The 139,570-nt window shown below is 42.8% G+C and overlaps 6 protein-coding genes and 1 long non-coding RNA gene across 16 annotated transcripts; 4 read left to right on the plus strand and 3 right to left on the minus strand.

The window, feature by feature from the left end:
- The first annotated feature begins 16,524 nt into the window (after window positions 1-16,524).
- On the plus strand, window positions 16,525-28,219 carry LOC107377653 (sine oculis-binding protein homolog). Of its 3 annotated transcripts, none has more exons than XM_015947410.3 (7): window positions 16,525-16,846; window positions 19,015-19,144; window positions 19,411-19,596; window positions 20,664-20,815; window positions 23,962-24,057; window positions 24,207-26,105; window positions 28,005-28,219. In XM_015947410.3, exons 1-6 carry the CDS (start codon window positions 16,754-16,756, stop codon window positions 26,094-26,096), a joined length of 2,547 nt encoding a protein of 848 aa, XP_015802896.3. In that variant the 5' UTR covers window positions 16,525-16,753; the 3' UTR covers window positions 26,097-26,105; window positions 28,005-28,219. The 3 variants fall into 3 exon arrangements, with proteins under 3 accessions (XP_015802896.3, XP_015802897.3, XP_070399650.1); XM_015947411.3 differs by having other exon boundaries at window positions 24,228-26,105; XM_070543549.1 differs by lacking the exons at window positions 16,525-16,846; window positions 19,015-19,144; window positions 19,411-19,596 and adding an exon at window positions 19,666-19,754.
- Window positions 28,220-31,163: 2,944 nt separating this feature from the next.
- Window positions 31,164-74,299, plus strand: LOC107377468 (rho-associated protein kinase 2). Of its 4 annotated transcripts, none has more exons than XR_008564654.2 (34): window positions 31,164-31,489; window positions 39,474-39,555; window positions 40,317-40,417; window positions 40,977-41,114; window positions 42,538-42,798; window positions 43,023-43,167; window positions 44,533-44,671; window positions 49,407-49,498; window positions 51,903-52,062; window positions 53,690-53,786; window positions 53,880-53,959; window positions 54,075-54,123; window positions 54,198-54,333; window positions 54,420-54,511; window positions 57,382-57,628; window positions 58,363-58,469; window positions 58,576-58,735; window positions 58,869-59,029; window positions 62,321-62,505; window positions 62,668-62,737; window positions 62,936-63,039; window positions 63,524-63,710; window positions 66,039-66,132; window positions 66,389-66,483; window positions 66,681-66,869; window positions 68,772-68,940; window positions 69,121-69,336; window positions 69,853-69,920; window positions 70,027-70,115; window positions 71,831-71,909; window positions 71,996-72,260; window positions 72,351-72,627; window positions 73,003-73,091; window positions 73,710-73,901. XR_008564654.2 is itself a non-coding variant. In XM_054748001.2 (34 exons), exons 1-33 carry the CDS (start codon window positions 31,394-31,396, stop codon window positions 73,325-73,327), a joined length of 4,512 nt encoding a protein of 1,503 aa, XP_054603976.2. In that variant the 5' UTR covers window positions 31,164-31,393; the 3' UTR covers window positions 73,328-73,337; window positions 73,710-74,299. The 4 variants fall into 4 exon arrangements, 3 of the variants coding, with proteins under 3 accessions (XP_054603976.2, XP_054603977.2, XP_054603978.2); XM_054748001.2 differs by lacking the exon at window positions 73,003-73,091 and adding an exon at window positions 73,246-73,337 and having other exon boundaries at window positions 73,710-74,299; XM_054748002.2 differs by lacking the exon at window positions 73,003-73,091 and having other exon boundaries at window positions 73,710-74,299.
- Window positions 74,300-76,695: 2,396 nt separating this feature from the next.
- On the plus strand, window positions 76,696-79,598 carry LOC107377654 (leucine-rich alpha-2-glycoprotein). Of its 2 annotated transcripts, XM_054748005.2 has the most exons (3): window positions 76,754-76,823; window positions 78,359-78,428; window positions 78,520-79,598. In XM_054748005.2, the coding sequence occupies exon 3, from the start codon at window positions 78,525-78,527 to the stop codon at window positions 79,533-79,535; it is 1,011 nt and encodes a 336-aa protein (XP_054603980.2). In that variant the 5' UTR covers window positions 76,754-76,823; window positions 78,359-78,428; window positions 78,520-78,524; the 3' UTR covers window positions 79,536-79,598. The 2 variants fall into 2 exon arrangements, with proteins under 2 accessions (XP_015802899.3, XP_054603980.2); XM_015947413.3 differs by lacking the exons at window positions 78,359-78,428; window positions 78,520-79,598 and adding an exon at window positions 76,936-78,205 and having other exon boundaries at window positions 76,696-76,823.
- A 15,767-nt stretch (window positions 79,599-95,365) lies between these two features.
- LOC107377655 (voltage-gated potassium channel regulatory subunit KCNF1) lies at window positions 95,366-97,896 on the minus strand. Its single transcript, XM_015947414.3, has one exon. The coding sequence runs from the start codon at window positions 97,480-97,482 to the stop codon at window positions 95,983-95,985; it is 1,500 nt and encodes a 499-aa protein (XP_015802900.3). The 5' UTR covers window positions 97,483-97,896; the 3' UTR covers window positions 95,366-95,982.
- Window positions 97,897-105,550: 7,654 nt separating this feature from the next.
- On the plus strand, window positions 105,551-115,973 carry pdia6 (protein disulfide isomerase family A, member 6). Of its 2 annotated transcripts, none has more exons than XM_015947415.3 (13): window positions 105,551-105,685; window positions 105,962-106,103; window positions 108,651-108,708; window positions 113,046-113,172; window positions 113,688-113,794; window positions 113,872-113,999; window positions 114,242-114,356; window positions 114,785-114,925; window positions 115,051-115,135; window positions 115,230-115,302; window positions 115,372-115,530; window positions 115,610-115,706; window positions 115,782-115,973. In XM_015947415.3, the coding sequence occupies exons 1-13, from the start codon at window positions 105,667-105,669 to the stop codon at window positions 115,851-115,853; spliced, it is 1,323 nt and encodes a 440-aa protein (XP_015802901.3). In that variant the 5' UTR covers window positions 105,551-105,666; the 3' UTR covers window positions 115,854-115,973. The 2 variants fall into 2 exon arrangements, with proteins under 2 accessions (XP_015802901.3, XP_015802902.3); XM_015947416.3 differs by having other exon boundaries at window positions 113,875-113,999.
- Window positions 115,974-116,582: 609 nt separating this feature from the next.
- hpcal1 (hippocalcin-like 1) lies at window positions 116,583-132,077 on the minus strand. 3 transcript variants are annotated; one of them, XM_054748015.2, is made up of 6 exons: window positions 131,943-132,077; window positions 131,738-131,843; window positions 125,080-125,102; window positions 120,234-120,733; window positions 119,133-119,238; window positions 116,583-116,890 (listed from the first exon to the last, which is right to left on the minus strand). In XM_054748015.2, the coding sequence occupies exons 4-6, from the start codon at window positions 120,609-120,611 to the stop codon at window positions 116,793-116,795; spliced, it is 582 nt and encodes a 193-aa protein (XP_054603990.1). In that variant the 5' UTR covers window positions 120,612-120,733; window positions 125,080-125,102; window positions 131,738-131,843; window positions 131,943-132,077; the 3' UTR covers window positions 116,583-116,792. The 3 variants fall into 3 exon arrangements, with proteins under 3 accessions (XP_054603990.1, XP_015802904.1, XP_015802905.1); XM_015947418.3 differs by lacking the exon at window positions 125,080-125,102; XM_015947419.3 differs by lacking the exon at window positions 131,943-132,077 and having other exon boundaries at window positions 131,738-131,866.
- Window positions 132,078-132,579: 502 nt separating this feature from the next.
- Window positions 132,580-134,578, minus strand: LOC139066321 (uncharacterized). Its single transcript, XR_011519236.1, has 3 exons — window positions 134,473-134,578; window positions 133,457-133,510; window positions 132,580-132,700 (listed from the first exon to the last, which is right to left on the minus strand). It is a non-coding gene; the product is annotated as an uncharacterized lncRNA (long non-coding RNA).
- Between the last annotated feature and the right edge of the window lie 4,992 nt (window positions 134,579-139,570).

Below are 139,570 nucleotides of genomic sequence, written 5' to 3' on the forward strand. Positions count from 1 at the left end.
TGACCTTTTAATAGTCTAGATTAGTTTAATGTTCCTATTAGTAGTTCCTCCTGTTAAGTGCTTATTTGTTTAAATTATTCAGGTTTATATAAAACATTTGGACATACATTTTATTATGTTCAGTCATTAGTCATTTATATTTTACTATTGTAGTAATTCTTGCATGCTTTAATGAAAAAGTAACTAAGTAGTTACTTTTGTTGGTAATTAGTTACTTTTATGATCTTGTAACTCAGTTAGTAACTGAGTTACTTTTTTGACAAAGTAATCAGTAACTATAACTAATTACTTTTTTAAAGTAACGTTCCCAACACTGTCGTAGACGCAGGCCCCCAAGGGCCGGTCGCCTCCTCCTCTGCCCCAGGCGCAGGCCTCCAAGGGCCCGTTGCCTCCTCATCTGCCGCAGGAGCCGGCCTCCAAGGGCCCGTCGTCTCCTCATCTGCCGCAGGCGCCGGCCTCCAAGGGCCCGACGTCTCCTCTTCTGCCGCAGGCGCTGGCCTCCAAGGGACCATCGCCTCCTCCGCCGGCCTCCAAGGGCCCGTCGCCTCATCTGCCGCAGGCGCCGGCCCCCGGACTCTGCTGATCCCTGCCGCCTCTCCATCGTCCTCTGGGCCCTCCCTCTGGGTCCCCCTCCCCCCACCCTGCTCTTGGTTCCTGTGGGCATCTGGGATCCGCCCTTTGAGGGGGTGGGGGGTGGGGGGGGGTACTGTCACACCCTGTCCTGTCTTCTCCTAGGTTGTAGTCTGTGTCTCCGTTAATTGCTCCCACCTGCCTCTTGTTTCCCAATCACCATAGCTCCCGCTCCTCGTGTATTTAAACCCGTTCTGTTCTGTGTTCCTTGTGGTGTCATTGTTTCATTGTCCAGCGTGCGTCCTATTAAACCTGTCAAGTGAATCCTACCTGTCTGCCTGCTTCCTCCCCTGTCTGGATCCTCGCCTTATCTCCGCTTCACTCCGCAGCACGTCGTGACACATTTGCAGTGGTCTCTGGTACAAATAAATGCCTTGTAATTCGTTCTCTGGGAGAAAAAATCTCCGGTGCACCTGTTTGAGGATGTGGAAATCAGTTGGTGGAGAAATTCACAAGCATCTGCAGGATTTGGAGTCTTATTTCCTAATATGTTGACATCTCGCCTCTGATTGGCTAACAGCAGCGCAACTCGATCGCTGATTCCGTTTGCTTTACAACATCGATGTTTTATCTCCATAAATTACACCAGCCTGAATGAGTTTTTCCATGTGGTGGAATTGCTAATGCTAACGGTTAGCTTCTACTAGTCGAGTGGTCACTTGAACTCACCCATCTTGGGGAAGGCTGCTGTTGGTTTAGCAAACAGTAGAAAATGTATCGGCTTGCATAAGCTAACATTAGCATTAGCAACTCAACAACACAGCAGAACTCTGCCATGTGGTTGGAGGTGCAACCCCTGGCTACCCCTTGGGGGCGCCACTGCCAGAGTTTTCTACACCTTTAACAAATATTCATATTTATAGTGCATAAGCATGCACTCATCTGCATTTGTCTAAAATCTATTTTCTAGAAACCAAACTTTAAAAAAAATAATGATTTAGAGGATTCATTAATTCCAAAAATGTGCGCTTTATTTCTGTTACACTGTAAAAATAAATAAATAAATACCCCACTGAACTGGAGTTTATTATGAGTCAGTTTTTGACCTATGAGCTAAGTTCTACCCATTTGTTCTATAGACGTTCTATAAACACATCAGAACTTGGTATTTTCACATCCCATACCACCCATTTTAAGCTCTAGCAGCAGACAGAAGAAAGAAGTGTATAAAATCAGGAAGTGTATGAGTGTGACAGAAGTGTGTTACGAGATTCTGTCTCTGATTCGACCCAAACCAGTTTAACCCACTCATCATCACCCCCACAACCCACAGCTTGATTTTGAGCTAATTCTCACAGACCTATTTAAATTCTCACACACACAAACTGTCCAAAACATCACAAAACACTGGAATAGATAACGCAACATTTTGTTACACAGCTAAAAATGACACTGCAGAATCCTCATAAATGACACTTTAGCTCTCTTTGTTGTTTGTCCTTCTCTACAGCCCTGAAACTTGACACAAGCCAGGGTTTTCCCACAATGACCTGATTATGACTGTATCCTGGATCAGTTAATACAAAACAAACATGCTGCAACACACTTTATTCTGTTCAAACCCAAACACCTCTCTTCCACGTCCCGGTATGAATAATGACCCTGCGATCTCACCACAACAAAAGAAACAAAGACTGACTCCATGGAGAGGAGTGTGCAGGTGGATTGGTATTGAAGCATGATGCTTGGGTGCCATTGTCTCTGTAACAGTGGCGGCCAACTGAAAAATTCATCAAGTCTATCAATAATTAAAGATCCATTGGGTGTTACACCTCACGCCCTAACTCAGGTACCCATGCTACGCAATGTGATATGGACGTTTTCTGGTAAATGAACTTTTTCAAAGTTTAAGAGGAAGTAAGACAAAGTTTACACAACTCTGATGCTGTCTACCGTTTACCTGAACCTAATGACTTAGTTTAGGGAAATACTAGCTCACATGATGATGATGCTAAACACGACACCACGGACTCAGGCAGAATGGTGAGTAAAAAGAGAGGGATCGAGGGTTTGAGAAACCCGATTTGTGTTTCCTCAAAACAACAAACCCAAACAAGAAAACATGAGTTGCTTCATTAAGAACTCTGAGAAGTCCCTGAGTTATCTATTCAGATCATGGAAGGAAGCCAGTCTGTGCACTGAATCCAAAATAAAACACAAGTCTTCCTTCCGTGCCTCTCTGGAGTGTGGATACAAACTATAAAGTTAATGGGAACATTGGCCAGTTTGCCTTTAAATTAAATGTTCTGTTCTTCAAGTGAATTTTGTCCAGTATTTAATACTTGAAGGTGTGGTTCACTCGTTTATTCAGTACATTTGCAATGGTGTCTAGTAGGAATGAATGCCTTGTAAGTCGTACTCCTGGATAAAATTATACTGGTGCACCATTTCCAGGAACTAGCAGTGAGCCACATCACAGCTGAGCTTCAGATGGTATCGTTTTGAAGTTCTTTTTCCTGATGTTTGGGCATCTCACCCCTGATTGGATAACAGCAACGTGACACTACCACTGACTTGGAATGTGGATGTTTTATCTCCACAAATAGCACAAGCCTGGAGGAGTTTTGCTTTGTGGTGAAGTTGCTAATGCTAACAGTTGACTTGTTTTAGAATATTTAACTAAAGTGTAATAAAAGTTTTAAATAATTGTTTTGTTACTCAGACTCAAGCTCAGCAGGGCCAAGACTGCAACATCACAACCGAGCTTCAGATGGCAGGATTTAGAGTCTTATTTCATGCTATTTGGACATCTCTTCTCTGATTGGCTAACGGAAAGGTGACTCTACCGCTGACTCAGTTCGCTTTGCTACACTGATGTTTTATCTCCACGAATAACTAAAGTTTAGAAGAGTTCTTCTGTGTGGTGGAGTTGCCAATGCTACCAGTTAATGTCAACTAGTCTAGACATATTCTGCTGTTTCCTGGATGCTAAACCAGCAACAGCCTTCCATGTTGTGAGTGAAGATGGGTGAGTCCATGAACAATAAATGGCAGTGTGGCGTAGATCTGTCAGGCATTTCAAGTTCTAAAGTTTCATCGTTTATTTTCTATCAAAAGAAAATGCGAGAGATAGATGTAGGAGACTAGTTTCATTTTTAGCCTGCATGTTAAACTCAGTGACTGATTATATTCAGAAATAATCATTAAAAATGTTTTTTTTTTTTGCAGTGTTCTACGCCTTTAAAATGTGGTTTTAGGAAAATCCCTGCAGATAGTTGTCTTTATTCAGGTCTGAGAATGATGAATCGTGTAATGGAGGCACTGGTTAGAGTTGTTCCAGTAATGTCTTTGAGTTGTGTGTTTAAGGAGAGGGAGGCTCCAGCTGCAGCTGATTTGCAATCAGCGGGTCTGGCTACAAAAGGAGGATGGAGAACACTCCTCAACGCCGGATGATTACTACAGCTTGGTGGTTTTCTGCCCTCTTGCGACTCTTGGATTTTGTGCTCTAGTGTTTCTAGGATTTTTGTGAACCTTTGGATCTTTTCCCAGTGCTTAAACGTTACCAGGTTTTGGAACATTTTTGGACTTCTGTGACTTCTCTGGATTACGTCTTTGGATTTCTGCGACTCCTCAGGATTACTCACCTGTGCCCCATAGGATTTCCGAACGCAGCTCTCACCGATCTCCATTCCTCCCGGCCGGCCCCCTCTTCTGCTCTCCTCTCGCTCCCTCTCCTGGACACTCCACTTGGATTCACCCCGGCACCCAACCTACCCTCCCTCATTCCTACGCTCCCGTACTCCCAGTAAGTCTATTCCCTACCCACCAAGTTTAGACTTACCTTCCTGGACTCACCTGTATCTGCTCTCCCCTCCTCAGATGCTGCGCTCCCGTTCTCGATCTCCACTGGCCTTTTCCAGTGCACCTTCAGTTCCCGTTTTAAAATAAAGATTCTTTTTTTTTTACCATAAGATCTGTGAGTGTGTGATTCTGCACGTCTTGGTTTAAACACATTCCCCAAACCATGTCAGAATCATCCGGCCAAACCGCTAACCCCACAGACACACCTCTCACTGATCTGCTTCACAGGTTGTCTCAACAAGAACAAACCCTGCCGCTGCTAATGGAGCAGTTACACACAGCAAACAACTGACACCAGCAGTTGGGGGCCTTGGTGTGGCAGATACACAACAAGCTGTCCCAACTGCAGACTCAGGCCTCCGCTGGCTGCCTCTGTTACTCCTGTTGTCCCCGGACCGGAAGCAGCAGTTCCCACGGAAGTCACCCACTTCCGTCCAGCCACATCACCGCCATCTCTGACCTTCAGCGGTGTGTTCGAGGACTGTTACAGCTTCCTTTTGCAATGTTGACTCGCATTTGTACGATCACCAGGAGCTTTCACCACAGACTCAATTAAGATCTTGTATATTGTTGGATTACTTCGTGGAAGAGCCCTGAGATGGGAGGAAGCGAAGAGTCACTGTTTCACGTTCCTATCTGGTCCCTTTGAAGACTTTTTAACTGATTTCAATCTGACTTTTGGCAGTACTGAGTCGGTTTACGGATATCAGAAAACAGCTATGGAATTTATCGCAGGGTCAGACATCAGTGGCGGATATGTCGGTGGAGTTCCGAACTTTGGCAGCACGGTCTTCCTGGAATGAAGATGCCCTTCTCGCTGCTTTCACTGAGTCCCTCAACAACCGAGTCCGGAACCAGCTGGCATTGTACCCGGAACCCCGTTCACTGGAGGAACTCATTCACCTGGCTATATTCATTGATAAGCGCCATCATGAGCGGCGGCACCAGAGTTCCAGTGCCAGAACCGCCTCCACTCCTGACCGTAATCATGGTTCGGATCCTCGCTCCCCTGCAGAGCCCACCTCCTCGGATGAAACCATGCTGATGGGAAGGACTCACCTCACCCAGGAGGAGAGACAACATCATGTAAGGTCAGGTCTGTGTTTATATTGTGGGGAGTCTGGACACTTCGCTAGGGCCTGCCCAGTACTGTTAAAAGGCAGAGCCCACCAGTAAAGACGGGACTACTGGTGGGCAGTAACTCAGCCTCTGCGAGCTCCCGTTGCATACTCCAGTGTTCTGTGTTTTTTAAATATGAGCAGTTTACACTCGGGGCACTAGTTGACTCTGGCTGTGAGCAATCTTTGATGGACCCTGACTTGGTGAAGAGATGAAAGATCCCTACCGTTCAGCTGCCTACTCCTCTCTGTGTCATCTTTGGATGACTGGAACCTATCCACCATCACTCACCAGACCATCCCTCTACAGTTACGGGTGTCAGGTATCCACACAGAGACTTTGGTTTTTTATGTAGTTCCCTCTCCTCAGTCTCCGCTGGTCCTGGGTCACTCCTGGCTGTCTCTCCACAACCCCCACGTGAACTGGAAAACGAACCGAGTAGAGGAGTGGAGCCCCAAATGTTCACAGACCTGCCTCAGCTCAGCCTCTCCGATCCTCCGCAGTCCCGCTGCCCCTCCAGTGGAAAATATTGATTTATCTGCAGTGCCACCGGTCTACCACGACCTCAGTCAAGTTTTCAGTAAGGATCGGGCTTCCTCACTTCCTCCTCACAGACCCTTCGACTGCAGCATAGATCTGCTGCCTGGAGCTCCTCTTCCCTCCAGCCGCCTTTATCACCTCTCGAAGCCTGAGAGAGAGAGCATGGAGAGCTACATTCAGGAGTCTCTGGCCGCCGGACTCATCAGACCGTACTCCTCACCTCTGGGAGCTGTTTTTTTCTTTTTTCCTAAGAAGGAGGGAACACTCAGACCCTGCATCGACTACAGGGGTCTTAATCAGATAACCGTTAAGAATAAGTACCCTCTGCCATTGTTAACTTCTACCTTTGAGCCCATTCAGGATGCCACCATCTTCAGTCGTTTGGACCTTAGAAATGCATACCATTTGGTACAGATTCGTCAGGGGGACGAGTGGACGACTGCATTTAAGACACCCATCGGACATTTCGAATATCTGGTGATGGCTTTTGGTTTGACTAATTCCCCAGCTGTTTTTCAGTCCCTAGTGAACTCTGTTTTGGGAGACTATTTGAATAAGTTTGTGACTGTCTACTTAGACAATATTTTAATCTCCTCTAGTTCTGAGGAACAACACGTTAAGCATGTTAAGTCTGTGTTACAGGGCCTCCTAGACAACCGCCTATATGTGAAGGCTGAGAAATGTGTGTTTCATGTCCCTACGGTAAAATTTCTAGGGTTCATCACTGAGAGAGGGAGGTTGAGGGCAGACCCCGAGAAGGTCCGTGCAGTCACTGAATGGCCCACACGACGTCCCGTAAACAACTGCAGAGGTTCCTGGGAGTCGTCAATTTTTGCAGGAGGTTCATCAGGAACTACAGTCAGACAGCTGCCCCTCTGACAAACTTTACCTCTAATTGGCATTTTGTTTGGTCCCCAGAAGCCGAGGCTGCTTTACAGACACTAAAGAGGAGATTTACTAATGCCCCTGTGCTCCACTGACCTGATCCCCAATGCCAGTTTACACTTGAAGTGGGCGCCTCAGACACAGGTGTAGGCGCAGTGCTTTCTCAGGTATCTCCCTTGGACAATCGACTTCACCCTTGTGCTTTTTTCTCTCGCCGTTTAACCCCCACTGAAAGCAGATACAACGTGGGCGACAGAGAGCTTCTGGCTGTGAAGCTCGCGATAGAGGAGTGGAGACACTGGCTAGAGGGAGCTGAAACACCTTTCATCATCTGGACAGATCACAAAAACCTGGTCTACTTAAGAGAGGTAAAGATGCTTAACCCGCAGCAGTACAGGTGATTTCTTTTCTTTTCCCATTTTAATTTCCAGATTTCTTATCACCCAGGTCCCAAGAATACCAAACCAGACGCCCTCTCTAGACAGTACACTCCAGATCAGGAGGTTGAGCCCTCCACAATTCTCCCCCCGGCATGTGTGGTGGGTGGAGTCACATGGGAGATCCGGGATTAGGTGTTGGAGGCACTTAAGACTGACCCAGGTCCAGGTAAGGGTCCTTCTGGCTGGCTCTATGTACCACAGGTTATGAGGGGCAAAGTCGTCCACTGGGCACACACTGGCAGGTTTTCTCTACACCCAGGAGCGGGATGCACAATTGCCCTTATAGGACGAACTTTCTGGTGGACGGCAATGTACAAGGATGTAAAGGACTATATCTCAGGATCCCACATTTGTGCCCAGCAAAAGGGGGACCATCGGTCTCCGGCGAGATTATTAAATCCTCTTCCGACTCCTTCTCGCACCTGGTCTCACATAGCTTTGGATTTTGTCTGCGGGTTGCCAGACTCCCATGGTTTCAATACGATACTCACCATTGTGGACTGGTTTTCTAAAGCCTGCCACCTCATACTGTTAAAATCTCTCGCTTCTTCCACAGTTACAGCAAAACTGCTCATTAAGCATGTGTTCCGGCTGGACGGTATCCCTGAGGAGATTCTATCCGATTGGGGACCCCAGTTCATCTCTAGAGTATGGAAGGAGTTCGCCAAGGCTCTGGGAGCCAGAGTCGCCCTCACGTCTGGTTACCACCCGCAGACTAATGGACAATGTGAGCGCATGAACCAGGAGCTCAGGGCGATGCTGTGCTGTGTCTGCTCCGCTCATCCATCCTCCTGGAGTTCCCAACTCGCCTGGGCAGAATATGCCCATAACTGCCACGTTTCAACTTCAAGAGGTCAGTCTCCCTTTGAAGCCTCCTTAGGGTATCAACCATCCCTGTTTCCCCAGCAGCCCTCGGCTACCTCCGCGATTCCGCAGTTCCATTGCAGGAACAATTATATCATTGTTCAATGATATAACAGACATTTGGTTTATACAGTTCGCAGGATTCTGGATTCTCGACCCCGTGGCTGGGGTACCCAGTACCTGGTTGACAGGGAGGGGTACGTAACAGCCCGGAGGAGCGTTCCTGGGTACCCCGCTCCTTCATTGAGGATCCATCCCTGATCCGGGACTATGTGGCCACGTCTGCTGGGACGCCAGGAGGTGTCCGTTGGGGGGGGTTACTGTCATGTGCCGGGGTGAGTACTCCTCTCCTTTTCCCATCTTTGAGTTGTGTGTTTCAGGGGAGGGAGGCTCCAGCTGCAGCTGATTTGCAATCAGCGGGTCTGGCTACAAAAGGAGGATGGAGAACGCTCCTCGACGCCGGATGATTACTACAGCTTGGTGGTTTCCTGCCCTCTTGTGTCTCTTGGATTTTGTGCTAATGTTCCTAGGATTTTTATGAACCTTTGGATCTTTTCCCAGTGCTTACCCGTTACCAGGTTTTGGAACATTTTTGGACTTCTGTGACTTCTCTGGATTACGTCTCTGGATTTCTGCGACTCCTCAGGATTACTCACCTGTGCCCCATAGGATTTCCGAACGCAGCTCTCACCGTTCTCCATTCCTCCCGGCCGGCCCCCTCTCCTGCTCTCCTATCGCTCCCTCTCCTGGACACCCCACTTGGATTCACCCTGGCACCCAACCTACCTACCCTCCCTCATTCCAACGCTCCCCTACTCCCAGTAAGTCTATTCTCTACCCATCAAGTTTAGACTTACCTTCCTGGACTCACCTGTATCTGCTCTCCCCTCCTCAGACGCTGCACTCCCGTTCTCGATCTCCACTGGGTTTTTCCAGTGCACCTTCAGTTCCCGTTTTAAAAATAAAGATTATTTTTTACCATAAGATCTGTGAGTGTGTGATTCTGCATGTCTTGCGTTAAACGCATTCCCCAAACCATGTCACAATACATGATTTTGTTAAATTAACATTTCACTATTCTGACAGATTTTTGTACATTTTTAATGCAGTAGCCTGGTTTAGTAATTTTGTTGTATTTAAAAAAATGTACACAGAAAAAAAGAAAAATAACATTCTTGATAGTTTTGTGTTTTGTATGAAATCGTAACCGAATCCTTCATGTTCATATTAGCTCTCTTAAAACCCTCAGATGCATTTTTAATTATCATGTTATTTCTGCAAATGTCCTGTTTGTTTTGCTTCTGCAGACATATCTGCTCCCAGTTATGCAGAAATGAGTGTGCACTAACAGGAAAAGTGAACCAAAAGCTAAGCAGAAGCTTTTATCCAACAGCCTCACCCATTTTCTCTCAAGGGAACATTCGGTGTACTTTTTTTTTCCACAGATGCTGAAAAAACAAAACTGGGAATCGTCTCTTTATTGCATCCTGGGAGACTGGCACCACGATCGGAGCTGAAATCAAAATCAGGTGCAGGAAGATTGTGGTACTTTACTGAAAAAGTAAATTGAATTTCATCACGTGCATTTTCTACTAAAGGTGTGGCTGACCTTTCTCAGAAACAAATTATGTTAACAGAACTTCCTAATTTAGGGCTTCACATTCCGAACACCAAATCAGCTGTTCTGCCCGTTTTTCATCACAGGTCCGGCAGATGTGGCGATCTTCATGTCTAATTTGATTGTTAACTTTCTATGAATTTAACAAGTAACCATAACAAGAACTGAAAAGATATTTGATCATTCCTACTTTAATTGTTTTAAATGTCATGCAGTAAACAGAAAACCCATTTTAAGATTATTGTATTGAAGATGTGGTTCACTTGTTTAATCAGTACTTTTGCAGTGATCTCTAGAAGGAATCAATGCCTTGTAAGTCGTACTCTGGGGAAACAAAGCTCCGATGCACCTGTTTTAAGAACTGGAAGTGAGCCACATCAGAGGAGAGCTTCAGATGGCAGGATTTGGAGTCTTATTTCCTGATATTTGGTCATCTTGCCTTGGATTGGATAACAGCAGCACAATTCTACCACTGACTCTATTTGTTTTATGTCATTATATAACACAAGCCTAAAGGAGTTCTGCCATGTAGTGGAGTTGCTAATGCTAAATGTTAGCTTCTACTAGCCGAGACGTTCTCTGTTTCCTGGATGATAAACCAACAGTCTTCCCCATCACGAGTCAAGATGAGTGAGTCCATGAATGTTACAGTAACACAGAGCAGTTTCCTTCTCCTCCACCTTACTGGTTGAAAATGGAATTACAACTGTCATAAACAACCCTGCAGCAGCCTGTTGTAGCTAGCGCTAATAAGCTAATGCTAAAAAGAGCCAGCTAATACTAAAATAAACCACAAAGTAAAAAGATCCACACTTTTGGACAAAAAATATTACTAGTACAGTAGCAACAAAGCCAGGTCACCATCAGCCCGTGATTTTTGTAGCCTTCTTTAGCCCCCTCAAACTAGAGTATGATGCCAACAGAAAAAGCAACCTTCTTCTTGTTCTTCTTTTTGCGCTTTTTATTGACCCATACAAACACAAAACAAATATCACTCAGAGTGACCTGTTATATTCAGAAATAATCATTAAAGAAATTGTTTTTCAGTGAACCACACCTTTAAACCTATGTTTTGGTTATTTTCCTACCTATGTTTGTTGGGCAAAAGAAAATTTGTGCCATTTCTGCAATAGTTTTTATTTAGTCAGTAATAAAAAATTAAAGAGAATTCTTTTATCGCTATCTGTGTTAGTTAACTAACATTTTCTGTTTGTTCTCCAGCTGCTGAAGCATGAAGTGCCAGGACATGTACAGAATTAGATAGGCAAAAATGTTCAAATGCAATTTGACAGTCCTTCCCCTCTGGGGCTTAAAGTCATTCTTCAAATGATAGAAATATCATTTTACTTCAATCTAAGGATAAAAAAAACAGGTTTCTGATTTTATTCCACATATTTATTCCTTATCAGAGGGAGGATAGATCTGGACAGTCACTCCTTTACTGGCAGCGATCCAGAGGAGCTCTGCAGAGGCATCAGAGAAAGCAAAGTCCATCTCTGGCCTGCAGCTCAACAGCTGCCTGTCTAGACTTCCTGGCAGCTTGATGAGTTCATCACCACGCCCTTTCATTCTGCGCAGGACCGAGTCTCAAGCAAAAATCAGAAAAAAAGAAAAAAAACAGCTTTAAACAATATATAAATGAAACAAATGCAGTTTTCATCATTTATTGTACATTATTTATTTCATTTAGTATTCTAACTAATAAACAGTACATTTTTCATTTATACAAAATATAAACTATGAGGGGAAAATGCAACAGGAACCCTTCCCATGTGGTTTACATATAGTGACTTATTGGGTTTAACCAGCTGCTAAAGCAAGGAGAGGTGAACACGGACCACAGCTCTTTAAAACTCACAAGGCAAAACTGACGCAAACTGTGGCAAGTTCAGTGTGCTACACACATCATAATGACACGTCTAAAAACAAAACAAAGATCCAAGGCCCCGCTAACGATATCATTCGGCTCACATGCTTTCCAAAACCTCCTAGTAGGATAAACATCACAAAGGCCGGGTATTTTGATTGCCTGGTGGGTTTAAAGCCACAAATAGAAAAAAAGGAGGGGATGGGGGGGGGGGGGGGGGGTCTGTACACTCAAGTGGCCCTCATTTTCAATCAAGACAGGTGACATGACAACTGCAGCCCTGAGCATCTCCAAAATATGTGATGGCGTGACGATGAAAACGCAAGCCAAAGGGGATGCAAGGAGCACCGGGATTCCTTTAGATTCAGTGCAAAGGGCCGAATGCATGGGGGCAGGGCAGCTTTGGTGATGATCTCCAACTGAACAATGACCCTCTTCCCCTGCATTTTCCTACAATTAACCATCTTGAATAACATTTTTAGAGTTACTTAAGGAGGGCGAAGAAGGTTGTGAAGTCCATCCATGTTAGTCCTGTGGCCTCTAAGAGCAAAAGCTGGAGGTGGGAGGTGAGGAGGAGACTGAGGGTAGCTGTTTAGCAGTAGCGCTGCAGGAGAAAGGCGGCCATGATGACGGGTGTCAGGACTGAGAGGGCGCCAGCTTGCAGGAGGACACCCGCTCCGGCGGGGGCGGTGGTGGCGTTCACGCTGTAGGTCCCTGTGATGTTGGAGGTGGTGGGTTTCACTTGTGTGGTGCCGTTGGTGGTGGACTGTTAGTGGAAAGCAATCAAGGAGAAATGTTTTCAGTGCAGTCTGTTTATATTTTATAATAAACATAAGTTGTTCTTACTGGGAATAAAAACAGGTTTCTAAGTAATTAAAAGGTTCAAGAACATTTATTTCCACTGTTCTCTAGCAAGTGGTGACTGGCTGGTCGGATAAAAAGTGAAAAGACTTCTGGTTCGAAACCTGACTCCCACATTTGGCAAATTGCACCAAAAAGGAAACTAGATTCTTCCTCCACGTTTCCACAAGTGGACAAACTGCACACGGCTCTTGCATTATTGATTAGGAGTGCATAGCAACCAAGTTTAAGAAATTAAAAAGATGGGAAAAAAACACTCAAATTGACAAATAAAAAATGTGAAAAGTGGACGACAAGAAGTTGGCTTTTAACCCTAACTCTGGTATTACTGAACTAAAATGGTGTTTAGAGACATAAAAAATCTCTTACTTTTCTACGCAGTATTTCGTTCTTATTTCTAACAAATATCCAGAAGCTGAATATGTCATTAATGAAATGGTAATTAAATCCCATCTTACCTGTGCCGATATGCATATCGCCAACAATAGGACGCCGCACTGAACCAGCGTCATTTTGAACATGGTCATGTCTCCAAAATGAATTTGGCCCAGAGGATGGAAGAGGCGCGCACCGACGATGCTTCTGTCTGATGGGCTCGCAGCGTCAGGCGCAAGTTTTTATACCAGCAGCAGGTCAGTGACGTCACCACGCGGTCCCAATGAGTTCATAAAAAGAACCGGTTTTGATCAAACAAACCGGCGTACGGCCTCACCCGTCGAATTTTCTATTCTGCTTGGAACTTGGTGAGGAGGCTTCAACGCGCACGCTCAGTGGCGATTTTTTAAGATCTCCACGTCACAAATGCTTGTTTAAAATGATTTACTGTGAAAAACAAAAAAAGTTGCGCAATTTAAATGATGTCTTGCCTCCACGTTGCTATGGTGATTCTGGAGGATGTTTTGTGGATGAGACTAATTCAGCAGATAAAAATAAAAATCACAGTTAATTTAGCCTGTGCTATAAAATCTACATGAATGTAATTAAACATTGAAGTTACAGAGCCCACTTCTGCTTGTTGAGTGGCTGCACGATGCTACACACGCGCAGTAACAGTGACACCTAGTGGTTTAACTGAGGGAGGTTTTTTATTTTGATTATTGTTTCATTAATGAAAGTTTGTTTCTCTTCCACCTAATTGGAAGAAATACGATTATTTACTATTCAATCTGAAATTCGAACAAATAAATATGACCATAAACATGATAAAGACTTCTATTGTGTCAAATAAGAAATAATCATAAATGCATAAACGTGGAAAAACATTTTTTTACCTATTTTATAATTTATGTGTCTGTTTTATGATTTATATTAAGCCTGGATTTTTGTTTTGTGTGCTCTTTTAATTTCACCTAGCTCTTTGGGATTCGTCTTCATTAAATATATATGCTACATTTGTTAAAATAATTAATAATTGAAAGTTATTTGAATGTTGAAACAAAATTTCCAAGTTAAATGTTTATACAAATGTGCAGAAAATTACTCTGTCTACGGCCAATTGTTTGTTAAATTGGACATTTTATATTTATTGTGCTTGTCTGTCGTGCTTATCTGAAACATGTGTCCGTGCGTAATTCTCTGTAGTGTTTTTTTTTTCTTGGCTTGGGTCACTCTTGGAAATGAGCTTTGATATCTCTATGAGTTTTCACTTGGGAAAATAAATGACTAATAATTTGAAAAATCTTATTAGGTCTTTTCAAATGACAAATGCATCTACACTGACTTGAAATTTGCAAACTCTGTACAATTATAAAAAGTAGTATGAAATTATGGAATAATATAATTGAAGTCCAGTTTTTGTGTTAATTTTAAGGATACATGTAAAGTTTTACGCATGGTTTTATGATGTCATTCGGTTTATTGAAGAGTTTTCTTCATCATCCGTTTTTACTCATGAATTTTATTCATTTTTGAATATGTGTTAAAACATTATCAATTCGTTCGTAATTCATGAGTAAAGTACAAAAACATATTTTTTGACGGAAATGTTCAGAATTAACCCTTTGATACATAATGGTCACTACAGTGGACAGGTACTCAAAATTGTTATTTCTTTATTTTTGCTATTAAGCACAGCTGTTGAAGACTTTATTGCATTTGAGCCCCTCCATTTGGACTTCAGTAAGTCAAGCCAACATATTCCATGTTCAGAATGCACGCTGTCCACTGAGATAGACATGTAATAAATTATTTGTAAATTAACAAAATGTTACAAAAAATATTTGTTGAAATTTGTTTCATTCACACCTAAAGATGAATGAAAAAAATTGTTTAAAAAATCTTGGTTGAAGATTTCATAATCCATGCATCAGAGGGTTAACTCTCTAAAACTACCCATAGAGTTCACTTTTTCACGATTTTATTCAAAGCCGTGAAGAAGAAAAAAGGTAAAACATCGCCCCCTATTAGTTGGAGCACATAGCATCCTTGCAATCCAAATCATCTACTTTCATCTTCTAAATTTTTAGAGAAAATTCATCGTTTCAATCAAACCCACACACATTTTCTGATTTTCATAATCCAGTCCAGATGTTGAGGGCTGTAACTTCACACCTGCCCGTCTCTGGTCTTGAACTGGCTGTAGGAACAGTGAGACCTTCTTTCTTCCAGTCTTCAGCCCCAGGGGAAGCTGGAGGGGACAGCGCTCCCTGCAGAAGCACCAGATGTGCGCTGTTATGGAGAGCAGGAGAGAGGGGCCTTTTGTGAGGCATCAGATAAGCCCTGTTCCCAAAGCCGGGCCGGATCAGGTATCACCAGTGGGTCTACGAGGGGGCGAAACCCAAGCCGTGCGCACTGGATCGGGTTTCTGTTTACACGAGCGCGGTTTCTGGATTTCTCCAACCGGAGCAGACAGAGGCTGGAAACAGGGAGGGTGGAAAAAGGGAGTCTCTGTCTACCTGCCAGTAAAATACATTTTAGAGTTAAATGCGTAAAAGTCACAAACAGACATTTCCTGGCTTTGCATCAAGAGGTTTACGCACAGAGACACTTTGTCAATTGTTGACCCCCCCCCCCCCCCCCCCCCTTCCCCAGACATTCTAAAACCAAATTAGTCCAAGACCTTTCAGGTGTTTTAGTGCAGCACGTTCACGCGCAGGCTTCTCTCAGCCTCACTGATCAAACAGATGCCATTTGAGAAAGCTCGGAACCTTGTGCCATCGTATCATTGGAGTCGCAGCGCCCTTTTCATCTCTTTATTTTAAGACAAGAGAGTACAGACAGTGTTTGTACTGTGTCCCCTCAGATAAAACACAGTCTTTGCATTCCTTATGAAATGTATCTGGAGAGATTTGGGAGGGGTGGGCGCCAGGTGTTGGGTTACATCAAATCAGAGGGCCCTCCCTTCACAGGGAGCGCACGAATTGAAGGCGGCAGTCCGGGGATTTGTCTTTCACAATAAAAGCACCAGGAGACCGTTGCAGAGAATAAAGTGAGTTTTCAAAGTATGTGAAACATGCTAAAGTTCAGGTTGTGGGTTTTGTTAAGGACAAGTCTGTCTAATATTTTGTTTTTCTTCTACTGTTTATTTCTGTTTTGTTGGTTATTTGTTTTCTCAGTCTTCTTACCATTGTACTTATTTACCAATTAAATATTAAATGTCCAAACCCAATTCAATTCAATTAAGTTTATTTATTTATTCAGCACCAAATCACAACAAGAGCTTCAATCAGCGTTTATTTTGGAAAAAAAAGCTGGACTTCCAATTTTCTTCTTCTTCTTCCAGTCATGTTGTATCAGTTTCAAATATTCTTCTTTAGTCATTTTTACCCACATTTTTCAAGTTTCCCGTTTTTGTTGGTTTTTTTTTACATTAATTAGAGGCTTTTATTTTGAAGGTTCGAACAGGAAGACAGCATGTCTTACGCATCAGCGTGAACCTGCCAGTGGTGGAGAGGAGTGTGGAGACTGTTGAACTGTTAAACGGCGGAGCCTCCAACGCGGAGAGTGCGCGCTGGTTAGGTGTACTCGAAACCCTGAATGAGGGAGTCAGACATCCGGGTATGACCGCCGCTGTGACCCAGAGTGACTCTTTTCACTCTGAGTGACTCCAAAAGAACAGAAACAATAACAAGTGCTCCAGCTGAAAGCTTGGTCACCGATCCGGACCGGATCCAGCCAAAAACCAGGACTATGCCAGAGATGGAGAAAGGCAGACCACCGGAAAATAAACGCAGCAGGAAACCAGCGCACCCAGTGAAGAGGGAAATCAACCAGGAGATGAAGGTGAGAGCGCGTCCGTGCGCAACTGGGATTTTAATTACTTTTACGCACGGTGCGCGTCAGCTGTGCGCAAAGCAACGCTCATCAATACGTACAACACTTTATTGGTTTTCCCTGAATGCGCACTTTGCGTCTTTTTGTGTAAGGGTTAGGGTTAGGCATAAACCCTAAGCACGCATGTTTTATAAAAAGCTGCTTTTAAAATTGCAAGATAAATTAGAAATCTAAACCAAAAGGTCACATGTGGAGTAAGGATGTTTGGATTTCACGTGTTTATATTTAAAATGAAAGTTTATCGTGTAGTGACGCCATGTCAGGCCAGCTGTGGCCGGACGCGCTCTGTCCGGAGGAGCTCCAGATGTGCGTCACTTCTTCCGCGCTCCCTGCGGTTCGCCCAATCTCTGCACCAAAGAGGCTAGTGAGAATGAGATGAAATTGGGGGATGCTTTTACGTGAGATTTACGCAGGGAAAAATCTGAACTGGAGACAAACTCCTGCCGAGGGACTTAAAATGTTGAGCATCTTTCATCTGTTCCTGGTGCTGAAGGACAGAAACGCAGCAGCAAGTTAAATCTCAGCAACAGACACGCTCCCCTCTCACCATCATGAGCCTTTTGCATGGAAACTAATCCACGGGTGCTTTGTTTGGGTTTGGACACCGGCTATTTGAGACGCTTGGCTGTGGTGGATGACATTCGAGGACTTCAAGCTGAAGCAGAGAAATCCAAAAGGACAAGAACATCATCTTGTGGTGTGTGTGTGTGTGGGGGGGGGGGGGGGGGGTAGCGTTTGATATCCAGGGGAGGTGTAATGTTACATCTTAACTAATTTTAATCAAAACATGTGAAACACTATCCAGCGCTTGATGTAAGCCTGCCTGAGCTGAATCTCAGGGTCGGCCCCAGTTTGTTGCTTTTGGCTGCAGCTCTCTCCGCGGTTTGGGATATGGCTTGTCACTCTCACAAAGCAGATGTTTGTCCAAACTGCCAAAAAGAAACAAAAACAACATTGTGGGGAAGTGGAGGGGTGGGTAAGAGAAAAAAAGACAGAACTATGACAGGAAGGTTGCCATGTGGAGTCCTCCTGGAGGTAGGCAGAAGGAGGGAAACTGATTTCTGGTTCAGCTGAGGTCTGTCCCGGTGTTGTCTTTGTAATACATCTGTTTCAACACCGCATTCGGACCTACTCCCTCCACGTCAGACCCGAGTGCAGCACCAGATACCGGATACTTAACTTTAATCATCGTTCGGCATATTTAGCTGGATATGATACCATTGCTCTCCACTCACCCACGCACTCTCCCAGACACACACACACAGAGCAGAAAGTGAGCAAGCAAAGGGAGAGATCCATTTCTTTGAGGCCCTGGTGCAGAGCAGAGGTCGGAGTGAGGAAAGCAGGGGAAAGAATGTGCAGCAGCACTACAACACCACAGCAGACTGGTGCTGGAAAAGGCTGAAACCTGAGAGGAGGCGCTGTGTCGGGTGTCAGGCCTGGAAGGTGCTGTGATGGAGGGGCAGAATAGGGAAGATGGGAGAGGGGAGGAAAGAGGCAAGATGAGAGAAAGCTGGAGAAAATTAAAGAGAGTTGGACATTAGAAAAAAGGGGAAGCGGAGAGAAGAAGAGTGGGTCATTTCTGAGAACCGTGGGACCTCGCGGTGGTGTAGGGTGTCCCGCTCTGATTTCTGCCCATTCCGGATCGGGTTTCTCCTCCAATCCAGTTCCTCCAAAGCCACAGAGAGGTGGGTGGTTAAAGAGAGAAACCTTTGTGTTTTTTTTCCTTCATCTGGTCGTAATATTTTTTTTAACAAGTGAGATCACACATCCCATCTTTTGCAGAACCGTTTTCTTTTCTCCCTCTTTTTTTCTACTCCCAATTTAAAATGATAAACAAAGAACGATTCATAGATTTCACACTGGTGTTGGGTTTTAAACCTTTCCGTCTCAGATTAAGCAAGAGTAAACAACTCGAACGCATCATGGAAAAAAGAGTCACACTGTGCTCCACTGTGCCCCTATTCATTTCCCGGAGGCCGAGAAAGAATCCCTCAGTTTTATGCAGCATAGGAAGGTCTGATGATGTTTACCGTAGAATAAAAATGTCCAATAATAACTCTTAAGATGCTTGTTCAAAATTTCCCACTCCTGTTTCCTCTTTTTTCCTCCTGCAGACGTTTGCAGAAAGCACAATGAATGAACTCCTGGGATGGTACGGCTACGACAAGGTCGAGCTCCGGGAGTCCGAGGCCAACGAAATCAGGAACTACAGAGAGAGGCGTCAGCATGTGTCTGTGCTAAAAGGTGAGGGCAGGTGTCGACAGGTCACTGTTAGTGCACTATTACACTAACCAACAGGTTCTGCGGGTTTTCACGCAGACATTGAGTCACAGCACACATCTGCTAGACATAATCTCCTGCGGTGGCAGGTCCTCAAGTTACGTTCATTCAGATGCATCTGTTGTTTGTGCAGAAGTTAGAATAGTATCCCGTGAGGCATGCCGCGGTTTTGTGTTGCTGTATCGTGTGACAAAGCCAGGTTATCGTTGCACATTGGTCATGTCTTTCAGAGAACTCCTTGCCAAAACCCAAAAGCTTGGACTCCAAAGTCAGTCACTCGGTCTTGACCATGAAGAGCGGAGAGAGAGAATCCTTTAATATCCTGACTTCTTCACCCTCTTCTTCCTCTACAAGTTCATCTCTGACCTCCCCCAAGGGTGCCCCTGTCATTGTTCCGCTCATAAAGCCATCAGCAGGTATGGGTGCATCTCTTATGAGAGGTTTGCAGCATTGCATCACAAGAACTGATCTTTTTTTTTTGCTTAGAAGGTAGCGTAAGAGCGGCAGCAGGTGAAGGAACTGGTTTTAGTTTCAGCTGCTTCCTAAACGAGCCTTAATTGAGGCTCTGGAGAAAGTAAGAAGCTGCTACGGTTACATGGCGTGTGCTTGTTGTGCCTTGGTGCTGTAGTGTTGTGCCCTCACGGGAACTGTTTTGTAAAATAATTCTAAAAAGTCTAGCGAAAGATAAAATAAGTAGCTTTTAATTTGTAACTGGTGCGATTGTCTGGGATTAATTAGTTGGCGAACTTTGTTGCCATAACAATGGAAAACCTGCAAGTCAGAGAATCTGAACAAGCTTGATTACATGCACATGGTTTCATTTTGATTCCGTGCAGTTTCCTGTTGTTTTAACTGACAATAAAGATTAGATTTAGCTTCAAATTTGTACAATTGGGATTTGGTTTTCCTGAGTGATGTTAGATCTGTAACTGCCTCGTGTGCAGAGATGTGCCTCAGAAGGGACGGTGCCGAGCTCTCACAGACCCGAAAGACCTGAAATGAAACTGACAAGATCAGAATCATTCATTATTCGGTTTCAATGCATTGGAAAATTAATTGAAAACAGTGCGTTTACTTCCTCTGTGCAGCATAACTGCATAAAGCTGACAGTAAGGTGCAACACGGATGAAACTGGATCTCAGAACATCCTGGAAAAAATATAAGCCTTAGACTCTTTCAATTAATTAACTATAGGATACACTGAGCTGAAAGTTTGGAGAGCATCCAGCTCCAAGGAAAAGCTCCACAATTCCTTGACACACTTAAGCTATTCAGCTGACTCATGTCTCTTTAGCCCTGATTAAGTTCGATTGTCTTAGTCCACTCAAACACCCATGGCTTCTCTGTTTAATGCCAGTTGCATGCTCTATAAATCTAATGAATCCAAGAGTGATACACGCCACTTGGCCTCTGTGCAAATGCATCTGCAAATTGTACTCTTTTATTTACATTCTTTCCTCTGCTGTTTTTCCCCCTCCTGCAGTGGAAGATGTACAGAATGTGCAAATAGTCTGTGTTTGGTGCCAGAAGGAAGGTGTCAAACGATACTCACTGTGTATGGGCTCAGAGCTCAAGAGCTTCTGCAGCGAGAAGTGCTTCGCTGCCTGCAGGCGAGCCTACTTCAAACGCAACAAGGTCGGTGAGGATGGTGAATGCACACAAAATGTCAATCATGGGAGGAATATACCTGTGCGAGATGTTAAGAGATGTGGTTTCTAAATGATGATGCATCAGATGTTTTTTTGCCATTTGCTGTCTGTCAGTAAAATGTCTAATGAGTCATAGGATGGATTTTAAAGACCAAGTCCACTGAGAAACCCCTTTTTACTTATTTTTTTATATACAACCAGACACTCTAAGTGTCACATGCATTCTGAATGTGAAAATGTTCTCCTCTTATTTTCTGCATTAGCTGTCGATAGAAAAAAGATAGGGAAACGCTCAGGTCAGTAAAAGTCACATAGATCTATGTCACACTGTAAATTTGCATTCATGAACTCAATCTTGGCTCGTGGTGGAGGAAGGCCGTATTGATTTTTACATCCAGGAGAGAGTAGAGCGGCTCTCGGGTAGTAGAAGATAACCGTTAGCATTAGCAATTCCACAACATTGCAGAACTCCTTTAGGCTTGTGTTATTTGTGGAGATAAAACATCAACATTGCAGAACTAACAAAGGCGGTGGAAAAGTTGTGTTGCTGTTAGGTAATCAGAGGTGAGAGGTCCAAATATCCTGAATGCTAATGAGTAAGTCTCCATATTATGGCCAGATTATCCAGTGATCATCAGGGGCTTGTGCTTGACGCGTCCGTGAGGTCCGCACGGCTCAGAGCGGCAAAATTGCATCATTTTAACAACCACGCCCCTCCGCCGCGCTTCCGCACGGCCCAAAATTTCCGCACCGCGCACCTAGGACACTTTCTAATCACGCGGACGGTCGGACGCGGAAAAACATGGCGGACCGGCAAGAACTAGTATGGCAGAGGTTCGTAAATACAGACATTTGTATGATTCAGCTCTCAAAGATCACCGTGATCAACATGTTATTAATAATTCTTGGAGAGAAATAGCTTGCACTGTCGGAAAAGACGAGGACGCTGTTAAAAATGCTGGAATGCCATGTTGTAAACAACAGTAAATTTTACTTCTACTATGGTGTAGTGTTGGATGCATGCCGTAGAGCTCCATGCTGCCCCCTACAGTTTGGGAGAATATTGGCTCACCGCAGAGACAAGCCGCATGAACCATAAACGCTGCAAGTTGTGAAGCGCGTTCCATCCGCGAGCCGCATCACCAAGCGGAAAGTAAATGCGTCAAGCATAAACCAAGCTTTAGGGTTCTCACCCACTAGAGGCCCCTGTGAGCAGCTAAAGGAAGGGGGAAAACAGGTCCAACAGAAACACTTTGACAAGACATTAATTAAACTGTAACTGACTCAGCTACCGGACACAGAACACACACACACACACCTCTGAGATGATCAATGAAAATACTTTTTTAAAAGGTCTCAAAGAAGAAAAAATTACAAAATTCCTGCTTTGATTAAAAATCATCATTTTGTAAATAAGAAAGAAGATCGACTGGCGGATTGGGGCAGCATCTGCAGTGATGCGGATGCTGAACTGGTCTGTCATGGTGAAGAAGGAGCTGAGCCAGAAAGTAAAGCTCTTAATTTATCGGTCGATCTACATCCCAACCCTCACCTGGTCATGAGCTTTGGGTAATGACCGAAAGAATGAGATCGCTGAAAGAAGTGGCCGACGTGAGTTTCCTCTGGAAGGTTGCCATAGAGATAGGGTGAGAAGCTCGGACATTATGGAGTGACTCGGATTCGAGCCACTGCTCCTCCGCATCAAGAGGAGCTAGCTGAGGTGGTTCTGGCATCTTGTTAGGATGCCACCTAGACGCCTTCCTAGGGTGGTGTTTCGGGGATGCCTCCAGGTTGACCCAGGACATGTTGGAGCAAGTACATCTCCAATCTGGCCCGGGAATTCCTTGGGGTCCTACAGGAGGAGGTGGTGGAGGTGGCTGGGGAGACGGCTGTTTGGGATGCCCTACTTGAGATGCTACTACCCCGACTCGGAAAAGCGAAGGAAAATTAACGAACGAATGTAAATAAGTTATTCCAGTTGGGATGTTGTTATTGCATTATTAGCTAGCTTAGTCAGAGTGAGGTCATGTACCAGGAAAATTGCTTTTTATTGCTGCTTGGAAATTATGCATTCACCAAAAAAAAATCTAATTTTGACAATTCAGATTAAGTTTTGTCATCCTGAACATTGGCCAGTTCCACTCACCAGATAGTTGATGCAGTGCCACCTTTATTTTATTGCAGTATTTATATTATTTGCAAAGATTGCAGCAGCAGTCTGCAAACATTAATGCGTTTGATCTTATCAGGTTATAAGTGATTGATGCATTTGCACAAATTTGAAAAGGAAGGAGTCTAAAAAACACCTCCTCTAGTTGGCGTGAAGGAGGCAGTTCAGTATCGATGGGAGGAAGGTCAAACTTTGTGCAGGACACTTAGTATCAGTTTCAAGTTAATGCAGAAGGGGCCATTAAGTGGCTTTGGTCTGGAGAACAGGGAAGCTGTAACTACACAGAGACACTCTGATGCACATGGTGATTATTCACCTTCCATTGTTGCACGGCCACACCATCTTTAGAGGAGCAGGTTGACCAAAGCATGTGTCTATTTTTGTTTTGGGGTTTTATAAGCGGAAAAACACAGATAAGGCCAAGCAGGAGGTGCACAACAAGCCCCATAGTTTTCGAAGGCGGGGAGAAAAGCATTTCTGTCGGCTTGTTCCTGCTTGTCTGAGAGGAAGGCCAGAAGGCCTGGGGCGAGGTGTCCACTTTCAGTGCATACCTTACCTTCAGCTGCCTCATGTTTCGTAACTCAATACGACTAGCTGGGTCACAGAGAAGGGGGGGGGGGGGGGGGGGGCACTCAGATCCACAGCAGATCAGCTAACACAAATCACGAGTAATTTCCTTATTTTACTCTTAAGCATAAATATTAAAACAATACATCATCTTGGTTACAGAAAAATATCAATGTTCTGTTTGTTTTGCTGACCTCTGTGAGTTTTTTTTACTATGCATCAAGTTCAAGCCACTTCAAGACAAGGAAATTCAGTTGTAACTATTTTTTGTGCGAGTTATATAAGAAGCTCGTGTTTGGTTTAATGACCACACAATGATTCCAGTGTAGAGTTACAGGCTGAGCTGCTTGACAGCGGCATGGCGTGTTTGTCACACTGTGGTTTTCCCCTGTCAGGCCAGAGATGAAGACCTCCATGCTGAGAGATCTCCTCAGCACCCACATCCAGAGGATTCACCCCGACTGGTGTTAAAGATAAACACCAGTGTCAGAGTAAGGAGATGCCATCAATGTTCCTTCTGTTGCCCAGTAGAAACCGTTGACATATGCATGAAATGGCATTGTTTTAAATTTGCAAGAAAATCTTTTAAAAAGTCTGTTTTTCTTTCACAAGAGTCTGATGCTTTATTTACCCCCTACAGTCTCTTTCGCCTGTACCGCAGGTTTGTGACTGGTGCAAGCATATTCGGCATACTAAAGAGTACCTGGACTTTGGATCTGGAGAGGAACGACTTCAGTTCTGCAGCGTCAAATGTCTAAACCAGTACAAGATGGATGTCTTCTACCGAGAAGCCCGTGCAGCTCTCACCAGCACCAGTTCCAGCCCAAGCAGGTCCAGTCAGGAAGGGAGGGTGGACGGAAGCGTGGTCGGGCAGAAGTTACTCACTCCTGAGTCTTGGAACAACAGCAACAATCCTGGAGAATCACGAAATCGGAATGCCTCGCCTAAAGCATCTGCATCAGTTCACGGGACAGTAGAATCCACGTCTGTCTCCTCCTCAGAAGCACCATCTTCTTCTTCCTCTTCTTCAAAAATCTCCGTGTCAGGGCTCAGGACTCTGGAGAGATCCATCCAGCCACCCCCACTGCCTTCTACAGCAGAGATGTTGTCCCATGCTTCTCCCCTTCCTCCTCCACTTATTCCTCGCCCACACATGGATCAGAAACCGTTACCTCAAATTCCCTTACCCTTCATCAGACCCCCTCTTCATGCTCAAGGCCTAAAAAGTCCTCTTTCTAATCCTCCCAGACATTCAGGCCCAGCCTCTAGCCCTATCCACAGACCCACACACTCTCCACACCTACAGTCCTCCACATCTACTTCCATGAATCCCCCTGGACTCATGCATCCCTTCCCAGGAGCATATTTCCCTGGCTTGCACTCCCCTCCACTGAACATTATGCCAAGAGGTCCTGTTCCAGTACCTCCCATAATGAATTTTGGTATTCCTTCTTTTAGTCCTCTTCTGCCCCAACCCACCGTCTTGGTGCCTTACCCCATTATCGTTCCCTTGCCTGTCCCCATACCCATTCCGATTCCAATTGCAGTCCCTCCCAAAGTAGCCCTTGACACTCCAAGTCACTGCGGAGTTATCCAGCCTGTGCCAGAAGGGTTAGACAGGAGTAGATCTAGAACAGGAAGGCCACCATCCCCCGTCGTCTTTGAAGACAGCAGATCAGATGCCAACAAATTGGGTGGAAACCTTTCTCGAAGCCTCACTTCACCAAGTGAGTCTAACTCAAGGGACTTAGATTGGGTTAAATCAGAGAGGCAGTTTCTGTCTCCAACATTTACATCTCAAAGTAAAGCATCCTCCCCCAGAGCAGATTCAGAGGAGCTGACAGACTATAAGCAGACACAGACAGAGCGACAAGTCATCCAAAGGGTTCTTCAAAGAACCCAAGTAAAGGTGGAGCCAAGTGCCAATGGAATGGGAGACCCATCAGGACTGTGGGAGTCAGGATCTGGGCAAGTTAACAGATCAGGGCTCCACAATGTCATCAAACCAGCCCCTCCTTTAGCACAATCCCCTTCACAGGACACTGTCTACCAACATCAGGACTCCAACACTCCACCTTGCCAGACCCCACCAAGCCCCACGGAAAGCAGCCACTCCTCTGTTCTGACAACTCAGGACTGTCCTCAAAATGGCACATCCTCCTCATCCACACCTGTTAGTATGGACACTTCTCTACGACCAGCACCAACCCAAGACCCTTCGCTTAGTGAGCTGGAGGCTATCAAAGAAAATAAGTGCTCTGCTGTTAACCCGGCTGAGAGACCCGTCTGTCAGTTAGAAGGACCCTTAACAGTAGATGGGGATGTGGGAGAGGACCCTCATGTTCTAGATGAGGACCATGCTTATGCCTTGCCCACAGCTCCAAAAACTGGTGGGACCACCCCTCCCTTACTCTTGCCCAAACTCAGGGACAAGGGTAGCTTGCGGGGTCCTGCCAACATACCCAGCGCGGGGGATATGGAGCCAGCTCTGAAGAGGCGGTGCCTTCGAATCCGAGACCAGAATAAATAGAGGATGGAGGTGAGATATTCTTATAAAATGTCATGAAAAATAGCTTTTACTGGCTTTTTGCTTTGTGCCTTAATGATGACTTGGGAAAAATGGGTATATTCACGCACGTAGGGCAAGACTAATCACTGCTCTTGCTGTATGTGCGCGGCCCCTAAACAGCATGGCGCCAAACGAAGAGAATCCCGGTAACCTGGCACTTCTCAGCCCTCTTAAGTTACAGCAGGGGAAGGAGGCGGAGGGCACAAGCAATGAGAGTCACTTTGAAAGGCAATCACCTCACCACAGCCTGCCAGTCACAATGCTTTGTCTGCCTGACTGCCTATTTCTCTGGCTCAGATTGGCCAACGTATGTTCTGCTAAAATGCAATTAAAGAATTTCATATTTTCATAAACAAGCTCCTACTCTCAAGAGAGCCGCTCGCGATGTATCAAATGGCGGTGAGCATTAAAGCCGTGGAGAAAAAGATGCAAGGTGCTGTTTAAATTGTGACCTTCACAGAGGCTGATCGAGTCGCAAGGTAGACATCTTTTGAGTTGCATTGTCGAGTAGATCTAGCTAAACTTGGCTTTGTTAATAAATGCAAGTCGGAGTGATCCAGTTTCATAATGACACCCGTTCTTGAATTTGGTTGGTCTTTCCCACTTGTAACCCTAACCCTAACTCTTGTCCACTGCCAAACAGACGTGTTTGATGTTCGGATGCATCAGGAAGATCTCGTTACCTCTGACCAATCAAAAGTCTTCTAGGTTTTGCCTGTTAGTCTAAATAGCTGTAACACCACCCGTCACCCTTGCCTGCTGGTATCTCACCATAAAAAGATCGAGTTTCTGTTTTACTGTATGTGCTGAGATTAATCTGCTGATATTACAGAGGTGGTTTGGGTTTCAACCCGCCTGTTTTTCTCTCCATATTCCTCTCAAAAAGGCCAGGGGTCATGTTAATATTCCTGTTAAAATGTGATTCTGCCTATAAATCTTCATCTTGCACCCCAGACGTTTTGGTTTCTTTGTGATAGAAGAAGAAGAAGAAGAAGAAGAAGAAGGAGAAGGAGAAGGAGAAGGAGAAGGAGAAGGAGAAAATATCATTTCTATAGCGCCTCTCAAGATAAAAATCACGAGGCCCTTCACAAAAACAAAAAATGTAAAAATATAAAAAAGAATTTAGAAAATGGTTAAAAATATATTTAAAATGAGCAAAAAATAGACGATTGTAGCCCTTGAGCATTGCATGATATCTTTTTTGTCATGAAAATGGATTTTAGACCCTTTGCAACAGGACCTGGCTGCTATATGTGAATAAGTTTAGCTTTGTCACCTCTGTCCTCTGAGCTGAACTTTGCTGTCCTGTTCTATTGTCCACACTGTTAAGAAATGTCTTAAAAAATAAAAATGTATAAAAATTCTCCCACCCCGACAGATTCAGCAACCAAGTGGAGGATCTTACTTCATGAAAAAGCTGCTTTTTCCTTTTTTTTTTTGGTCTCATTTTTCCTTGCCTTTATTTGGGATATTTTATAGCTCCGTGTAACCTGACCCCACCACATGGGTATTCGCTGAGCGTTTGAAACTGAAACTCAGTGGGACAGAGGGAGTACAGAACCCTGGTTTGGCCCTTACGTGTGTGTTTGTGTTTAAGACGTGTGTTTGAATGAAAGTCTGTGTACGGGAGAGGGGAGACGCCAGATGTTTTGAGTTTGATTGCACCCTTTGCAGCAGTTATCTGAGTGTTGACATGACTAAAAGCCTCCTTCTAAGTGTTTATGTGGAATGGGTGGATTAAGGAATGAGTGTCCAGAGCGGGAGAGGTTGATATAAGATATGGAAGAAATCAAAGTTACTCAGGATCTATAATGTTTCCTTTCTGTTTTTCTGCTCTTCCATCCCGTCTGATCCCCACCAACTTAACAGACTCCCTGTTGGACATCAGCTGAATGACACCAGTGCGATCATCCTCCAGCCTGCCCCTCAGCCGTAGGCGTTGCTCTGCCTGTACCAACCAGCAGGGCGCCAACCCAGGAAGCAGTCCAGATGGCCGAGTCATCACAGGTCAACATCGCACAAGAAGAACGCACAACACAGCCACACATTCTGGACCAAAACGTATCGCTGAGCTCAGTGGGCGCTTGACAGGGAGCCACTCAGAGCCTCATCTTGTCTGACATTGCCCTCAAGCGTTTATGTGAGTACAAGTTAGTGCGGCTGCTCCTCCTCCTCTTCCTACTCCTCCTCTCCTTGCTCAACGCATCAGACAGCGCTCTGATCAGCCTTGTGTGGTCTTCTCAGATGGAGCCTGAACATGATCTCTTTCCAGGGGAAACGGTTTGTTTTCTCTGCCCAGCTTTTGCACAAAGAGCCACATTGTTCCTCTCCTCATATCCCACACTGACTCCCGCTCTCCAGGTTTTGGGTTACCTGGCCGATTGGGGCTCAGACTTCAGGAGCTTTTTAAAATTATTTTGGGCAGCAGCCAGGAATATAGTATAGCCTTTTCTCCTCCGCTTATACGCCCAATATAAATACAGTGCACTCTATCCCTCACAAGTGATCACCTGAAATTTGCCAGTCTGAGAGAAAACTGCGTGGAGGAAAACTCTATCCTTGGGTAAGTTTTTCACTGTGTTTACAGAATTCCCGAGGAGACGTTCGGTTTTCTCCTGAACACCTATGAGGATCCGGAGAAATTCTAAATATCCAAGATCACTAATCGTCATTGCAACGCTGGTATGTAAAAGAGTGGTTTGCAGATCAGCTGTGTCAACCAAACATCAGAAATCAGAATGACCTGTAGCACCGAGTGCCATGCATGTTAGAACTCGCTTCAGACATGACAGTGTAACTGATCCAGATTTTTTTTTTTTTTTGCTAATTGTTTTCGGCTCTGGTTTACGAAAATGAAAAGATCAGACGTATAATATTACCAGGTGTGGTATTTTACACAAAAGCATCAAATGCTGTAGCATACAGTGATCAGTATTACAGGTGGGGATTCCTAAATCCAGACGGATCACTTTGGGACTTGTCAGCACTTGTCCCATGTTTCTAGTTACTCTACACAGACAATATTTGATGTTATAATAACTTATGGATGAAGAATCTATAGATTTTCACAAAAATGCTTTTGTCATTTACATTTTTTCTTCTTTGTTTTTTATTATTATTATAATGTTTGCTAAAAGCCCTCCTTCAGTGCCCTTTGTTTTTTGTGTTTATATACTGCATGCCCACTAGGGGGCAGTGTTTGACTGTGTTACTTTGCACCTGCCCATTGTACATAATGCATTCAGTGCCATTTATCTGTCATCCTGTGCTGAATTGAGTACTCTGACTCTCATATTTCTAAATTTCTTTCATTTTTAATTTTAAAAAGCTGCCATCAAAAGTTCTTAGAATTTAATTGAACTTGACTTTTTTAAGTTCTGACCCCACCGCCATTCCAAAACCAACTAGTATTTGCCTTTGTGTGCACTCCCACAACACCATCTCCGCACGTATTCCAGTCCTTATCACCACAGGTCATGCGTTTATGACAGTGTCACCCTCAGACGGCAAGAGGACTCCATCAGCAGCTCATGTGATTCAATAATGACATCACTTCAGATAAATAACCTGCTATGTCATCAACTACTTCTCCCATCTAATGCCAAAATTGCATCACCACAAACTGCCATTGTTGTATTTTTACTTTATTTCCCTCAAGTTGCTGCCATTTCTCACGTGACAATAAAATTTTATCAAGAAAACATGTTGTGTAGAATATAATGTATAAAAGTCTGGCTTCCCTTTATAATTTAGCCTGTCAGATTGTTTGTATTGTTACCAAGAATTTTGGTTGAAATCACTTTGTAAAGTAAAATAAATAAAAGTTATTCTAAGAGCGACAAACATGCTGTTTTTCTTTTTAATCTTTTTTTAATCTACGTGTTTTTATTTTGACTGTATGAAATAAAACACACAAAACCACTTGAGCGGATTAAAAAATACAGTTTGTTGACCTATTAATAGTGGCAGCACGTCTGAAAGTAGAGCGTCAACATTCCTAAAATGCTGAAAGTTAGTCCTGCCTCTGATCCGATGAGATAAGAGAGCAGGAATTCCGGCTTTGTGGACGCAGTCTCTGCGCAGTGATATGGAACTGTTTGGGATTAAACTTTTTATTTCCTTTAACGAAAAAAAAATATGGAAATCTTATAAAGACCAAATCTTACCGTTGAAGAAAATAATTGGTGACCATGCATGGTCATGTGTCGGGATAAATTTCTGTTAGGTTGCATGTGATCTGCCAGGGTTCTACCGGATGTGAGAAAACCTGTCAAATAAAAGCATCAAAATCCTTTAGATATGGAAAACGTTTTATTTGATTGAAGTATAAACTAAAGTTAACGGAAGAAAACTACTAAATAAAAATGAAAATGAAAAACATTGGGAATGTCTGAATAAAAGTTAATGATAATAGAATTGTTTTTATTTTCTTATTCTATCACTTTAATTACAACATATTGCTCCTAATTAATAAATTGCATTGTAATTTTTCATTTTATTTGTCATATATATTTCATTATTATATTTTCTACATTTTTAGAGTTTATATATATATATATATATATATATATATATATATATATATATATATATATATATATATATATATATATGTATGTATGTATATAATGGATTACAGATTATTGTATAGAAATAATCTTAAACCAGTGATTCACACGGACTGTTTCATGTTTATTTTAAGAAATTAAATGAAGCTTCCATTTCTAATGCCTTTCGCAACATTCAGCCTGGAAACCAGTTGGCTTGTTATTTTGAAAGTTTAAACAGGAAGTGGATTATCTGTGTGTGTGTGTGTGTGTGTGTGTGTGTGTGTGTGTGTGTGTGTGTGTGTGTGTGTGTGTTGGAGTTTAACAGTAGTGTGTCACACACACACAGGTTGGACACCCAGCGGTTTGATAGGATTTTGCCAAGCTACCTGTTGGCGCCGACGGCGCGCATCTGGGGGAGGGGGGAAGGTGCGCTTCGCTCAAAACCGAAACATATTTTTTTCTCGTTCCTTGAAGAAGTTAATTAAAAGGTAGGAGGTTTGGGGTTGTTTACACTGTTTGTGGGTAAATAATTAACCTGATCAGCCACCCTGGCGTCCAAGAAGACAGCAGATATGAGGAGCTGAGCGGAGGCGCTGGAGAGAGGAGTGCGCCTCCACCGCCAGGAAGAAAGCAGACCTCCGGGTGTTTTTTAGTATTTGTTTGGAGCGTTTTTAATGTCATTTGAACTGGATTCGCCTCGCTGTAGCCATGCTGGGAGCGGAGAGCAGACTGGAGAGCCGGCTGGAGACGCTGGAGTCCACAATGAAGAATCCTCAGTCGCCACTAAACTTGGAAGCCCTGTTGGTGAGTGCGCACATGTCCCGGGGGGTTCTGACATAGGTACTGGCGTGAGATAAATGAGCTCCATGCATATTTCTGAGTCATCATTCTGGCACAATCAGCAGATTAGACGGATGAACTTGAAAGGACAAGTCTGGGGCAATGATAAACAAATAGAAAATGTAGGTACAAGATGAATTTATTTGTGTTTTCTTCTGTTCTGAAGGACATAGCGTGGGTTTTTCCAAGACGTGTTAGCTGGTTCCTAATCAGAGGAAAGCCCCACCTAAACTCAATGTTCAGCCACTTTTCCTTTGTGGAATTTAACACTGCCCCTTTACAAGACTTTAACATGATAGGGGATGTGTAATGATGTAAGGTGGTTTACATGGATAAGGAGCGTTAATCCCCAAAAACAATGAACCTGTAAATAAAAAATTGCAGTAGGCAATAACACAGCCTTATTGGTGTGGTTTCCAAACATAATAGATGACTAAAATAAATAGATGTAAAGGTTTCCACGCAGGCCTGAAGCCTAGATTCCTGGTCTTCTTGTATAACTTTTCCACTTGTTCCACAGAGATCTTTTTTCTTCATCTCGACCAGTCCAGGCAAACTCCCAGCCAGCATGCGTATTTGGGCCTCATACAGGTGCTGGCCAGTAAATTAGAATATCATCAAAAGGTTGAAAATATTTCAGTAATTCCATTCAAAACGTGAAACTTGTACATTATATTCATGCAATGCACACAGACCAATGTATTTCCGATGTTTATTACGTTTAATTTTGATATTTATAGGTGACAACCAATGAAAACATCAAATCTGGTATCTCAGAAAATTAGAATATTCTAAAGGCCAATGAAAAAATGTTTGTTTCTCTAATGTTGGCCAACTGAAAAGAATGAACATGAAAAGAATGTGCATGTATAGCACTCAATACTTAGTCGGGGCTCCTTTTGCCTCAATAACTGCAGTAATGCGGCGTGGCATGGACTCGATCAGTCTGTGGCACTGCTCAGGTGTTATGAGAGCCCAGGTTGCTCTGATAGTCGTCTTCAGCTCCTCTGCATTGTTGGGTCTAGCGTATTGCATCCTCCGCTTCACAATACCCCATAGATTTTCTATGGGGTTAAGGTCAGGCGAGTTTGCTGGCCAATCAAGGACAGGGATACCATGGTCCTTGAACCAGGTGCTGGTGGTTTTGGCACTGTGTGCAGGTGCCAAGTCCTGTTGAAAGGTGAAGTCTGCATCCCCATAAAGTTGGTCAGCAGCAGGAAGCATGAAGTGCTCTAAAACTTCCTGGTAGACGGCTGCATTGACCCTGGACCTCAGGAAACAGAGTGGGCCAACACCGGCAGATGACATGGCACCCCACACCATCACTGACGGTGGAAACTTTACACTGGACCTCATGCAACGTGGATTCTGTGCTTCTCCGCTCTTCCTCCAGACTCTGGGTCCTTGATTTCCAAAGGAAATGCAGAACTTGCTTTCATCAGAAAACATAACTTTGGACCACTCAGCATCAGTCCAGTCCTTTTTGTCCTTGGCCCAGGCGAGACGCTTCTTGCGCTGTTTCTTGTTCAAGAGTGGCTTGACACACGGAATGCGACACCTGAATCCCATGTCTTTCATGAGTCTCCTCGTGGTGGTTCTTGAAGCGCTGACTCCAGCTGCAGTCCACTCTTTGTGGATCTCCCCCACATTTTTGAATGGGTTTGTCGTCACAATTCTCTGCAGGGTGCGGTTATCCCTAGAGCTTGTACACTTTTTTCTACCACATTTTTTCCGTCCCTTCGCCTGTCTGTTAATGTGCTTGGACACAGAGCTCTGCGAACAGCCAGCTTCTTTAGCAATCACCTTTTGTGTCTTGCCCTCCTTGTGCAAGGTGTCAATGATTGTCTTTTGGACAGCTGTTAAGTCAGAAGTCTTCCCCATGATTGTGGTGCCTTCAAAACAAGACTGAGGGACCTTTTAAAGGCCTTTGCAGGTGTTTTGAGTAAATCAGCTGATTAGAGTGGCAGCAGGTGTCTTCTATATTCAGCCTTTTCAGAATATTCTAATTTTTTGAGATACCAAATTTGGAGTTTTCATTAGTTGTCACTTATGAATATCAAATTTAAATGTAATGAACATTGGAAATACATTGGTCTGTGTGCATTGCATGAATATAATGTACAAGTTTCACGTTTTGAATGGAATTACTGAAATATTTTCAACCTTTTGATGATATTCTAATTTACTGGCCAGCACCTGTATATATGGGCAAACCATATGGGTACCAACAGGGTTTGTCCTCTTGTTTCCATTTTGGCCCCACAGGGGTTTGCCAGTATAGATTTGAATGGTCCCTGTGGGTTTGACTCTTAACACGGGCTTACTAATATCTATGTGGGCACCACGAAACCTCAGACAAACCCTGTTTGCCCATATATATCCATACCCGTCCCACCTATGCATGCTGGCTGGGTTTTGACTTCATTTTGAATTAAAAGATGTAAAACATTCACTCAGTAGCTCAGGAGGTAGAGTGGGTTATCCAGTAATCAGAAGGTTGCAGGTTCGATCCTGGCTCTGACATTTAACCCACCTTGCCTGCTGGTGGTCGGAGGGACCGGTGGCACCAGTGCTTGGCAGCCTCGCCTCTGTCAGTGCGCCGCAGGGCAGCTGTAGCTACCTCATAGCTCATCATCACCAGCATGTGAACGTGTGTGTGTGGATGTGTGAAACACTGATTGAGTTGTGAAGCGCCTTGTGGGGTTGTAGAACCCTAAGAAGGCACTGTACAAACACAGGCCATTTACCAGTGAGGTTTGGTATTAACTGAAATCCACCGATGGCGGCTCCTTTGCTGAGGCCGTATCTGGAGGAGTCAAACTCGTTTTCCTTATGGATCATAAGGAAGAGCCGTTTGCTGGGTGAGAGGATCGGATCTATTTTCAGCACCGGTGACTCACACGTCAAGTAAAGCTTCTGTTGCATAAACAGACGACAAATTATGGATTATGTCCCTCCTAGAGCCACCGGTCATCTTTTTCAGTATTAGTCGTCTTTGTCTGGCTCCTGAAGCGGTTCTGCTGTTGAAATAAAGACCACCATGCTTCCTAACCCAGAGAGCTTCCAAACAGGAAGCTGGTGTAACTTCCTGGTATTGAGTTGGAGAAAACCTGTCATGACCTCACGGCACATTTTCCTGTTTGTCCACAATTTTTGTTTTGGGTGAGAAAAAAAAAACAGATTGGGTTTGTTTTTTGTCTTGTAGAGAATAATAAAGGTTACAAAATCACGTTACTAAAACACTTTTATTGAGGCATTTTGAATATTGATTACTTGAAGAATTTCTGATCATAAAATTAGTTAGACATCATTTAAGAAGAAATTAGCCAGTTAGTGACACAACCTGAATAATATAAAATAAATGATAAAGGGAATGATGGCATTTTTGTTCAGCTGCTAAAATCATATCAAATCAGTGGCTCTAATTTATATTAATTTTCCAGTTTTTCTCAAAATGTCTGCTTTAACTGAATTAATGGCAAAATAATTATTAATTTTGAATTTGTTTTTTTATAAATATTCAAAACAAAGAAGCCAAATTAGCTCCTTGGAATAAAAATAGTAATCGTTTCGGTGAATGCAGAAAGTTCTGCTAAACACAATTTGTTTTAATATTAAAGTAAAATTTTAAGGAAATTAAAGAAATTAATTTATTAAGCATAACAGTCAGCATGTTGCAGTTAGCTCGTGGCCAGTGTCTGAATGTGTTTATTTTATGGCTAATGTTTTGACACTTTTTCTTTTCTTTCTTGTTCTGATGAACAATGACTGACTGAATTGTTCAGCTGTTGAACACTTGGCCGCCGGGTCTTTACAAAGAATGAGTAGTTGGTGAACAATATGAGGCAGGTCTCTTTTATGGAGCTGGATTATCCCAGCACACATCCGGTGCTTCTCCCTGATGATTTCAGTTCGCCGTGCTTTTGGGAAGGAGGAAGTGTCTGACTCAGATCAAAGCCACCGGATCGTGTTCAGATTTGTCCAAATTCCAGAGATCATTAAACAAGTTGGATCTATTTGTTTTTATTTCTAACTGGAAAATTATTTAATCCTTTATCTGTCTTTTTAATTGTGTGACTTCTTGTGTCTTTTATTTTTTCTGCTGTAGTTCTTCATGCTCACAGGGAGGACTTCCACAATCTGGTGGACCATAAAAATGAGTTTTGGGGCAATAAGATGTTAATTGACATTCAAGTAAAGCAGGACCGTTTGCTTAAAAGATGCTAAACATGATGACTTCATTGATGACCTAAACAGGAGATGAAATTACACGATCCTTGCTGCAATAATGTTGGTTGCATTGCATGGACCTCACCAACTCTTAGTGATTAAGCTCAAGAGAATTGTCTGGTTGGTTTTGATTTACTTAAAAATTTCCTTCCAAATATGCACAGACACTCATGCTTCCTGTTGATGTAAGCCAACATTCCCTAATAGAACTGTTAGAGCATCGGACTTACCTCTCATCTCTATCTGATGCTTGCTTCAAGATTTTTTGTGAAGATTGCATGATTTCCAGTAAAAACATTTAGAATGAGTGTAGCTAACATGGACTTACAACTGCTGTCTGCCTAAAGGCCTGTAAGGGCTGTAGAAACAAGTCCGCTTAGATTAAAGGCTATGAGAAGTTACTACTTTAAGTCATTTTTAAAATGAACACTTAATAAGTTCCCCACTTCTTTCTCCTACTGGTTGAAAGTGGAATTACAACTGTTGTAAACAACCCTGCCGCAGTAGCTAGCACTAACAACGAGCTAGCACCAACAACGGCCAACATACACTAAATAAGCCACGGAGTAAAAAGAGCCACCCTGTTGGACTAAATTATTATTACTTACAAGCCCAGTAGCACCCAAGTCAAGTCACCATCAGTTCATGATTGCGTAGCCTCTGTTAGCATTACGATAAACTGCCAGAGTCCCAAAAAGGAAAAACACCATTTGACTTCACGAACAACAAAAGACATTTGGACCCAGAAAACGGTGACTGGTGTTTAGCGGTCTCTCATTTCCTCTGGCAATGCAGGTTTCTGGATCTGGCAAAGAAGGTCCAGGAATGATATCTGAGGAAAAGTGTGAGTTTTCTGTGACCGTGTCAAAAGCTAGCTTGTTTGCAGATTAGCTATTGCAGTTATAACCCTCCCACTGTCCTAGTGAGTGTCACCCCATAAGGAAAGTTGACCACTGAGCAGGGTCGATGGTTTATCCTTTGGGTCCATGTGGCAGGGCTGACGAGTGAGCACCACCTCACCCCTGCCACGTGGACCTCCAGGGATAAACCATCAGTCCTGCTCAGTGGTCAACTTTCCTCGCGGGGTCACCCATATAGATGGGGGGGGTGGGGGGTGGGGGGGGGGGGGTGTTTAAAGTGTATCTAAAACAGATTGACATATGAGAAAGTTATTTTAGGTGTGTTGCAATAAGAAAACAACAACCTGCAGAACAGTGGTCACTTAAAGACCCAAAAGTCTCATTTTGTTGTTGGAATACACAAATCTAATATCTACATAATCTTTGGAGTATCATGAAACTATTATAACATTAATGTTTAGCAAATTGGAGAATCCATTTGGAGCTTTTTGAGATTGGGCTACGTGTCCCCTGGTTTTGGAGTCGAGACGCTGGTACATTTGAGTCTAGTTTTGCAGACTGGTTCCCCAACAGGCTTTCTCTGCAGATTCCCTTTCAGATCAGGATCTGGGGAGCCAAGAGACCTGGTTTGTACCTCGGGCTCCTCGTTTTGTTCATGGAAACAATCCTGAGCGGCTTGTGCAGTCTGTTGGGGAACATTACTCCACTAGAACAGGGAATTACCACTACCACAGGGAGCTGCAATGGGTTTAACGACATGTAGGCTGCTGGTTTAGATCAAAGCAAGTCACCCAACACATGATCAGTGCATTTTTTTTTCACCAAAACAAGAAAATCGACATTTCAGACTAGAACAGTTTTCTATCCTATCTGAAGCTGCCTCAGCAGATGTAGGGTTTAGTCACAAACACCCACTCACAGCCGACTCCAGATGCTTGTTATTTATCTGTCAGAGTTAGATTGTATTTAAATGGTTTTAGATCACGTGGACTCCCTGAACCAGTTCTCCCCACCCTGCAGTGACCTGCCATGTAACAGGAGAAGCACATGTTCAGACTGTGTAAAACGATCACAGATCTTTAGAGCATTCTAGCCCTTCTCTCTCTCTAAGCTGTTTGTCCCACAATAGCTTCTGAGCCTTTTAGGTCTATTTAGGGGTGAGGGTATCTTTTTCTCACCGCTGCTATTTAAAGGCGTAGGATTGTTCCACGTGTCACCGTCCACCCACCCACATGTCCTCGAACAAACAGACCGATAGATCCCTCGGGGAAGTCTTTATCCAGAGACGCACATGGTAAATGACTCAACTTGACCTTCTGTTAGGTGGAATAAAGGGTCACTGCATGCTAACTCACCCATCCACGGCTATACCTGCCAGTTTGGACCACAGAGACACTTTGGATCCACATGAAACCCGATATTTGTTATTTAAATGCAGATGACACAACTGAGATGTCAGATGTAGCTGCTGCCCCTCTGTGCTGAGGCACAGGGATGAGTTTGTGTGTCTGACTCAAACTGGCCTGTTGGTGTTTGGACAGCTGGCCACATTGCATCTTCATGAGTCCCGTTATTGTTTAATTACCTCATATTTCGCCTCTAAGCAGCACATTATAATGTTTTTGCTTTCATGTTCTTTGCAATTTTAGCTAATGTGCTTATGAACCACCAGACGGGATTTGATATAAACTTCCTGCTCCCTAGCCGCTTGGGCCAGCTCCCCCAGGGGAATCCTAAGGTGTTCCATGGCCAGATGAAAAACATAGTCCCTCCAGCGTGTCCTGGGTCGTCTTTCAGGTTTCCTCCCGGTTGGACATGTCCGGAAAACCTCAACAAGGCGCCGTCCAGGAGGACTCCTAACAAATGCCCGAGCCACCTCAACTGACTCCTCTTGATGAGTAGGAGCAGCAAATCTACTCCGAGCCCCTCCCGGATGACCCAGGATCTCACCCTATCTCTAAGGGGGAGCCCAGACACCCTGCAGAGAAAGTTTGGCCTCATACTTTTTAGGTCACTACAAAAAGTTTGCGACCATAGATGAGTGTTGGAATGCAGATCAACTGGTAAATCCAGAGCTTCGTCTTCTGGCTCAGCTCTCGCTTCACCATGACAGACCGGTACAACTCCCACATCACTGCAGATGCAGCACCAATCTGCCTGTCGGTCGTGATCTTCATCTTTCCCTCACTCTTGAACTCAATACCCTGGGATACTTCCATTAGTCGTCCCAGACCTGGAGTAGGCATTCTCCCCTTTTACGATCAAGACCATATCAAATTTAGAAAAAGGCTGCAGCGCCACCATTTCTCAACAAAGACTATCTTAATTTTGAAAACCGTGGTTCTGTGTTTGTCCTTTTGGGCTGCTCCAACACACCTGATTTAGTGGCTAAATGTCATGTTCAGCAGGTCATCAACCTCTGCTGAACTGTTAGTTACTTACTGATTTCATTAAATGTGTTGGAGCAGAGGAACCTCCAAAACATGAAGGATGGTGGCCCTGTAGGGCCATGAGTGGACACCACCTCTGCAGAAGATGTGCGTATTTTTAAACCACCACCTTTTATTTTTATTATATATTATATATATATGAAAGCATTTAATGTTGTCACCCAGATTGAAGTCATGATTGTGCATCTTGTAGAAATTTGTCCTGACAAATTATTGAACAGCACAAGACAACTAAAACCGCATCAGCCCTTTAACGTTGATTAATGCTTTAGTAATGTTCCTGTTTCTGTAAATGTGCAAATAACAAAACTCTAAATGGCTCAATAACTTGAAGGAATTTTTTTTGTGGGTTGTTTTGTGTTTTCTTTACTTTCTTGTCAATAAAATGTTGTGTGTTTTGTCTGTCAGGACTCCATGAACGCCTTGGCCCATGACCTCAACTATCCCATCCTGAGAAAAAACAAGAACATCGAGTCATTTCTGAACAGATGTAAGATCTCCACCTTAAAAAAGGAATGCAAGCGCTATTTAATTTAATAAAACCAACATTTAACCTAATTAACTATACAAATATAAATAAATAAATACTAAATTAAAGCCAGTTCTGGCCATGTTTGCTTTTAGTTATCTTTATAAGAATTGGGAAACTGAAAGTATTTGTAAGATTAAAGGTTCAGTATGTAAGAATATAGTGAGAATTCTACAGTGAGCAAATCCCAAAAGAGTCTAATGTTTCAGTCATTTTGGAAGGAAGGTTAAACTGAAGCATATTTCACATCCAGCTGGCTGCGGGGATTATCAGTTTTTCTCCTTTCAAAACAAAATAAGAGGGACGTAACTGTTTACCATCAGTGAGTGTGGGGTTGCCATGTCTCCTGCAGCGCCGACGACTGTAATTTGACGACGGCCAGCATAAAGCTCCAGAGTTGTTTAAAGTGGTTGCATTAACTAAATTTTACCACAGGATGTAATTTTACTTCATTTCTACATAATGCACCTTTAAATGAACGAGTTCCTAAGCAGATTTTAGCTGCTCAAATGTCTGCATGCAAGTGTGAATGCTGCACGCTGACATTCCATCATTTGTGAACTAATATGCTTGAATAATAACTGATAATTAGCCAGAATGCTTGTATTTTCTATCACAGCTTCCATAATCTCAAAAAGAGTTTATTGTGTATTTTTTCTGACCTTCCAGTTATCCACTGTACCTCTTTGCTTATAAATAGATTTTACATGTTTTGCCTGCAGATGAAAAGGTGGTGAAAGAGCTGCAGGAGCTGCAGGTGAAGCTTGAAGACTTTGAGAAGGTGAAATTAATCGGGAGAGGAGCTTATGGAGAAGTGCAGCTGGTAAGACATCTCTAAATAAATGTTGGATTGTTCCTCTTCAGTAACTCCTAACAGCATGTTTGTTGTGGGGAAACGCCTCGGTGTTTAGTTTCTCCACCTGTTCTTGAATTGAACTGTTTAGACCCAAAACACCAGGTCTGCTTTAAACCACCAGAGGGAGCAAACATCTAGAAGAAACATTTAAATTTTACACTTAAGACTGAACATTTTAGAGATTTTTAGATGATGATCAAATTCCTGAGTGCTTGTTTTTGAGTCGTTTGTCTGCTGCTTGTGTCTGACGAGCGTTTAGTTGTCGGAACAAGTCTAGACAGGGTGTGTATGTGTGTGTGTGTGTGTGTGTGTGTGTGTGTGTGTGTGTGTGTGTGTGTGTGTGTGTGCGTGTGCGTGTGCGCACGCCCAGCGGATGTCTTGTGTGGGGGAGTGAAGGGGCACAAGCGTGTGTGCCTAAAATCGTGTGTGAGCATGCCCTTTACAGGCCTTTACAGCTTCCCATCTTAGTCTATTGTCCTTATCAAGTCTTGACTCTCCTCTTTCACCCCCCATCCCCCCCTTGCAGGTCCGTCACAAAGCATCTCAGAAGGTTTACGCCATGAAGCAGCTCAGCAAGTTTGAGATGATCAAGAGGTCAGATTCGGCCTTCTTCTGGGAGGAGAGACACATCATGGCCTTTTCCAACAGCCCCTGGATTGTCCAGGTGTGTGTGTGTGTGTGTGTGTGTGTGTGTGTGTGTGTGTGTGTGTGTGTGTGTGTGTGTGTGTGTGTGTGTGTGTGTGTGTGTGTGTGTGTGTGTGTGTGTGTGTGTGTGTGTGTGTGTGTGTGTGTGTGTGTGTGTGTGTGTGTGTGTGTGTGTGTGTGTGTGTGTGTGCGTGCGTGCGTGCGTGCGTGTGTGTGTATTGTGAAACATTTCCAAGAATAAAGTCCAAACTAACTTTTATTCTTACAGTTCCATTTATCTGTGAGACCGTCTCCTTGATCTTGACCTTTAATTCTAGATGGACACTGAAGCGGGATTTATTCTTTGTTTTACTCCACTGTCAAAAATCCAGCAACACGTGCAAAACGATCTGTTAATTTGTTGAAAATGTTGGAGATTACAATGAAATTCCTGTTTTTAGGCTGCAGCAGTGTTTAGAAGTGGTCTAAACGGAGACCCACTAGTCAGAACTAGTGGCTGCAGAAGCAGCTGTTCTCAGCTTTAAAGGGAAAAGGTGCTTCTTTTGTACTGGTGGTCGTCTTGTTTTAAGGGCGTGGAAATGCTCCGGTGACGTTTTTTCTTTGTGAGGTGTGCTGTATGATCACAGTTGTTTACATAAAGTTATAATAAAGCAAACCACCACTTTACTCTGTCTCAAAGGTAGTGTTTAAAAATGTCACAATATTTAGGTTAAGTCACTAAAATCACGCAAATGTGAAACGTTAAAAGTGAAAGTTCAGATGTTTTGAGGTGTTTCTATAGAAATGGTATTTATTATTATTTTACCTGTCCTGTTGATCAACCTTAGTTTGAAGAAATGGAGTTTATAGTGTTTCTGTTATCTTAAAACGACACAAATGTCAAACATTCCAAAGTAATTCATGCTATACAATTTTTAAAATTCATGTTTCATTAATTTTGCGATAGTTTGTTATTTGGCTGGAATTTCGTAATAAATCTTCAAGAGTATCCATAAAAAGTGAAAGTTTTAGCAGTGAAAAGGTCTCACAATAAACCGCGTACGCACAGACTGCCGGTCTAAGTTGTGTATTCTTTCTTGTCTTCCTAAGATTTGAGATTCAGGTGTTTTCCAGGAACACTTCTATCTCTGCAGGGATCCTAAACATCGTGTAATCAGATGCAGGAAATGAAAAGAAAAGGCGTGTAAAGGAGTTGCCTTCACTTTAAAACACGTTTGGTCCTTTAGGTAGACATGCAGCTCATTAGCACCAGTTTTCTCCCTCTTTCAACAGAACAGAAGCATAAAACTATAAATCTAAAAAAAATTTGTATCTTTTGTTTAAATCTGTCATTTAAATGCTAAGTAACATAAATAGAATGATCCAGATGCACTTGCATTCAAAGTTTTAGACCCAAATGAGGGATTAAACAAGATTAAACGGTTTCTCCTTCCCTCTTCCAGCTCTGCTGTGCTTTCCAAGATGTCCACCACCTCTACATGGTGATGGAGTTCATGCCCGGGGGTGACCTGGTCACGCTCACTATTAACTACGACATCCCCGAGAAGTGGGCTCGCTTCTACACGGCGGAAGTCGTCATGGCGCTGGACACCATCCACTCCATGGGCTTCATCCACCGCGACGTCAAACCCGACAACATGCTGCTGGACCAACACGGACACCTCAAGCTGGCCGACTTTGGCACGTGCATGAGGATGGACTCGGTGGGTTTGATTCAGACCTCTTCTACTGCAGCATCTGAATTTAAATGAGTAATTTTCCTTGAAGGGCTCCGCTGCGCCATCAAGTGGTGGGACAGCAGAAGTGGCTCTTTGGGAGAAGCTTTTGTGCTCTGGTGTGAGACAGGAAGTGGGGTTGTTTTTTTTTTTTGGCTTTTCGTTTCACTGGCTGGATTAACACATTATGTAACGTTTTTGTTTGTGTGCAGACGGGTATGGTGAATTGTGAGACGGCTGTAGGCACGCCGGACTACATCTCCCCCGAGGTGCTCCAGTCTCAGGGCGGGGATGGTTACTACGGCCGGGAGTGTGACTGGTGGTCTGTGGGAGTTTTTATCTATGAGATGTTTGTGGGTAAGTGTCTTACTGCTCGACTGGACATGCTGCTCTAGAGTAGCGTGATAGGTGTTAGCGCTGGTGTTTACAAAGGTAAACACAAAAAGCACCATTTCTGTTTTTCGTGGATTCTCGTACGGTTCAGACCTGCGGGTATTGATTGATTTATTTTGACTGATCCTGGTTTTTTGTGAAAAACTATAACTGTCACAAATTACGTCTGTATGTGTGGATTTCATAGATTCCTAATTAACTTTAGCTACATTTACATGCGCCAGATTTCCCCTATCCGATTCGAATCTCGGTTGGTTGGAAATCCCAAATCTCTGTTTACATGGAGACTAACTGAAATGATCCGATCATGCCGTGAGTATACATGCACCGAGCATTCAATCAGATTAAACAGGTTAGGCATGCGCAGAAGTTGTCTTTCCCGGAAAGTAAACAAACACCATCTTATCCGCTCGTCGTTCCCCTCGCATTTAATTTTCTTATTCTCTAGCTTTGGCAGTTTTTCCTCCCGTTATGGACCTTCTTCACATTTTTACCTGTATGGTTTTGTTTTTACTGATTGCTTTAACTAAGCTACAGGCTCAGCGGTACGTAACGCTACTGCTCCTCTGCCACAGGAGAGGAGAGCAGGATAACTTCTGTTTACCTCCCGCCATGTTTCTGACTTGAGCGGCTGCAAAGGCGGGAAAACGTCACGCCGAATTTGCGAAGTGGGCATTATTTTACTCCCAAGATTTCGACTGATCGGACAAAACCACCTCTCTCAATCGGAATGGAATTTCATTCCGATCGGACCGTATCGGATCAGAATATTCCGACTGACATGTTTAGTTGAAGAATTTTTGATCTGATGGGGCATTCATTCTGATTACTTGTTCTTACGTAAACAAAGCTAATGTTTCTGGAAGAAAAAGCTTCCACATGAAGGTTAGTAGTGGTGAGTTCACTGACCAGGAAAAATGTCTGATTTTTATATATTGTTGCTGCTTGAGAATGTTGCGTTCACAGACTAAAGAAAACAAATAAAAATTCAGATGTTTCTGATACAGATTAGGATACTGCAGAACAGATTCTGACCGCCAGCAGATTTTTTTCGTTTTAAGTGTCTAAACCTGTCAGTGCCTCATAGCGAAGAGTAGTTTTGTCAGACACCTTGTAAAATATTTCTAACACACAATTTAATTGATTTAGGTCAGAGTTCACACTTGAATCAAAACACGGGGTGTTTTCTGCTTCACATTACTCAATAACAGGGATTCTTCTGGGTCTGTGTTTTCAAAATAACTTTCAATCTCGGTTTTGTACAAATGTTTTGATTCAGCCCATTTTGGGTCATTTTTCAGATGTTTTGATGTCTGATTTCTGTCATAGGTGAAACTCCGTTTTATGCCGAGTCGCTCATCGGAACTTATGGGAAGATCATGAACCACCAGAACGCCCTAAGCTTTCCAGATGATGTCGACATGTCTAAGGACGCCAAAGATCTCATCTGCTCCTTTCTGACTGACAGGTTTGCACACCAAACTCTACAGATTTCAGATCTGTCTAGCCTGGTATACTCGCTGTAATTTACATGTCATTTGCCTTGGAAATTTCACCAACTTCCTTGTGGCCAGTCATTTATCAGTTTACCTGTAAGTTATTATCACCCGGAGTTACAACCTACCGTAAATCCTTTAATACAGGCCCGGGCCTGTATTTGACTCAAGCTCATCAAGATCCAGGCCTTTATTGGAAGGATGGCCAGTATTAGAGGCAGGCCTCTATTTCTATTTGAGCAAAATGAACTAATGGTTCGCTGGAGTTTTTGACAATTAAAATTGCGCCCACATTTTCAAAGTTAAACACGTTTCTTTTAACAACGGTAGTTTCTGCTTCAGCCATCTCCCCCCCTCCCCCTGCGCAGCGGCCGCAAACTCACTGATGCGCCAGCAGCCTCTCGGAGTTCCTGCTGCTCTAAACATTAAAATAATTATTTCATTTTCTGTTCCTCACTTCTGATTACCTTCAATGGTGTCTGTTTGTTGCAACCAGCAGGTACAAAAACTAACTTGTTTTTATTTGACTATTTTTCTGTCCTGTCTGTTTATTATCTTCCTGCATCTCCTCTCAATCCTAAAGAAAAACTGCTACCTGGGTTCATATATATTCACCTTATGAATTACCTTTGAACTGCAGTACTAAAAGATCTACGGACCGCAAAAACAGCGGAGTGCTCGCTGCTTGCCGGCCGCATCAGTGATCGGTGTATCACCGGATGACAAGTTGATGCGCCCCGCTCCACAGCGAAACACATCAGGCGTAAATAAAAGACAGCAAACATCAAAGGAAATGAACCGACATGAACGATCGCGTGTTAAATAATTTGGCAACACCTGATTGTTACTGTGGCCGTGCTCAGGAGGCAGATCTACCGACCGCAAAAACAGCGGAGTGCTCGCTGCTTGGCGGCCGCATCAGTGATCAGTGCGTCGTAGGACAAGGTGATGTGCCCCGCTCCACAGCAGCGAAACACATCAGGCGCAAATAAAAGACAGAAAACATTAAAGCAAATGAACTGACATGAACGATTGCGTGTTAAATTAGTTTTTGAGGTGGCAACACCTGATTGTTACTGTGGCCATGCTCAGGAGGCAGATCTACCGACCGCAAAAACAGCGGAGCGCTCCCTGTTTGGCGGCCGCATCAGTGATCGGTGCGTCGGAGGACAAGGTGATGTGCCCCGCTCCACAGCAGCGTAACACATCAGGAACAAATAAAAGACAGAAAACATTAAAGGAAATGAACCGACATGAACGATCGCGTGTCAGTACCGACGCTCTGGCACAGCGCGTTGCACCCCCCCCCCCCCCCAAGCGCAAGAGCTTGTCACCTGCTGACAGCAGGCTGCTGTCTTTTCCGAGGGCTGCATCTTGCCGGTAATTATCACGTGACAGCGACTAGTCGACGACAGACATAAAAAGTCACTGTAGTGAAGTCGACTAGTTCATACAACCCCTGCTACTGCTCCCCAGAGTGTTCTGCAGCGCAGTTCTCTTTGAACTTGATATCAAATTTTCGCCTCCTCTTCATCTCCGCACGGTTAAAGTTACCCTCGTGGTCTATCACTGGCAAATCAAAAGTGAGACGATGACACAACTGCCCCCGTACTTGCTTGTTACCACATTCCACCCGGCCACAATAAGAGACCGGCCATTATTCACCTCCGCCGACTCCGACACGGGCCAAAATTGGAGACCCGGCCTTTAATTGAATACTGGCCTGTATTAGAGGATTTACAGTAAATACATTTTAATCATCTTAATTACTTGTTGAAACACTGTAATGAAGTCAATAGAGGGTAAATTGCATTAAATAAATTGCTTTAGAGCTATTTATTTCTATTCTCATTACTTTGTGACCAATAGCTGTAATACTCTATTATTATAGAATATCACCTTGCTTGGTCTTAGGATGAATAATTAGAAGGTTCAAGGATTCTTTTAATTATTAAGGGATCGTCACACTTCACTTATGATTCAAGAAACAGTCAAATTTGCAAACAGATAATTTATTTTACAAACAATTTAAGACTTGACAAATGGTTTAAACTATTATTTCCTGTGAGTGGATGCGAACAAAGAGATGAGTGTCTGGAACTAGGTTGTGAATATAGTATTTCAGAGTCAAAGTCCACGCATCTCAGAGAGAGGTGAGTTCTGGATAATAAAAGAATTTGATTTGCATCTGAGCTGTAAGCTGTTCTTATCAAACTGCATACAGACGCCATCTCACTGTGGAGACGCCCTTGCGGATCCGAGATGTCAGGGGGTTGGAGACCCCGGGTACAGAAGTCCGTAGATTAGGTGCAAAGGTTTAAGGGTTTTGACAGCATGTCAAACTCCTTCCTTTGAGTTAGAGATCTGCTAAGAGGTCGCCGGCCTCCGCATGATGTGAGCCATCATGTTAGATTCAGTCACTTCTGGTGTCCTCTAATGTAAATATTACTGGAATTTGGATGTAAATTCATAGGTTGAATATATTAATTGAAAACAAGAAAAAAATACAGCTTTGTTTAAAGTAACACTAGATAGTTTCCTGCTCCTCTGCCTTACTGGTTGAAAGTGGAATTACAATGGTCATAAACAACCTTGCTGTAGCCAGCACTAACAACGGGATAACACCAACCCGAGCCAACTAAAAAAGAATCAAGAAGTAAAAAGATCCACATTGTTGGACAAAACAATATCCAGTAACAACAAAGCCAGGTCACCATCAGTCTGTGATATTGTAGCCTCCCTCAGAGCAGTGTAGACCATTTTAGCTGTTTGCTTGGCCTCCAAAGACATTACTTGCTTACTTTTACATACAGGCGCCACCAGGAAAGGGTGACCAGACATCCCGGGACAGTGTATTCATTACTTTTCACAGATCCCGCAAATTTTAACTTATGCCCCGCGTTACTGAAAGTCTCCCGTTTAGGGTTTCAGTCTTGCGTAAACTGTGTGGTGAAAGCTGCCTGTTGCTGTCAAAATAGGGGGTGTGACTTTAACGCAAGTCAGGAGTGCATGGAGGGCGCACACAAACCATTAAAGCAGAAGAGTGAGAAATAATGACTGAATGAAATTGAAGCCATTTTCAGAATTTTTGGGGAAAAAAAGTAACTCCAAGGATCTCTATTAGATTGGATCTGAATTTTTTTAGAGGTTAGTCATTTGTTGTGTGTTTTGAAAAAAGATTTTAGCTAAGTTACTCAGAGCCATTTTAGAAGGTCCAAAGAGCCTGAGTTCACTGGGGAAGAACCGTGAAATGGTATAAAAGCTTTTGCTGTTTGCATTAATATTTGTTAATAATTCAATGTATATTTAACATTGATGTAGAGCTAGCATCTCTTTTACTTTATCTCATTGTATTGGAAGCTCATGTTCTGGTCACCCTGCCTACACCATGATGGCAACAGAAAAAAACAACTTTCTTCTTTTTGTTGTTCTTTTATTGATGATCGACGAACTGAAAATGCTAACTGCTAGCATTACAGCTAACAGCCGTAACACAGGTAAAGAGCTCCACAAAACTGTTCAGTGCACTATTTGGCCAGCAGAGGGCAGCAGAGTCAGACATGAAACTGGCTAACCCAACAATCACTGAGATCAATGTCAACGCTCTAGCTGAAAGTTTAAAAGCATCTGTTACTTAAGTATAGTTTACAAAAATAATATAGTCCAACATAAACAGTGCTGTTTATTTATTTTTTTCTATTTTTCATACATTAGTGTTAAAGGTACGGTTGGGTAAGTTGGTGTGTGGGTAATGCTCCAGACTTGTGACTATTTCCTGTGGAAGAGACCACTTCCTGTTTACATTAGAGACCCCTCCCCTAAGAGGGCTCAAACACAGACCCTTTCTGCCTATAGAGCAGCCTTTCATATGTTGTTGTTTTTTTTCCTCCTCCTGTTTATTTACTTTATCTTTCCATATTCTCACACCACAGACATAATCTGATGTGTGTGTACCGCAGCCAAGCCACACACACACACACACACACACACACACACACACACACACACACACACACACACACACACACACACACACACACACACACACAAATGACCGTATTCACTTAACCCACATGCTCTGTCATTGTCTTCCCATCATGCTGTGTCACCCTTTTAGGCACATCCACCTTCTCCTCTGGAATTCTTTCCGTTTTCCTTCACACATTATTTCCGTCTTGTAATTTGAAAAACTGCCCTTCTGTATTTTTAGATCTCAATTTCCATTTCTGAGTTTTCCCTCATCACACTTGACTTCCTCCTCCTGGGTGCTGAAACATGGCTGTATGTTTTCTACATGCTGGTGTTAGAAAACTCTCCTTTTCTGTTTCATCCTCCCCAACCTCTGCCCTTTCTTCCTTCTGGCTGGATCTGGAATGTCCCACGGCCCTACCCCTCTCCAGCCTTGTACCCAGAGGTGGAATTGGGGGAAATAAGGGAGGAAGGGGACGCTAAGGCGGTGAAAGAGTGAAATAAGAGAAGGAAGGAGTAGTCTCTTCGATTGTGTCTTGATGGTTTGGATGTGGATTACCTCTGGTCACACAGCTCTCTATGCTGGTCACCTTGGTCGCATTCATTCCACTCGTGTTTTGGATGATGTTTGCGATGGTTGGTTGAGGGGAGGAGCGGGCTGTGTTTTTTATTTATTTTTTGCATTCACACCAAGACGACTCTGCTCTCAGACTCTCTTTTGCCTGTCGTTGGGTGCAGGAAGGTTCGTCTGGGCCGCACCGGAGTGGATGAGATCAAACGTCACCCCTTCTTCAGGAACGACCAGTGGACTTTCGACAACATCCGTGACAGTAAGAGTACACACGTGCATGCTGTTTCAATGCTGATTTGTAAATCGGTGCAGGTGCAGATTTTTGGGTTTCCTTCTTTGGTCATGCGCCTCTTATCAAGTCCAGCTCATTCCTCTGCAGACCTGTTTTACTTTAGCCTGATAATCAAGTTTATTTCCAGCATCAGTGCACATGCTCGCCATGTGTTCCTTCACTCTTCTGACCTAATAAGTTGGGATCCTATGCAGAACAAATCAGATTTTGCACAAATCCTGCAAAATAAACTATGCATGCATTTGAGAATATTTATAATGGCATGAAATTTAAGCTGTTGCTACTTCATTAAAAGAAAACCTACAACATTCTTGAGGTTTCGTTTCATTTTTAAATGGTGCTCAGCTTTTGGGGTTTGACCTAAAAACATAAACTAACATTGTTTTTGATCATTTAGTATTTTTAAATTCTAATTTAAACAAAATCTTCCTAAATAATAACACTAAAGCTGAGTTGAAGAAACATCCTCATATCTCCTTTTACATTCATGAGGCTGGTGCTTTACAAATGAATGGAGTTCTGTAATTTATCTCTTTTTTTAAACATACTTTGAAAAAGTCTATTAAACCATTTAAATGTTGGTTTTAAATCAGCATCAACAATGTAGGAAACCTCGACAATAAAAAGGTTAAAATAATAACTGATTATATTTTTGTTGGATACGTTGATTCATTTCATTTATATGCATTTAGTTTAGTAAATATTATTACAAATATATAAATATTAGGGGTAGGAATTTTAACCCATTAATTACAACGAATTAATTAGGACAAAGGAAAAATTAATGTTTGAGCCTGAGCGCTCCACCATTGAGGGCCAAAAAAGATTAGTATCATAATGTATGCCCTATCGTTTGAATGATTAAATGTGATTAAGCAAGATTAATTGATTACAAAGCCTCTGATCTGTTAGATACATTTTTTGATCAAGTCCCACCCCTAATAAATATTAGTGTGGTAAATTACTAAAAACATATAAAGAAAAATCACAAATCATCAGCATCACAGATTGAAGACGTTGTGCACTCTTAACACATTTCCAACATCGAGTGGCTCTAAAAAAAAGTTTTGTTGTAATAAAAAAAGAGTTGAGCTCTTTGTGCAGAGCTGAATTGTTCAGATGTGAATCGCTTAATCAATTGTTTCCATTTGGAAGGAAATGAGAAGCGACAGAAAAAAGGGAGAGAACGAGAGAAGCGGATGCGTTAGGAATATGAAAAGCCTCTCTGTGTCTGTGTGTGATTACACTCAGATGCGTTTTATTTGCCTCGACTTTCCTCCGCTTCACCTGGTCCAGATTAGGACCCAACTTCTGATCAGCGCTTGGCGGTCTGGAACATGAGACCGCTGGTGTGCCGCTGCTTTCCTCACGTTTGCACATGCGTGTTCTGAAACACACACGCACGGACACACACTCTCCAAACATGACCCTGCAACGTTTCCTGCGTCCTGCAGAAGTGTGTTAACGTGTGTGGTTGTGCATTCATGCCTCACGTGTTTTGATGTCAAGTATTAAACCGACATAATAAAAGAAGTGAGCATGATGGATGGATGGATGGATGGATGGATGGATGGATGCATCCCTGTAGCGGCGGGCGGGGCAGCCCATGTGGCTACATCTAATGAGAGGGGCGCCCCGGTTTGCAAAGCGTCTCCTTCTCCTTCGCTCTCACTGAGGCCACGGCTGCCTGTCATTAAGCCTCCCGCTATCAGAGAGCATTCTGGGAATTCTTGCCACAAGGGCATCCATGTCTCTTTTCTGTCTCACCACACTTTTCTTTTTATTTTCCAGTTTCTGTTTTCTGATTGCCCCTGCGTTTGTTTCATCCCCGTTCCGGTTTGTCACGCTGGGGGCCGAGTCTCGACCCAGCAGCAATGAGCTCTTGGCCTGAGCTTGAGTTACTCTGGTCTGCGGCGTCCAATCCATAATGGCTGCTTTATTTGTTTTTTTGTCTTAATTAAGATCCTTTTATAGACTAAAGAGCTAGTTTAGTTTTATCTGACTGGCCGCTTTACAGATGCTTTTTTTCTTTTTTCTGTCTGCATGTTTTCTAAAGTGTGTGTGCGCTTGTGAAAAGAGAGCAGGAGCAATCAGCTCTGGCGTGGTTAGGCTTCATTTGTGAAAGGCAACAGTGTGCGGGGCACAAAGCGAGCAGTGTGTGGGGAAAAGGAGGGGTGTCGAGCTCAGGCAGAAAACTTGCCTACCAAGCTGGCACAGAGTTTCACTCAAAACGGGTAAAAATAATATTCCGCTCTTTTAAGATTTAAATCCCTGAGCACATCAGCATCTTTACTTCTCCCCGACTCTTCTCGGCATTGCGCCTCCTCCTCCCCCTTCCTCCTCTCCTTCTGACTCTCTTTCTGTCTTCCAGCTGTGGCCCCAGTTGTGCCGGAGCTCCACAGCGACATAGACACGAGTAACTTTGATGACATAGAGGCGGAAAAAGGAGATGCGGAGACCTTTTCTCCACCCAAAGCCTTCGTGGGCAACCAGCTACCTTTTATTGGCTTCACTTATTTCAAAGAAAATCAGTAAGTCTTTATTTTTTCACTCAATTTTTTAAAGTTATTGTTTCTTGTTTTGTTAGTTTTTAAGTTTAAACGTACAGAAATGCATTCATCCTCAGCAAGACTCTCATGCCAGTCATACTGCAGTCCCTGTACTCCAGTCAGACACTGTAACTCTGTTTCAGTCCCATACTGCCGCCTTGTTTCGTCACTTCAGCTGCACTGCTTGCTTTTGATTAGCTCTCGGTTCCTTTCCCAGTTTTGCTCGGTAAAAAATTAGGATTTATGTTGTTATGGTCTTATTTTCTAATCTTAGGAAGTAGACGCTTTCTTCAAAGTAAAATATTTCACAAGAACCTGCAAAAAATAGAAACTTTGAAGCAAACGACACTGAGAAGCCGTTTTAATTTTTTTTTTTACTTGTTATTTTTGAAATATGATTTCCACGTGCAGGCGAAATGTGAAAATGGTCTTTTGCCCTTATTTGATGCATTACATTACATTATGACGGGGAAGGCTGTTGTTGGTGTAGTGTCCAGGAGAGAGCAGAGCATGTCTCAGCTAGTAGAAGCTAACCGTTAGCATTAGCAACTCCACAACATGGCAGAACTCCTTCAGGCTTGTGATGTTGGTGGAGATAACACATCAACATGGCAGAGCAAATGGAGGCAGTGGAAAAGTCAAATTGCTGTTAGCCAATCAGAGGTGAGATGTCAGAATATCCATCCATTATTATCTAGGGTCTGGTCATGTGGGCAGCAGCCTAAGCAGAGGCCCAGACTTTCCTCTCCCCAGCCTCTTGAGCCTGCTCATCCTAACCAGATGCCACCTGAACTGGTAGTGGATCTACTCCAAGCTCCTCCCGGATGACTGAACTTCTCACCCTATCTCTAAGGGAGATTCTCGACACTCTGAGGAGAAAACTCCTTTTGGCTGCGATCTCGTTCTTTCGGTCACTACCGTGACCATAGGTGAGGGTAGGAACGTAGATGGACCGGTAAATCGAGAGCTTTGCCTTCTGACTCAGCTCTCTGCACCGCGACAGATCGGTACAACTCCCGCATCACTGCAGACGCAGCACCAATGCGCCTGTCAATCTCGTACTCCATCTTTCCCTCACTTGTGAAACAAGACCCAGGTTACTTAAACTGCTCCACTTGGGGCAAGACCTCATCCCTGACCCTAAAGGCCTTCTGCCCTGTTCTGACTCAAGACCATGGTCTCGAATTTTGAGGTGCTGATTCTCATCCTGAATCATCTCATGCTGTTTTCTGCTCCCTTTTCCTGCTAACTTCTACATCCTGAAACAGGAGCGCCAGAACTTTTTTCAGAGAGATCCACTAGAGAAAGCACCGCAGATATGTATATATATAAATAAGTGAATCAGAGCTTTAAACATGGCTGCATTTTCTTGTGTGAAATAGAAATTTATACCTTTATATCTTAATATACAGACTTGAAGCTGATGAGCATGGTGCGTTGTAAACTACGGTGGCCCTGAGGCGCAAAACAAAACACGCAACTTTACCAAACGAAATGAAGAGGAAGGCAGGATGGTGTTTATTGTGGATTGAGGTCTCTGACAGATTTGCTCTGAAATTTCCTAAGCATTAATATAAAAGTTTGGACTCTTTGCTGTTTTTCCCCCCAGGTTGCTGAAAGGCGGTGGCAACAGCAGCTCTGTGGAGGAATCAAACAATTCTAAAGAAAACGCCAAAGACAAGGAGAACTGTTTGGACAAGAAGGAGGTTTGTGTCTTTTTGTGCAAAGTCTTTACATCGTTTATGGACAGGACCTGATAAATGGTTTGGTTTCTTTTTCTGGTCTTTGATTCTGAGCAGCTGCAGAAAAATCTTCAACTGCTGGAGGAGCAGCTCGATCATGAGATGCAGGCCAAAGATGAGCTGGAGCAAAAGTGCAGGTATGAGCACATGCACGTGCACGCACACACACACACAAATAGATTTATTATTGAACAAAAAACCACAAGTTCTTCCAGTGCTGTAATTTGATTAAAAGTGATGTTTTCTTTGCAGAAATGCAACCAACCGTTTAGATAAGCTGGTCAAAGAGCTGGATAAGGAGGTAGGAACCAAATCTGACACCATCAGGAGAGTGCAGGTTTGTTTCTGCTCACCGTGTTTATGATCCATCATCAGATGAACAGCAGGCAGAAGGTGGAAGCCTCGCTGAGGCAGCTGGAGCGAGAGCGAGCGCTGCTGCAGCACCAAAGTGCCGAGAGCCTTCGCAAGGCCGAGATGGAATCGGACAGAAAACGCAGCCTGGAGAACGAGCGTGAGCAGCAACAAACTTTACATCACAGCCTAAATGTCTTGCTGACATTCCAGGAGCTTCACTTTCCTTCCTGTCGTTTGTTTCAGTGAACGTTTTGAGGGACCAGCTGGAGGATCTGAAGAAGAGGAACCAGCAGTCGCAGATCTCAAATGAAGAGAAGATGCAGCTGCAGAGACAGGTGAGCACCTGGCATTAGGAACAGCCAGCTGATGCCAAGTTTCAGGCTCGTTTCAGAGCAAAAAGTGAAGTTTAGGGCATGAAGAGGATTTTAGCAGGTAGCTGTTTTGTTTGTCATTGAAGTGTAAATAATGTAGCTGATTAATGCGCTGGAGGTCAACGCGAGATTTATCAAAGCAGGAAACAGTTAATAAAGATCTGCTGTCATAATCTCCAGAAAAACACCTGAATCAGGAGTAGCGGCACGTCAAATGTCTAAAGAAAACCAACTCTTTTCCTGTGTTTGGAACAAACTTGATCTATTTAATAAAATTGTGTAATAATTTGCTAAAATTAACCAAAGTACAGGAAAAAGTAATGGTTGGTTGATCGTTGTACAAGCATTTGTTTTATTAAATAACACAAGTAAAGGAAAAAACTAAATAATTTTTAAAGCTGGAGGTTTTAAGTCATTACAAGGGTAATTTCTGGGCAAAACTTGGATATAATTACTGTCTCTGTCAAATCGCATCCTGAACAGCCTCTGTTAAGAGAAACAGCTATGAGTCTATGGAGGTCATCTGAGACCAAAGGGCCCTCCTGTCGTCTTTAAATGGGATTTTATAAACACCGTCACCTCTTTTGTACCGCATGTTTTTATGCACAAGTACTAATTTGCTGCCAGACTTCACCCCTGAATGCTCCAGAAAGGGTTAATTTAGCTTCACCTGGTGACTGTTAGAGCCAGGATATACTTACTTTTAACTTTGCGTTGGTGCAGGCAGCATCTTTGTTCACATTCTCGCTGCTGCGCTACACTGCACGGCACCGCGTGTAGTACCGGAGTGTTCCACACGGGGGCCCACTAGACTACTCAGACCTGATAGAAAGCCGGGTTTGTGGGTACAACCAACACAAACATGGCGTAAATTTTGAGTTCACAGCAGGAAAAAAAAGACAGCAGTGGTATCTTAGATGGTATGAAAGTCTTCTAAAGCCGAGACGGAGTCACCCTGGTGGGTGTATCTCGCTCGTTTTGTCAACACCACCTACTGGTTACTTGTATATTTCAGCGTTCTAAAATGTCTGGTTAATTCTGGGGGATGCACACAAACGCTTCAAATCAATGCAAGTTATGCATGGCAGCCATTTTTAACACGTGTTTGCGTCGTTAAACAGCAAGTAGGCCATATGCCTCTAAATAAGCATGTAATTCTGTGACTTTACGAAATAATGTTGCTTTAAACAATGTGAAATTTTAAGATTGGACGCATTTTAAGATGGCAGCAACACACTTTGACTTTAGCTGTGCTCAGACTAGCCATTAGCGCATCTTTTCTAGAGGTCCTAAACTCTGTTGCTCTGAACTGAGGCTGTTCAGGTAGCTAAATAAGAAATTCACTTTTTATACATTAGTAAACTTTTAAATGGCCAAATAATAATTATTATTATTATTATTATAACCAAGTCAATTCATGGTTGGATATCATAGAATATTACATTTAGAAGCTTCATGCAGAAGTAGTAGAGATGACAGAATTAGCCAAAATCCAAATCTGAAACTCAAAAATCTATTTTTTTCTAGGTCTGTGAATGCACCATTGCCAAGCATAGATAAAAAAAAATACACATTTCCCTCTAGATCACAAACTCACCACCACTAAGCACTAATTGACTCTAGTAACTAAAGGCTTTCCAAATGGATGTTTTTAGTTTCAGAATCTATATTTTCAAGCAGTTCAGATTTGTTTTATGTGATAAATAACTGCAGCACTTTGAGCTGATTTGAGTTGGTCAAATTCAGTTTTTGCAAGAAGAATGAAAAATCTGCATCCGTCTTTGAAACCAGAATGGCTGCATTTCTAGGAAATATAATCAAAAATCCCACAAACAATTCCTAAATACTTCCAACTGCCTCAAAACAACGCCGTGCCACCTCCAAGAGGCTGTTCATAATGACCTTGATTGAATACTTGATCAATCAATCAATCAATTCAATCAATTTTATTCTTAGAGCACCTTCCGCAACGTTATCAGAAGCCTAAGGTGCTGAACAGCATCATCATAAAAACATTCCCAGTACCTGGGCATAAAAGCAAGATAAAAACATAAAATCATAAAATAACAAGCAAGCAATATTACAAATACAGAGAGGTAACGGAATGAGACGAATCAATTAAAAACAAATGGTGGACAAAATAAGATCAAAAAGAAGTATTAAAAACCATAATGTCAGGGCAATTCAATGAACCCTAGCGCTGAAAAGCAATCAAATAAAAATGAGTCTTTAGACGAGACTTAAAGACTTGAAGGGACGGCGCCTGCCTAATGCTCAATGGCAATTCATTCCACAGAGTTGGAGCCAAAACAGAAAATGCACGATAACCCCTCGATCGATATTTCGACGGGGGGGCCACCAGGCGTCCCTGCTCGGCTGAACGAAGAGACCGAGGTGGAGCATACTTGTGCAAAAGTGCAGTAATGTAAGAGGGGGCACTGCCCTGGAGGGCCTTATAAACGAGAGTTGAGATCTTAAATTTAGCTCGGTATTGCACCGGGAGCCAGTGCAGATCAACCAGCACTGGAGTGATGTGATCTCGGCATCTAGTACCTGTCAGGAATCTAGCCACTGAGTTCTGTACAAATTGGAGCCGTGCAACCGTGCACTGGCCCAGACCGGCATACAGAGCGTTACAGTAGTCCAGACGGGACAGGACGAAAGCATGCAACACAGACTCCAGATGAGCTCTGGACAGCAGAGGCCTGATCCTGGATAGTCTTTTCCGATTAAAAAAACATCATGGTCATGGTTTTCTTTTTGAAAACTGGAGTTCTCAGGTGAAGTTTAACCTTCCGGGAGGAAGTTTGACCCCATCTGTTTGCCGCGTTTAGCTCGAGGAGACCAACGCCGTGCTTCAGGCCGAGAAGGAGGCGGCGGCACGGATGAAGAAGTGTCAGGCCGAGGCCCAGAAACAAGCCCAGAGCCTGGAGGTCAGCCTCGGGGAGGTGCAGGACAAGTACAACCAGCTGGAAAACTGCAAACTGGAGCAGGAGAAGCAGCTGAGAGGACTACAGGCCGAGCTGGAGGAGGAGAGGAGGAACCGCAGCCTCGGAGCTGAAACCATCTCTGACCTGCAGGGTGAGGTTCTGACCGTAAAAGGCATCAAAATGAACCAAGTATGTGTTTAGAAACAACTCGTCTTTCAGCTTATGTTTTATTTAAGTAATAAAACGTTTAAAAAGGGCCAGAAGAGATGATATAAAAGAGGTTTGATTGATCTAGAACACTTACAGCAAGTAAACAACTAAATTGCAGGGAAAAGATGTTACACAACTTAGGATGGAGAGGGCGTTAGAACAGAGTCGTGTTTTTGGACGCAGCTTTGGGAAATATGTGATCATTGGTGGAAAACAGGCTGAGAGTGAAGCAGGAGGCTGTTAAAACCAAACAAGAGCCCAAACGTCTTTAGAAACACGTTGGAAACTGAGTCTGAAGGGTGTATTAAAACAAAGTGTTACCTGTTTGCTTCTAAACCTCCTCATGCTTCTTTCTTCTCCTCAAAGTCTCCATGTGGGCGGATTCAGATAAAATTAAAGTACACACCAAAGTGTGTGTGTGTGTGTGCATGTGTGCGTGCGTGCGTCCGTCCGTGCGTGCGTGCGTGCGTGCGTGCATGTGTGCGTGCGTGCGTGCGTGTGCGTGCATATTTGAGGCCAAAAGTGGACAGAGGGGATTATGTAATGTCTGAAAATGAGCCGTTTAAATTCATACCTTTTATTTTGGTGCATTTTTGTCTCAAGGCATCAGTTGGATGTAACAAATCATTTTACAATCCCTCTCTTTTCCCCATTGTTCATTTTCCTCCTTATTAGGAAGCCTTTCTGGTCTGGAAAAGGAGCTGAAAGAGATGAAATCGACACTTTCTAAGATCCAAACTGAGAAGAAGGAGCTGCAGGGGAAGCTAAACAACCTTGAAAAGGTTATTTTTGTTCGCTAATCATTTAAACGTTATATTTAACAAGTTGTACGTGCAATGTTGTGTTAAAGGCACTAAAAGAAAATTGCTTTTTTTATTCTGACTGCAGGAAAAGAACAACCAGGAGATCGATCTGACTTTTAAGCTGAAGTCTCTCCAGCAGAGTTTGGAGCAGGAAGAGGCAGAGCACAAAGCCACTAAAGCAAAGCTCGCTGATAAAAATAAAGTCTATCAATCCATTGAGGAGGCAAAATCGGAGGCCTTGAAAGGTGGGCAACTAGGAAACAAAATAAAGCAGAAGGGGCAACAGTTTATATATAAAACGAGCTGGCTTGTTCCAAATCTCTGCTGCATTCCAAATGTTTTAGTCTTCCTCATGCAGATTTGTTTCTGTTGGTCCAGAGATGGAGAACACCCTGCAGGAGGAGCGCAGCTCAAAGCTGCTCGTGGAGGAAAAGCTGCTCCAGCTGCAGAAGGCGCACTCAATGCTAGACTGTGACTACAAGCGGGCGGCGCACAAGCTGGAGGAGCTGAAGATGCAGAAGAAGAAAAGCTCCGAGGAGGTGATTTTAAATCAAGATTTTAGCATGTTTGTCGGTTGAAATAGTGTCCCTCTAGTGTCCTCCCCTCTGGAGCTTTTTAGAAGGTGTTTGCCTCAAAACATCTGGTGCAAAACTGTCGCTGAATCTGAGAGAAAGAACATCAAACCAACAGTTTAACACAGCAGCGACTGTATGGAGCTGCTTAGCTGCCTCGGTCGACTTGATGGGATTATGATTTCTGCGCATTAGCTGCAAATGCTAAAGAAGTAAGTCTGACCTTTGACCTTGAAGTGACTGTATTGTTGCTGACGATAGGGGGAAGTAATAAATTGTTGCAAGCCAGCAGTATTTTTGTGTTTGCATAAGACCTTACCAACGGATGGCCATTATGGGCTCGACACACGGGAGGTGACATCGCCTCTCCTCCATTAATTTTCAACGAGACATGCGGGACAAAGCGATAATCGCGGATCTCCCTCCCACTAAGCGAAACGCGAAAAACGTGCGTGTAAAATTTTGTGCTCATGCACGTGTCGTGCACAGGCGACGCAGCAACACGATCCCAGAAAGTTGAAATATTTTCAACTTTTCATCGCTGTCACTCGGACGAGGACCAATCAACAGAGGTTTCATTCACTGACCAATGAGCGGACAGGATGCTCCGTACATCTCCGAGCAAACATGAAGGAGAAGTTGATGCTTGCTGTGACGGATTTCCCAGAACTGTACAATATTTCTACCAAAGAATATAGAGATATTCACACAAAGGCTGCAGCGTGGGAAATTGTTGGTGCCAGAATTAAATGATGGTATTCTCCGTTTCTTTCTCTGGTTTGTAATATGGGATGAACCCATTCTCAGGGTTTTTTTTATATAGTAAAATCAGAAGTAAGATTTCACATAACTCTAGCAGCACCTTGTGAAACATCATATCTACCACTTTTTAAACTCTGAACTGCTTAAATAACCTTAATTCCCTCCAACCTGACACAGCCAATCAAAACAGCGGAAGATTCGATTTTGCCATGGAACAGAACGCGTCGACAACTTTGCCGCTGCCGCGGGTCGCCTCCCGTGTGTCAGGTAATAAAAGCGACAGCAACAAATTTCGCTGATCGCGGTCGTTAATCGCCTCCCGTGTATCGAGCCCATTAGAGTCAAAAATCCTTGGGAGCACAATTTTTGAACGAGTACTTGTTTAGATCGTTCAACATCCAGCAAAATGACAAGAACATCACACTCTCTTTCATCACTGGCAACGAGTAGAGAGGTAAATGTGTAAAACAATGGTAAAGTTTTGTAACAGCTTGTTACAAATCAGTAAATGTGCTTTGTCCTCACGGACTCCCGTAGGAGGAAACATGGCGTCTAATATGGCATTGCCCAGACACTTGGACCCACTCCCATGTAGTTTAGACTCGATTTTTAGGGTTATATGTTACAAAGGTGCCAATATTTTTCAACAACTGGGAATCATTTAATTCATTTTCAACATCATATCGATGAATATTTCCAGAATTAATATAAAAAAACTACACATTGTGCCTTTAAACAGGCCGTTCATGCTGAAAAACACCAATATGGCTGAATTGTAACAAATCAGGTGGGGAAAAGGGTAGGACAACATTTCTTCACAGCGATTTGAAAAACTTATAGGTAGGGATGCACCGATACCGTATCGGTAAAAGTTAACCGATACCAGGAACCGATACCAATGCAGTTGCTTGAAAATGGCTTCGCTGTAACTTGTCATTTCTTTTCACCTAGTATTTTAGTTTGGTGATGATTTCTATTCATATATTTTACTTTTTATCTACCTCAGTCTTTTCCTGTTGAAAGCAGAGAAGAAAAGAAAATCTGTATTCCAAATCATTGCATTTTTTTTTGTGTGTGTGTGTGTGGTAGAAGTATGAGTAATCAGTAATCGGTATCAGTGAGTACTCAGATCCAAGTATCGTTATCATATCAGTTTGGAAAAAAGGGGTATCGCTGCATCCCTACTTGTAGACAAAATAAATCAGTCATGAAGAAATCCATTTCCATGGATTGGTATGGTTCTTGTGAGCTCCATTACGCAAACAAAATTTAAAGAGCAAGTAATGCCTAAATTAACTTTTTTCTTTGCTGATAACCTGTATAGATGTGTGTCTAATGGTGCTGCACACATGTGTAATCATTAGTGTTGCAGTTTAGTGCAACTTACTTTAAAGTTAAAATTTCAGCCCAAAACCATTTTTTATATCTCCATGTTCAGGTTAAAAACTCTGCTCCACATTTATGTAGAGCCAGCTGTGGTTGATGGCTGAGCTGAAAAACAAAGTCAGCAACGTACTACGTGGCTGCACTGCACTGGTCTCCAGGTGAGGCAGCCGCACCTCCACCTGGCTCAGCCACTCACCTGCTGGTATGACACACGGGCGCTCGGAGCCGCTTGCCTTTTTGACAAAAAAATGCCCTCCTCCCCTTGTCATCTAATGATCGTGATTAACTGGAAATGCTGCAGAATCGGTCTGCTGTTCTCCTGAGCGAGTGTCTGAGTGCTTGCTTTCGTGCACACGCTCGTTAACTCATTTTTAGATTGAGAAACTCTGACAGCACACGCAGGGGGGTTGAGGGCGGTGCGGTCTATCACTGCCTCAGTACCGCTCTCTCGGTCCGCCAGGTGACACCTCTTTCAGAAGCGCTTTCCTAACAGGAAGTTTGGATGAAATACGTCTCCACCCATGCATTGACCCTCACTTTAAAGCAATGCAGATATTTCCTGCTTCTCCCCCTACTGGTTCAAAGCAGAATTACAAATGGGTTCAGCAACCCTATAGTAGCTGGCTGTCACTAACGCTAACATGAGCCAATGGATGTAAATAACCATCCATCCATTCATTGTGTAAACCCGCTGGTGCCTATCTCCAGCAGTCTCTGGGAAAGCAGGTGAGGTACACCCTGAACAGTTTATCGGTGCATCGCAGGGCTACTAAATAACCAACTAAGTAAAAACATCCACATTGTTGTATTACTTACAAGTCCTATAGAAACAAATCACCATCAATTTGTGATTTTGTAGCCTCCTTTAGCTCCCTCTATCGAGCGTGGGCCATGCCGATGTTCACTCTGGTTTTAGCTCTTTGCTTTGCCTTCAAAGACATTTCTCTCTTACATTTGCTCCCAGGTTCTGCCATGATGCCAAAACAGATACAATTTATTTTATTTTATTGAATAAATCAGTCAAATGAAGAACCAATTAGTTGTAGTTGGTTCAAGTTTTCGTTCTAGTTTAGCTTGTTCCACATACTGACACATTGCCAATGTGTGCAGGTGATGCAGCTCACATCACGTCTGGAGGAGGAGATCCACAAGCTCAGTTTGAGTCAGAGCGAGCTGAAGATGCAGAAACAGCAGGTGTCCGTGCTCGGCTCCTCTGAGAAGCTGCTCAAACAGGAAGTCAACCAACTGCTGGAGATGAAGTTGAGCCTGGAAAAGCAGAACCAGGAGCTCCGCAGGTCAGGCTTCAAAACTAAACACAAAATACATCAAAACTCTTAGCACCAGTGCTTTTTAACTGGTGGGAGATTTTTTTATTTTTTTATTTATTTTTTGCCGTTTTGGCTGTGATGCCCAGCTGGCCCTCGGCAGTGACTGACAGGTTTTTGGTGCTGTTTCAGGGAGAAGCAGGAGGCTGATGGCCAGCTGAAGGAACTGAAGGACCAGCTGGAAGCAGAGCAATATTTCACAGTAATCCCTTTTTTTTTAAATAAATAAAAAAACAACAGCGACAGCCAAATTTTTAAGTCTACATGAGCTGACGTTGACAGTCGCACTCAAACATGCATCATCTACTCTAAAATGACTTGTTTGTGTAAATCCTTTACATTCATGTGCATTTTCTTGTCAATCAGCAAGTAAAATGTTTAAATGTTTTCTTGTTTAAAGACGCTGTACAAGACACAGACCCGTGAGCTGAAGGACGAGTGTGATGAGAGGAATAAGCTGATCAAAGAGCTGCAGCAGCAGCTTGCAGCATACAACGAGGAAAGGTAATGGTGGCGTCTGAAATTCGACATTTAAAGTTGCCCAAATATTCATTTTTATTTCACGTAGATATTCTGGCGTGTTAGTGGACAAAAATAAGGGAGGTTGAGTTTTAGCTGCAGGTTTGTGCATAAAAACAAAAGTTTAAATTACCTGAGCTCTAAGGAATGCTACAGACTTTCAGGGTTAGCTTTATTTGTCTTCAGTGAATTATAAAGAGGAGAGCCTGACATTGAACTTAATTACAGAATGAGCTGATGTCCCACACGTACAAATGTTTGTTGTTGAAGAGCTGGCTCAGTCTCGCACTCACTCACAAAACCTCTCAATGACAAAAATGTCACAGGCTTATTAATGTGCGCTCACACCGCAGGCGGAGGATTTCTAACTGGCATTTTGGTGGCGCTAAGTCAGTGCTGATCGAAGATTCATACAGCTCCAGTGGTTTGATGAGATAATAAGGATTCATGCTTTCGTCTCCGTGAGCAGGGATTCTCTGGCAGCTCAGCTGGAAAGCAGCCTGACCAAAGCAGATTCGGAGCAGCTGGCCCGGTCCATCGCTGAAGAGCAGTACTCTCTTCTGGAGAAGGAGAAGATCATGAAGGAGCTGGAGATCAATGACATGATGGCGAGACACAAGCAGGAGCTGAATGAGAAGGAGGCCACAATCAGCTCGGTGAGATCACTATCGGTATCTGGATTTGGTCCAAGAAGTGTTGTTTGGATCTTAACAGCACAATAAAGAACTCACTTCCAAACTCAGGAGACCTGGTTAACTGGTAACAGATTTTAAGACATTTGTTCTGGTGCTAAAACTGGGAAGTGCGTTGGTTTGGTTGGTGTGTTGTGTCGGTTGGTATACAGGTCCTTCTCAAAAAATTAGCATGTTGTCATAAAGTTCATTATTGTCTGTAATGTACTGATAAACATTAGACTCACATATATATTAGATGCATTACACACAACTGAAGTAGTTCAAGCCTTTTATTGTTTCTAACATTGATGATGTTGGCATACAGCTCATGAAAACCCAAAATTCCTATCTCAACAAATTTGCATATTTCATCCGACCAATAAAAGAAAAGTGTTTTTAATACAAAAAAAGTCAACCTTCAAATAATTATGTTCAGTTATGCACTCAATACTTGGTCGGGAATCCTTTTGCAGAAATGACTGCTTCAATGCGGCGTGGCATGGAGGCAATCAGCCTGTGGCACTGCTGAGGTGTTATGGAGGCACAGGATGCTTCCATAGCGGCCTTAAGCTCATCCAGAGTGTTGGGTCTTGCGTCTCTCAACTTTCTCTTCACAATATCCCACAGGTTCTCTACGGGGTTCAGGTCAGGAGAGTTGGCAGGCCAATTGAGCACAGTGATACCATGCTCAGTAAACCATTTACCAGTGGTTTTGGTACTGTGAGCAGGTGCCAGGTCGTGCTGAAAAATGAAATCTTCATCTCCAGAAAGCTTTTCAGCAGATGGAAGCATGAAGTGCTCCAAAATCTCCTGATATCTAGCTGCATTGACCCTGCCCTTGATAAAACACAGTGGACCAACACCAGCAGCTGACATGGCACCCCAGACCATCACTGACTGTGGGTACTTGACACTGGACTTCAGACATTTTGGCATTTCCCTTTGCCCAGTCTTCCTCCAGACTCTGGCGCCTTGATTTCCGAATGACATGCAAAATTTGCTTTCATCCGAAAAAAGTACTTTGGACCACTGAGCAACAGTCCAGTGCTGCTTCTCTGTAGCCCAGGTCAGGCGCTTCTGCCGCTGTTTCTGGTTCAAAAGTGGCTTGACCTGGGGAATGCGGCACCTGTAGCCCATTTCCTGCACACGCCTGTACACGGTGGCTCTGGATGTTTCTACTCCAGACTCAGTCCACTGCTTCCGCAGGTCCCCAAAGGTCTGGAATCGGTGCTTCTCCACAATCTTCCTCAGGGTTCGGTCACTTCTCGTTGTGCAGCGTTTTCTGCCACTTTTTCCTTCCCACAGACTTCCCAATGAGGTGCCTTGATACAGCACTCTGGGAACAACCTGTTCATTCAGAAATGTCTTTCTGTCTCTTACCCTCTTCTCCTGGGAGTTTTTAAAAGCCTCAGGAATCTTTTGCAGGTGTTTAGAGTTAATTAGTTGATTCAGATGATTAGGTTAATAGCTCGTTTAGAGAACCTTTTCATTATATGCTAATTTTTTGAGATAGGAATTTTGGGTTTTCATGAGCTGTTTGCCAAAATCATCAATATTAGAAACAATAAAAGGCTTGAACTACTTCAGTTGTGTGTAATGAATCTAATATATATGAAAGTCTAATGTTTATCAGTGCATTACAGAAAATAATGAACTTTATCACAATATGCTAATTTTTTAGAAGGACCTGTATATGGGCTGGTTAGTCTGTTGGTTGGTTGACTGGTATGTTAGGTTGGTTGGTGTGTTGGTTGGTATGTTAAGTTGGTTGGTGTGTTGGGTTGGTTGGTTGGTATGTTGGGTTGGTTGGTTAATTGGTATGTTAAGTTAGTTGGTAGGTTGGTTGGTTTGTGTGTTGGTTGGTAGGTTAATTGGTATGTTAAGTTAGTTGGTATGTTGAGTGGTTGGTGTGTTGGTTGGTATGTTAGGTTGGTTGGGCTGGTTGGTGTGTTGGTTGGTTGACTGGTATGTTAGGTTGGTTGGTGTGTTGGTTGGTATGTTAAGTTGGTTGGTGTGTTGGGTTGGTTGGTTGGTATGTTGGGTTGGTTGGTTAATTGGTATGTTAAGTTAGTTGGTAGGTTGGTTGGTTTGTGTGTTGGTTGGTAGGTTAATTGGTATGTTAAGTTAGTTGGTATGTTGGGTGGTTGGTGTGTTGGTTGGTATGTTAGGTTGGTTGGGCTGGTTGGTGTGTTGGTTGGTATGTTAGGTTGGATGGGCTGGTTGGTGTGTTGGTTAATTGGTATGTTAGGTTAGCTGGTGTGTTGGGCTAGTTGGTTGGTTCCACGACTGAAATCTGCTCGTCTAACTCAGCTGGAAGAATCCAACCGCACACTGACAGTGGACGTGGCCAACCTGGCCAGTGAGAAGGAAGAACTGAACAACAAGCTGAAAGAACTGCAGCAAGGTGAGTCTCACAATGACTTGAGCATCAGAGGGAAAAGGTAATTCCAAAAAAAATTACAGTTGATCTAATCTCTTGAAAATGTGCTAAAAAGCCGTCTTGATTTAACTGAAGAAAAAGAATCATGAAAAAAGAGATTGATGTCAGAGAAATACTCAAGTTTGCCTCATAAATTTTACATTGCTTCAAGGAAACAGTTAGTGAATTGAAAACATGTTTACTGCTGTTATATTAATATTTATATGTGATGATTTTGCAGAATTCCAGAAGGCCAGGGAGGAAGCGAGGCAGATGAATTCTTTGAAAGTTTCCTTTGAGAGGCAGCTGCAAAGTGAAAGGACGCTTAAGATTCAGGTCTGGAAATCCTGAAACATCTATCCTTAACTTCCTCATACATAATGTTCTGCCACAGACTTTTATTAAACATCTAGAAACATATAAAGGTTTCATGCTGCAGCATTGATTTCACCATTCTTTCTTGTGTGTTTACCGCATTTATATTTACCATAAAGGAAGCTTTGTTTATTTACTCCATGTTTTTTGCCTCCCAGGCTGTGAACAAGCTGGCTGAGGTGATGAACAGGAGGGAGTCGGTGCGAGGAGGTGCTCGAGGTATCGACACCGAGGTGCACAGGAAAGAGAAGGAGAACAGGAAGCTGCAGCTGGAGCTGAAAGCAGAGAGGCAAAAATTTAACAGCACCATGATGAAATACCAGAAGGATCTGACTGACATGCAGGCGGTCAGTTCACCCACGACTCCAAAAATATACACTGAAAATATACTTGCTACCAGAAAACATCTGCTGTTTTGACACAATGGAGAGGGCTGCACTTACTTTGTCTGGCTGCAAACACGGAAATACCCTCTCTTCATAGCTAAGGATTATGAAAAGTACTAGTCTTAATTGTATTATCTCTTTGTGTGTGAATGAGAAATTCAATTCAGTTCATCTATGTTGGGCCAAATCACAACAAGAGTTGTCTCAAGGCACTTTAGAAAGCGAACATTCCAATTGAACCTACTTATCAATGCACGGAGTTCAGTTCATTATTCCAAATACATAAAAGTTTCCTATCTAAGGAAAACCAGCAGACTTTGCAGCAATCTTCATACTAAGCAAGCATGTAGCGACAGTGGAGAGGAAAATGCCCTTTTAACAGGAAGAAACCTCCAACAGAAACTAGCCCAATAGTTTTTGTCGGTTTTCAGTGGTGGCCATCTTGACTCCAAAAGCTAACTTCAGGGGATTTTTTGTAAACTTTTAATGTGTCATTTTCAAGGTTTTAAACGTTTAATAAAGTACTCAAATTCATAGCTTGCAGTGGGTATGGAAAGTATTCAGACCCCCGTCTGTCTTTTACTCTGTTATATTTGAGCAATTTGCTAAAATCAATTCAATTGATTTTTTATACCCTTTGCTGTGACACTCATATTTAACTCGGGTGCTTTCCATTTCTTCTGATCATCCTTGAGACGGTCCTACACCTTCATTGGAGTCCAGCTGTCTTTGATTATACTGATTGGACTTGATTAGGAAACCCACACACCTGTCTATAGAAGACCTTACAGCTCACAGTGCATGTCAGAGCAAAGGAGAATCATGAGGTCAAAGAAACTGCCTGAAGAGCGCAGAGACAAATCTGACAAGGGACAGATCTGGCCAAGGTTACAAAAAAGTCTGTGCTGCACTTCAGGTTCCTAAGAACACAGTGGACTCTATAATCCTTAAATGGAGGAAGTTTGGGACAACCAGAACCCTTCCTAGAGCAGATCAATGTGGCTGAGCTCCAGAGATGGCGTCAGGAAATGGGATAAAGTTGCAACCATCCACCAATAAGGGCTTTATGGCAGAGTGGTTAGTCAGAAGCCTCTCCTCAATGCAAGACACATGAAAGCCTGCATGCTACAATACACCTGAAGGACCCTGAGATGGTGAGAAATGAGATTCTCTGGTCTGATGAGACCAAGAGAGAACGTTTTGGCCTTAATTCTAATCAGTATGTGTGGAGAAAATCAGGCACTGCTCATCACTTGTCCAATACAGTCCCCACAGTGAAGCATGGTGGTAGCAGCATCATGCTGTGGGGGTGTTTTTCAGCTGCCAGGACAGGACAACTGGTTGCAATCGAAGGAACGAAGTACAGGGATATCCTGGACCTTCTCCAGAGAGCTCAGGACCTCAAACTGGGCGGAAGGTTTACCTTCCAACATAACAATGACCCAAAGCACACGGCCAAAATAATGAAGTGGCTTTACGGCTTCTCTGACTGTTCTTGAATGGCCCAGAGCCCTTACTTAAAACCAACTGAGCATCTCTGAAGTGACCTAAAAATGGCTGTCCACCAACATTTACCAGACAACAGAACTGGAGAGGATCTGCTAGGAGGAATGGCAGAGGATCCCCAAATCCAGGTGTAAGAAATTTCACCACGGAGACTCATGGCTGTATTTTAGCAAATGGCTGCATAATAACAGTGAAAAATTGACCGGGGTCTGAATACTTTCCCTACCTTCTGTAAATTAGTCACAGCGCCGGGGCATGAACACACAAATACGCAGGCAAAAACATTATTGCCTGCTTCTGAAAACCAAAGAGTGCAGTGATTGACAATAAAGTGCAGTGAAATGTTTGTGTTTTTAGGTAATGGCAGAGGAGAACAACATGCGCCTGGAGCTCCAGATGGCCCTGGACAGCAAGGACAGCGACATCGAGCAGCTCCGGTGTCAGCTCACTTCCCTCAGCGTTCACTCTCTGGACACCACCAGCATCGGCAGCGGCAACGATGTGGAATTAGGCGACGGATACCCAGGTCTGCTCTTGATCCTTCTTCCTTTCAGGCTTCTACACAAAAACGATACAAGCTCAGCTTCACATCTGCATGCATTTCCTGTTCTCCTTCTTTTTCACATTTATTTCCACCTGTTCCTCCTTTCTTTCTGTTTCTTCACGTCCTCTCTTCCATTTCACCTCTCGTCGTGGTCCTGCGTAGTGCGCATCACTCAGTCTCACACCTCAGAATCAATGTCCTACACCTACCAGCGCACACACAAGTCAGTGTGCATTGACACAAGGCCCGACCTTGGCTCGGCTCGAACCCTCTTTGACTCGGACTCCGAAGATGAAGGAGACCCAGATGAGGTTGAGGGGCGGGGCCAAAGCCCACTGGCTCTGACCTATAGACAGCCCTCTGAGCCTGAACCTGGAGGTGACCCGGCACGGTGCTTGAAATCTGAAATTGGAATGCAAACATTTAAAATATTTACACCATAATGTTTGAAGATGGTTTTTTTGCAATTTTACTGAATTAGGAAAGTGATCTTTTTCCAGCCCTGCAGGCATGCATGCTGTCTCTGTTGTGCTTTCATCTGTTTTGATGTTAACTGGGCATGTTGACATTTACTGCATGATTTTGCTCAAATTTACCACAGAAATCGGATAGATAGCCATATGGATATTCAGATTTGTGATTTCCTTTAATCCTTGAATGTTGCATCTTCTATGTGAGCTGCTGCTTTCTCTTAAAGCCCGGAAGCAGGATTTCCCGCATTCGGCTTCTTTGTTTTAGCCAGGAATCGTTTCCTCTCAAAGTGGCAACTCGGAGTAAATGCCAGGAACGCTCAGAAAATGTCAAGATGGTGTTTTAAGTGAATTGCATGATTAAAGGGTGTCCTTCCTTTTGTGTTGACATTTTCCCATTTTGTTTTGTCTTTATGCTCACCAGATTCCAGACTGGAAGGCTGGATTTCATTTCCCACCAAGAACACAAAGCGATACGGCTGGGACAAAAAAGTAACTACTGCCACTTTTTCATGCATCTCTTGTTTTCTTAGTGAGCAGCAACTGAATCGCATCTTTTCCCCTTAACTGTTTTGATCTGTTTCCATTTCCTTCTCAGTACGTCGTTGTAAGCAGCAAGAAGATACTGTTTTACAACAACGAGCAGGACCGCGAGCAGTCCAACCCGTTCATGACCCTGGACATAGAGTGAGTCTTTTTACCAATTTCTCACGAGGAAATCAAGTGTGCCAGATTTTATTTCATTTTTTTAGAAAAAACACAAAGATGCAATTGCCACGTGTAAAATAACGTTACTGAAATTCCTCTAGGATCCATGACTTTCCTTCATATTGTTTCCCATCAATAGAAAATGTGAAACTATGACAACTGAATGAGACATGATGAGGTTTTGAAGAAAACCTTTAAATGTCATGTTTACTCTTGTCGTAGCTTTAAAGTAACACTAGACAGTTTGCTGTTCATCCATCCTACTGGTTGAAAGTGGAATTCCAACTGTCCTGAACAACCCTGCTGCACACAAACGTACAGTCAGATCCATAAATATTGGGACATCGACACAATGCTAACATTTTTGGCTCTATACACCACCACAATGGATATCAAATGAAACGAACAAGATGTGCTTTAACTGCAGACTGTCAGCTTTTCTTTGAGGGTATTTACATCCAAATCAGGTGAACGGTGTAGGAATTACAACAGTTTATACATGTGCCTCCCACTTGTTAAGGGACCAAAAGTAATGGGACAATTGGCTTCTCAGCTGTTCCATGGCCAGTTGTGTGTTATTCCCTCATTATCCCAATTACAATGAGCAGATTCAAGGTCCAGAGTTCATTTCAAGTGAAGTACAAGGATCCACACTGTTTGACAAAACATCTTTTTTAATTACAAGCAACAAAGCCAGGTCACCATCAGTCCATGATTTTGTAGCCTCTTTTAGCTTCCTCAAATGGGTGTAGGCCACGCTGATGTTCACTTTGGTTTTAGCTCTTTGCTTCACCTCCAAAGACATTACTTTCCTACTTTTACCTCCAGGCTCCGGCATGATGCCAACAGAACAAGCAAATTTCTTTTTTCTTCTTCTTGTGTTTTTTATTGACGATCGGCAAAGTGAAAATGCTAACTGCTAGCATTACAGCTAACAGCCATTACACAGGTGAAGAGCGCTCCCTATAGAACACTTAACCCGCTCCACAAAACTATCAAGTGTGGTTTTTCTTCATTAAAAGGCTACATAGCGGTGTCAAATATGAAACCGTTAGTTTCTAACTTAACAATCACTTAGATCAAGGTGGTTTTTTTAGCTTTATGGAGGATTTTAGCTGCAGGTCATCCAGTTTGGCACCAGCTAAGATGCACAGGAAATTAGAGCTGAAACTGTACCAAAGAGGATGCCTGTTAGTGGCTGGCTGCAGTTTAAGTTTTAAGCCCCGCCCCCTTTAGGGAATTTAATGGGAACTTTTTATGATTTAAAAAATGTACCTCAAATATAATTTGAAAAAAACTCATTCTCATTTATAAAGTTATGAATGCAAGTTGTGGATAAGTTCCTGACTTTAAGGTTTGTTTTTATTTACAGACGCAGCAACAAACTGATGGCTTTTATTGATTTCTGCTACAGGAGAATGATTTCTTTATTGCAGAAAATAATGGACCCTAATCTGAGCAGCCTTTAAAATATCATTATAAAAGAGTAGAAGAAGAAGAATTTAAAACTGTGCAATTTTGAGTTAATGAAAACTGTGATCTCCATTTTTGGATATTTAATTATATTTTTGAAATATTTTATTTTTGGAGGCAGGCTTGAAGCTTAAAATTCTTGTTTAAGGACTAAAACTGGTGTTTTTCTGTATTCCATATGCATAGTCCTCTTATTGTCCTAATTTTTCGACTTATTTCAGTAAGCTGTTTCACGTTCGTCCCGTCACTCAAACTGATGTGTACCGTGCAGATGCCAGAGAAATCCCAAGAATATTCCAGGTAATCATCTACAGTTTCCCTAATTTTCCATATACATTCAGTAACAACACTGCTGCGACTAAAACTCCCTCCATCTCCTGAATCAGATCTTGTACGCCAACGAAGGCGAGAGTAAACGCAACGAGGAGGTTGCGGTGGAACCAGCCACCCATGAGCGCCCTAATTACATCAGCCACAAGGGCCATGAGTTCATCCTCACCCTGTACCACTTTCCCTCTAACTGCGACGTCTGCACGCGACCCCTGTGGAACGTCTTTAAGCCCCCGCCTGCTCTTGAGTGCCGCCGCTGCCACACCAAGTGCCACAAAGACCACATGGAAAAGAATAAAGAGAGCATCGAGCCCTGCTGGGGTAGTTTTACGTTAAAATTAAGGTTTTACCAATTAAATTTAGAAAACATCTTGTTTATCCTGATGAAAATCCACTTGCCTTCTTTCTCAGTGAGCTACGACTCATCCACTGCCAAAGAGTTGCTGCTGCTGACCAACTCTAAGGAGGAGCAGCAGCGATGGATCAGTCACCTCCGCAAACGCATCCCGAGGAAAAACCCAACTTTGAGTCCTCCTGCAGCACAGTCAAGCCCTCAAGAGTTTGCATCAATGTTTCCTCCTAAAGTCTCTCCGAGGTCTTCTCCCAGAAACTCCCCTCAGCTGTCATCGCATCGCAACGCCATAAAGATCCAGGCCACCAAAACTCAGCAGACATCAGGAAAGTCGAGGTGGGAATTTTATTTATTTTGATTAAGAAATATTCCCTATCAGTCTTTTAGCATTTTTTTTTCCTTTTTCCTTTAATTTTCAGTTGTTGACTAATCTTTTACCTGCACTAATGTTTCTTGAATGTTTTCTGAAGCTTTTAAAATCCACATTCTGCTGCAGTTACATTTAATTTTCCTGTCCCTGCACCATTAAAATGGGCGTGAAGTTGAAGCTAGAACAGAATGTCCTGCTTTAAGCAGCCTTCCTGGTTCATTTGCATATGCAAAACGCCATTTGCAGCTCCAAACTCACCTTTCGAAAACCTCACAGACAAGAAACTAACTGTTCAACACTCGGTAGTCTCAGCCACACCCTAACTGGCTTTCATCCTCCAGCACTGGCCCCATGCTCCGTATCATCCTCCACTGACCTCTTCACCTTTGACCCCCACATTTCTAAACAAAACCTCCCATGCTTGGAGAATGTAAGTAGTGAAGCTTGGCACCCCCTTCAGCCTGCTGCATTGCTGTGCTGCTGTTTACTAACCCTCTCATGTAACAAGCTGCCTGTATGAGCCAGGGTCTGCTCCATACTGCCCCCTAGTGACCGTGGCATTTGCTTGGACCTCGTTATTTCAGGGTGCTTGAGTTTGACCTGAAAGACTGGAGCTGGTCATTGGATGAGGATGATGATGATGATAATGATGATATGTTCTTCTGAAAGCAGGAGGGTAACTTTGCCTCAGCATGATCTCTGTGTGCATCTGTTGTGTGCTAAATTGTAATTCAGTGCTTGGAAATTATAGTTAACTTTGAGGGTGTATTTTTTGCAAGTGTGGGAGGTTGGTGCATTTTATAGTTTTCTATTTGAGCTGCAAACACCTACTGCCGGTAAAATACGAAAGTATTAAACATCTTGCAGACCTGGCATGTTGGTGTATCTCTCTTTCTGCATTTTTAGTCGTGCTTTGTGTGGATGCAGAGAAGCTTCCCAGTTTAATGTGTGGATTTTGTGTGGGCTTGCCTTTGAATTCTTGCCACTCTGTTGGTCGTATCCCAGGTTTTCACATAATTTCCGTTTATTTCCCTCTCTCTCTTCACAGTTAACCCCAGCAGTATTTTCACCCATTTGGATTAATGATGCTCGTCTGGACCCTGTTGCCTACGCATGATGTTTGTTCACAGACTGAAAAACGAAAGAAAGAAACACCATGGACAGAAACGCTCTGGCTGTTGTCATGAGAACTGGAATTGTTTTTGTGCATTTTAATAAACAGAAAGTTTCTCACTCTTCATATTGAAACTGCCCTTTTTTTTAATTAACAATTGGACTCAATTTAGTTGTGTTTCTGAAGTTTCAGGCATGCGTGTGAGCCTTTGTATATAGAACAAAGATTTATAACACAAATTATAGATAATAGGACAGGATTGTTTTATTTTTCTGGATATAATAGCGACACATTCAACAGTAAATGAGCGATTTGTAAATGTGTGTTTGAATGAGAGATTTTATTCATCATAAGGCATCTTAGACCTGTTTCTAATTATAGCCATCACAGCATTACAGAATAATGTGAAATGTATTTCTGTTGAACAATCTGCAAGAAAAAAGTTATAGATGTTTCTGTTATGTTTAAAATCCTATATTTGAAATATTTTAAGAAAAGCATTAAAAGATTTGTGGGGAAATGTGTTTAATGAGTGTTTCTAATCATTTCCAAGCCAAAAGACGTATTCCAGTGATGAATGATGTCGTCCCCCTCTGCCGCTGACTGCTAAGCAACAATAGTGACAGTTTGTATCACCTTGATTGCGTTAACACTTGTGAGTGCAAAGTCTGCTTGGTGAATCTGTTACTGACAGGGATGCTTTGCTTTTTTTACCCATATACCGATATTGTCTGACTCATTCTCCGATATAAGAGTACGGTAATACCGATATGAACCGTGGAGAAAGGGCTTTCTCTGTCTGTGCACCGAAGCTGTGAAACGCATTACCACTGCTAGTGAGGCAAGCACCAACAGCTAGCATTTTTAAATCACGCTTGAAAACTCACTACTTCAACCTAGCTTATACCACATAATTATGAACCTCACATCTGCATTGTTTAAAAATGGACTTCACAATATCAACTTCCGTACTATTGAGGTTCTTTTTAAAATGTTTTTCTAATTTTTTATTCTCCCTGTGTCTTATTGATTTTTAGCTGTTAGTTTTGGGAATTTTGTTGAATTTCCTTTTTATCTTTTATCTGTGTTCGACATGTTTGTATAACGCCGGTTTAATTAACTAAGATTTTTAGTGTACAGCGCCTTGTTTGGTTGTGATGCCTTGTGAATGTGCTTTATAAATAAAATTGGATTGGATTGGATTGGAACCGATACAAAAACAACTAAAATATTTTAGGTTACTAACCCCCCATAGCTCCTATCATGGATGGTTAAATTATGTAAATGTTAGTACCAGGAAAAGTGCCGAGCAACTTTGTTAGCCTTGGGTGAAGATTCTTGTTTTTGTTTAAGTCCTTTGTTAGCTTTGTTAGCTACGTGCTGGACGACAGTATACGGATCACTACATGGGGCAAATTTCTACTTCACAAGTTGTGCCAAATGAACTAAAATATCTCAAACATACCTCAAATCCATCATATTTTGACATTTTGAGAGAGATAAATAGCTGAAGAGGTTTGTGTATAACGTGTATAGTATGTAAAAGCTGTGATTAAGACAAAGCAATACTGATATTTTTATATTACATTTTAACATTGATATTGGCCGACATTAACGGTAGACCAAAAATATTGGACATCCATAGTTACTGCCCAAAAGTCTGGTCATAACCTAAATTGGAGGCTTGTCCGGGATGTTTTGAATAAGTAGTCGTATTGTTACAATAACAATAGTGAGAATTATTTTCAAAACATTTTAGAGTGGATAAAAGTAATACTCTGCATCCTTTTTATCTTCATGCCCAGCAAGCTATAGGTTTTAACATAATTTAGGGTCTTGTCTGGGATGTTTTAAAATTGTAATATAAGCTTATTAATGACAATTGTAAGGAAATGTAATAATACTACAAACTTGCAAACTACTCCCCAAATGCCTACTTTCCATTTTGTGTTGCAGCCCAATGAACTGGATTGTAACAGGCTGGGGTCTTGTCCGGGATGTTTTGAAATTGTACAACAAGACCAATAATCACAATTATTAAGTGAGTGTAAATAATATTACAAACTCACAAACTACTCAAGTGCTTAATTTCCATTTTGTGTTGACGCCCAGCAAACAGGATTTTGACAAAATTTAGGGTTTTGTCTGGCATATTTTGAAATGTTAATTCAGTAATGATCTGACAAGTTTGAGTTTTTCAGTTTCTGGACTGAAAAATCTAATCTTAAGTTTTACTTTTTGGTTTTTATTAATAAGACCAGGTCATATTAATGGATACTCATTGTAGTTACAGTCAGTAATTATCATTCTTCTCATTAATCTGGCTGCTGTGTATTTCAAATGGGACTGAAATCTACCAAAACATTCATCTCCCACAACTGCATGAGGAGTGAGTGGGCTTGCCTGAAATAAATCTTTCAGAATACCCTGAAGCCAACTGGCTCTTATTATACATAATGTAACGGTTTACCTTGATGCGCGGATGCTAAACTCAACAATGGAGGTCATTATCCGTTCTGCGTAACTACTCTGGTTCGATTACTGATGAATCAAACCTGCTGTACTCGTATCTCGGGTATCTCAGGTAGCATGCAGCCACCTCCGGATGGGACATTGCCCTCATTATGAATTCTTTAAATATACATTTTAAATAAATGCATCTCCATTCCTTGGAGGCAAAGACATTGTGGAAATTATTTACAAGTAATGGTTCAAATTTGAGATTTTTTACATTTTTGATCCATTTTCTATGATATAGTTCAGTAACATGATTTCCACTGGGAACATAAATGAAATTTACTCTCAGACACACAATGATAATATTTTAAATCAGCACTGCTATGTTTATTTATGTTGATTTGAAGTTTTGGACTTTCCCTGCATGTTGTAGTCTGTTGCAACTGCATGTCCTTGACAAACGCCTGATCATTGTTTACTCAGTAAGTAATGATTAGATTGGAGGATTTTCCTCTTTAAATGACATCAATTTGCAAGTAACCATCAGTGAATCAGACACACGGGACAGGCAGGCTGAACGGGATAACAGCAGTAAGTCGTTCTTCCTTACTGAAAATCTACTTTCTCTGATTTCCTTTGTGAGAAGTGACTTTCTGCTACTTTTCTGAAGCCATTTCATTCTGTAATCCTGTTTTTATTTTAGAGATGAAGTCCAGCTGCGTTTTTGTTTTTCTCCTGTTGGGACACTTCAGCCATGAGACACTTCCCTGCCCTGCTTTATGTAAATGTTTCCCCAGCAGAGCAGAGGTAGTCTGTAACGAGGTTCCCCTCGCAGAGTTCCCATCCGAGGGTCTCCCAGACAAAACCACCATGCTGACCATCCAGTTCACAAACATCACCTCCCTCTCTGAGCACCAGCTCAACGCCACGCCACTGCTGCAGGAGCTCCATCTCTTTAGAAACCAGTTGCAGAACCTCTCCTCTCATCTTCTCAGGGGCGTTCCCCACCTGCACACTTTGGACCTGACGGGAAACCAGCTGAGCGACATCCCTGCAGACATCTTTAGCCACGCTTCTCTCCGTAACTTGGTCCTAAAGAACAACCTGATCAAAGAAGCAGATGCAGAGTGGCTTCCTGCTAACAGCAGTCTGATCTGGTTGGACTTGTCTGAAAACCTTTTAAGACAAACTCCAACACTTTTGCTTCAGAGGCTGCCTCACTTGAAGAATCTTGACCTTTCCAGCAACCATCTGGAGAAGATACCTTCTCATTCTCTGGATCTTCTGATGGAGCTCAAGCAGCTAAACCTGCAGAACAACAAACTGCACACTTTGGATGCGTCTGCATTCCTGAGCCTAAACAACCTCACGTCTTTATTTCTCGCTCACAATCATCTCAAAAATCTCCCTCAAACCCTGTTTCAGGGTCTCAGACGGGTCAGACACCTGAGTCTAGATAACAACCAGCTGAGCCACATCCCCGCAGGTTTACTGGACCAGCTGGACTCACTGGAGGACCAGGGTCTGGACATGAGCGGCAACCCCCTCCTGTGTGATGGGAAGGTGGAGTACCTGTGGAGGTGGCTTCAGAAGAACAAGAAGAAGGTGTTTGAGGCAGAAAGCATCACGTGTGCGTTTCCCCAGCCTCTGACGGGGAGATCAGTGTCGTCGCTAACGGAAAACCAACTCAATCTTTAGTCGAGCTGAGTTAAACTGAACCCAAACATCTGAAGATGTCTGTAAACATTTTTGCAATAAAATAATAAAGATCTATAATGATGTCATGGAGATAAGTTTGATTTTTACCTTCATTGGAATTATTGCAAATTTCTGCAATTTACAGCTTTGTAATTATCTCACAAACCATGATTTTAAAGTATTATTATTGTATTTGGCAGTCAATATGGAGTTGTTAAAGATTGATTAAAAACTGACTTTTATTATTTTTATTTGAATAAAAACACATTCCCTGGTCTGTTTATGGTTTATTTTAACACTAAAAGACCGTGCACAGCTCATTAATCATAAACTCTGTCTAATGTTATTGATCTGCGTGGTGGTAACCACTCTCCAGCAACAGAGCTGCTTTATTTGCTCAGTTTTATTTGCTTTTTGCAACGTTTCAGCTGACTGGAATTCACTCGGCACTCTCGTCACAAACAAGTGACTCTTCACCGGCTGTCAGTGACTTCTCAGGTAGGAATACATTTGTGCACCATTCCTGCTATTAAGTGTTATTATTTATGAGTCATTTGTACTGTTTGTTATTTATTTTGGTTTTTTGCAGCCAAGATGAAGCTGCTGCTAATGCTCACTTTCATGGCCCTGGCTGAATTTGATCACAAACGAAGAAGTGTCCTCTCGTGTCCGGAGTTTTGCTCCTGTTCGTTTCTGACCTCAGGTGCGGAAGTGGTGTGCAGCCGCGGAGGCCTCACCAGTTTTCCCGCGAGTGGTTTTCCATCCAACGCCACAGTGTTGTCCATTCAGAACACAAACCTGGATGGCATCACGGCCAGTCGTTTGAGTGCCATCCCCCTCTTGGATCACCTCCAGTTGTATCACACCAGTCTGGTGAACCTTTCATCAGATCTACTGGTCGCCGTGCCTCGCCTGAACAAACTGGATCTCACTGGGAACCGGCTGGTTCATCTACCTCCCAACGTCTTCAGCCACAGCTCGCTTCGTTACCTAGTGATGAGAGATAATCGGTTTGAAAAAGCTGATGCAGCGTGGTTTTCTGATAACAGCAGTGTGACCTGGCTGGACTTGTCTGGGAACCGTTTAGGCAGCATCTCGCCCGCGCTGTTTCAGAAGCTGCCTCATCTGCAGTATCTAGATTTGAATGATAACAATCTGCAGGAGTTACAAGCGGACACCTTTAGGGGCCTGCACCAACTAGAGACGCTAGACCTCGCTGGAAACAAACTAATCACCCTGAGACCCCAAACCTTTGCTCACAACCATGATCTGAAACGCCTTTACCTGCAGGAAAATCAGCTCCAGGATTTACCGGCGAACCTCCTGCACGGCCTCAGACACCTTGAGCTCCTGTTGCTCAATAAGAACCAGCTGCATCACCTCCCAGCAGGCCTGCTGAATGGGTTGAATCCCTCTTTGGAGATAATCCTGACTGGGAACCCCTGGAAGTGTGACAGGAAGATAGAGTATCTGCAAAAATGGATCAGCACGCATCGTGATTATGCACTCTTTTGGGAGGAGGTGATCTGTGATGGCCCGGAGAGCCTGAAGCATCAAAAAGTGGAATCTTTACCCGGCGATAAGCTTAGTGCAGAATCACAATGATAAATTAAAATGATCTAACAGCAAAGGTTCTTGGATCTAATAAAAAAAACTAATGAATGTGAATTTGTGGGTTAAGTCCAAATATTTATTTATTTATTTATTTATTTATTTATTTATCTTTGTTAAAATAGGCCAAAAGTTCACATGAATTGCTTTGAAGCAACCAGCTTCTCCCTCCTGGTGAAAAGTGAAATTAAAACTGTCATGAACGACCCTGCAGCAGCGTGCTGACACTAGCATGAGCTAAGTCCTGCTGAGTAAGGTGTGAATTAAAAAGATACTAAAAAGAATGAAAAATATTACAAGTCCAGTAACAACAAAGCCAGGTCACCATCAATCCGTGGTTTCATAGCCTCGTTCAGCTTCTTTAAATGTGCGTAGGCCATCCCGATTTTCACTCTGGCTTTAGCTCTTTGCTTTGCCTCCAAAGACATTACTCTCTGACTTTTGCTCACAGGCTCTGCTAGGGTGCCAACCAGGGCTTAATTTGAGCCGGATCTTGCCGGACATTAATTCAGGCCAGAAATTTTGAAACCATCCCAGGCCACTGCCCAATTCACGCTAAACACTAAAAGTGGGTCAGGTTGGACGCCTACTGATGTAAAAGTGTAAAACAACTAAATTAAAACTTCACATGTAAAGGGTCATTTGTAGCACATATTGACTCAAAAAATAATTTTAAAATATGAAAAAGTTGCATAGTATGCCTTTAAGTGCTGTTTCCGGTCAGCAGAGTGCTGTCCCATGTGAAGTTAGTTGAGTCCGACACAATCATTTCTGAACCCCTTTTTAAGAAACTGGTTAAAGCATACAAATCTGCCTAGTGTCACTTTAATTTTTTGGTAATTAGAACCATTTTAAGAGGGCAGCAAATAAAAGTGTTCTTGGCTAGCCGAGAACACTTTTCAGACTAGCCGTTAGCTCCTCGCTCCTGTCGGACATAAACTGCAGTTCTCTGAATTAAGGCCTTTCTAAGGCATGTCCACATTACACACAAATATGTTTTAAAACGGCAGAGAAAGGCCTGATATAGTTTCTTTTTATGAATAAGAAATAGATAATACAAGAATACACCATCAGAGACAGATAGGTGGATGTGAAAGGCTCTTTCTTTTTAAAGTGCAGTCTTAGAATAACACATCCGTCTCTGCGTGTTGCATCAGATTGCTGTATTGTTTCAGTCGTGCCCTTTTGTTTGTAATGATGTTCAGCATGTGGGTGCGTGTGTGTGGGCAATGAAACGGCTGAGTCTTGAAGCTGACCTCCTCTGGATGTGTTTAAATATCTTTTCTCGTCTTGTTTTCTGAATCTGCAAGCCCACACGCCCCCGTCTTCAAGTCTTGATCACAACAAAGTGCACCGAGTGGTTATTTATTACTCTTATAAAATATGAAACATAGCAAGCTACTTACGAAGATTAAACCTCTCACGGACGTCCCTCAAAGAGCGACACAAACAACTTGATGGATGCCTTTTATTGCATCCATCTGATTTGCATCCTGAAGGTTAAAGGTCGAGGTAGGGAGAAACACTGTCCTCCACCTCAACAAACTCCTCCTGCTGTTCAGCTCTAGTTTGATCTCCACGTGCTTCTGCGACACCCCCCCCCCCCCCCCCCCCCCATGGGCATGGACACTGGTAAGTAGTGAGCATTCAGGGATAAAGGGGAATGATTAGTGTGTCCGCCGTCTGGCACGCTGCCTCATCGTGTCTGCTAATGATGACCGACTAACTCTGAAATCTGAAAGGTCAGGAGGAAGGTTTTCACATGCTGCAGCCTTTCTGAATCAGACTTTTATTAAAGGAGACAGGATCATCTGTGAGGGCTGTTCAATAGCACCTTCTAGAGAATGGATTACCTTACATTAAGATGGGTAAAGCCTTCTTTGTTCCATTGATCTCACTACAGAAAGTCTCGATGACAATAAATGTTGGAAATGTTTAAAACGTGTAAAACTTTTAGTACAAATTCAGCGGTCTTGGAAAATAAAGTGCATCGAGTTCAACTTACTTGCCTTTTAAACTGTATTTTGCTGGTCATGAATATTGTTTGTACTGTGGTGACCGGTTAAAATGAAAGAAAGAAAGTTGGTCCTTTGTTGAACATTTTAGCTTTTTATTGGGTTGAAAATTGCACAGAAACATCGTTTTATCTTAAAATTATAATATTAAATAATAAAACTGTGCCAAAATATAATTATAAAACATGCAAAGCAAACAATAAAACATGACCATGTAAAACGAGAAATAAAACTGAAGTAAATAATTAGGTGAAAGCTAACCTAAATAGGTGGGTCTTGAGCCTGGACTTAAAAACATGAACGTTCTCTGCGGCCCTGAGGTCCTCTGGCAGCTCGTTCCAGAGGCGAGGGCCGTAATACTGGAAGGACGCCTCGGCGTAAATGTGTGTCCTGACTTTAAGGATGACGATGGGGCGACGGTGGCACAGGAGTTAAGTGCTCGCCCCGTAATCGGAAGGTTGCGGGTTCGAGCCCCGCTCAGTCTGTCGCTGTCGTTGTGTCCTTGTCGTTGTGTCCTTGGGCAAGACACTTAACCCACCTTGCCTGCTGGTGGTGGTCGGAGGGACCGGTGGCGCCAGTGCTCGGCAGCCTCGCCTCTGTCAGTGCGCCCCAGGGCAGCTGTGGCTACATCGTAGCTCATCCCCACCAGTGTGTGAATGTGTGTGTGAATGGGTGAATGACTGATTGTGTTGTAAAGCGCCTTGGGGGGTTTCAAGAACTCTAGAAGGCGCTATATCAAATACAGGCCATTTACCATTTACCATGACCAGGAGACGCCTGCCAGTGCCAATTTCCCTGTCCCAGGAACTACCCTGGCGGTCCAGTAATGGAAACACAGCTATTGAGAACTAATCTGTCATGGGAGACCGTACCAGGGACTACCTCGGACAACATAGCTTCTGGGGTCATTTGGACTTTCAACCTCCACCAAGATAAGAGAATCCTTCTGGTTAGGATGCATCCTGAATGCCTCCCTGGTGAGGTTTTCCGGACACGTCCAACCAAAAGGAGACCTGAAGGAAGACCCAGGGCACTCTGGAGGGACTATGTCTTTTGGCTGACCAGGGAACACCTTGGGATTCCACCAGAGAAGCTGGCCTCAGTGTCTGGGGAGAGGGAAGCCTGGGCCTCTCTGCTTAGGCTGCTGTCCCCACAACCTGACCCCAGAAAGGTGGATGATAATGGATGGATGGTTGGGTTAGAGTGTAACCTTAACCCTAAAAAAATCCTAAATTCCAACCATGTAAAAATGTTCACTTTCTAATTTAAACTGTTCACTGTGATCCAGCCGTCACCTTTACTTTTGTCCTTCACATCTCTTTGCTCACCTTTTATCTGAAGTAAGAAAAACCTTGTTGGACTCATTAAAAGCTTTCCTCGTGGTGGGTGAGAAAAGCCACTTGGCAACTGCTTTTAGGACCACGAAGCCATTACCAAGCCAGCTCTTCTACCTATTAAACATTCCGCCTCTGACGTTTTTCAGCCTCTCCGTGCTTTTAATGCAGCTTGTTTCTCAGAGCAGCCTCTATTCCGCTCTGCGTCCTTCAAAATACAGCTGGAGGTGAACTACGTGATCTGATATTTTAACCTGCAACTTCCTTTATCATAATCTTTCACAAACTTTATTCGCCTCATAAATCATCATTCTGCTTGACAACACTTGAGGAACAGTGTGGTTGTTGGCTGAGAGGACTGCTGTTGTAAATGGTCCACCATGCTCTACGGGGAAATAGGCTATTAGGAGGCTCTTAGATGGACTCCGAGTTTGACAATTTGCCACAATCTCGAGGTTCTTTCTTGAAGGAATAAAGTGCTTTTAGAGTCTGCTTCAACACTCAGAGACGTCAAAGTCCAACATTTATTCAAGAAAAACATGCAGCTGTTGACAGCAATGGAGGAAAAGACAGAAAGCGCTCAAAAATTAACTTCAGGTTTGGTAAATGACCTAAAATTGATATTTACAGACTGGAAATATGGTAACTCTAGCAGAAAACAAGGTAATTGGATCTGATGGATTTGATACATTTAGATTTTATGTATTTCTTTGGTAATCCTAACTTTATGTGCGTTTCTAAAGATTTACATCAGTAAGAATCCTGAAAACGTCAGTTTGAAAAAAATGTATGTGACGACATATTTTTTTACATCTTCCTTAACTGATTTAATCTGATTTTGAAAGTGCACTTCTATTCTTGGTAAGATAAATTTAGTAAACTGCACTCTGTGCTACTTTATTTCAATTCAAGTCAATTAAAGTTTATTTATAAAGCGCCAAATCACGACAAGAGTCGTCTCAAGGCACTTCACATAATAAACATTCCAATTCACAGTTCATTAAGCCAATCAGAAATAATGTTTCCTATATAAGGAACCCAGCAAATTGCATCAAGTCACTGACTAGTGTCAGTGACTATACAGCAATCCTCATACTAAGCAAGCATGCAGCGACAGTGGAGAGGAAAACTCCCTTTTAACAGGAAGAAACCTCCAGAGGATCCTGGCTCAGTATAAGCAGCCATCCTCCACGACTCACTGGGGATCGAGAAGACAGAGCACACACACACACACACACACACACACACACACACACACAATAATGTGTCTACAGTGAACTTTAGTTTCTGTTTCCTGCTCTATAATTTTTGAGACGGCAGATTGATTTCCACTTTATCGTCCACCCATCATCACCCTCAGAGGTTCACGCTGAGGACGGAGAAGTCTAAAAGAGTTTAATTACCTCCAGACACAAAGACAACAGCAAAACATTTCAACGCAGCTTCATGTTTATCTCCATCGTTACCCCTTTTTCGCTCTTCCGTGAAATGTTGTCTATTTTTTTCCTCCTTTCAAAAAATTCACGTGTTATCTTTATGCTTCTTCAGTGCAAACAAAGTCGTGCAGTTCACCTGTTGTGATGTTAAGGATCCTGCAGCCACTGAGGCTTGTTAGGCGTCTGCTCCAGGAGGTCAGGCGAGCTGTTTCTGAGCTCAAGATTAGCTCACATATCTAGAAGAGTTTAGACATCAGAGATGGGGAAGTGTGGCATCAACAAGTCTTCTCCCTGCTGTGTTTTTCTTCAGCTCGGCAACTAAAGCAGGTGATTTCAATCAGCACAGTGAATGACCCTGATTCAGGTGCTGAGCAGAACAAAAACAAGGCATGGAGAAGACTTGTTGATGCCACAACTCCCATCTCTGTTAGACGTTCAAAGAGTTGAGGTTTGCCCACATTTCTGAAATAATACCAAAGGAGTCTGCACATTTTCTGCATAGAGCTTAAAATTAGAACATGCATTTTGGGAAATATGCTCGCAGAGCTTGAGATTTCTCTGCAGGGACTCTCCTTTAGAGAAAGGGTGAGAAGCTTGGTCGTCTGGGAGGATGTCAGAGTAGATCTGCTGCTTCTCCACAGTTGAGCTGGATTCTGAACGTCTTCCTGGTGAGGTGTTTCTGGGTGGACACGCTGGCCTTGGGATGTTCCCCGGGGGACCTGGTCCAAGTGGCCAGGGAGAGGGAAGTCTGGGCCTCTCTGATCAGGATGCTGCCCCCATGACCTGACCTGACTGTGTGTAAGCAGAGGAAAATGGATGGATGGGTTAGGTCTGTGAGAAGGTATCTCAGTGGAATCCCTCTGCCATATGATGACTCTGCAGAGATTTGTATGGAAACCAAAGGTAGGCACGCTCTCTCAAGTTCAGGTCCAATCTTGAGCAACTGGTTTCTGGTTTTTATGGGACGTGTGTGTCCCAGTTTTACACGGCCGTCATTGAGTCCATCCTCACCTCCTCCATCGCTGTGTGGTACGCTGGAGCCACAGTGAGGGACAAACATAGACTGCAGCGCATTGTGCGCTCTGCTGAGAAGGTGATTGGCTGCAGCCTTCCATCTCTCCAGGACCTGTACGTCTCCAGAACTCGGGGGCGTGCAGGTCGGATAGCAGCTGACCCTTCGCACCCGGGTCACACACTTTTTGAGCCGCTTCCCTCAGGCAGGAGGTTACGGTCAATCCAGACCAGAACCTCCTGCCATAAGAACAGCTTCTTTCCATCTGCCGTTAGACTTGTGAACAGATTATAAACACACAACCATGCTCGTCTTCTGTACTCGACACAACATCAAGTTATCAGCCATGTTACCATTACCTGCCATTTTTTACAGCTGAAAGTTTTATTCTATTTTATTCTATTTTTAATCTTATTATTCATGTTATATGTAGCACATTAGTACCGAAGCAAGTTCCTAGTTTGTGAATTGTTTGTTCACTGGCAATGGCAATAAACCTGATTCTGATTCTGATTCTGATTCTGATTCTGTGGTTGTTTAGGGTTGGGGTTGACATGCTTAACAGTTCAGCTTTTCTTTTAATTATAGTTTCATTTATACCTTAATTAAATCTAAAGTAAATTAAGGAATGTGCTAAAAATGCAGCATTTATCATTTAAAATATTTTGAAAGATTTCCCTAAAATTCCATAATTTCTCAACACAAGATGATTTTACTTTTAAATGGTTGCATTTGTTTATTAATCTAATATGAGAAAGCTCAACCATCTGTTAATTAAATGCATACAGACATGCAGCACTCCCCGACTTCTCAGTCTATTTGCAGATATATATTTTTCTGCATCATTTCCTGCTCACATGTTTTACTTTTCTTTGAAAGCAAACACAAAGTTTTCAGAGACAAGAAGGGTTCTCCTTAACAGATGAAGCATTAGCATCTACTTTCTACTCATTTCCGCACATTATCTAAGAAGTGCACAAGCCCAAGGCTGCAAATTTACACACTGCAACGCCATCATAGAGTTAGACCCATGAAAAATGCATGTGTGAGCTTTCTTATGGAAGATCTGAATCACAGGATGCATGCACTTGTTATCTCTTACCCTGATTCTCGTTTGCAGGCTTGAACTAATTGTAATCGCTGAACTAATTTGGTCCAAAGCAGTTCGTGAAACTTTGTTGTGTCTGAACGGGTGGCGCAGCATCCGCGAGCGGGTCAGATCTATCAATTCTGGTCACGCAAGGCCAATTTCCATAATTAGATATCTGCAGATTTATCAGTAAAAGTGGAGCGGGGCCACCACAACACGGCTGAATAATTGAAATGTGTCCTTTAGAAGGAAGGCTTTCAGGAAGTGAGGTCTGTTGGTGAAGGGTATGAACAAAGAGACTGAGATAAATAAGGAGCAGCTCGAGTCAGGCTGCAGCCCCTGGAAGGCTCTCTCTTTTATGTTGCTGTTTGTAACCTTCTAATTAAATTCATGTGCTACGAAAAAAGTCCAGCAAAGAGTGGATTGATTTCTCCATAAACCGAGACAGCTTTAACAAGTTTTGGCTTTGAACCGGGGTTTTATATTCTCACGGAGCCCACAGAAGTCGAACAAAGCTTTGAAAACCTTCTGAATTGTGAAACCATATTTACAGAATTTGTGTACGTTGGAGGATCCTGCCAAGTCCGCGTTTAGCCAACAGGATGCTGCCCTGTCGCACCTGGAGAAGAAGGACACGTATGTGAGAATGCTGTTTGTAGATTACAGCTCAGCATTCAACACCATTGTTCCCTCGAAGCTGGACGGGAAACTGCAGGATCTAGGACTGAGCAGCTCCATCTGCAGCTGGATCCTGAACTTTCTGTCTGACAGACGCCAGGTGGTCAGACTGGGCAGCACCACCTCATCCTCCGTCACACTGAACACTGGGGCTCCGCAGGGGTGTGCGCTGAGCCCTCTCCTGTACTCACTCTACACCCACGACTGCACGGCCACGAGAAACTCCAACATCATTGTGAAGTTTGCGGACGACACCACAGTGGTAGGTCTCATCACCAACGACGATGAGACGGCCTACAGGGAGGAGATCAGCGCCCTGACCCACTGGTGTCAGGACAACCGTCTCACCCTCAACGTCGCAAAGACAAAGGAGATGATAATGGACTTCCGGAGGTGCAGAGGAATACACACCCCCATCACCATCAACGGCGACGCTGTGGAGAGGGTGAGCAGCTTCCGTTTTCTTGGACTTCATCTGGCTGAGGATCTTACGTGGTCAGTGCACACGAACAATACAGTGAAGAAGGCACAGCAGCGCCTCTTCTTTCTCAGGAGACTGAAAAGATTTGGCATGAGCCACTGCATCCTCAGGACCTTCTATCGCTGTGCCATTGAGAGCATCCTCACTGGATGCATCTCCACCTGGTATGGCAACAGCACCGCTTACAACTGCAAAGCTCTCCAGAGAGTAGGGCGGTGTGCAGAAAGGATTATTGGAGGTGAGCTTCCCTCCCTCCAAGACATCTACAGGAAGCGGTGCCTGAGGAAAGCGGGGAGGATCATCAAGGACTCAAGTCACCCCAGCCATAAACTGTTCAGACTACTTCCATCAGGAAGGAGATTCTGCAGCATCCGGTCCAGAACCAGCAGACTGAGAGACAGCTTTTTCCATCAGGCCATCAGACTGCTGAACACAGCGCATACACCTCACCCTCACTACTGAAACTCCAACATTACACACTCCTTACTGTACATTAATGCCACTGTTTTGCACATACCAACCACTGTACATTTTATATCTCTTATCTTATTGTTTACTTTATTCATTTGTAAAACATGTATATACACACTATACACACACTCACACGCGCACATGTAGAAATAAATAAAAATAAAATACTAGCACACACATTTAGTAATGTATATACCTTACATACTATGCATATTATTACTTAGATTAGCCATTTTTATATTCTGCTTGTTTTTACGTTACTGTGTTTTTGCACAACTCTGTTGCTGTGAAGCTCGCACACAAGAATTTCACCCGCATGTACTGTACCAGTGTACCTGCACATGTGACGTAACAATAAAAGTGATTTGATTTGATTTAAAGGACAGATTATGCATCTTGCCTCAAGTGAGCTGATTTTTTTTGTTGTCATTATTTGTTTGACTTTTACTTTCAAAGGAATATTAACCGTTGACTGAGAGCTGGTTTAAAGAGTAACCCCGAAATCAACTTTGAGCACGAAGCATGGCTAGATACAGAAACGCCTTGTCCTTTTCCCCAAGGGAAGTTTTCTCTGATTCTTTCTTCTTTTCCTTAGACTGCTACATTCATCCAAGGGTCAGGATTCCAGGAACTTCCTTTTCCCTCCTGAGGAATAAGCGCATCAGACAGTCAGTGGTAAGGAATCTCTCCGTCAGCCTCTGAATGTGCCCCATGTGGAGTCTCACATTGATAAAAATCTAAAGGGCATGGAGAAAATTGTTGGTTTCACAGATTTAAAGTAACACTAAATAGTTTTTTTCAACTTTCAGATAGAGCTTTAACATCGATCTCAGTGATTGTTGAGTTAGTTTTGTGGAGTGGGTAGGTGCCCTATAGGGGGAGCTCTTTACCTGATTTACGACTGCTAGCTGTTATGCTAGCAGTTGGCTTTTTCAGTCCACCATTTGTCAGTAAAAAGCACAAGAAGAAGAAAAACAAGATTGCTTTTTTGTTGGCATCATGGCAGCCTGGAGGTAAAAGTAAAAGTGATGTCTTGGAGGCAAAGCAAAGAGATGGAACCAGAGTGAACATCGGCGCGACCTACGCTCGTTTGAAGGAGCTAAAGGAGGCTACAAATCACGGACCGATAGCTTTGTTGCTACTGGACTTGTAAGTAATATTATTATTTGTCCAACAGAGTGGATCTTTTTACTTCGAGATTTATCTAATGTTAGTGTTAGCTCATTGTTAGCGCTAGCTGCAACAGGGTTGTTTACGACAGTTTAAAACTCCAAGTTTTAGATGCTGCAAAGATGCTGTGGAACAAAACCAAGCCTCTGCCATGTTTCACAGAAGGTATAGTTTTCTCTGTTGAGTAAAAATGTCATTTGCCCAAAAGGTCCAACTATGTCCTTTTTTTCCAAAGGACACTTTCCCAAAAAGCTTAGTGGGAATTTATGGTTTGCTTTCAGCAGCTGTGTCTTCCTTGGTTACCTCCCGCTAAGTCTGTTCTGGCTCAACTACAGGCAGATGGTGCAATCAGACACCAATGTACCTTCACCTTGGACTTTCTCTCTAATCTCTTTGGAAGTTTAAGCCTCTTTGGTGACAACTGATATCATCACGCTCTTTTCTTTGGCATCAATGTCCGTCTTGTGCCCAAATCCAAGGAGGTTGGTAACAGTTCTGTGGTCCTAATGCATCTCAAACCCACCATGTCCAGTTGTGATTGGAGGAACATCGAGCTGCTTACACACGGTCTTTTAGCCTTCACCTTTGAGACAACTTTCTCCAGAGCTTTCTGTGGTCCATGTTCAGTGCAGCACACACCCTGATCCCAAACAGCACTGACTGCCTTTTGTCCTTTACTGTTACCCAAATCAGTGTTGTGAAATGCAATAACTTACAGAACGAACATAATGGGTTTCATAAACACTTTATTGCCTCATTCTCAGAATCTGTCGAGTCTTCTGAGCCGTTACTTGTTGTTCTCAGCAGCTCACTGATGGAAGGAAGCCTGTCGTTAAGCATGTTCACACAGTTAAGCGTACACAACCTCTCTGAGAGTCAGCGGTCACCACGATGGCTGAAAGCACTCAGGCATTGTTTCACGTGAGAGCTCCTCGGTTAGCCACAACAAATCTTCCTCTCAGGATACAGATCCTGCTGTTTCAGATGGGGGTGACCCTCCAGAAATGTCTGGTTTTCAGCTGTAAAATCATAACATTTGGAACATCGATCAGTTTTACTTTAGCTTTGGGGTTTGTGGACATGAACATATGTGACGTCCGTGTGCACATTGTTAACAATCCAGAATCTTTACGGGCATCACAGCTTTACTTCTATGTGAAAAATAAATGTGGCCACTCTGAAAGCAAGTCCTTCTCTCATCTTATAGCAAACGTTATATTATCGATCAACGTGTGCAGATGTGCATCGGTTCTCTGAGAGATCGGTCTGCTGGATAAAAGTGCTAAAGGATCAGATTAGAGGGGAAAAGGGGGACTGTGGGTCTACTTTTGCAGACGGGTTGAGAGAGTTCGGAGCATCTTCTCTTTGTACCTTTTCCTGAAGGTCATATTTAATCTGTGTAATCATTTCAGGCTATATTTGCCTGAAGTGGAGTGCTTTGGAGTGCACCTACGCAGCATTTAAAATGTTCCTTGTTGAAGAAAAAAAAAGGTCTGCTCAAAACAACTCTTGAAAAAATGATTTTCTTTCTCTCCGACTCATATTCTGACATCGGGGAGATTGCCTAATTCTGTCTCTGGCAGCCGAAAACGCCTCCTGATTGAAGACGAGGCTCAGCTTCACGCTCACCGAAGGAGATGGAGCCAGATGTGATTTGGTGTTTTTGAAAATGAACAAAGCAGCTGATGGAAGACACGAGTGTGCAACAGGATTCGCCTGTTGGTGTGTTTTTGACTTCCATTTGTTTGTGTGTGAGCCGGGATTTTCCTATTTATAGTGGAGGGAACAGGTGTTGACAACCTCCCGCCATAAAGGTCGAGGGAGGATGGAAACGGGAGAGCCGTCCGTGCCTCCGAGCTGTCATCCAAACTGTTGGGACAAACTCAACGTCAACAGTTGTGTCTGAGGTGGGAGTCACTGAAATACCCCACCTCTGGTGGAGAGAGTATTTATATCCTCAGATCTACGAGTGGCTGATCCATATCAGCTGTCTAGGTAGGATACAGAACAAACGTGACACGTGAGCACTGCTGATGTCTTCTTTCAGCCATCTCTGCGTGCATCTGTTGATGGAAAATTAGATTTTATTTTTAATTCATTCACATTTTTAAAGGAATGTTCCCATTTATCCTCCATTTCTGAGCTGATTTGTGATTTTGGGATTCGCAAACAACAAATTTGCTGATTTAGAAACGACAAACATTAGTTAGCTGGCGAATAGCTGGTGCTATTTTGGTGAAGAAATGATTTTGTATAACAGCTTATCTTAAACGCCCACAGCAGCAGATGAGCAGCTCGTGGGCGTGAGACCTGGTGATTAGCCCGGCGAATCACAACAGGTCACTTTGGAGAGCATTCTCGCACGGCCGTGGCTGAATGGGCGAGGGGCGTGTGTGAGTGGGAATCATTTGTCTGCACGTGTAGGTAGGCGGCTGCAGAGGAGAGGTGATGTTTGGGCACAGCTACGTACGCGGGTGTGTTTGTGGATCTAAATTTGAACTTGCACGTGTTTTGTTTTGCATCTGCTGAGGGGACAATGTGCTGTGGCACAATGCACGCCTTTAACATTCCTGCTTCACCTGTCGGGGGAACAAAGGCCCTCTTCTCCGGCTGTGACATGTGTGAATCTGCTGCTGGTCAGACGAGATAGCACTCATGTGTAGGACGTGTGTGGGCGGACAGTCTGCACAGTCCTCCCTGACCATCTTCATCTTCACTCTTCCAGGCTGTGTGACTTGGACTTGGAGCTCGGTGGAAAAAGCCGCTGGAGGCGATGGCTGAGCTTTGACTCTTTGATCTGACAAGATGGATTCACCAACCTTGTCAGTGTGAGGGAGCCAAATCAAATTTCAGAATAATAAAAAATGGTGTGGAACTCTGAAATAACATCTTTTAATGATTATTTCTGATTCTAATCAGTCACTCTGAGTGTTTCATGCAGGCTGAACATGAAAATAGTCTCCTACACTGATCTCCTGCATTAACTTCTGATAGAAAACAGACGGTGAAACTCTAGGATCAGAAAATCCTGACAAATCTACGTCACCCTGTCACTTTACAATTATGGAGTCACCCATCTTGACTCACAACGGGGAAGACTGTTGTTGGTTTAGGAAACAGCAGAGAATGTCTCGACTAGTAGAAGCTAACTGTAAGCATTAGCAACTACACCATACAGCAGAACTCCTCCAGACTTGTTATTTGTGGAGATAAAACATCCACCTTGCAAGTCAGTGATAGAGTTGCATTGCTGTTATCCAATCAGAGGCAAAACCGCAGCATTCTGACGCTCTCTGCTGCAGCTGACTTGTCTGTGTTGATTAGGCATTGTTGGGCTTTTTACCCCGAGTACGACTTGCAAGGCATTCATTCCTACCAAAGACCACTGCTAATGTATTGATTAAATGACTAAACCACATGTTGAAATGATCTGAAATACAAATCTCTCTGTGATTTTTTTTAATTCTCTTTTTGATATGTAAGTTTACTGGACATTATGCCCTTTATATTGACTGAAAGGCAAGGTTTTGGTCATTTTCAGTCATTTTGAAGTCTAATAAATAAATGTAAATAATTGCTATCTAGCTCGCTAAAGATACCATAGGTTCCTGACCTCTATTTAAATAAAAAGTGTTGATTTCCTTCTGGATATATACGTGCACATGTTTTTAAATAAAAGGTCAATTCTGCAGTTATTCACGTGCATCAACACCAGTTTCTATATTTCTGCACAAATAAACAAGTAAGCAATGTTGAAGGTGGTGTAAATGTTTATGAATAATACCTGCACATACAATGACCTTTAGGAGATTTGAGCCATTTACAGACGACAGCAGCACACTCAGACTAGCCGTTAGCTCATCAGTCCTTTAGGACATAAATGTGATTTCTCTGAACTGAGGTCATTCTAAAGTGCTACTTTATAAACTGTCATGGTTTAGAAGAATATGTATGGGAATTCCCAAACATTCCTCCAGCAAGTCATTTTTAAGGTGGACTAGAAGGTCTGGCTCACATTCTCTGGTCTAATTCACCCTAAATCTGCAGGTAAGGCAAGTTCCTCCATGCTGGTGTCTTTACTGAAACACCTGAATGCATCGATAAGAAGTGTCCAAGTACCTGTGGCAACCTCATTAAGTAAGATGGTACTAATTTACAACTTTTACTCAGAAATGCAATTAGAAGGGGAATAAAACTCTCCAACGTGGTTTGGAGCAACCACCAATCTGACTAAAGGGGTATTTAGATGTTATTTATTTATAAGCACATTATAACACATATGAAGCTAAAATTTGTTATGAATAAGATGAATTCAACAAAATGAGCTCTAAAACTGATCCACTGCACTGAAAGCCATCACCTTTTTCAAATAATTACAGAATAATTGATTTATTGCAGTTTTTACAAAGAACTGATCCATCCATCCAACCATCCGTTTTCTTCCACTTATCCGGAGTCGGGTCACAGGGGAGCAGCCTAAGTCGAGAGGTCCAGACTTCCCTTTCCCCAGCAACTTGGGCCAGCTCTTCTGGGGAAATCCCAAGGCGTTCCCTGGCCAGGTGAGAGACGGAGGCCCAATCTCAATACTCGCACTGCGCCCTGCGGTCTTCAGCAAAGTGCACTTGGAGAAAGTGTGCAGTGCGTAGTACACAAGTGTGCAAACAATTGCAGAACTGAGGCAGGGAGCATTGCCTCATCGATCGCAACGCATGCCGGGATGCTGGCCGCTGTGAAACTTTTTTCAAAAACCTTTATTAACAACTTTCAAACAACCAAACAATTATTTGAAATGAATTTTACTTCAGTGGTGCTTTGTCTAAAACATTCAGAGCATCAACTAATAGTCCTAAAATTAACTAATTTAATTGAAAAATACATGTTTAGAAAAGGAAGTTGAGCCTTTTCTCCTGCAGCAATGACTTGTGGGTAATATCCTTGCCCGAGGTCCGCATCGCTGCGGACTTGGGTGAAGTGCAGATTAAGGGTGCAATGGGGGCGTGGTCAACTTCCGCACTTGAGAATCGGGACACCCCACGCACTCGCACCCTTGGCCGGGAACGCACAATTGAAGGGCGCGAGGGTGCAAGTGCGAGTATTGGGATTGGATCTTAGTCCCTCCAGCGTGTCCCTTTAGGCCTCCTCCCGGTTGGACGTGCCCGTAAAACCTCACCAGGGAGGCGTCCAGGAGGCATCCTGACCAGATGCCCGAGCCACCTCAACTGGCTCCTCTCGATGTGGAGGAGCAACGCATCTACTCCGAGCCCCTCCCGGATGACTGAGCTTCTCACCCTATCTCACTCTGCAGAGAAAAGTCATTTTGGCCGCTTGTATCCGCGATCTCGTTCTTTTTGGTCACTACCCAAATCTCATGACCATAGGTGAGGGTCAAAATGAGCTCTAAAGCTGATCCACTGCACTGCAAACCTTCACCGTGTTCAAATAATTACAGAATAACTGATTTATTGCAGTTTTTACAAAGAAATTATGTTTTCATTATTTTTTTAAATAAAAATACAATCGAGCCTTATTTGTTTCTCTAATAATGTAAATATTTTGGGCACATTTGGACTTTTTCTGCAGTTAATTAGAAAAATCTGGTAATGTGGACAATAACTGTTAAACCATTCAAAGTTGTGGCCTTTTTCTACATTTATATAATTTTAATTGACAATGTTTTTTGGCTCTGCGCGGCCTTTCTCATCAAGCAAAAATAGGTTTTATGGATGCAAATGCAGGGATGGAAACAATTTTCCTCGTAGCAACCGAACCAAACTCTCTTTCGCTGCACCGATCAGGCCCGCTGGTTAAAAATAACCATCTTTGTTTTCATCCTTTTGCTGTGATGACAACCATCATCCTGTCTCTGCACGGCGTGCAGATTTAAAACCAAAGTACGCTGATTTAAATGTCCATAAAAGCCTGCAGATATAAATCATTGTGGAGGTTGCTGTGTGACAACTTAGACATTGAAGCTTCCCCGCTGGGCCGACTAATTGTTCCACTTCTCTTTGTGCAGAAAGTTCCACGTCGCTCAGACTAATGGTGCAAGAGTGCAGACGTGTACTAACGTGTGAACAATTCAAGCATCACATCTGTCAAATAGAGTTGTCATTCGGACCTGAGGAATGGAGCAGAAGTGAGGCATGCTTTTGGAGTTTATTTCAAATTCAAACACTGAGACACACTTTCAAATTTGTCACTTGTTTTGCTTTTTTTTTAATCTGTCTATCCATGCTCCTTCTCTCATCCATAACGTGATCCTGCAGAACATCAGGAGAGAGACGGAGGGAGGAGAGGGCTGCACAACCATATCCTGGAGCAAGAGGAGGCTTCTAAAATGAGCTCCATGATGAAAAATGATGAATAATATTCAGGCTAATGACAACGTTTCTGGCAAAACGTGGATTTTTATGCCTGATATAACCTCACATCTAAACAATGCCAGCAACAGATGTCACAAACGTCAACCTCAGCCTGGATCCAGCTTCTGTGGAATCAAATCGACATGTTTGCGGGTTTTATGGAGTTGATTTGACTGTTTTCTCTTAAAGCAACCGCCTATATCTTTTAATATTAAAAACATTCATGGAGATATAGATGAGCTACAGGGAGGTCTACAGTAAAAGTGTGAACTTTATAAGCAAATCCGTGTATGTTGCATGAAACAAAAGCCCTCGGGACGTGGATTCGATGCGTAAAGGCGCGCCGAGCCTAAGTGAGGTCCACCAGCTCAGAAGTGAATAATCCGTTTTTTTCATGAGACTAAATATTCTGCAGCCTCAGCTGTGCTCTCACAGCTCGTGTCTTTTGGGGTTTGGGTGCTCGCCCCTCCCCTTGGACCCTTCAGTAAAGGTAGGAGGGTGCCGCTGTGGCAGGAGGAGCTCATGGAGGTGTCCCACGCCCCCGCGCCGCACACGTCTTGATGGTGCCAGGCTGCGTCCTTCGGCTCGCCTTCCTCTGTGCGCAGCGCCATCAGCTCGATCTCGTGCTTGGCCGCGGTCTCCAGCACCTGTTGCTTGTTGTAGAACAAGACGAAGTTGTTGATGATGGGATGTATGGGCAACGCTATGGCGATGACCCCACAAAGGAAGCTGATTGCCGCGTTGCACCGACCTAGCGTGGTTTTGGGGTACACGTCTCCATAGCCCACTGTGGTCATGGTGATCACGGCCCACCAGAACGACTGTGGGATGCTGGTGAACAGCGTGTCCGGGTGGTTCTGCTCCATAGTGTAGCCCAGAGCAGAGAAAAGGAAGACCCCCACGCCCATGTACATGAGTAGAAGTCCGAGTTCCTTCAGGCTGCTCTTCAGGGCAGAGGTGAGGGTCTGGAGTCCGGAGGAATGGCGCGCTAGCTTGAAAATGCGCGCAATGCGCATTATGCGTAAAGCCTGGACGGCCTGCTGCACGTTGGCCAGCTCCATCACTCCCGCTCCAATGGAGGTAAGAATCAGGACCACAAAGAAAGGCATGATGGCCATGAAGTCGATTATGTTCATGAAAGACAGGACGAATTTGATTTTATTCGGGGAGGAGATCAGGCGAAGGAGGTACTCGATGGTGAACCAGCCGATGCACACCGTCTCGATGACCTCAAGAGTTGGATGCTCGGTGAGGTTCCCCTCCGAGTCTTCCACCTGGAGATCGGGGATCGTCCCGACACACATCACCACGGAGGAGATGAGGATGAAGATGAAAGAAACTATAGCGATGACGTGCGCAGAGAGCGAAGACTCCGGCTTCTCCATCAGCCTCCAGAGGGAAATCTGGAAGCGCTGCCAGCTTCCTGCGGACGGATCTCCCTCTCGGTCCACCAGGATAGTCCTCACCCTCTCGGCTATTTCTGCGAGTTCATCCTCCACCTCCTTCAAGTGGCTTTTACAGCATTCATCAAGGAAATCTGAGCCGATCTTCCAGAAGTCCATCTCCTTCATGAAGCACATCGGGCAGATTCCTCTCTTCATGTGGATCTCTCCATAATAATACAACTCAATGATGCATTTAAACGCTTCAGGGTCTCTGTCGAAGTAAAACTCCCCAGTGTCGGGGTCATAGTCGTCACATAAGGAGGAGATTTCCTCTGGAGACGTGAGGGAGCAGTCCACCAGCTCTGCCAGTCGGGTGTCCGGGTAGCGGTTCAACACGTCCCCATAAAGCGCCTGTTTCACCCCGCCGATGTTCACCACGATCTCCACCTCCTCACTGGCCTCGGAGCCGTTACAGTCCGCGTACCGAGTCCTCTGGAACCCCCACATGATCCCGACAAAACCCACCAAATAGGGTTTGCACAAATGTCCACCGGAGAAGCACCCCACAGTCAAAATCTACCCAACTCTGTGTTCTGGTTTTAAAAAAATCAAATAAATGGTTTTCTCATCCGTGACTGCAGCGTAAAGTCTCGGGTTTGGCAGCAAACAGTGCGCCTGTGCGCTCCGAGAAAGTTGGCATCGAAGTGCGCCTGCTGTCAAGCCCGACGGGTAAAAAGAAAAGCACTTCCGGGCAGGATTTTCAACATAAAACATTCATTGGGCGCATTTCAGACATGTGAAGATTGAAATCTGATTACCAGGAAAGCACGCGAGTGCGTTTATAGTGTTGAAATGTAAAAAAATCATGCCTAGAAAATATGACGGTAAGAATTATAGGTGAAAACTGGTCATTTTTAGAACTTTATAACCACACTCCTGATGTTTTCATCTAATTCGCTTTATTTTTAAAGTCCGACTCACCAGTTTCTGGTTAGTGACACTTGACGCGTCTGTTTACGCTGTTTGTGGACGCAGCGCAATGCAGCCAGGTGCAACCCATAAAGGAGAAGAGAAAACCCTAGAATGAGTTTTATATGTGAGTTTATACAGAATTACCATTTAAAGGTCAGCCAGCTTTAAAAGCTCCCTGTTTTACCTGTTCAACAAGTTTGAGTTCATCTTTGTTAATCTTAATCTCAGAGCAACAGCTGCCCGATTCAAAAAGCTGAGGACGTATTTGGAATTAATATCAAATAAAACTTGATAATTATGAGGTTTTTTACCTCAAAATCCAGACATTGTTACTGGAATCTCTCTTGAGATTCACCATGAAGTCCTTATAATTTACCTGATTTGCTTTAAACGTTTCTAATTAGAATATAAAACACCTTTATTATCCCCCAGTTGTAAGTTTTTATCGAAATATTTACTTCAATTTATAAAACAAATACACGAAAGGGTGTTGTTTTGCCTAAATAAATAGTTTCGCTGTTTATCTAATTCATTCATGGGGCGCGTAAGAAGTCAGACTGCGGGGTTTGTCTCCCTCTGGTGGCGATATCTTGTCATACAGGCTGACTTGTTTTGCCTGCAATAAAAAGAAGACCAATAAAAAAGTGATTAATTGTAACTAATATATACGGGTTTAACACGAAGCTAGAAAATGATCATTTATTTTTGACAATTGAAAAGAAAATATCTAGCTGGTTAAATAAATTTCCAAATGCAAAAATATTACTAGGTGGAGACTTTGTATTATGGATGCTGAATTAGATAAATTTCCTCCAGGACATTCGAACAGAATTAATACCACATTGAAGGCTGTTATGGTACGCCTGACACTCACAGACATTTGGAGATTCAAATATCCTCAGTCCAGAATGTTTACTTGGTGCAACAATTCTAATTCGAGACATTCAAGGATAGACTATTGGTTAGTTTCAGAGAGCTTTGACAGTAATAGCATAAATGTAGGTGCTTGGCCTTCTCCAGCAACAGATCATAAAGCCATATATATTAAAATAAATCTAAATTCTCTATCTAATTCTTCTGTTGTTAAATTTACATACTGAAAACTCAACAGCTCATTATTACAAAAAGACTATGTGAAAAAGGAGCTTAAAGGACTGATCTCAAACTTTTGGTCTATAGCTCAAGAAGATTTAAAGTATGGAAATAACTGAGAATTATTAAAATTTGAAATTGGCAAATATTTAAGGAAGGTTGGCAGCCTTTATGCCAAATCCAAAAGATTAGAGGAAGAAAGTATAATCTCTCATATCACACAGTTATCTAATAAACAAATTGACACTTTAACTGAAGAGGATAAATTGAACCTTGCTAAATTACAAGATAAATTAGATCGTTTATACACAGACAAAGCAGAAAGAGCTTTTATCAGATCAAGATCTAAATGGCTTGAAGACGGTGAGCGTAATTCCCATTATTTCTTCAGTTTAGAAAAGAAACACTCAAACATAAATAATGTTAGCAAATTAATGATAAATGGTGTTATAACAGAAGATTACAGATCAATCTCTAAATATTGTAGTCATTTCTATAAGGAACTTTATAGCTCTACATTTTCCCAGGAAGCTGCAGATCATCTCTTAGAATCGCTGAATGTTAAATCCATCAGCCAAGAAGACTCTATATTATGTGATCAACCCATCTCATTAGAAGAAGTCAAAGTTGCAATTGGGCTATTAAAAAATAATAAATCTCCAGGTACGGATGGTCTTACTGCTGAATTATATAAAACTTTTTCTGAAGAGTTGTCTCCCTTTCTTCTTAAGGTATTTGCAGAAAGCATAGGAAATCAACAGCATCCCATTACGATGAATCAAGGTTAGACTACGTTGATTCCGAAGCCTAATAAGGACCTATTATTGATCGATAATTGGAGACCAATTAGCTTGCTAAATAATGATTATAAAGTTTTTGCTCTAATTATAGTTAACAGACTTAAGATGGTTCTTGACTCTCTTATTGAGGAAACACAATCTGGCTTTAAGCCCAAAAGACACATAACTAACAATATCAGATTGGTTTTAGATATTGTGGATTATTCTGACCTCATAACTTGCAATGGTTTCATATTATTTTTAGACTTCTACAAGGCCTTTGATACAGTGGAGCATGATTTTATATTTCAAGCTCTGGATAAGTATGGTTTGGCTCTTACTTATCTACAGCGATTAAAACATTATACCATAACAGTAACAGCAATATTAAATTAACAAACGGTACTTCACCCAGATTTAACGTACAAAGAGGGATAAGACAAGGCTGTCCCATTTCTCCGTACCTGTTTTTGTTAATTGCCCAACTATTGTCTAACCATATGAAAACAAGCAATGTAAAAGGTATATCGCTAATTGGCAAAGATTTACTCATAACACAGTTAGCGGATGACACTACATTATTCCTAAAAGATGAACATCAAATCTCTATTGCTATTGAAACAATCTCCATATTTTCCAAAGCTTCCGGATTGTACTTGAATATTCCTAAATGTGAACTTATGGCGATTAAAAGACTGTTCGAAAACAACTATGTGTGGCATTCCAATAAAACAAGAAGTTAGTTATTTAGGTATCATAATAACCAAAAATCAGGAAAGTAGAATCACTCAAAATTTCTATCCTATTCTAGAGAAACTCAAACGCAGACTTAATCAGTGGCTCTGAAACCTGTCGTTGAAAGGTGAAAGGCAGAGTATTAATAACTAAAGCAGAAGGCATTTCTCATCTTACATACGCTTCATTGGCATTGCGCCTTGATAAAAAAACTCTTAAAAGAGATTTATAAGTTACTTTTCAACTTTATCTGGAAAAATAGGACACACTAGTTCTTATGAACTCATATGTCAATGGAGGACTTAATGTTTTAGATTTTAACACTTTAAATAACACATTCAAAATAAATTGGTTAAAGAATCTAATTACTAATCCTACTTCCATTTGGAATACTATACCTGTGTTCATGTTTTCTAAGCTAGATGGCACTGAATTTTTCCTTACCTGTAATTTTGACATTGATAAAATCCCTTCAAAAATCTCTGCTTTTCATCGTCAAGCTTTTTTAGCTTGGACTCTTATTTACAAGCATAACTTTAGTCCACACAGTTATTACATTTGGAAAACAAGGATTTTTTTATTTAGAAGAAAATCTCTGTTCTTAGATAGTTGGTTTGAAATAATATTGTTTTAGTCAACCAATTATTTGATTCAAATGGTACTGTCACGTTCGGTGTTGGTAGGACCCAAAATGCAGGAACCCAAGATGACACGAGGCAGGAGATGATATAAAGTAAAATCATTTTATTAGGATGAATGAAACAAAAATTTATCCAAATGGGCTGGAGCCAAAAAACCAATATATCCAAAAGAGCTGAGCAGGGGATCAAAACACTAGAGACAACACGAGAAGACTGACAGAATTACCACAATGGACCGACACAAGACAAAGACAAGACAGGGCTTAAATAACAGGGAGGAGTAATTAAGGGAACAGGAAGCAGGTGTGTGGAGTGAGGGCTGGACGGAAGGCAGGTGACAATAATTACCTAAATGGGGAAACAAAACCAAAGGAGGATAGATAAACCTAAAAGTACAAATCCTAACTAAAAGGCTGCGGGAAGGACTAACACACACACACACACACACACACACACACACACACACACACACACACACACAGACATAAATAACTCACACACACGACTAGGGAACAACAGGCTGGAGCTGCAACTGGAGGGACAGAGGATAACTAAATGAACACCGGACCTGAGGGAATGATAAAAAGGCCTACAAACAGAAGACACAATGTAGAGACGCAGACAAAGGACACATGAGGGCGCTATGAGACACAGAAGGGAAACTAGAGAGGATGGATAAACATCAGGAGACACATAAAGGAGGGGGCAGACGCAGACCATGACAGGTACACTTTTCTCCTATGAAGAATTTTGTTTACATTTCAAGTTAGCTATAAATCGTCTTGATTACCGTAAATCCTCTAATACAGGCCCGGGCCTCTATTTGACTCAAGCTCAGCAAGCTCCAGGCCTTTATTGGAAGGAGGGCCAGTATTAGAGGCAGGCCTCTATTTCCATTTGAGCAAAATGAACTAATGTTCATTGGAGTTTTTGACAATTAAAATTGCGCCCACATTTTCAAAGTTAAACACATCTCTTTTAACAACAGTAGTTTCTGCTTCAGCCATCTCCCCCCTCCCCCTGCGCAGCGGCCGCAAACTCACTGATGCGCCTGCAGCCTCTCGGAGTTCCTGCTGCTCTAAACATTAAAATTATTATTTCATTTTCTGTTCCTCACTTCTGATGACCTTCAATGGTGGCTGTTTGTTGCAACAGCAGGTACAAAAACTAACTTGTTTTTATTTGACTATTTTTCTGTCCTGTCTGTTTATTATCTTCCTGCATCTCCTCCCAATCCTAAAGAAAAACTGCTACCTGGGTTCATATATATTCACCTCATGAGTTACCTTTCAACTGCAGTTCTAAAAGATCTACCGACCGCAAAAACAGCGGAGTGCTCGCTGTTTGTCGGCCGTATCAGTGATCAGTGCGTCGGAGGACAAGGTGATGCGCGCAGCGCCCCGCTCCACAGCATGCAGCAAACGCATCAGGCAAATAAAAGACAGAAAACATTAAAGGAAATGAATTGACATGAACGATCGCGTGTTAAATTAGTTTTTGAGGTGGCGACACCTGATTGTTACTGTGGCTGTGCTCAGGAGGCAGATCTACCACCGCGAAAACAGCGGAGCGCTCCCTGCTTGCCGGCCGCATCAGTGATCTGTGCGTCGGAGGACAAGTTGATGCGCCCCGCTCCACAGCAGCGATACACATCAGGCGCAAATAAAAGACAGAAAACATTAAAGGAAATGAACCGACATGAACGATCGCGTGTCAGTGCCTACGGTCTGGCACAGCGCGTTGCCCCCCCCCCCCCCCCCCCCCCCCCCCCGAGCGCAGGAGCTTGTCACCTGCTGACAGCAGGCTGCTGTCTTTTCAGAGGGCTGCATCTTGCCGGTCATTATCACGTGACAGCGACTAGTCGACGACAGGCATAAAAAGTCACTATAGTGAAGTTGACTAGTTCATACAACCCCTACTGCTGCTCTCCAGAGTGTTCTGCAGCATAATCAGCACGTTCTCTTTGAACTTGATAGTGTAATGACCTGGCTGGGGTTGTAAGCCAGGTGCATTCTGGGTATTGTGTTATATGTGTTTCCTATCATTCTGCTAGTTCCTATGTGCTGATTTGCGTGTTGTGTGAGTGTTATGTAAGCCACAGGAAGGTGATGTGTGTTCTGTGGAGTGGGTTGAATTAGCATGGTTAACTGACACCGTGACTCTGTGTGGTAGGAGCATGATAGAGGATCGTGTCTGTAGCGTTACAAAGCGTTGAAGAAAAAGCCTAATAAGGATCTGCGTGAACCTCTACTGCCTCCTGTTGGTTGATTTGGGGACTATAACCCTGCCGCCGGGACGCTCATACTTGCTTGATACTACATTCCACCCGGCCACAATAAGAGACCGGCCATTATTTACCTCAACTGACTCTGACACCGGCCACAATTGGAGACCCAGCCTTTAATTAAATTCCGGCCTGTATTAGAGGATTTACGGTATACAAAAGTATTTGGTTCAATACCATCAGGGGTTTGTATGCTGTTTAAGAATCTACCTAATATCACTTCATTCCACAGGCCATTGACATCTCCCATACAAAATTTTGTTGGCAAAATTTGCTTTTCTAAGCAATCTAAAAACAACAATAAATCGATCAGAGCTTTATTTCAGAGTACTATAACCATGCTACCATATGTCACTTTCTTCTGGAACCGGTTGTCAGATGGTATTATGTGGAACGAAATTTGGAAACTCCCTAATCAGTTTTTAATTACCAAACAAAATTAAAGATATTTCTTATAAATTAATACACAGAATTTATCCTTCTAAAGATTATCTTCAAAGCAAATTCAAATTAGACATTGACACAAGCTGTAGCTTTTGTAAAACTTCCAAGGAATCTACTATACATCTTTTTTGGTTTTGTAACCTTGTTCAAGATTTTTGGCAGAGTTTATGTGTTTTCATTTCAGAAAATATATTTAAAGGATTTGTACTGTTTTGGAAATATGCTTTGTTTGGTCTGCACAAAAACCAAACACAATTTAACTCTGATAACAGATATATGATTAACCTGTTGATTTTAATGGCTAAATTTCATATTCACAAGTCCAAATGTTTAGGAAGACATCCCTCTTTTTATGTATTCTCCTTTGAACTTGTACAGTATCTTAACTCAATTAAGAACTCCACTAACCCAAAGCTATAAAAACTATTGATGTTTGTGAAAAAATCAAGATCTTTCCATCACTTTATTCTTTGGCTTGATCAGTTACTTCCCCCTACCATATTTCTATTTCTATTGTTGTTTCTGAAAACTGTTATTTGTTTATCTATGCATACAATTTCTTTGTAAGTACAACACCATTTTTGTGGTACTGTTTAATTCCATTTTGTATTGTACTGATGTTTAAATAAAGGTTTATAAAAAATACATAAAAACTGATTCCAAGTAAATGAATGAAAAGTTTATATTACATTAAATCAAAACGCATTCATTCTTTTCTGTTTTACACAAAATGTGTACCTTTTAAAAAAGGTATTGTAATGTTTTATTCGGTGAGTTATGTCGGAAACTGTTTTTTTTTTTGTTTTGTTTTTTGCTACTTGTGAATATTATTGTTACTATTATTTTATTCATTATTTTGTATTATTGCTTTTGAATAATTAGTTACAACACTTAATTTCCCTCTGGGATTATTAAGGTATAATGTAAGTTGCTTTGGATAAAAGCGTCTGCCAAATAAATAAACATAAAAATTAACATAAGGTATTTTTATTTAATTGAATTATTTCCTAAGCAAAACGCCATGACATTTTAGCATTAGCATTACTGAAAAGTGACAGGGAAACTCGCTCTAACATTTTTTTCTCTTAATTTAGCTGAAAGCACAAATTTAACATGTAACAGAGCTCAAAATGATGTGTGGAGACAAAATACTGCTAAACCCAGCCAGTACAGTACTACAAACTCAGTTTTTACTGAAACAAGGACGGTAATTGTCTCCCTCCAGTGGCGATAAGCTGTAACTACATTGTAATGCTTTTCTTGTTTGCTGTTTTCTGAAAAGTCATTGATCTTTTTCATGATTCATTATATTATTTTGTTTTACTCACTGATGTTTTAAAGAAAATGCACAAATAAAAACAAATAACTATTAAAGTCCTCTGAATCTGCTACAAGATGTCTATTTAGGTTAACCGCATTTATGTACACAATTTTTAAAAAACTAATTTATACATTTAAATGTAAAATGGTAAATTGTATTTTATGCATTAAAAAATAATCAGTCAGTACATTTTAAGGATGAGTCAGTCCTGTTTTATCTTTTGATGCAGTTGCTGCTTCCGTCCTCTCCTCCGTGATACTACACGGCGTACGCTGATTGGTTGGATTTCGGCGTCACCTGCAGTGAACCAATCATCGTGGGCCACGGTGAGATTTTGTTCCTGATGTATTTGTGTGGGGACCACAGCAGTGCTACCAGTCTGTGTTTTTCAACTGAGAAGACCGGGAGGTAGCACTCGAAACCATGAGACCTCTTTTACTCGGTGAGTTGTCTTAGAAACTTATTTTTAATTTTAAGAAATATAAATATTGAATATTCGTTAACAGTGTGTTTATCTGAGTACGCTTAGCTAATGTAGTTAGCTTGTTTGGCTAAGTTTTTGTGCAAGGGGGCAGGCCTCCGTTATCAATGAATTCATATAAATTAATTTCACATCAGAAAAACTCTTAAATGTCCTAAAAGTATATATTTTAGTTTGTTGGATTAAATTAATCACGCATACTTTTCTGAGAGCCTCATAATGGATGTTGTCTTCCAGGAGTGCTGGGCTGCTCTTTGGTCCTGTCTGTCCACGCCATGTACTCATCCAGTGATGATGTTATCGAGCTTAAACCCTCCAACTTCAACAGGGAGGTGATCCAGAGCGACAGTCTGTGGCTGGTGGAGTTTTACGCTCCCTGGTGAGTCTAGTTCAACAGCAGCATCCTGCTGCAAGCTGGACAAATGCTTTATGGCTCAGAGACTTTTACCTGTTGAAACTTTGGGATTAAAGTAGATCGCATGGTGTCGAACTTCAAGTTTATTTATAAAGCGCCAAATCACGACAAGGGTCGTCTCGAGACACTTCACACAGTAAACATTCCAATACCGGTCAGTTCTTTAAGCCAATCAGAAAAAATGTTTCCTATTTAAGGAACCCAGCAAATTGCATCAAGTCACTGACGAGTGGCAGTGACTTTACAGCAATCCTCATACTAAGCAAGCATTTAGTGACAGTGGAGAGGAAAACTCCCTTTTAACAGGAAGAAACCTCCAGAGGATCCTGGCTCAGTATAAGCAGCCATCCTCCACGACTCACTGGGGATGGAGAAGATACACACACACACACGCTATGGTTATGTAACACTGGATGAGCTGAATGTTACTCTACTCGAGGGTCATGGGTGGAGAGAGAGAGTGAAGAAACGTCTTCATCAGAGCTGCAGCCATAACTTTATTAACAGTTTTTTTTCCTCCCCGCTAACTCTCCACTGACCGAACAGCACCCTCTCTCGGGTGTATCACTCCACCAGAGACACTCACCAGACACAAACATTATCAAACAATAAATCTCATCCTACACTCTTCCCTCTCTTTAAATGAAATATCCTCATTTCAGTTCTAGAAAAACAATAAATCTCATCCTAAAATAAAATGGAGGATCAATAAAAAAAAGGAATGCTTTCCAAACAAAGCATGCAACCGTGACATCAGAGCTTTTTTTTTTCAACTCAATACAAGGGTCTCACAGCATTAAATGCTTTGGCCTGCGAACCACGCGACCTGAACGAGTCGTGCATGACCCTTGCTGTGCCGGCACCACAGGAGCGGACTGCGCCTCCGAGGGTCCGCATCGTACAGGTACAGATGGGTGAGAAGGAGCCACACCCTGCCCCAGGTCAGGATGTCCAAAGTGTAGGGGAAGGGAACCTGACAATGCAGTATACCGTGGAACACTGTACACAGGTTGTAAACCTTCAGGCCGATCGACGTATGTGTCTGATCCCTTCCAAGTAGCTCGGTATGGTTTTAGGCAATCATAGTGAATGACTTTAAGGTCAGGCCCGGGTCGCCTCAAATCCAGTAGCCTGTAAATCCGTCCATCATTGTGAGGAAATGACCCGATGAGGCCCCGTCCAGTTTGGTTCCAGTTTCTTTCTCTGTGCTGTGGGATCGCCCATCCACACGAGATCACCACATTCATATGGCTTGAATCTCGTATGTCTGTCATAATAATACTCATGCCTGAGCCTCTGGTCCTCTCGATGAAAGTGAAGGGCCTTGAATGCCGCATCCAGACGACTCACCGGCTCTGCGCCGTAGTTCTGAGGAGTCAGTTGCAAACCCGGTGTGGACAGAGACACAGCGGCAGGTAGATGGGGTTCCCGGCCGTGGACCAGAAAGTAAGGGGAATAACCAGTGCTTGAATGAGGCGTGGAATTAAAGGAGAGAACCACAGCTGGCAAGAAGTGATCCCATTCTCCACCAAACTGGTGAATGAGTTTCGCTAGCTGTTCCTTTAACGTCCTATTAAACCGCTCATCCATCCCATTTCCACGAGGATGATATGGTGAGGTTCTTTTTTTCTTGATCTGAAGCCTTTTGCAGACTGTCTGTATAGTTTCGGATTCAAACTGCCGTCCCTGATCTGAAAACGGTTCTTCCGGAACCCCATGCTCAGGAATGAAACGTTCACACGGGAGCTCTGCAACGGCCTGTACTCTCTGATCCTGCACTGGAAACACATTCACATATTTTGTTAAATGATCCTGCACTACCTTCGAGGTGAGGGGCAGTTCGGTGATGTCTGTGCATACAAACTGGAAAGGCCTGTATGGACTGTAGGGGGGCCCTGTTCTGTGGAACTGGTTTCCTATAAGCTTCACATGTGAGGCATACAGAGCAGAACTGGTCAATATCAGATCTCATACTTGGCCAATAGCACCCCATCCAGTCTCTTTGGGGGCGTGGGTTCGGATCCCACCGCTGCCACCAGTGTAACACTCTGGATGAGCTGAATGTTACTCTACTCGAGGGTCATGGGTGGAGAGAGAGAGAGAGCGAGAGAACGACACGGGGAAACGTCTTCATCAGAGCTGCAGCCATAACTTTATTAACCGTTATTTTTTTTTCTCCCCGCTAACTCTCCACTGACCGAACAGCACCCCCTCTTGGGTGTATCACTCCGCCAGAGACATTCACCAGACACAAACAATATGAAACAGTTACATTGTGATGTCTTAGTAAATATTCTTTTTTGTAAGAGATAAAGTTTATTTTATTTATCCTAGTGAATCTATAATTAAACAGGTAAATTAGTAGTAGCACTCCGATACCTTAGCTCAGAATGGCCCCCTATTTCTTTTTAAAGCACAATAAAATGTCATTCCTGGTTATAAAGTGGTTTATCCTTCTGGTTTACTTTGGTTTATCGTTCACAACTTGTTTTCTTTTGTTTCTCCTCACAGGTGTGGCCACTGTCAAAGTCTGGCTCCAGAGTGGAAAAAGGCAGCTACAGCCCTCAAGGTAAACATAACAGCACTTATACTTTAAATTACAAAGATGATGAAGAGAAACATTCACACTGATGCATTGTTTGATACATGATCTTAGGTTGGTGTTCAGAACAAACTAGTAAGTTTCTGCTCTTGGGAGTTAAATTTCTACCTTGGAACATGTTTAATGAATAAAAACCAGCAATATCACTAAAAATCAGTCCATTTGAAGGCTTTAACTGTAAAGACATACTGAGCTAATATTTCTGCTGTCAACATAAATTTCCCTTCCTGTTTTAACAAATGAAACAGGAGAAATGTGGCTGTATAACCGGAACGGTGATCAGCATGAAAGCATAAATCGGAGAAATAGATTTTATTTGTCAAATATTTTTGTTCTGTTGAGAGTTCTGGAACATCAGGGTCGTGAGACAAAAAGGGAAGTTATTTTTATGTGAAGACAAAAATCAAACTTAACTAGATGAACTGCCTTTCTAGAAGAAATGCAGTTTGAATGCTGCCTGCTGAATTTTCTAAACACAGCATAGCTTTTTTAAGCTGACAGGTTTCAGCTAACACATTTGGCCCCAGTGTTGTCAACTGTTTTTGACTGAAAGTAGCTGAACTCCCCCCCCCCCCCCCCAAGTCGCTAGATGTCGCCAGATGACATCACGTGCTAATTTACATATTGATGACATCATCACATCACATTGGCGTTCATTTTCCCCATAGCATCTAAAATATATATATATATATATATATATATATATATATATATATATATATATTCGGGATGTAAGAAAATATCGATATGGCAATATATCGTGATATTCTTTCCAGCAATATTATATCGATATCAGGGGTGGACCTTTAAAGCGCCCGAGCGCCAATGGCGCTAAATTTTCTTGTCGGGCGGTAAATACTTGACGACTTACCGCCCGGGTGGCGCCCAAGCTTTATTTGTCATTTACACACCGGCTTTCACCTACATCATGGCCCCGCCCTGTAGGAAGCTGCCGTTTTCGTTTCGCGCGCGTGAACCTGCGCGCCTCTGTGCACGTACTGCACGATTCTAGTTATAGTCACGTGAACTATAAGTTCACTATTAAAGACGAAGTGGAACCACGCTAGAAACACACAAGCACGCAGGAAGATGGCGCCACCACTGGGATTGGATTTCTTGATGAAATCTCCGGCAAAACGCTTTAAAACTGGTGAGGAGAAGCGAGACAGTTCGAAACGGTATGAAGCAGAGAAGCGTGTGCGTAGGTGGAATGATTCTTGGCGTTTTAAAGAAGACGGGAGGTGCAGAGAATGGCCGTGTTCGAGTTGAGCAGCGCATCGCCTGGAAAACAGACGAGAGCAGACGGAAGCAGCAGGGGGAGGGGCTGAAAGCCGGCGTTTAACGTCGGGGACACACCGGCCGCGGAAGCGCCGAGAAGCAAATTGCTCACGAAATCCGGCCGCTGCTCGCCGCTCCTCAGTTCAGATCAGACGCGCCCCATTCGAGGCACGCCTCGGCTCAGCTGTAGTTTCTCTTTTAACTACTTGATGTCCTCCATTTCCTCTCTGCCTTTCGTGTGTGTGTGTGTGTGTGTGTGTGTGTGTGTGTGTGTGTGTGTGTGTGTGTGTGTGTGTGTGTGTGTGTGTGTGTGTGTGTGTGTGTGTGTGTGTGTGTGTGTGTGTGTGTGTGTGAGCGCAACTGAAACAAACAAATTCAAACTTGAATACGTTATTATGTTTGTGAATGTGTACAAAATAAAGGTTTATTACATTTAAAACGGTTCAGTTGTTATTTTGACTCATTTTGGCAGCTGACCAGCGGGGCCGGTAGATTCTTGGCGGGGCCGGTAAATATTCAGAGTTACCGGCCCGGCTGGCCGGTTGGTTTTGAAGTTAATGTCCACCCCTGGATATTCAAAAGCCGTGTGTTGGAAATATCAATATGGCAATATATCGTGATATTTTTTCCTGCGATTATTACATCGATATTCAAAAGCCGTGTATCGAATTCTTGAAAGAATTTACATGCAAACATTTGTGTATTTTCTTTTCATTTTGTGCAATTCAATCGCCAACCGCTAGTTGGCAGCAGTGTGCAACGAGTTTTGTTTCCGCCGTTGAAATGTAAATCCCTCCATCATGGTTCAGATACCTCATGTTAAACACGTTACGTATCAGTTTGGACTGTTTATTGAACATTCTTACAAAAAATTCAGTAAAAAAATTGCTTGTAACGTCTGACTGAATGTCTGACTGAATGTATCGCAATATATCGTGATATATCGTATCGTCTCCCCTCTATAGTGATATGCATCATATCGCCAGAATTTCAAAAATACACATCCCTTATATATATTATATTAGGACTAATAGGGAGGAAAATAAAAACTGTTATGTGTTAAAGTTATTAATTAGTATGATTAAAATGGCCCAAATTGCTTTAATATGTACAATAAATTCCAAAAGTATCAAAGTGACATTTAGACGGATATGGTGTGGTGATCCAAACAGTTCTGTTGTAGGATATACCTCAGACCTCATGCTCTCCTCATTCTCTCAGACATTTTCCTAAAAAGCAGTTTTTTTACACCTCATAGTTTCTCAACTTCTCTGTTGTGTATTCTCTCCATCGTGATAATAACGGCGCACCGAGCAAAAGGGAGCGGGTGTCTCATAGTATTATCCCTGTGTCACTGAAGGAAATTCAGATGAGCCACAGAGCTGTGTGTGTAAACGGGACGGTAGTTGAAACTCCCGTTGACTTTATTTGCCAAATGCAGGAAAAGCCAAAGTGTCTGATGGCTGCAGAACCAGAGATCGCAGGTTGACGCCTGTGCCATCTCTAGTGGAAGCGTGAGGCTGCAGCAGCAGCAGACGTAAATCGGCGTTCTCCAGCACTGCAACCCTACCTTTGTCTTCGGCGAATCAGCCCGGCCGAAAACGGTTTGATTGGTCAGTCCTCGTGCACATGTGCAGATTATCGTTCTCTTTCCTTACTCCCGGAAGAACGGTTCAGAGTGCAAATGGTTTTTGTTGCTAATCTGTAGGGAATATCTACAAGAAAGTTCTACAGAAAGTAGCAACGGGTCCTGAGAAATGTCACTAGGTTTGTCGCTAGGCGCTTTTTGGAAAAAGTCGTTGAGGGGGGTCAAAAAGTCGTTAGGAACAGTGACAAAGTCGCTGAGTTGGCAACACTGTTTGGCCCTCTGCGTTTGGAGAATGAAGTGATGCCACCAACATCGACGGTGCTCTAAAGGAGGCTACGGTGTTGGCCGAAACTTGTCCGCTTAAAAGGTGTAGCGTAGGAGAAGGCCATGTTATGCAAAGGCTATGATCAGTGGGCAGATTGTTGACAATTGTCATAATCTCTACGCTACAAAGGTAAAAACAAATCTTAGCCACAGAAACCAAGCAATGGAATTGGGGTGAGGCCACAAAAATCATGATACAACACACTTTCCACGGCAGTCGGTCAAACATGTGTGGGGATGCATGCTGCCATTCGAGCCGCACTAATTAAAATAAGTAAATATTTCAATGGGCTGAAATATTGCAGAAAAATCTTAAAAAATAGTAGATGTCGATACCAAAAGTGATCGTTTTTATACCAAATTTGCTAAAATAGCTGAAAATTTGAAGGAGCTGAAACTAGGTATGGACATTATATCTGCATCAATATCGGTATTGGCCGATAGTCATTTTTTAACATATCGGTCCGATAAATAAAACCAGGCCAATAATAACAACCAATATTTTTTCCATATTGTCTCCATTTGTTTGCCTGTTTCAGAGGGTGTGTGTGTTGGGGGGGGGTGATGTGTAATTGTTTAGTCATGTGACCGTGAACATAATCACGGAAGCGTAAATGTGTGTGGCGTGTGTGTGTACATAACGTAAATTCTGCTTTAATAATTTTCATTTTATGCAAAATTGCTGATTTTAGAAGCATTAATGTCAGTATATCGGTATCGGCAAATATCGGTCATCAGTCATAACAGTGATCCTAATATCGGTATCGGCCCAAAAATTTCATATGTGTGCATCACTAACTGAAACGGTTAAACTCTACAGAAGCAGAATAATAAAGAGACAGGAATACTATAGTGGATGCTGATGCAGCATTCAAATATTAAAGTCCTCTTAAAGCTTCATTTCATCTGAATAGTTGTCAAACTGTTAAGACACAAATAAAGGAAGACCATAGCATAATCAACCGATTAAAGATTTAAATAAATGAATGCCTGTTTGGCCGAACACGTTCAAAAGAGCTGCATTATGTTTGAAATCTAAACAAAGAGGTGCTCTGATTTCCTTTTGAACCCTGATCATTCAGACAGCCGTCTTCTGTCTTTGTCCATCTTTCAGGGCATCGTTAAGGTCGGTGCCGTCGACGCTGACCAGCATAAGTCACTGGGAGGCCAGTATGGCGTCAGAGGGTTCCCCACCATCAAGATCTTTGGAGCCAATAAAAACAAACCAGAGGAGTACCAAGGTACAAATGATGTCACTCCAGATGATTTTATTTATTTATTTTTAGGGATGCACCGATACTGGTATCGTTATCGGTGCCAATACCAATACCAATGCCTGTATCGGTAAAAGTTAACCAATACCAGGAACCGATACCAATGCAGTTGCTTGAAAATGGCTTCACTGTAACTTGTCATTTCTGTTCACCTAATATTTTAGTTTTGTGATGATTTCCATTCATATATTTTACTTTTTATCTACCTCAGTCTTTTCCTGTTGAAAGCAGAGAAGAAAATAAAATCTGTATTCCAAATCATTGCATTTTTTTGTGTGGTGGAAGTATTGGTATCAGTAATCGGCATCGGCGAGTGCTCAGATCCAAGTATCGGTATGATATCAGTTTGGAAAAAAGAGGTATCGGTGCATCCCTATTTATTTTTATTTTATTTTTTGCTGAAATCTTGATTTTATACAAAGTCTGGAAAAAGCTAAATCATGTTTATAAACTGTAATAACAATAATAGTTAACACCTTCAGGGGGACGCAGTAGCCAGGCCATTGTGGATGGAGCAATGAATGCTTTGCGTACGCTTGTGAAAGAGCGGCTGAGTGGCAAATCTGGTGGCTCTGGCTACAGCAAACAGGTAGAGGAGTTGGTGAACCCGAGAAATGTTTTTTAAGTTGTTGAAACTGTAAAAAAATAATTTTGAATTCTGTTCAGCAGAGTGGCGGCGGCGACAAGAAAGACGTGATCGAGCTCACAGATGACAACTTTGACAAGCTGGTGCTGGAGAGTGAAGACGTTTGGATGGTGGAGTTTTTCGCTCCCTGGTGTGGACACTGCAAAAAGTGAGTTTGGTAGCAAACAAACTGTTACCATAGCAACCTATGCAGATTTTAATTGCATAACAAATTAGATTCTGTTGCCGTTTTACAAAAGCTTATTTCTCTGAATCTCATAAATTTGGTGTTTTTAAGCATTAAAAATGAATTTGTTCTTAAAACAATAATAAATCTATCCTTAATTTAGATTTTTATTCTGTGGAAAGCATTCATGCTACATTAGTCACAATTCGTCCTCCTTCCTCCAGCCTGGAGCCAGAGTGGACAGCTGCAGCCACAGCTGTGAAGGAGCAGACCAAGGGCAAAGTTCACCTCGGAGCCGTGGACGCTACTGTACACCAGGTTCTAGCTAGCCGCTACGAGGTGAGTGCAAACGGATTAGACGGTAACTATTGCAAACAGAAAAGGCTGGTTTTGTTAAAAGTTGGGATGTTGTATTGCACTAATATGCAAATCTACTGCTGCAGTCATTCTGTCATGGAAGTATCAAACAAATCACTAAAAAAAGCTAATGTTGAGCTAAAAGGTTGAGTAGCTTCTGTGATCTGAGGTAAAATGATGATTTTCTTTGGAAAACACTTAATTACGCAATTTAAATGGTTTTGTATCTTTGGTGTCTCCACATCAGGTGCTACAATTTTACTGTAGTAAAAAAACTGATTTTTATGAAGTTAATAAACTAGGAAATGGTTACAATGCCATAAATGCAAATCTTCGTCCAGGTTTGATCGATTCTTGCTCCACGTCACCCATCTGAAACTGGAATTTCAGGAATCTTTTCGTGTTTTTAGATCCGTGGATTTCCCACTATCAAAATTTTCCGCAAAGGGGAGGAGCCAGAGGTCTACCAGGGAGGTCGCTCTCGTGGAGACATCATTGAGAAAGCACTGGACCTGTTCTCGGACAACGCTGCTCCTCCTGAGCTGCTGGAGGTCAGTGGGAATGTTCAGAACTTTTAGACGTTTCTTTTCTGCAGCAGCTGAAGATAAGTTTACAGTGACGCATTAAAATGAGTCATTTTGTGAACTATATTCAAAGTTTGTGGGGTTTTCCTCAGATCCTTAATGAAGACATCCTGAAGAACACCTGTGAGGACAGTCAGCTGTGTATAATTGGCGTCCTGCCTCACATCCTGGACACGGGTGAGACCACACACATCTAACTTTGAATTCAGAATTATAAATAAGAGGTTTTTGTTTTTAATGGTGACATTACCTGTTTTTTGTTTCTCACCAGGTGCTGCTGGTAGAAACGGATACCTGGAAGTGATGATGAAGATGGCTGATAAGTATAAGAAGAAGTCATGGGGGTAAGTACTTGAGTCTGATCCTTCTGGGTTTTAAATCCTACGTTAGATTTTAATGATGTCTCCTACCAGCTGGCTCTGGACGGAGGCGGGCGCTCAGATGGAGCTGGAGGCCTCTCTGGGTATCGGTGGGTTTGGCTACCCTGCCATGGCGGCCATCAACGCACGCAAGATGAAATTTGCTCTCCTTCGAGGCTCTTTCAGCGAGACTGGCATTCACGAATTCCTCCGGTAGGGGTGCTGTTGGTCTGATTTGTTTACGTGTGGAGAATTTACACAGAACAGATGGTGATGACACCTGTGGTTTCAGGGAGCTTTCTGTTGGCCGTGGATCGACCGCTACGCTGGGAGGTGGCACCATGCCCAAGATTAACACTGTGGAAGCCTGGGATGGCAAAGATGGACAGGTGAGGGGGGGCGATGTCTCACGCTGAAGGTTTGTAGGGAACATTTTCCAACATCCCTCTCCATGTCACCCTCAGCTTCCTGTGGAGGAGGAATATGACCTGAGTGATGTAGACCTGGATGACGACTTTGGGAAGGATGAGTTATGAGTCCGAATCACTTAGGATCTGACCCAGGCTGACTCGGTTGGGTCTGGTGCTGTTTGGTCCCACCTTCCCTCTCCTGGACGAATCAGACACCGTCGCTCAGTTACTGAAGAAAAGACATCAGACATCTGCAGTTTTTCTACATCATAAATCTGTCCCACAGAGACAGGAGGGAGGGGACCCATGTCCCCGCGGTGAATTCACTTTCATAAACCTGCTGAACGTTGGAGAAGCTGGATATTTATAAAGCTGCCACCAGCTGAGGAGAGGACGTTCCCTCTCCTCTCCTCAGCTGCCTTAAAGCACCTGTTTTAGGACGTGGACTTGTGAAAGTAACAACCTGATATGATTTCTGTCTTTGAGAAGCGGCCTGTGAGGATCTTGGTGGATTTGTCACGTCTGTTCAGGACACGGGGATTCTACGGGACTTGTGTAGATTTTTCTTACACAATTTTATTTCAACTGTGTGAAAACAAAATTACATTTTTGTTACAAAAATAAAAGAATAAAAACAATCACAGCCTCCTCATCAACATAATCTCACAATATCTAATAAAACACATCTAGCAGAGTTGTGAGCACATGCAGTGTCAGGTGTGCAGATCTTCAGAAGGACTTCAGCCACAGTTCAACTGTCCAGTTGAATTTAACTCTTACGGGAGTTATTTACTTCCTCTTATAACATTAGTGACCCCAGTACTTGTAAGGTATCATCCAGTCAATACAAACATGCATTATTGGCACTTTACTTGAGTGGAAAGAGTTTTAAAAAGGCACAAAAATAAGGAAAACCAACTCAAAAGCTCATTAAAGTCCACAAAGGAGCCACACTTGTAAGAGAAATATACATCAATGTAAACAGGAGTGTTAAATTGGAGGCTGTGGAACAGTAAAAGGCTGGATACACGTTGGTGTGTTCAAGGTGTGTGTGTGTTCATGTCCTCAAAACTGATGAGAAGCTCCCTGATCCGACTGCAGCAGTCTGACGATAGACGGGTCGCTCTTGGCACCTTTAATGAACTCCTCCAAAGACAACCTACCTGTGGAGCAGAGAAGCTGTTTCATCAGCAGGAAACGAGCAACTTCAGCAGCAGCTACTCAGAAAAATAAAGCTCTAGCGTCGGATTTCTGGTAATGAACTTGAAAAGTGTGTGACATTTTAAAAATCAAGTCAAGGTACACCTGCCAGACTTTGTGCAAGTTTGTTGTTTTAATTTGCACCAAATTATGTCTGCAGCTGATTTAATGATAAAATGCAGGCTGGCTTTAAATATTTTAAGTATATTTCTTGCAAAAACTTTGCAACACCTGTAAAAACTATGAATATATGTTGATGCATGCTACAATTTAAAGCAGAGATCTGGAGTTTCTTAGAGGGCACCATCTAGAGGGGGAACAATGTATTACACCTTAAAGAGCAAGCCACCCTCCTACCAGAGTCTTACTCCACCCACACCTCTGATTTTAAAATGTGCCAAAAGGAGGTGTTTCCAGGCGGACAGAGGGGATAAAAAATGTCACCAACTCTGCATCAGTCCAGATATTCCAGCAACCCCCGTGCACGCTCTGTGATTTACATCTGTATGTGAGGAGATTACAGATTACATGGGGCTCTATGGAATGAGGGGCAGGCTTAGAAAAAAAATAGACATTTGCATACATTGAGTATTGCGTACTATAAATCACAGTACAGCGTAAGACTTTCACTTTTACGGATTTCTAACAAATAGTGATGCACCAAGATGAAAATTCTTGGCAGAAACCGAAAATGTGGAAACCAAGACCAAAAACCGAAGCACCAAAATAAATGATTATGTCAGTTATTATAACCATAGCATTTATGGTTACGATGTTTTGGTGATTTAGGACTTTTGGCCGAAAACCATAAATGACCAAAAAGTGTGATGGGGGGGGTCGGTTTTTGTCCGAAAGTTGGAAATATTTGGTGGTCGAATTTTCAGTGCATCTCTACTAAAAATGATGCATAATTCCTGAAAGGGGGAAATCTCCAGATTGCCGTTTTAAGAACACATGCATCGTTTGTGTTTTAATGGTTTGTAAGTAAGTAAGTAAAGTTTATTTATATAGTGCCTTTCACAGATATATCTCACAAAGCGCTGTACAATGTGAGTAAAATCAGGGCAAATACCTCAAAGCAATAAAAACATAAAAACAATAGCAGTGACAACAATAGTAAACAAAATCAGGAGTAAAAACAAAGTCAAGGTGTGAACAAGAACAAAGCCATCTTTTAGAATATTTAGCGGGGGAAAGCCTGGATGAAAAGGTGAGTTTTAAGATGTTTTTTGAAGACCTCTACAGATTTCAAGAGACGGAGATTTGAAGGCAGACTGTTCCAAAGTCTGGGGGCAATCGACTGAAAGGCCCTGTCCCCTTTGGTTTTTAGTCTGGTTGGAGGAACAGCCAGGAGGTTTTCAGATGTGGAATAGATTGTAACTAAATAACCTTAAAGCTCTGGTAGTAAGAAAAGGGCTGCAAGGAAAATAACTGTCTGGTGTTTTGCTGCGCTAAACTCTGGTTCATCTACTCTGAATATCTGCTGAGAAAGCACCGTGTGATATTGGTTCTCTGTTGAGTTACTAGTGTTTTATACATTCCCTGCTGCTGCAGCTGGTTTTTCCATCCATGTGATGTCATAAAACCTGTCTGAGGCTCATTGCTGACACAACGTGTGAGAACCTTTTGCTCCAAAGCAAGCTGATGTCAAGCACCAGAATACCAGGTTTCAATATCTGAGAGGTACTACATTAAACCGTAAGACAGAACACACAGATGTAACTTTACTCCCTAAAAGTCAAACCTGCAGCATCGGTGAGAATCTGCAGACAAGAATGCAAACCGCAAGACAGTAAGTGGTGTCTAAAGTCTGGTTTATGTAATGCATCAAGTTTATACTTGTTATATTTAACAGTCTTTGTGTTTATTTTGGTCTGCTGGATCTATTTTAGGCTGCTGCTGCTGTTTAGGTGTGCATCTGTGATGTTAAAAATGACTAAATAAAAGCACTCGCATCTTCTATGTCACATCTAGAAGAGTGAGTTTCCAAAAGCGTGTATTTTTACATGACAGCTGTAGCAGACGCGTCCATCTTTTTTGTTTTTCTGGCAGCTAACCTTTGGTTAGCACCATAACAACAACTAGTGTAACAAGTGGGTGCTCTGACATCACAGTTCTTAAAGGAGTGAGGTCATACCGACCTGTCTGATGAACAATGTCAGGACCGTGTTAGTGGTAGCACATCACACGTCACACCACTCTTACCATCATTATCAATGTCCATCTGCCTGAAGATCTTATCTGTCCTTTTCTCTGGCGTTGATTCGTCCTCCGGCATCTTCATTACTGATGACACCATCTTGTAAATGGCCTGTAAAAGGAGATGATAATGATAGCAGTCATGTACATCTTTAATCTTGTTGACTGTCTGCACAATTTACTGCTTTCAGGAAGGAAGGATCAATACCAACTGGTCCCATCTAACACCGTACTGTATCCCTCAAAGCTATTGTCTTGGTGACCTGATTTCTGTCGCTACCTGATAACGATGCTCCGATCAATCACCTGCTGGCCCAGAACACACCTATTAGTGAAATTACTCCTAGTATATTCAAGTTCCCAAAACTGGTTTTTATGGTACCAAGAGCATGTTGATGGTTTAGTGTAGTTTGTTTCAACATTTATTCGTATCAGCAAACATGACGAGCTGAGGAAACACTGATAGGGCCATGCAGGCTGCCCAGCTCACCATTCTGGAAGAGTAAATACGCCATCAGTGATAAGGAAAACAGCCAAGGGCAGCGTGCAGGGATGGCCCAGATTAAACTCATGAACGCTCGTCTGAAAGTTTTGATTGAACCTAAATCGGCATCATAAAACGCGCACAAGGAATCTTTCAGAATAACGGATTCATAATCAGGAAATTTATCAAAACATGCTGAAAGTAGTATCTATTAAAGATGTAATAAAGTGTTGATACACTAAAATATATCGATATTTTGGGTTATGGTACTGAATCGATATTTTAAGCACTGTGTTGATTTTTATTTTCTGGGGGGTTTACATGAAAACATTTACTGTACTTCTTCTGAGTGGTGCAATTCAGACTACAACTGCTAGGTGGCAGCATGTTTTTACTGCCTTTCTTCTGACAGAATGACGAGATTTCACAATAATGCTGGATGTGTTTTGAAAGAGTTTTCCAATTAAATTCAGTCCTAAAAGTTGCAAATATCATCTGGCTTTTAGTATTGTGATATTTTGTATAGTCTCACCCGTATTGTGATATTGCATCGCCTTGCCTGTATTGTGATCTATATTGTATCGCCAGATTCTTGCCAATACACACCTCTAGTTATTTCTCACCTGAACTATCTCCAGCATCTCTGCCCGGCTGATGTAACCATTCCCGTCCAGGTCGTACATGCTGAAGGCCCATCGAAGCTTCTGCTCCAACCCACCACGAGACGTAACGCTCAGTGCGATGATGAACTCCCTGAAGTCAATGGTTGCATCACCATTGGTGTCAAACGTGCGAAAGACGTGCTCGGCAAACTTTGAGGCATCGCCATAGGGGAAGAAGTTGGCGTAGATCTTCTTGAACTCCTCCACGGTCAGGTGGCCTGTGGGGCAGTCCTTCAGGAAACCGCGGTACCACTCCTGCAGTTCGTGATCGGTGAACTCTGTGTTTTCTCTCAGGTCGTTTAGGACCTCAGGCCGCAGCTTGCTGTTCTGTTTCCCCATGATGCGGCGTTTTCCCACGCAGGCAGATAGCTGGGCTTGTGTTTCAACCTTCTCTTCTCACTTTAACCACCCTTCCTGCACTTTTGCTCTCTGTGCCGAAGGCGGCTCTGCTTCCTCTGCTCCTGCAGGGAAACAACAGCTCTCATTAATAGCCTGTGTGAATTTCATAAATGATTTATTTTTGGGTTAAATTATCCATCTCAGCTTTAGCAGCATTTTATTGTAAAACCACAAATTAATTTCTTAAATTGCCAAACTGAGTAAGGAAATCTGGTGTTTGCGGACTATATAGAGTAGAGATAACATCTCTGGCATCATCAGGACATTATAAGTGTGTCAGGTGGGGGGTACCCTGGTCTCCATGGATACAGTAATAACCCTCTGGCACTGTGATAATTCATTGAGCCCTGCCCTGCATGGTAAAGGGACAAGAATCCTGGGGCATCGTAATTCTTAATAAAGCAACTTTCCAAAAGGTCAGGTTGTTGTTACTGACAGGGACAGACATTCACATCCATAATTATCCGCTCCTTCAACAGCTAATCACACTGAATTTAAGCAGGTGGAATTTATTTACAGAGTAAATAGAAAGACAAATGATGACAAAAAAGCATTTGGCCACCTGCACCTATTCACCTTTAGTTTCTGCCGTTTATCTAAATTGTGTTCCCATGGTAACAGTATGTTCTGCAAACTCAGTGTATTTATGTGTGCAGGAGAATTCATATGAGACACATAAACACAACACATCCAGAAAAAAATATTATTATTAAACTGGGCACCTTCATCCACAACCAAGCAAATAAATATATAAAATAAATAATGATAAGTTTTATCCAGAATTAAATCTAAATTGTGTGCACCTCTCTAAACAAAGTGAAACGTTTGAAACTAGCAAATTTCTGCAAAATTTCATGGGAAAAAAATGGATAAAACGAGAGATAATTTTTTACTTGCATCTGGTGGGAAGCAACGAGAGTGGGAAGGAAAAAGTGACGTGTGGGCGTAGGGAAGGAGGAATGGAAAAAGTATGGCACACAGAAGAAAAACGATTTCCAGCTTTACAGTACGAGCCCATTTGCTGATGCCAGAGGTTCAATCACATAATACCCTTCTGAATTACACCTCCACTCCAATAAAATAGAACCCATCGGTCCTTCCTCACTTCCAGAAGATTGGTCGTTTTTGGTGAAGAACAAAAACGAGGGAATTTGAACAATGTTTTTTTTTCTGCACACTAAGTTTTTATTTGTCCCACAGGAATTATTTCATGTTATTGCATTGAGCTCAAAATGGTCTAAAGTACTAACAGGACAACATAAATGCACACAGAACTGCAACAACCTCATCCCAGTTCAGGTAAAATTAGAAAACTTTTTTTATCTTAATAATAAACACTAATTTCTACAGTGGACATTTATTTTGTGGTACTTTTTGGTCATTCATTACATCTTGAGAATAAATTAAAATATGATCAGATTGAAGATGGCCGTTTACCCAGTTTTTGATGGATTTGTTTTGCTTTTATTGAAAATCTGAAGACAAGTAAGACAGCTTGCTGACTATTTCTCTACTCCACACTACATTTCCCCTGGTTTGGTTTTATCTTGGCCAGATAATAAATACCCTGCAGCTCTGTGGGCCTGACCATAGTACTTCCTTTCCAACGTTCAACAGGATGAGGAAGCTTCAGCGACTCTTCAGCTCTGAGTCACATGAACTTTTCCAGGACTGATCGGTGTGCAGTGCTGAGCAGAAACAGACATAAATATGGACGTTACATTTTACCCTCTCAAGCACGCAAAGCGGCAGCAGATTCCATGATGGATAAATGAAGTGTTGCACTGATATTTTAAGAAGCTCTGGAGCTAAATCAAAAATAACCTTCCCACAGGAAAAGAGAGAGTGTACTCTAGCAAAGGGATTGTCATTCATCTGTCCTGGCTTGCTTTCTTTACCTCCTACAGGGACAGTTATTCCCCTCAGCTCATAATTAAAATATGTTGTTCCATTTGTGCTTGGGAAATGTCCTTCCTGTATTCATACAGCCTTGTACAAATTGCCCACAGTTTGATCTATTTTAACATGTGAGGCAGCCATTTAAACCTGCATCTTGCTGCTCGCCATCAAGAACACGCCATCCCAATGACCTCCTTAGCAGGCAGAATCATCCCTTCCCTGTCATGGAAAATTAAGGTTGCAGTAACATTTATGAGGAGTCTGTCCATCGCTTGATACACAGCAGCCCCTCGAGACCAGCTCTGCTCAATTACACAGCAACAGTTTCTCCCCTTGTCCCCAACCCCCACACAGCCATCCCCGGTCTGCACGGCCCAACATTTCCATTGGGTCGCCTTCCCTAATGAGACCATTTCACACAAGCTCCAGTGCTGTGCACCCCCCTCCCCAAGGCTGCTGGAGCGTTCTGTAAACCTCTGATTATTTTTTATTGTTGGTTTTCCATTCTCAGGCCCACCTCATTTCCTGTGTAACGCTGTCACAACAAAGATGTTATTTTTAACCAGATTCTCATTTATTTATGCCAAACAAAGGGGAAAAAAAGATGAGAAAGAAGAGACATGAGGGAATTAATATATTTAGATTGACTTCTGAGGAGTGTGTTTTTGAAACTGTAGGGAGACAAATGTTCTTTGCTAAATTGTAATTGGATCAAAGCCTGGTTCGTTGTAAATTAAGAGGGTAACAGGCCTTTTCTAACGAAGTCATTCCATTGTAATACACAGAAATGTGGTTTGTCTTTCTGGAATAAGTAACGTCTACGTTGCTTTGGATAAAAGTGTCTTCTAAATACAAAAACATAACCAATATGCTACCTAATAAGGTCTCATTTATGTTAGCTAATTGCTCATTTCAGAAGAAATTGTCCTTATGATACTTATTTAATGGTAATGTATCCTCACACCAATACATAAATGCAAGAAGGCTTCTTTAATCCAGAATCACTAACTTATTTGTTGGACCACAAATCCTAAACTTCACACAAGCAGTCCACAAAAGTGCTCGTTTAGGTTTAGTTACCAAATATACACATAGTATACAAATATATACATAGTATCAGTATATTACTTCAATAATTGGCAAGCAATAAAACTTTTAACTTATGACATAATCTCTGAGAGTTTACTTGTTCTTTTAGCCAAAACATCCCAAATGCAAGGTTGTAAACCCATTTCCTAAAACAAATATAAAACATTCTGCATGTTAGACAATAGACACGAACATGTTGACGCCCCATTGGGTGCTGGAGAGTGTAACAGCCATATTGGATAGGTTTCTCACTTTCCAAACCCAACTGGAGTCAGTGCAGTGGGCAACGATGCATGTTTTCTATGCAACAACTGGCGTACTACTGAATAAAGATCACGTTGGATTACTATTGACTTTTCTAGCCTACCTGTTGGGATTTTCTAGTTTAATTTCTTTTGTTTTATTATATTTATATGTATGCCAAACCATATGTCTGATATGGTAAAAAAGCATAATAAAAGTGTGTTTTTTAGTTGAGTGAACACCTTCCTCAGTAGAAATAAATGCACTGTGGGCGAATGGGAATCTATCCAAGATGGCAGCCCACTGCTACGCCAGCTCCAATAGGCACAACCGCTCTATGGGGTGTCTACATGTGATGTCTGTCTGTTAGCCAACCACGTACTGCTAAAGAAGTGGAATGCAGCCCTCTTTAACACCTGTGTTTTCCCTACTTTTATAAGTCAATCTGCCAATCATTTGGTCCATTAAAGACACTTTTCAAACTAAATTGATTAATAGGTGGTTTTTGTCTTGTGGCTAATGTTAAGTTAAACACTTTGGTACTCTGGTCAAGTTGTTTCAAAAGTACTTTAATAATAATGAAACAAACAAGAGCATAAAGAAACGGGACGCTATCTTGACTTAAAAATTAAATTCTACGTGTTTATTTCTTTTGATTCAAGTAGTTCTTGAAAAATGCTAAGATTAGTTTACCCGTAATTAATAATTTGATGCTTTAAAACAACTGCATGATTGTGATGCAACAGAAATAGGCAAAGGTGCTACTTTGAATTTTGAGTGTTTTTAGACAAAATCTGGGATTGAAAAAAAAACATGATAATTTCTTGGTATTTAAACTTTGCATTTGCTTTTTTTTTGTTTTTTTGTTTTTGTTTGTTTTTTTTTGTAACACAACAAATACTTTTATCTTTAAAAAAAAGCAGCTAATCCTTCTTTGATACTTCAACGCGCACCAAGACTTCTTCAGAGCCAACTTTTAGCCTTATAAATTGTATTAACCACAACCTGGATTACTTAAAACATTTCATATTAACAGTTTCAAACGACAAAATGCGCTTTGTGCTTTCTGCATTCTGCCTTTTTTGTATTTTAGACATCATTTTCAGTACCCAGAGACAAAGCACACTTTCTATTTCGGTGATGTGTTTTGTGGAAGATCAGAGCAGCGCCGTCGTACCTGTGAACCTCTGCCAGCTACAGCTGCATCAGGTGGGTGAAGAGTCAGTACAGCGTACAAGGAAAGGAAAAAAATGAGAAAATGAGCTCTCCACCAATTTTCTCGCTGCTTCTTTTGAACTCAAATCAGAGAAAAAAATAAACTCATGCATTGGATCAGGATGAGGTCCCCTGACACACCAGTCGTCAAGGCAACAGGATAGTAAAGGGAAGGCAGATGAAAACAAGGCAGTGTAACTATGAATCTGGGGCACATGCAGAGCAGGAGGAAGACTGACTGTGCTTTTATTTTCATTTCACATATTTACACTTATACTGAAATTCACACATGCAATAATTTTGGTTATTTTTAGGTATGTTTGTTTGAATAGTTAAAGTATGAATGAATAATTTTCACATGGTTACTTAAGCCTTTTTACATAATGATTATTTAGATGATTTTATGTTTGTAGCCCTCGCAGGATGAACTTTTTTTTTATTTAGTGTAACTTCTTCCAAAGTCGACATTTCAGTATTGTTGCATTTTATAAATCCTAAACAAAAACAGCATATATTGTTATTTACAAGGGATTGCATTGCAGGGATTTTGTTTGGCTGACAACAAATTGTCTAAACCCTAAACTCAAAACACTGTTTTTATTGCACATATCTAAGTTCTATTTCGTCTAGTCTTAGCCCTTAAGCTAGCTGCTATTGGAAGGATGATCTCAGCATCAGCCAATCATGAAGAGCTTAAATGTACGCCCACCAATGGTGGGCACCCCTGTGGGTAAATAAGTGGAGAGACTCCACTGTTCGCCTCCGTTATCTCTTCAAGCCAAGCTTAAGAGCTTCCTTTAAAGAGCAATTATCCAAGAAGCATTCTACTCACCTACCATGTCCAGCGACGCCAGGACCTGCCTGGCCTGCCAGACGGGCTCCATCTCCAGCGGCGACCTGCACGCCAAGTGTGAGGTCTGTCTCGGGGCTCATGACACTGGCCTGGCCTTGACCCCCCAGGCCTCGTGCCCGTTTTGTGCCGCTCTGCCCGTGGCTGAAAAGGCCCGCCGGGTCGAGTACTTCACCCCCACCGCCGACGAGAAATTTCCGGTGGCTGAAATGTACTCGATGGACAAGGCCTTAAAGTTCTTCGACGTCGGCCAGGAGCCGGCTGGCTTCAACCGACTGGACGATGTCATCGACAGTGAGGAGTACGACGAGGCTGGCTGCCATAGCCCTTCTTCCCTCCTGGACAACACGGAGGTCGAAGAGCCTCGCTCAGCGGGTCCTTCTGCTCCAGTTACTTCTCGCTCCTCCCTGCCAGCAGTTAGAGCACTGCTCCAGGAGCTGCCTGCCATCATCTCCGCGGCTGTGGTCTGCACGGGGCTAGCCGTGCCAGAGCCGGCTCCGCCTGAAGCAGATGATTTGGCGGGAATTTTCGGGGAAACACAGACGCGCTGTCCAGACCCAATCTGGCTGCGCTTCCCCGTTGCCATGAGCTGCTGGTCCGCCGCCTTCTCCGAGCCTGCTAAGCTCAAGGCGCCAATTTCCACATATGTGCCCATTACCAAGGTCGAGGGCTTCTCCGACCAAGGCTGGCCATCCGTTCCTCCACTGGAGCCGGACTTGGCCTCACTGTTTGGTGCCAAGAACCACCTCGCTGGCCCGCGAGCAGTTCCCGCTTCTAAGCATGACCAGCTGCTGACGCGGCTCACCGATCGCGCACACCAGTGCGCCTTCCAGACCGGCGCTGCAGGAAATAACATCGCCCTTCCTGCCTTTGGCGTTTCCAAAATGGTGGAAGAGCTTGACGCTCCTGACAAGTCAAAAACCATCATTACTAAAACTGCAGAGGCCATTCTCAATCTGTGTGCTGCTAAACTCACCAGTTCTGCTCCCATTGCTGCCTGGCAGACCCTTATCCAGCGGGCCTTGTGGCTCAAGGCCCTGCCCTCCATTCCTGAACACCTGCACAGAGAGATGCTGGAAGGCCCCCTCACCTCTGACCTTCTGTTCGGTCCCCATCTTAGGAGCGTCATCAAGAGGGCTCAGAAGTCAGTTGAACTGTCAGCCACAGTGCAAGACCTGGTCCACCCTCGGTCAGACTCGCACTCCGGCCATTCCTCCAGAGGATGAGACGAACGGCGCGGAAACTTCAGGCGCCTAGCTGCACCGCCCGCCCCACGGAGCCAGCCTCCCGCTGAGGTGGAGCCGAAGCGGGACCAGAGAGTTGGCGGCCAACGGTTTCGAAAGAGCCAGCAGACACTGTCTTGGCAGTGACCGTCGCAGGAACCTCGCCGAAAGCAACCACGAAAATAACTCGTTGGGGGGAATGTGTGTGCTTCTGACTGTAATGTTAACTCTGTGAATGATTTTGGTTTTGAAATAAAACCCAAAAAACGTCACATAGAGAGCACAATCCTTCAGTCCTCTGCCGAATCCTCACATATGTTCCCCACACCAAGCACTGCAACACATCTGCATGTTCCCGCAGTCAGTCATATTACACGGCCAGCTGTACGGGTGCGCTCCATTTGCGCACCGGCCCTAGCTTCCAGCCAGGCCCAACACATCCCGCTCCCCCCACAACGTAGGGTGGGATGGGATGTCATGGCGCTGTCGCGACCACGCGCAGCGACACAGTGCGCGGCTCCATCCGCTAACACTTTGTCATCCCCATGCACGGGCCCGGCTCCCACTTGTCCTTTATCTGTGGACTCCACGCTCCGCGGTGTGGATCAGCCTCTTCCAGCTGTTTCACACTCGCTCTTTCGAGCGCAGCCCTCCATGGGTCGCTCCCAGCTCTCTAGTGCGAGCGACGGCGGTAAGGGCGCGAACCCAGTCCTCAGACGTCGTTCACGTGACCTCAAACACGTGTCCGCTGTCGGAACGCGCGCAAGAATGGCGCCGCCTTTGTCTCATGAGCAAATGGATATCAGACACCATTCATTGCGGTCACACACTCCATTTTCAGTCCGCTCCTCCTCCCTTCAACGGGATCGTGGAGACGACGTTCACGTCACAGGAACAATCTCAGGCCCTGGAGCTGGAGCTGCGGGAACTTTTGTCCAAGGACGCCATTTCTCAAGTACCTCGCAGACAAGAGCTCTCAGGCATTTACTACCACTACTTCGTGGAACCCAAGAAGTCGGGAGGAATGTGACCAATTCTCGACCTTTCCCTGTTCAACTGCTCCATAGCAGTGATGCATTTCCGCATGTTAACAATGAGGCAAGTCCTAGAATACGTGCGCTCCGGGGACTGGTTCACGTCAATAGACCTGAAAGACGCATGCTTCCACATCCCAGTAATTCCCAAACATCAGAAGTTCCTGCGCTTTTCATTCAAGGGAGTTTAATACCAGTTCAATCGTCTCCCTTTCGGCTACTCACTAGCCCCGCGCACCTTCTTCTAATGTCTGGAGACCGCTCTGCAGCCATTGCGCATGGCGGGAATGAGGGTTTTATTTTACCTGGACGATCTGCTCCTATGTGCCCGGTCCAAGGATGAGGCGTCAGAGCAAACCAGAAAGTTAATAGAGCATCTGTCAACCCTGGGGTTTTCCATAAACTGGGAAAAGAGCCAGTTGATTGTGTTTCTTGGGGTGGAGCTGAACGCCTCCCTACTGAGAGCACGTTTGTCTCCGGCGAGAGCGGCAGATCTCACCACGGTGATCTCCCGCGTGCAACCCCGCAAGATCGTGAGAGCCCTGTTAGTCACGAAACTTCTGGGCATGATGGCTGCAGCCCATGCTGTGGTGCTGTTAGGTTTACTGCACACGAGACGCCTACAGCGTTGGTTCATCTGCCTCCGGGTACACCCGATACGTCAGAAGAGACGTATGTTGAGGGTTCCCCCTTCAGTGGGCGGTGACCTCGCTCACTGGGGCAATCCCTGCATCCTCTCACACGGGGTTGCCATCGGACGTCCTATGTCACACTTATCTGTGTTTACGGATGCGTCTCTGTTGGGGGGGGGGGGGGGGGGGGACGTGCTTGTCCCATACGGTGGCAGATCGCTGGCCCTCCCACACGCACGTGTGTTGGAGCTTATGACAGTGAGGAATGTGATCAGACATTTTGCTGCCCTTCTCGAGGGCCGTCATGTCGAAGTTCACACAGACAACCAGGTGGCGGCAGCCTACATAAATCGCCAAGGGGGAGTTCGATCCCTCCCACTATTGCGCGTAGCCACAGATTTACTGTGTTGGGCACATGTCCACCTGCTGTCCATCAAAGCCACCTACATTCTGGGGTTCCTGAACATGGCAGCAGACATCCTGTCGAGAGGGGGACCCCGCGACTCCAACTGGCGTCTGCATCCCGCACTGATATCACAGATCTGGATCAAGTTCGGGGAACCCTCTGTGGATCTGTTCGTGGCTCGCAAAAATGCTCAGTGTCGCCTGTGGTTTTCCCTGAGTCCCCGGGACCACCCCCCACTTGGAGTGGATGCCTTCTCATACCAGCCCTGGCCTCAGACGCTCCTGTATGCGTTTCCACCAGTCCCACTGATTCCCCGTATCCTGGACCGAGTTCGGTCGGAACAGCTCTCGGTAATTCTGGTAGCTCCCAGATGCTTGTCTGCGTCATGGTTTCCAGACCTGCAAGCGCTAGTGTCCGGCTCCCCGTGGAGGCTTCCGTGGAGGGCGGGCACCCTTCTCCAGGCGGATGGGATAATCAAACATCCTCCGGAAATAGGCCAACGGCTGTGGGTCTGGCCGCTGAGCGGTCACGCTTAGAGGCTTCTGGGCTGCTGCATGATGCGATCGCGACGATTCAGAGTGCGCGGGCGCCTTCTACCGTCACATCTTATGCTGCTAAATGGGCAGCTTTCCAGAAATGGTGCACAGAGTGGAATGTTCAAGCGCTCTCCTGCCAGCTGGCGGATGTCCTATCGTTTCTGCAGATACTGATGGACAGGGGCCTCTCATTCAGCACTATTAAAACATATGCTGCAGCTATCTCATCCTGTCACCAGGGTTTTGGAGATAGATCTGTTTTCAATCAACCCATCACAAAACGTTTTCTAAAAGGCGTCAGAAGGAACAGACCTGTGTCCCGCCCGCCATTTCCCCAGTGGGACCTGACGGTGGTTCTGCGTGGCTTATCTGAAGCCCCATTTGAACCCTTGGACCAAGTCTCACTCAAGTTCCTGTCACTCAAAACTGCCTTGCTGCAGGCGCTGGCATCAGTCAAGAGAGTGAGCGACCTAACCGCCCTCTCAGTGGCTCCCGCATGCCTCAGGATCCGGGAAGATGGCGGGTCTGCTGTTTTATGCCCCAACCCAGCCTTTGTGCCCAAAAACATTGATACTTCCTTCAAATTCAGGTCAATTTCATTGGCTGGACTTTTTCCTCCTCCCCATAATTCTGATGAGGAGGCGGCGTCCCACCTTCTCTGCCCGGTGCGCGCGCTCGCGCGATATGTGTCACGCACTTCTGGGATTCGCCGCTCACAAAGCCTGTTTGTGCACTACAGAGATTCTTCCCTTGGGCAAGCGCTGTCGACCCAGCGTCTTTCACACTGGCTATGTGACGCCATTTCACTCGCTTACACATCATCAGGGCGGGATCCTCCTGAGACACTCAGGGCTCACTCAGCCAGAGGGATTTCCTCTTCTATGGTGCTCCACAGTGGTGTGCCGATGGAAGACATTTGTCAGGCTGCTTCATGGGCTTCACCCTGTTCCTTTACTCATTATTATTTACGAGATGTGTCTTCAGGTTCTGTCACTCGTTCGGTGTTTGGACCTCAGCAGGCTGAGTGAAAGCATTATGGCACCACATCAGCCCTACCTGAATGAATTTCATCCTCTTGTGGATGATATTTTAGTGGGGGCCCCATCTTCTCTCTGGCTGCCTCAGCCTTTTAAGCCCTGGGCTAAGGCTGAGCGACCCTCGCTAAAAGGAGACAAGTGGGTGTGTCCATTGGTTGAGCTAACCAGTGTGGCGTAAACCCATCCAGTTGTGCATTATTCCAATAGCAGCTAGCTTAAGGGCTAAGACTAGACGAAATTGAACTTTTGTTACATATTGTAACCCCAGATTCTATGAGTCTAGTCGCAGCCCTTAAGCCAATGGCCCCACTGGTTCTGTTAGGACCAAGAGCCATTGGAGGCGAACAGTGGAGTCGCTCCACTTATATACCCACAGGGGTGCCCACCATTGGTGGGCGTACATTTAAGCTCTTCATGACTGGCTGATGCTGAGATCATCCTTCCAATAGCAGCTAGCTTAAGAGCTGCAACTAGACTCAGAATCTGGGGTTACAATACGTAACCAATGTTATATTTACCACAATGAGATGTGTACACCCTTGGTGGAGGAAAAATACACTATCTAAAGCTTATGACAACTATGTGGAGCATCTTTTTTTCCAATGTTATTTGCACATTTAAAGCCATATATACACTATGTTCGTTGTATGGTTTGTATGTGTTAGGCTACTGAAAGGGACTTCTATCTCATGCAGTTTGAAAAATGTCTTAAAATGTGATTTGAAGTTGAGATGTGCTGTGAAATATTTTCAGACTGTTTGAACATACTTTCCAGTCCAGTGTAGGTGAGATGTGGTGAGTCTATGGGTGTAGTCCCAGTAACCTCAGCAGCCCAGTACGAGTTGACCCAGCTCTAAAAGACACGTTTTACAATGGAAAAATAATGTCATGTACGCACTTACCAAGGAAACAGACGCAAATGCAGGTTTTCCGGTTAAAAAGTCCAGTTTCTTCAGCTTTTCTTTCCCACGTTGTGTCTAACTTCACCGTTAACTATCAGTCAACCTCCTGTTGATAAAAATGGAGAAAAAAACAATGAAAAAATAAGTGATGCTCTAGTGAGTTTGACTATTTCGGGGTAAAAACAAGAACAAAACCGCGTTTGACCTAATTAGCGAGTACGCTGCTCCTGCAGCTCGGGTTTGACTCGCTCGCGCTGCCAGAAGTGGCTTTATCATTAGAGGAAGATGTGGCACGAGCTCGGTTTTCATCCGACGCGACCAAATCATCTCTGAAGGGGTGTTTGAGTCACTCCATCGACAATTAAACCCGTCAGAAACCTATGATTACAGCTTGCAACATGTGAGAATACAAGCAAATTTTAACAAAGAGTTAATACATTTTAAAATGTACATCATTAAAACGCTTTGGATCTTAGCTGCTGAAGTGGACGCGAACATACACCCACAAACAGAATGGTTTCGTCCAGCCTCGCTGCTTCCATCGCTCAAGAAACAGACTTCACGACGTCCGGTGGAAAATTATCATGAGTATCATTAGCTTACATCTAAAATAACGTTACGTTTGAAGGAAAATCTTGGGAAAATAAACACTTAAAAGGTTATCAAATACAAAACAAAGTGGATCTGTTAAAAACACTTTTCATATTTTTTCGTCATTTTCATAAATTCACGGATACTTTCATTTTATTGCTGTTCCTGTTTTTCTGCTTGAGGGAGATTATTTATTAGGAATCAACATCAACCAAATATTTTCTTTACTTCCTTCGTCATCAATTCTTCTAGTTTGGGACACAATTGTGCGCAATGATAAAACATAATATTCATGTATTTTTTTATATTTCACCACATGAGCCCTCACTCAGAGCTTTTATCTCCAGGCGCAGTCGACTCATCCATCAGCACCTGTGACAGAACAAAGCATTTGCCAAAGTGTCACAGCAGTCATGATGGTGTGTATGTCAGCATTTCAATGAGTGGATAAATAATTAACCGTGAGTGTATATGTGTGTGTACAACCTCCCGAAGCCTGACACCTGTTTCTGTAAGCATTTGGAGTGTTTCTCCAGACCTCATTGTGAGTACAATACAGGTAGAAGGGGTATTAGAGGTGGTAATATTGTAGTAGACATTACTTCTGTTGGTTGAACCCAGTTTGAAACCCAATGCTGACATCAACAAAAATGCAATATTAGGGAATTAAAATGCTGGTTCCTCTATGTTGCAGTCATATAGAGAAAAAATAGTTTAACGGGTGGAGGTTGAAAGTCATGTTCAAATGTAAAACTTAAATAGCAATAAGACTAAAATAAAGACTCAAATGTTTAAACTAGGAGTGGTGATTTAACATGTTAATCAGGATTCATTAATAACGTGTTAAAAATCTACCACTCTGAGCCCGAGCGAAAAGTTTACCTTCATAACCCACATATCAGTAAATACCAAGCTGCACCTCTAACAAGACCTGGAATACAAGACCCCATTTTTTACATGCTCCAAACACAACTAAATCTACAATTAAAGTCCATCTTTTATGCTGTTTTAGCTCCTATCATATAAAATCCATTTAATAAAAATACAGTTGATCACACTCTCAGTGTTTGAATAACTCTCAGATGAATATGTTTGCAGCTACATGGTGAGGTGGTTTTCTATCCTTACAAGACACACTCCGATGTGGGGGCAGGAGGACAACCAGTAACAGTGCATAAGAAACTGTAAAAAAAAAAAAGTCAAATAAACATTTTAATGTACAAATCAGAGGAAGATGCAGTTTATAAAAACCTACGTCCAACTATTGTAAATCCACATTAAATGTTCCTCAGACAGACATCTGAAATATTTTATACAAAAATGTAAATAAATAAATACATTTCCCATAAATTTCCCATTTAGTCCAATTAAAAAAACATGTTTACATTTTTTAAATGAACCTATTTACTTAAATCTTTGGTTTAAAATCATGAAGTCTCAGTTATGGAAATTGTTGAGTTTTAAAAGTTTTTAAATCAGTAAAAAAGATTTGAGACTATTTCAACCATTTTTATAACGCATCTAAGTTTCAACTTTTCTGTACTATATCATATTTAAAGATATTATAACGGAGACATAGAAGTGGCAGACACCTCCATCGCAGACTGCATGAACTAATTTCTTGTAAATTTCCAAATGGGATTAATTAACCACTAGAGGCCACTATACTCCTCCTATCAACCCTCCCTGTTGCTGTGGGTCTGTAAAGCTGGTTAGATATCTTTGGGAAGAGGTAAGACGTTTTTGTGTATCAAGAGAGTTCATGAGGGCAAAATCCTCTTCCAGCCAATCACTGAAGAGTATTCTTTTTGAGGATGTAGTGGTGCCATGTAGTGCCATCCCACATTATTGATTTCTTTTGCAAACAAGTTTCCAAGTGCACAAAGAATTATAAATCTGTGGATAAAAATAATTACATTTTGCACAAAATCATGATGTTGTTTTAAAATTTAGGAGAAAATATATTCAAGCTTAGAAAAATTGTGTAAAATTTATACAATTGTCTGAAATGTTATAGCTTCTGGTCATAAGAACTTAATTTGCAGAAAATGAATCAATACATCTTTGGTACGAATTCTTGCTGTGTCTGATTTCTAATTCCATTGTTGGTTCTTTTTTAAAACACAGATAAGGTTTCTTTTTACCTTGCTTGCTGACAGTTTCGTTTGCGGCTGCAAACTTCCTCAGAGCTGAACTGATGGTGGCGTCACTTCCCACTCCACTTATGAGCAGAGTATCGTTCATTATATGAATCAATATAATGCTGCAGTTCTGTGGGAACATCCTCCAGTCTGTTAAATATTGTAAGAGTTTGGTGTCAAATAAATTAAACAAATACATTTTCATGTATTTAAAACAGATCTATAATAATTTCATAAAACGTTTGTATGTTAACAAGAATTCCACATTCCGTGATGCATTTCTTTCCTATTTTACGTCACTGGGAGAACATTCAAACTCCATGCAGAATGTCTGCAGCTGGGATTTAAACGTGCAACCTTTTTGCTGCATCAACATGAAGCCTTGTACAGTTAACAGTATTTCTTTGTGTAAAGATAACTGACAGTTAAACATAATAACCAGTTGTAACAACTGCAGTTATTAAATATTGTTAATAACTGCTCAGTTTTTAGCTTTTTATACAATAAACTGACATCAGTGTTTTCAGTCGTGGCAAAATGATCATCCATCCATCCATCTTCTGAACCCGCTTAGTCCACGTAGAGTTGCGGGTGTGTGTGTGTGTGGGTGGGGGGTGGGGGGGTGGTGCCTATCTCCAGCGGTCAATTGGCAATTCAATTCAATTCAATTCAATTCAATTTTATTTATATAGCGCCAAATCAAGACAAGAGTTTTCTCAAGGCACTTCACATAATAAACATTCCAATTCAGGTCAGTTCATTAAGCTAATCAGAAATAATGTTTCCTATATAAGGAACCCAGCAAATTGCGTCAAGTCACTGACTAGTGTCAATGACTTTACAGCAATCCTCATACTAACCAAGCATATAGCGACAGTGGAGAGGAAAACACCCTTTTAACAGGAAGAAACCTCCAGAGAATCCTGGCTCAGTATAAGCAGCCATCCTCCACGACTCACTGGGGATCGAGAAGACAGAGCACGCACAAGCACACGCACACACACACACACACACACACACACACACACACACACACACACACACACACACACACACACACACACACACACACACACACACACACACACACACACACAAAGACAAAGTAATGTGTCTATAGTTATATTGTGATTTCTTAGTAAATATTCTATTTGGTGAGAGATAAACTTTATTGTATTCATCCTAGTGGATCTATGATTAAACAGATAAACTAGTAGTAGCACATCCAATGTCAAGGAAAGCAAAAAGTTATTATCAGGAGAGGGAGAATGTTTAAGTGGTTAGCAGCAGTGTGCTAGACGATAGCCCCCTCCATGAGGCCACCACAGCTCAGCAGAACGTCGTTGTAGCTTCCTCTGGGGAGAAAAACACTTAGAGAGAAAATAAAGTTAACAGCTGAAATAACAGGAAATAATACAGTTAAAGAGCAGATTGTAGAAGAAAGTAGTAGAGTGTGAAAAGTGGTCAGTGTATCCTCCAGCAGTCTAAGCCTATAGCAGCATAACTACAGAGATAACTGGATAATCTATCCTATTTAGATGTAGGCATGTTGGAGGCAGGGCAAGGGAGAGCTGTCTTTACCGACTGTACACTCCACCTCCCTCTACTCCCCCACTTGTCCAGATTTTGGCTAACATCAGATTTTAACCATAGGCCCCATCAAATAAAAATGTTTTAAGCCTAGTCTTAAAAGTAGACAAAGTGTCTGCCTCACGGACTAAAGCTGGGAGCTGGTTCCACAGGAGAGGAGCCTGATAACTAAAAGATCTGCCTCCCATCCTAATTTTAGATATTCTGGGAACCACCAGTAAACCTGCAGTCTGAGAGCGAAGTGCTCGGTTAGGAACGTGTGGAACAATCAGATCACTGATGTATGATGGAGCTTGATTATTAAGAGCTTTATATGTGAGAAGAAGGATCTTAAAATCTATTCTGGGCAACACAGAGACACACAGGACAAACAATCACACACACTCACACCTAAGGACAATTTAGGCAGACCAATCAACCTAACAGTCATGTTTTTGGACTGTGGGAAGAAGCTGGAGTACCTGGAGAGAACCCACACATGCACAGGAAGAACATGCAAACTCCATGCAGAAATATCCCAGGCCGGGAAGCAAACCCAGGACCTTCTTGCTGCAAGGCATCAGCTCTAACCACTGCGTCACTGCGCAGCCCGCAAAATGATCACATTTTTGAAATATGTTTAAACTCTCCCCAGGTATGACGTAGGAAGTGAAAGGACCTGATTAGCCTCCAGACAGTGGAATCGTTAAACGCTGAGAAACTCCAGGTGCTGCTTCTTATCACATTTGCTCTACTGCACTTTTTATTACTCTGTGGCCTCGGCATGAGAGCTGAGCAGTCCTCGGAAACTTCTAGATTCAGTTGTCAGAGGTGAGGAGGCAAAATATGCAACAAGTCTCAAATATAATTTATCTGAATGAGTTGGTTTTTAATTTATTTATTTATTTTTTGCCAATATTGAAGATCTTCTGGTAACTTTATTGTGTTTTGTAACATGTAACATGTTTTGTTTATTTTAAGATGAATTATGATAAATAAATTGTAACGTTTGCATCTAAAACATCTATCCAGTTAGCTTCTGTTCTTCCTTAGATGCCAAAAATCAAAGTTTCTGCCTTTTTGCAAAAATGAAATCTAGGCTTCACAGTAACTTGAATATTTTGCTTTGAAAGTGCCTCGTCCCAAATATTTTCCAGGTATAATGAAACTCTTACTGTCATTTGTTATGATGAAATCATGAAGAAGGTCTTTTTATGTTCGAGTAGGTTTTTTAATCATGTGTTAGGTGGTTTCAACTGAAAATAATCTTAAATTAAGAATCGTTATGCATCTGTACATTTCCCTGTCACTTTTATATCATGAGAAATGCAATTATTTCATTTTTCTGTGCATATTTCTATTAAACCTTTACATGACATCATGCATTAATAACATGGCAGAATTTGAGCTGTAATAGCCTACATTGTGTCACATCTCCAAACAGGTTTGTGTCCTACTGTAAATATACAAGTTGACGCGGTTCATTCATTCATTTTCTGCAGGATGTTGCTGCATCCTGTTCACGATCACAGTTAATCCCAAATGTCAAAGGAAGAAGTGTTGCATGAACATCTGGACAGTTTTACACCTTCAAAAGGCCAAAACAGAAGCAGACTCACAACCTGTCACTGAGAATCTGCAGAAGGTTCAGTATGTCTTCAGACTGGCGGAGGAATCCAGCACAGACACACAGAGAATATGCAAGCTAAACGTTAAAGCACATTTATAATGTTATCCAATGCACTTTGCACATTTGTCATGCAGATATAAGGTGACAGCATATCCTGCTGACAGCATGCAAAAACTCACCAGAGCTTCTGAAACCAGTCACATGCAGAGCTGTTTATGCAATTTTTCAAGCAATTCAACAAAATATAACATCTTAATAATTATTATAAAAAAAACAGCTGAGTTCTTTTTTGCATCTTCAAGATTAAAGGGACTTTACGGACTTTTGAATTTTTATGCTCGTGATTGCCCCCTCAGGCCAAAAGCGTAACGGCAGCTTGAATAGTAGGCTCGTGCACGAGGCGCGCATGCTGTAGTGCACACTCCTTAACGAAAATAACAGCTGAGACAGTCCCGTGTGTGTGTGTGTGTGTGTGTGTGTGTGTGTGTGTGTGTGTGTGTGTGTGTGTGTGTGTGTGTGTGTGGCCCAGAGGACAGGAGAACACGCAGCTAATTAATTAAATAATTTGGTTCTGTACCTTTCTCTTCAGCACAGCCGACAAAGGTTTATGACGGGTCAGTCCTCCTGCATGCTCAGATCATTCCCTTCCCTTGCTTGAAAAATTGTTCCAAAATGAAAGTTGAACCCACATCTTTTTTATCTGTGAATTCAATGCCGTTCGGCGAGTCTCAAATAAAAATGTGGGCATCTTACTGTAAAAAATCAAACCCAGGTCTTCTGCATGGGAGTCAGACATCTTACAAGGTGAGCTACACTCTAGTAACATTCATAGCATCTGTAACTTTTATATCCTTGATGATAGCTGAAACAGCGTCAAACCAAAGAACGGTTCGAAGAGAAAATGGCTATTTTTTGCTAATTTGCAGGAAATATCTAGAAGAAAGTAGCTAAGGGTCCTCAGAAATGTAGCTAGGTTTGTCACTAGGCGTTAGGAACAGCGACAAAGCCGCTGAGTTGGCACTACCTCTCTCTCTGCTGCTAAAACCACGGATAGCAAATGCTACGAGCTATGCCTGAGCGTGAACGCGCATGAAGCAGCCTGCTCGACCCGAGCATTTCTCTTTTTCTGTGATTTTACAGAAAAACAGACAATCACAGTAAAAATGCCAGGGCTCATTCTACAGGACCAGGGCATTGCAGGAGAATGTATGAAGAAGACATTTATTATTTCTATACATGTTTTGGCTGTCAAACTTCCATATAGTCCCTTGAAACATCAGGCATGTCTTTTCATCTTGCAGAACAGGTCCTTCAAAGTGGTGTTTTTTGTTGGTGAGGCATCAGTTTTCATGCAAAACTGTACAAAATATTAATTTTGTGAAGATGTTTTATCCTTAATGTGTAAACTTTGATCGGTCTTCAGGGAAAGTTCTATCAGTGCAGTTAGGTTTGGTCTAAAGTGCTTTCTGTCAGCTCCTGATAAAGCTGCAGAACAATATGGAGGACATGTTTATTGCACACTGATATCCAGAGCATGACTTCATTGTGTCTGGACTTTCAGCCAATATTTGCACATTCAGATTGACTAACAGGTCAGTAAACTGCACAAACAGTGCAATGAAATGAGAAAATGTTTCATTTTAAACTCATATTTTGTTCTAATATTTCAATGCAGGCATGTGAATTATGTTACAGCAGTAAAATATATTGTACATTTGAGTTCTTATCTGTTGACTCTTCATGAAAAAAGACAGCAATCATGCAAAATAATGTAACAAAAGAAAGCTATTTCTGCATGATGTGCCCAAAATAATCATTGTTATGCACAAAATATCTATTTGGTGGTAGTATTCTTCAAGAAAACAACACAGATTAGACCTGTAGAGATGAATAAGAGCACAA

Source organism: Nothobranchius furzeri, chromosome 2 (assembly GCF_043380555.1).
Source record: "Nothobranchius furzeri strain GRZ-AD chromosome 2, NfurGRZ-RIMD1, whole genome shotgun sequence".
Classification (NCBI taxonomy): Eukaryota; Metazoa; Chordata; class Actinopteri; order Cyprinodontiformes; family Nothobranchiidae; genus Nothobranchius; species Nothobranchius furzeri.

Excerpts from the sequence above, each read along its gene's own strand:
- LOC107377653 (XM_015947410.3), top strand. The coding sequence starts at position 16,754 with ATGCCAGAGATGGAGAAAGGCAGACCACCGGAAAATAAACGCAGCAGG. Across the intron at positions 16,847-19,014 it reads AAATCAACCAGGAGATGAAG|ACGTTTGCAGAAAGCACAAT; the intron begins GTGAGAGCGCGT and ends TTCCTCCTGCAG. Across the intron at positions 19,597-20,663 it reads GCTCATAAAGCCATCAGCAG|TGGAAGATGTACAGAATGTG; the intron begins GTATGGGTGCAT and ends CCCCTCCTGCAG.
- LOC107377468 (XM_054748001.2), top strand. The coding sequence starts at position 31,394 with ATGCTGGGAGCGGAGAGCAGACTGGAGAGCCGGCTGGAGACGCTGGAG. Across the intron at positions 54,124-54,197 it reads TCAAAGAGCTGGATAAGGAG|ATGAACAGCAGGCAGAAGGT; the intron begins GTAGGAACCAAA and ends ATCCATCATCAG. Across the intron at positions 58,736-58,868 it reads AAAATCGGAGGCCTTGAAAG|AGATGGAGAACACCCTGCAG; the intron begins GTGGGCAACTAG and ends CTGTTGGTCCAG.
- LOC107377654 (XM_054748005.2), top strand. The coding sequence starts at position 78,525 with ATGAAGCTGCTGCTAATGCTCACTTTCATGGCCCTGGCTGAATTTGAT.
- LOC107377655 (XM_015947414.3), bottom strand. The coding sequence starts at position 97,482 with ATGTGGGGGTTCCAGAGGACTCGGTACGCGGACTGTAACGGCTCCGAG.
- pdia6 (XM_015947415.3), top strand. Across the intron at positions 113,173-113,687 it reads CAAACCAGAGGAGTACCAAG|GGGGACGCAGTAGCCAGGCC; the intron begins GTACAAATGATG and ends TAACACCTTCAG. Across the intron at positions 114,357-114,784 it reads TTCTAGCTAGCCGCTACGAG|ATCCGTGGATTTCCCACTAT; the intron begins GTGAGTGCAAAC and ends TCGTGTTTTTAG.
- hpcal1 (XM_015947418.3), bottom strand. The coding sequence starts at position 120,611 with ATGGGGAAACAGAACAGCAAGCTGCGGCCTGAGGTCCTAAACGACCTG. Across the intron at positions 119,239-120,233 it reads AGATGCTGGAGATAGTTCAG|GCCATTTACAAGATGGTGTC; the intron begins GTGAGAAATAAC and ends CTCCTTTTACAG. Across the intron at positions 116,891-119,132 it reads GATGGACATTGATAATGATG|GTAGGTTGTCTTTGGAGGAG; the intron begins GTAAGAGTGGTG and ends TCTGCTCCACAG.